The 144,179-nt window shown below is 40.3% G+C and overlaps 1 protein-coding gene across 5 annotated transcripts; it reads left to right on the top strand.

Moving 5' to 3' along the window:
• Positions 1 to 10,546: 10,546 nt before the first annotated feature.
• Positions 10,547 to 83,621, top strand: SEMA6D (semaphorin 6D). Of its 5 annotated transcripts, none has more exons than XM_069983003.1 (19): positions 10,547 to 10,615; positions 54,734 to 54,887; positions 56,207 to 56,318; positions 58,356 to 58,416; positions 58,519 to 58,581; positions 58,672 to 58,773; positions 59,708 to 59,798; positions 61,127 to 61,246; positions 61,732 to 61,820; positions 63,312 to 63,529; positions 63,650 to 63,781; positions 63,912 to 64,067; positions 64,723 to 64,896; positions 66,580 to 66,720; positions 66,804 to 66,881; positions 67,341 to 67,399; positions 67,748 to 67,804; positions 69,572 to 69,739; positions 77,043 to 83,621. In XM_069983003.1, exons 2-19 carry the CDS (start codon positions 54,779 to 54,781, stop codon positions 78,365 to 78,367), a joined length of 3,255 nt encoding a protein of 1,084 aa, XP_069839104.1. In that variant the 5' UTR covers positions 10,547 to 10,615; positions 54,734 to 54,778; the 3' UTR covers positions 78,368 to 83,621. The 5 variants fall into 5 exon arrangements, with proteins under 5 accessions (XP_069839104.1, XP_069839095.1, XP_069839122.1 ...); XM_069982994.1 differs by lacking the exon at positions 10,547 to 10,615 and adding an exon at positions 23,526 to 23,730; XM_069983021.1 differs by lacking the exons at positions 10,547 to 10,615; positions 69,572 to 69,739 and adding an exon at positions 23,526 to 23,730.
• The last annotated feature ends 60,558 nt before the right edge of the window (positions 83,622 to 144,179 follow it).

The following is a 144,179-nucleotide window of genomic DNA, read 5'->3' on the forward strand; positions in this document are numbered from 1 at the left end:
CTAAAAGAATATCTGTGAAGTTGATCACTTTGAGGATCACTAGACACCAATACACCAGACAGGTGAAATGTAACCTTATAAAATAAAGAAATATTGTATAAACAATAATAATAATAATAAATGCACAGAAAAAAACTAAAAGGAGAAATTAGAAATTTTCCTATGAAAATAATGGGCATCTTAGTGTTCCCTAACAGACCCAGACCATCCATACAATACATGGTAACACCCAGGTTCCCCTAACTGACCAGCAGAGGTTAGCTGGACCCCAGTACTGTAAGTTTTAAAAGGCGTCTGTCTTAGTGACAGTGTCCTTTTAAAGAGAAAATGCAAGTGATGTTTAGCTGGCTCAAGTATAGCTATAGCCAAAGGGCATTAATAAAACAGCATCAGATTGTAGACATTTATATGTCAAAGGATATGATACATTCTTTTTTTTTATAGCGGCAATACCTAGCAATGGCCTCAACAATCATCCATGATGTAGGATTCAATGGAGTCTTACTACTGAACACTTGCTACAATCCAATATCATATCCAAACTTCCCAGAGGTTAAATACATCATGAGTCAAAGCAAGTTCCTATCGCTATATTTAGCAGAAGGTCTAATCTTGTCTTGTCTTATTTTTAGCTCCCGTAACCCAGTCTTTATCACTTCTTGTTCCTTTCTCATCCTGTTTACAGATTAAAGTTTCCGACTAAGAAAAAAGTCTATGAAGGAAATATACAATTTCAAGAGACTATTTCTACTCATTGGTTTTGATCCATTAAAAGAAGGCTAGAAAGAGGCCCCTACATTATAGCCTTGCCCGTGGCTGTGTCACTGTGTCGGCAGAGAAATGTGTATAACCCTTTGTACTGATGTGAAACATACTGTAGCAGAAAATGAAATTACTTTTTTCGTTTTCCTCCACAATATCTAATTTAAAGGGCTCTGTTTGTATTTCATGGCCATGTTTATTGTCAATACGTGATTTAATCTAGAACATGGTGCAAACTTCCAAGGCATACTTTATCATCGGAATCATAAAATGGCCAAAATCTCAAGGCCAGCAATGAATTGCCTTCTTATATGATCAAAAAAACAAAATGAGACCATTTGTGTCCTGGTCCCTAGCATAAGTTTTTCCAGCATGAATAAATAGAATAAAAAATAAATAGAATAAAAAGACAGGTGTGCAGGCTAGCCATGCGAACTAAAATCCTGCCGAAAGTCAATTGAGCTTCAGTTACTTGCAAACAAAAATATGCCTAATCTTTCCCAGCTTTCCAACAGATGCTCCTTTAAATACAAAACGAGATATTTTTATGCCTTTAAGTGTTTGTTCTATATCTTATTACGCGCGGCCTGCTTTGTGTATGTGTTTATATATGGAAAATCCAAATGTGGTCACTGTAAGAGCCCAACGTTGACGAAACGCACGGAGTCTGCGTACAATTATAGTGCTACAAACAGGATCTTGAAGATCTAATTAGGAACACGAAAACTATAATTTGGGTACAGAAAAAGAGTTAAACTTAGAAACACTTCTTTTACTGACCTACAATATTGTGAGGCCTTGTATATTGTGAGTCATATCCTGGTTATACCATTGTATATAGAACTTTTTTTTTTATGTATGCATTTCACGGCACCGTACGATCTATATCTAGCTCTTTTATGCATTGAATTACTTTTAGCTTCATGGAAAGGAAATTAAAAGTCACTATCACGTAATGACTCTGGGATTGTTCCCGTAAGCTGTGTGATATTTACATTCAGTGTATACATGACTGCTAGGCTTTCATCTATAATGCATACAGTGACTCTAATGAGTGTGTATAAATGTTGCTTTTTTTTCTGTGTAATCTGCATAAAGTATTTATGTTCACTGTCTTTCATTCATCTGTGGGCTTGTTGTGATTGCCGCTTCGAAACCTGTCGAGAGTAACAGACGTGTTTCATACCTTATGTAGACTGAAGTACTTAGTAGACAATTCGTGTGATATTAGCTGTGTCACTAGCATGACTCTCCTGTTATTGTTACAGTACCGCTTGTATATACTCAGTCAGCATTTCTGCAGTGCATGTTGGTAGAAGCATTGAGAGGGGATCTAAATCAGTAATGGGGTTGTTGTTTTTTCGATACTGGTGACTATGCATAATGCACATGAAAAGATTAACATCTACGACTCTGGATTTGGATAACGGGAAATGAGAACTTTAAATGCAAAAGATAGTCAGCTATTGATCACTATTAGAAATGAGTAACTAAAGAAAATATCATTTGCTTGTTTTCACTTTGAGATGAATTTGGCAGATTTTCAAATTTCTAACCTAAGAAAATCAATTCCGCCATACTCTATAGATGAACGACTATTTAAAAATTCTCTTCTTCATTGATTTTTTTTACAGATGTAATCAGTCCAATTCAATGCAAATCTGGAATTTTAAAACTGATTCTACCATTTAAAATTTATGGTGAGAAAAGCAAAGAAGCGTTAAATGTGGCCTAGAGGAAGACATTGGGGCAGAAGTATGAGAACTATCTAGTTCTTACACAGTGTAAGCTCAGGTTAGACAGCCAGATTTATTACAGTGTCTCATGCTATTTGATACATTTGGTGCATTTTTAGATACCGTTGTAACTTATAAAGCCTAAGGCTATGATTACACAATTGTTGCAATGTACAAGAACATACGTTGCCTTGATTTGTATGGGATCCCGGCCAGAGTGTATACACATAGTACACGCTCCGGCCGGGATCCCTCGCGGTGCCACAAAGAACTGACATGTCAGTTTTCTGCGGCCGCTAGTCAGTGAATAGCAGCCATAGAAAACCATGTCAGTGCAAACTATTAAGCGAGCGGCTGCACGCTCATAAGTGTGCAGTGGAGAGTTCTGATGCGGGCGCGCACAGATGCGCCCGCATCAGGACCCTGTGGCAGGAAAGATCATCCGGACGGTACTGCAGTACCGGCCAGGATGATCTTTTTTTAGAGACCGGCAGCTCCGTGACCTGAACGGAACGGCCGGTGTCTTACGCCATGTGAACATAGCCTAAGGCTATGTTTACACACAGTAAAATGAAAGAAAATTACAGCTGTCATTTTGAGGGTAAAATACAGCTGTATTTTCAGTTTGGTGCCACATTCACACAATGTAATGCATCCCAATTTAATAGAAATGAAGTTTAAGATAAAACTTTGACACGGCCTTAAGATATAACTGGTGGGAAACCAGCCCCTACCAATCAACAAAATACTGCAGCATATTTAGTCGTTTAACCAGGGACAACAACTTGCATACTAGGGCGGCTGTGCCTGCTACTGTAGACCACTCAAGCAAACAGCCTTAAAGTATAAGGCACAGTGAAAGTGAAGTGCATACTGCTGGATTATGGTTAAACAATGAAGGTGCTGTGATGCTTGCTGCTGATTGATGGGGTCTTGGCGGTCAGAAAACTAATCATACATACTAATCCTTCTAACACACTGTATGAATGAGCTGACTTGTGCAGAGTGCAGAGAAAAAGAGGAAAAATACAGTATGTCTGGCCATTAAATCTGCGATAGTCATCCTTTGGCAGAAAAAAATTACATTTGTGGACCAGGTGGGATGGTATGACCATAAATAACAGATAAACAACATATGCAGTGACCAGCACCGCTACTCCCACTCCCTCAATGCACTTTCAGAGTCTCATTGGGAGTAGGATCATGCTCAGCGTCACACCGTGGTGCACCAATCCACAGTTTTACGGTCAATGGCAAGTAGAGCAGGTAAAAAACATAGGCCACTTACCAAATCCTTTTAGTGATTATTTATTTGCAAAGAATAGACAAACAAAAGTGCATCATACGAGCAGGTGGAGCGCAGGCACAGACACGGGGGGCAGCTACTTTGTGTTTGCACGCTTCTTCAGACCTCTGAAGAAGGTCTGAAGAAGTCCTGAAGAAGTGCGCAAGTGTAAAGTAGCTGCCACCTGTGTCCATGCCTGCGCTCCACCTGCTTGGCAGACATGTTGTTTGGTTTGTCTAGTCTTTGCAAATAATTGTCACTGAAAAGATTTGGCAAGTGCCCTCAGTTTCTTACCTTCTCTACTTGCTGACAGCATATGCAATGTGTTACACAACTAAATGTTCACTTTTCATCAACCACTGGACTCCATTGCTGTTTAAGAGTACCTGTCGTTAGAAAAAACCTTCGTCACCAAGTCATGTCAAAAGTTGTAATCAGTTGGGGGTCTGAGTATTCAAACCGTATTCAAACCGAGAACAAGCAGGGAGAAGTTGTGAGTTCCTCTTCCTGCTCTGTGTCTGTCCGTCCTGGAAAGCCCCATAGACTTACATTACAGACCCGTCCAGGTCACATAACACAGAGCTGGGAGAGAAAACGCTCAGCATGGACTTTTCGTGACTCGTTCGCAGTCTGAGCACTGAACTGGACTAATCAGAATTTTTTATGTGTTTCTGTGAAATGTCTAAAGTTTTTTTAATGATAGGTACTCTTAAAAGAGGTTCTCCTGGCAAAGTTTAAGAATCAGAGGGGGAAGGGGCAGTGATTGTGGGAAACATGAAAAAGCTCTACTTACCCATCCCTTTGTCCCTGTTCACCAGTCACGGCCCTGCGGCAGGCTCCTAAAGCTCCCGGTCCGATGTAATTACTGCCCAGCTCTGAAATGCCTGCTTAGCCAATCAGTGACTGAGGCAGGACACCTCTGTAGTCACTGACTGGTTGAGCGGGTAGTTCCAGTGGGTCCATGATGAAACAGGAAGCCAGGAGCTACAGGAGCCTGACAGCTGTCTTCAAGCTGGTGATACTAATTGGTTAGTATAAAAGCACATGTTGAAAGGCAACGGTCAGCTGAGATGCACAATGTCGGCTGATTGTGGTCTTTCAACATGCTGAAAGAGCACAATTTGTGCAGCGGCTGTCTGCCGCGCTTCACTCTGTGTAATAGGACATCAATGGGCTGACGGGGAGCGAGGGGGAAGCGAACTCTGAACTGACAGGTCGGTGATCACTTCCCCTGATTATCATGCCGTGTAATACGCCCTTAAGTAGAGCTTCTTTATTATGTTCCTCCATGCCCTGACCCCCCTTGGATTTTTTTTTACTTTGTCTGCAGTACCCCTTTAAACCCCTTTGTTATATATTTCCAGTTGTTACTACATCCAGCTGCTTTTGGCTATGAATAAGACAAATGTTCGGTTTGGCTGACACGAAATGTAAAACATGATGGTAGATTGCAAGTGTAATGATATAAGTGCCTTTAAAATGATCTCATTTGCAGCCATCCATGAGAGGAGCTCAGGATCTTTATCTGCAATTAGAGTTTTTGAGCAAAAGGAGTTTAAAGCAAAATATACATCATATTTTATCTTGGCATTGTTAGGTTATAAAATAACTATTATCACAAAGGAGAACTAAATAATAGCAATGAGATGCAGCTATCATAGGAATAATATTGATAATGCTCTACGTTGCATTAGCCCATTGCCAAAGCACTGAGAGTTGTAACTTTCCCCTGTCTGTACAAAGACAATCGGCAAGTGATGCCCCAACCCTCTGATCCCAGGACGAGAGGTTACGATTGTGCTATATATATGTAAATCACCAAATCACTTCTAAATCATTTGGCACAGCTAAAAAGTGTTGGCACCTGGGCCTTCTTAACATATGTAGCTCCTCCAAAGGACTCTCTTGGGGGGACCAATATTAGTGACAATAATTGTGACCATATTTGTGGGTGTAAGTGGAGGGTTTAGATGCCGTAAAATTAACTCCACATAGTCAGTGCTAGTAACGTAATAAACCTAGGTGACAGGAAAGCTCTTTTTTCTTGGGGTTTATGTTTTTAGACCTGATGGAATAGTGCCATTTCATAGATACAGTAAAAACATATGTTTTTGTTTTGTTTTTTTAATCATGGGAGTCGAAGTATGATGGATGCCATAAAGTGGCATCTGTTACAGCTATAAGGCAATATACGTCGGGAGACCCCAATGGACACTCCTGTCCTGCTGGGACCCCCATCGATCTTGAGAACAGGGATGCAATCATCCCTATGTTTAATAGGGTCATTTAAGTACCTGTATAGTCACCTTCATTCATTCTCTATGAGGCTGCCAAACATTTCCAAGAAAAATTTTCAGCTTATTTGGGGCCTAAAGGTAGCCATACACCTTTAATATTGTTTGTCCGTCAGTTACATCTTTTATCCTTTCCCTATCCCCCTCATACACAGGGACATTCAGCACATTCTTTCCGGTGTTCTCTATGGGAAGGGGTAAACTGCAGCTAGATTGCTTTGGCTGTGCCTTATCTCTTAGAGAAAAAAGGGGCTGTGGAGTGATTTTTCATCACCTCTTTCTCCGCTGTGAGTAACAAAAGTATAAAATGTTTAAAGACCTTGTAGAATTGGCCTCGATCTGTGAGCAGGGAACACCAAGAAAATTATCTCTTTCTTTGTCTTAACCTTTTAAAGTTTTTTTTTTTTTTTTTACCATAAAAGACAGGCACAGTTAAATGAAGTGGCAGAGAACATATCTAACTCCATTCAAAGTGGAGGACCCCAGTTCTGGTGTTTGGTGGGAGTTCCAGGGGTCGAATCCTTGCTCATCACACACCTATTCTATAGAGAGGGGGCCTATCATTCCCTGAGAACTAGCATCCCTATTCCTTGCTGTATACTGATTCTGCAGGGGGGCATACAGTACAGTGAGGCGTAGCGGTGCTAGGGAATGATAGGCCCCATCTCCTTGACACTTTTCATTGCCTAAATAAAGAAGCTTTTTTATAAAAATGCAAACACAAACATAGCCAGTGTATATTATGAATGATTTTATTAATACCTATCCATCAGTGCGGTAGGCTCGGTAGGCAGTCTGGGAATTCAAGGCGATTTATTGTGCATGGCATGGCATAAATTAATCTGTGTACTTACAGAGCAGTTTCCCCTACATTCACATCATCCAATGAAAAGCAGTCGCCTGATGGAGATGTTGAGTCCAGAATGTAAAGCACCAGTTAACGGGGTATTATGTTATAAAAAAAATACAAAAATACATTGATATGCTGTGTGGGAGCAGTAAAAATAAAAAAAAATAAGTCATACTCACCTACTTCGATCCCCTGCAGATCCTCCTCCATTGCTTTTTGGTCTTCTGCTTGTTGCTGCTTCCAAGATGAGTGGTCGCAGTGTGACCTGTCCCTCCCATACAGTGATTGGCTGTGCAGGCAGGTTTAGCTCCAAAGTCTGAAAAGCAGCAAGAAGCGGTGGAAAGGAAGGCAATAGAACGGAGGCTGTGGGGACCAAGGTAGGTACGCATGACTTTTATTTCTGCTCCCCCAGCAACATATCAGCATTTGTTTGTTATCAGAATACCTCTCTAATGCTAATATACAACATTACTAGCGCTACTCTTTAGCTGTTACAGTTTGCAGATTAGTATTATCACTTTTATGTACCGCTCTTATTTGGTCAATATATTCTGGAATATACTGTAGAGCAGCTGTATTAACACTTAAGCACTTTACATTACGGGAAAAAAAAAAAAACTATTACTGCTGGTAATATTCCACCGATATCCCCAGGGTCTGCAAGTTTCTGCATATACGTGTTCCTCTCCTCACTTTCAGTGCTTTTATGCCCTTTAGACAATTAGATTCTTAGAAGAGTCCTCCCCCACACTTCTCTTTGGTTCTATCCATCTCAGATTTGTTTTTACCTGTTATCGGCTCGCAGTCCTCCACATGCACAGCCAGCTGCCACGTACTGCCTGCAAGAAAAGAAGTGAACTATTATCTGAAAATATCCGACCAAAAAGGCCAAATTACAGAAGAATAGAGGAGAAAATAATTTCACCACCAGCTAAGATGTTGTGTGACTGTCCAAGGGCGCCAAACATTATGTCTCGCTGTAATGTACCAATTGTTGATAGAGAATCTGAAGAAATTGGTACTTGGAGTGTCGAGGCTTCTACAGTGTATTACTTACTGATTACTGATGTTATGCCTGGGATTCCTGGTGGTAAAGTACACCTTGGTGCTCAGGAACCCAGCTGGTATTTTACATTATAGAACCTTGGAAATGGTGTTCTGCATTTTCATTGTGTACAATAGAAGGCAACATTACTATATATAGAAAAGTAATACAGGACCTACACAGTGCAGTCAATCTCAGCAAACAAAGCTAAAAGCAATTAAAACAGATCTTCGCCCATGGCCAAAGTAATTGTATTTATAGACTTTTACTCCAACCACTGTAATTCTGAACAGTAAATAAAGCAGCTGATTTTATAAAAGCTATTTCACTACAAACACTGCTAGCAAGAACTGTTTGTGTATTAGGCAAAGAGCCTTAGACCTAGAAGCTAGCATTATACCGCTTCTCTCTAAAACATGGCTTTTATGTGGTTTATATACAGTATAAGAAGCAGCACTTTAGACGAAGCCCAATACGTAGAGGCAGTTAAAACTAGATTTACAGAGAAAATTCCGGAAATATGAAAGGGGTGGTGATGGGGAAAGAGGGGAAGCATCACCTTGGGGTGTTTCTTATTATTGTATCCTACAGTAAAAAGTTCCTCTGGGCTGAAACTGTTCAACTCAGCAATAAAAAAAAAATGTATCTATCATTTATCTATCAAAGCTGAAGAGATGAAAATCACCCTCCACAGATGAGCGTTCAGAAACCATTCAAAACCATTACTTTATTATATGTCCTCTAAATACATAATGTTACAAGCTGAATCTGACAGCTAACGCGTTTTCAGCCCCTGAGGGATATTAGTCATTGTACAAGAATATGAAGATCGGCTACTAATTTACTCAATATTCTACTACATGTGTTAATATATCGTCAACTATGAAAAAATGACAGAAATTATTTTTTTATTTCCTCATTTCAGAATATAATAATAATAATAATAATAATAATAATAATAATAAGTGAGCTTATAATAAACCCAGAGAAAAACCATGGAATCATGAATATTCACTATCTCATCCAATAGATACAGGTTATAACTTATATGTGTGTGGTCAGTGGAGGTCCAACCACTGACCCCTAAGTGAAGGGAGTCATTGTGCACGTGCTCGACCTCTGCTTTGTATACTTTCTTTGTCGTTACCAAAAATAATTAAGTTCAGTGCTTGGCTATCTTCTATAATCCCATAGTAAGTCAATGGTGCAGAGGTTGACCATGCATGCTACCATTTTTTTTTTCCTTGGGTGTCATGGGACCTCTGTTAGCATGATCAGTAGGGGTCCCAGCTGTCAGCCCCCCACTAATCAGATACATATTACTTATGCTGTGTACTTATCACCTATTGTATCCTGTGGGTTGGTGATAAGTTACAATTTTGACATACTACTTTTCAGAGCCTTGATCTGCATTTCCATCACCTTCTGTGGAATCTTTTCAGGAAAGAATAGCACAATTTGCATCCCCCACTATCCCAACAGACCCCATTAAAGCCATGTTTTGTTTAAAAACAGATCCAGCAGAGCTGTCATGAACAAAACAGAGCTTAAATTACAATACGAAACGGGACTAATGAATGAATGAAAGAATGTCTAGTGGGGGGTCAGTTTGTTTGTTTGTCCATTTCTTATAGTAGCTGCACCCAATCTATGTAAAAGAGGCATCATGTCAATGTTTTTGTATTATTAGTAGTGCTAAGAGCTCTTAATATTGTAATTCCAGGAAATTCCATAAAGATTGAGCTCCATCTACTTTTTAAACCTTTCCTACTGCTACAGTACTTTCCATTAAGTATCAACTTGCCTAGTTCTAGTAATAGGATTGGTATATACAGTATGGGGTTTTGTACTGTACACATTGAGTAACATTATAGAGCTGGAGGGTCAATGTTAACACATCTACGTAAGTGAAAAAAACAATCATCATTTCTTATGACAAGTCACTGCTAAAGAATGAAAATATGCGCATTTCTGGGGATGGTTTCGCTCATAACTGAGAACGTGTGTATCTTTATTAACAAGGAATATAAATAGGAAAACGTTATCACATGAATTGCAACGTATGATCTAGTATGTAAATGTTTTTAATTCCGATTGGTATATTCTATATGCTATATATAAGATCATATGCCTAGATATTTTATTTATAGATCATGAATCATATAGGCCCCACAAACAGGGACAAATATTAGCGTGTTTCTTTAAGAATTCTTGCTAGAATTAACATAGCCGTGTAATGTGGTGTACAGCGTTTCCTCTCATCACAGCCATATTTTGTAATATACCCCCAGTGGATTTCAACAATACTAAAAGGGTCAAACTATTAACCTTTAAAGTTAGAAAGGAATACAAGGAAGGCGGTATGTGAAAAGCTGCCATTCACCGCCATTATTATACACTGTTCCCCATATTAAAGCGTGAGCACTTTATTGACAGTGAAAGGGTTTTGCATATGAGAAGCAGCATTGTTGTGAACTTTACTCTCCAATTGCTTCATTGGTCAATAAAAGTAACTGTGTAGTTGCTGCAGACTTTACGGTTATAAAAGCAAGTCAGATCCAATGTAGGCAAAGTAATGGAGTAGACAAAAACAGACATGTATTCCACAGCTTCACCTGTCTTTGTGCTCCGTACATAGCAGAGGTAAGTTTGTCATTGTAATAATGTATGGATTTACAAATGACTGCTAGCAAACAAAATACATTTTTTGTATCATTTTAGTTAGTAATTAGAGAGTGAGTTCTCAGTAGCTGATCTCGTTGTATGAACCATGAGAACTCTCAATATTTTTTTTTATTATCGCTACTAAACTAAGAATGTATCGTCATAGAGTCAAGTGACAGATTCAGCACTGCTTCATCTCTCTTCCATGATTTATGTGTGTGAGCGTGGAGTATTGATTTTCAGTGAAGCTTTCTCTTTGTAGAAGTATAAGAGATCACATCTGTATGATACAGAACGTACATAACAATGTAGCATGATAAACATGGCTGAGGAGTGGGTAAGCCGTACTTCCGACTCCAAATCTGACTTCATCCGAAATGGTTCATCTTTTAATAAGAATCATTTTTCTGTAGTATTAGACCATGTGCACACTATGGGGGAGATTTTTAAAACGGTCTCAGTTGCCCCTAGCAACCAATCAGATTCCACCTCATTCCTCACAGACTCTTTAGAAAATGGAAGGTGGAATTTGCTAGGGGCAACGGAGCCAGTTTCACTTTACACCATGTTTGATAAATCTCCCCCTATGTTCTTTTTTTTCTTTTTTTTTTTAAAGAACGGACGCTGATTGCAATTAAATCAGCGTCCGTTCGTTTCTGGAGCAGTGGCATTGCATTGAAGGCATTGCATTGATGTGTGCCGACAGTGCCGAGAGCGGGCGCTAAAATAATGAGCATGCCTATTGTTTCCAGACGCTGTTCGACAAACAGCGTCCGGAAACAATAGATGTTCACACAATATAAAGTAAGGCCAGCGGCCGTACTATACACTGTAGTCAATGGTTAATTGATTTGCGGTAACAACCGACGATGCCCGCAAGTATCGGCTGCAGGAACACGGCGAACACCTCCCAGCGGCCGTCAGTGTAACACCGTCCATTGCATAGCAACGGACGGTATTATACATTGTGTGAACCTAGCCCAATATTAGCCTCTAATTTTAGTTTTTATAAATAGGGGCCTTATTTATATTTCAAAGTTCTCCTGTTTTATTTTTTTATTAAATGTGCAAGAGTCTATAAATCTAATGAATAAGTAATAAATAATATTTAGTATTTACTTCTCCACCATCTCTGGCTGCAACTTCTCCCAAAATTGTCTCCACAGCCCTGATGATAAATGTTTTTCACAGTTTGGACAACATTTAGTTGTTATGTTTGAATGGACAATTGTTATTGAGAGTGATAATAAACAGATAACTGAGAAGAGATTGATCAGTCAGTGTAAAAATTGAAGACCCCCTTCTTCCTGTGGCAGTGAACAAATGAAGAAGATCTTTGGATACTATTAATGCATAGCAATTATCATCTGAACAAGTCGATAATTGCTTTATGTAATAGACCAAGGGACCAATCAGCAAACTAGCAAATATCAGCTGATCTCAGTCATTTCAAATGTTTGAATATCTTTGTTCTTCAGCCACATATCTCCCCCTGTAATAGAGAGAGTGCAGACAACGAATGGTAGAAGACAGGACCACACAAACAATCCAGTGATCATTCATTCAGGCCCGCCTGCCCGATTACCAAGCCATGTAAGAGGCTCATTAAACAAACTCTGATCTAGTTGCTCTGTGCTCACATTGGTCAGTAATCTATTACATGGAGCGATTATCTGCTAAATCAGGCAGATTTTGCCCTTAACAATAAGACATTCAAAATGTTTAAAAACTGGTTGCCAGCCGTGCATCATCCCATGTATTATCTGATGCGGAGTCGACAGCTGATTAAAGAAAGGGCTGCACGGACATCACTAACAATGTCCATGCAGCCCTGCCTGCACAATTATCAGACAGTGTAATAGACTCTGAAAGCAAGCGCTAATCCAATAGATCAGTGCTCCCTGACCCTGCACGTGTGACTTTGTAATACGGCCTTAAGGGTACAAACCCACTTGACGTATTTGCTGCGTGAATCAGTCTTAAAAGTAAGCAGGCAAAACGCAGGTTGGCTTTATACAATTGTTCTGCGTTAAAATACGCAATTGCGTATTTTTGAAGCGTGAAGCTACATGCGTTTTTCGCACAGGTTGTTAACAACTGATGCTTTGCTAACAACAAGCTTCATGCTTCAAAAATACGCAATTGCGTATTTTAACGCAGAACAATCGTATAAAGCCAACCTGTGTTTTGCCTGCTTATTTTTAAGGGTACAAACACACACACCGTATACGCAGCACAAACGCAGCAGATTTGATGCTGTGTTCAGTTATTTAGATCTAATTTGCTGCGTATCTGCTGCGTACCGCAGCAGTAAATACGCTGCGTATACGGTGTGTGTGTTTGTACCCTAAGACTGATTCACGCAGCAAATACGTCAAGTGGGTTTGTACCCTAAGTGTCCATGTTTACAGTAGAGCTTCTATAGGACAAAACTGTTTGGATTGATGTCTGGGCTAATCTGGTACCAATTTTAGAACATAAACCTGCTGAAATTGTCTGGTGTTTGCCAATTATGATAGGCTTTTATACAGCATGATATATTGTGCACATTCATAAACCTAAATAACATTAACCAGCAAGGCTGGGTTCACACTGCATTTACATGTAACATATATGTTTTATTCTCCTGAAAATGTTTAAGTAACTAATGCTAAAAGTGGATGCAGCATAAAAATTTTTTCCCTTTGATTTACCTTTTTAAATATGCTATATATATTTATTTATTTTCTTTTATTTCTTTTTATTGTTTTACTGTATACAAAAAGTTTGTCAACTGGGCTTTTGTATACAGGAAAGGGAGGTGCATTGAAATGGAAACCAGTGAAATGTAAACACTGTGCAAATATAGCCTAAAGCCACAAAAAGCTACATTTCTCCTACATTGAGTGTTGAAGGTAAACGGGTATTACATGACACGCCTTCCAAAGAATGACCCTGTGGAGCCCTCCCAACCAACAACTCTCTGCTCTGCATAATAAAGGAGACTCCCTTGCTGTTATTTGCATATGGCATAATATGACAAATGGACAGAAGGTGTCCTAATGAAATATCCCTATAAATACTGCAAAAGAACAGAATAACACACCTCAGGAAAAAATAAAAATAAAATAAACTCCTGGTGAACATGGACTCAGTGATAATTAAGCTGGTAATGAGAAGTCACAGTATTTGCTTATGATGACAAGTCAATAGAAATGTGTTTGAGCTGTAGAGAAATATGTCAGGCATGCCTAGATAGTCTTCTCAGGTGTATTATCTAATAGCATTAGGTCAGATATGTTACACTGGAAATATTATATTATGTGTGAACTAGTCTTAGCAAATATATTTATATTCTCTATTCATAAAAAAGACCAAACACAGGAAGTCACAGTCCTTTGCTCACTCAAAGCCATTTCTGAGCGTACAAGTCTTAAGTGCATGTACACAGCTGCACGTCCACATTCAGAAGCAGAGAATCCTGGAAGTGCTTGCATTGTATGTTCAGCTCTCCTCTAACAGAGCACGAAAACCTCTGTAACCACACAGTGACATGTGCAGTATGACTGCAGTACCGGCCGGATGATCTTTTGGGCTGCAGAGTTCTGATGCGGGCGCATCAGTGCGCGCCCGCATCAGAACTCCCCACAGCACACTATGAAGCGAGCGGCCAGAGCCGCTTGCTCTATTGTGTGAACTGATAGGGTTTTCTGCGGCCATTATTCAATGAATAGCGGCCGCAGAAAACTGACATGTCAGTTTTCTACGGCGCCGCTAAGGATCCCAGCCAGAGCGTATACTACGTGTATACACTCCGGCTGGGATTTCTTCAGGCTGCAGCATTATGTAAGTGCCGCAGGAATCAAAGCCGTTGTAACAACGCCTGTGATTTCTGCGGCACTTACGTAGTGTGAGCATAGCCTAAAGGTTGACATCTACCCTCATTGGATGGCTAAACCACATGACCTTGGATCTTAAATACTTATGGACCACTAGATCCCAAGTTCAATAGGAGGTGCCACTAAACAGAGTCGCAACTTGGGGTGACAACCCCCATATACACCTATATTCCCTATCAGTAAAACTTAACTTTTAATATTTAATAATTCACTCATAAAATAGATAACAAACAATTAGAAAGAAAACTCATAGCCATAGCCTTTGAAAAAGTCGCGATAGCGACAAAACATGTCAGGTGCAGGGCAATTTTAATACTGCACGCTGTTTATATATAGGGATCTACCTATGGGTATACAGGGGATTAGATAGTGAGCTTACGCGTAAATCGCTCCGGGGTCTGAGATAGGCCAATAACCCCTATTATCTTTGCCAACATCCGTTATATAGAGAGTATGAAGACAGACGGGATGTCTTGAGCTTTATTCCTGACTGTCAGTAAATTGATTTAACGGTAGCTTCAACGGGGGCACTAACCTGACTAGTCATCTCTTCTATTGTATGGATGTTGTTTGGGCATAGTGCAATAATTAAGCACTTTCCGCCAACAGCGTGCAGCCTTTTAATCACTAGTCACACTGAGTTTTCTTTCTAATTGTTTGTTATCTATTTTATGAGTGAATTATTAAATATTAAAAGTTAAGTTTTACTGATAGGGAATATAGGTGTATATGGGGGTTGTCACCCCAAGTTGCGAATCTTAAATACTTGCCTCCCGCCTCTTGACCTCAGATGAGCTTTCATCCTAGCCAGGGAAAGATCTTGCAGCAGGGAGAGAGAGGTTTTAGTAGCGTTTTGGTTAGGCAGGCTTACTACTGAACCCAAAAGTCCTTTTCAGGGCTAAGATCAAGCGAAGAAGTAATCTCTGAATCCAAAACACTTCTCAGTGCTAAGAAATAGATGATATAACAGCAGCATCAGCAACAGCAGGTGTATGCATTCCAGTACCCTGTGTGTACAAGTGACTTATAGTGTCCCTGTTTAACACCACTAAGGGCACGTTATACATATTGTTCCAGTAGCCCACTAAGGGCACCTGATATATACTGTTCCAGTAGCCCACTAAGGGCACCTGATATATACTGTTCCAGTAGCCCACTAAGGGCACCTGATATATACGCTGTGCAAGAAATACGAAGGAAATGTGTGAACATTGCCGTAAATGTTCGCAAAGTGTTCGAAAAAATTTTGCTTCGCAACTGCGGAGAGTGGCATTATACTTAGATTTTGGGGTGTTAGGTGCACCCAGGCATGCTCCCCCTAAAGTCCCAGTGTCATTCCGGAGGTGTTTGCATCGTTTAGGGAAGTTTCATAGGGGACTTGGTGACCTCCAAGTGGTCAAACTTGGATTTCCAAGTGCCACAATTTTTTCCCCCATAGACTATAATGGGATTGAATACTCGTTTGAATAGTCGAATATCAGTGCCTATTCAAATCGAATTCTCGAAAGTCGATTATTTGACTACTCGCTTATCTCTAGTCATCACATAAAATAATACCAAAATGTGGCCTTATTTTCAAAAAATGCCCTCCATTCAAATCAATGGGAAATTAAAAGTGCAGGCGCAGTATAGAATCACAGCTGTAATTGATGACAACCATACATATAATGAACATACTCATTATTTACAACCTTCTTTTTTCAATAAAACTGACTCAATTTTTCACTTAAAATTATTGTCATATTTTGTTTTTTTGTATTTTTTACTGTGTGTATACCTAGCCTAAGTAAAGTGTCCGACCAGTTATCTAATGGAGTATGGGCTCCATCCGGCTATCATCCCATTGGCAGATTTCAGGGCAAAAGAATGTTGTCAGTACACTACTGCTATGTATGTATGGCTAAATCGGCAGATTTTTTTTTTTTGTCAATATTGAGAGTGGGATAAGTGGCTCTAGTTTTCCATGATAGGAGATACTGTGGGACCTTATAGATTGTAAGCCCTCGCGGTCAGGGTCCTCTTCCCCCATGTCCCAGTCTGCCATTTGCCTTCATGTAATGTGTTTTTGATCTTGCATTGTTCCTGTTTGTTACCCCTATCTATTGTACAGCGCTCTGGAATTTAGGGCATTTTATAAATAAACAATAATAATAATAATAATCTATGACCAGCTCTCATAGACGCCCTTTCTACCATAGTTCTGTTTCTCTGGATGAAAGTGATAAATGATTGTCCTCTCCCGCATTGTCATATACACAACAATGCCCTTTTACTAATAGGATTATAGAACCGTCATCATAATGCCAGCAAACACAGGCAGCAGAATTGATTCCTCAGGAGCAAGATTTTCCAGGAATTTGTAGCATTAATGGAGAATACGGTAGATGTTATAATGATGTGCTCATCTCTAGCCAAATATACACTATCATGCTGCTTACTTTGGGTTTGCCTTATTTTTACCACAGCAGCAGGGAATAATGTGCTGGACGCATCCCTGGGAGGGCACGCTCACTTTCTATCGCCATGTCATAGCTTGTCAATTAGGCATTGTCACCACAAGAATCCAGGAGAAGATTTTCCTGTTTGGCACAGCTCCCCGGGGTGATGGTTTCTATAGCACACTATAGCCAGTGTAGCATCACAGACCAGAGCCGAGGAAGCGTGAGGATGAAGAAGAGCTGAATCCGCCTTTTCCCTCTACCTTTTATGCTTTGTAATAATTCGGAAGTTGGGAGAAAGGGGCGAGGCTTCATTCTCATTGACTATAATGGAGTCTGTTAGCTGGGGAAACCTTAGCAGGGAATGTGTGCAGCTCTAGGCAAGAATCACAGATGAGATAACGGAGCTTGATGGTTGATGTTCCATTACTGTGTGTTCACTTAGTGAGTATAGGACAGCTGTATTATAGATTTTTTTTAGTAGTCACTGTAAGTATATTTTTTGCCATCTTTACAAAAATCTTGCAAACTCTGCAACATGCATGCATAAAAGATGAGACTATTGCACACTCTTATGCTGTACCATATACCCAGCTTTCCTAGGTCCCAGAACGGAAACTCTGTCTAGAAGTGACATAATTTAGTACCGGGAATGGGAATTTGTCTATAGCAGATATGTATTCAGCAGATTTCTATTAAAGCTCCTTACACAGCTCTCTGAGGACTTTACATCTGCCTAGCTATGGCACTATTTTGGGGTGAAAATGGAGATTTGTTAGACTTATTGCTAGATAGTTTCTGTCCCAGGCCCTGAAAGGCAAATCTGTGTAGCTCTGCAACAGCATGCAGGCATTATTACCGCGTACATAGCTTTATTGGGATTGTTACCCAGCTTTTCCAGGCTACTAAATAGCAAATCTGACTAGCTATTCTACAACAGGGTTCCCCAACCTGTGACTTTCAGACTAGTGCAAAACTACAACTCCTACCATGGTTGGACAGCGGAAAGCATGATGGGAGCTGTAGTTTTACAGAGTCACAGGTTGGAAAACACTATTCTACAGAGAAAGATGGAGATTTCTAGAAAAGTGTAGTCTAGAAAACCTCTGTAAGACTATGGTAGGAGATGTATTGGTTATACAAGATGGATATACAATTCTGCTCCAATACATTTTGTCTATTTTGCATTCAGTATCAGAGCATCAGAGTCTGTAGTAAGTTGCCACCAATGCAGCACCACAGTGTTGCTGTTTAAAGGGATATTTCACTCAAACATAACTTTTGATATGTTGCTGCCCATGGTGAGACTAACAATTCCTTCTATAATTGCTATTATCTATTTCATCTCCTTCCCCCAGTTCTCAGTTGCTGCTTTCTGCTGAAAGCACAAAAAAGTGTGTGTGCCTTTCTCTCTGTCTTACTCTCCTCCCCCCTTCTTTCTGAGACAGCTGATGTAAACAGGTCCCTGGCAAGTTGCTGATTAACTCACTGTCGTTCCCTCCCAGTATTATTAAAAAGCTACAATGTTGCAGATAAAGGCACTCAGGGACTTGTTAACTTGAGCTGTCTCAGAAGGGAGGGGAGAGGAGGGGGAGACAGAGAGAAAGGCTCGGCAGATTTTTGTGTTTTTAGTAGAAAACAGCAGCTCAGAACTGGGGAAAGAAGACTGAATAGATGACAAGTACAGAATGAGCTACTAGTCCCACCATGTGAAGCAACATATCATAAGGTATGTCTGAGTGGAATATCCCTTTAATGTCCTGGGAAAGACAGGTGACTCCTTGTTGTAGTGATTTGGATAGATGTACTAATTCTAAACTAGGCATCTGCAGAATTCAGCAGACTTGGAAGTCTTACTCATAGGGCTCAAATTAAATACTTTTGCAAAAACATTCAGTTAACAAACCGGCCTCCTTTTCCTGATATTCCTACTCTTTACCTCACATTGTTGACAGCTGGTTGTCTAGGTTACCGACTTCCACTCGCTGGTGTATATATATATATATACATTATACATAAGCATCATGTTCTTGGCAGGATGGTGGTGGATACTGGTCATTACTATTACTAGGCACTAGGGCAGTGATTTTCAACCTTTTTTGAGCCGCGGCACACTTTTTATACTTAACAAATCCCGGGGCACACCACCAACCAAAATGGCACTAAAACAGTACATATTATACATATAGTTAATAATATACACTCAGCGGCCACTTTATTAGGTACACCATGCTAGTAACGGGTTGGACCCCCTTTTGCCTTCAGAACTGCCTCAATTCTTGGTGGCATAGATTCAACAAGGTGCTGGAAGCAGTCCTCAGAGATTTTGGTCCATATTGACATGATGGCATCACACAGTTGCCGCAGATTTGTCGGCTTCACATCCATGATGCGAATCTCCCGTTCCACCACATCCCAAAGATGCTCTATTGGATTGAGATCTGGTGACTGTGGAGGCCATTGGAGTACAGTGAGCTCATTGTCATGTTCAAGAAACCAGTCTGAGATGATTCTAGCTTTATGACATGGCGCATTATCCTGCTGAAAGTAGCCATCAGATGTTGGGTACATTGTGGTCATAAAGGGATGGACATGGTCAGCAACAATACTCAGGTAGGCTGTGGCGTTGCAACGATGCTGAATTGGTACCAAGGGGCCCAAAGAGTGCCAAGAAAATATTCCCCACACCATGACACCACCACCACCAGCCTGAACCGTTGATACAAGGCAGGATGGATCCATGCTTTCATGTTGTTGACGCCAAATTCTGACCCTACCATCCGAATGTCGCAGCAGAAATCGAGACTCATCAGACCAGGCAATATTTTTTCAATCTTCTACTGTCCAATTTCGATGAGCTTGTGCAAATTGTAGCCTCAGTTTCCTGTTCTTAGCTGAAAGGAGTGGCACCCGGTGTGGTCTTCTGCTGCTGTAGCCCATCTGCCTCAAAGTTGGTCGTACTGTGCGTTCAGAGATGCTCTTCTGCCTACCTTGGTTGTAACGGTTGGCTATTTGAGTCACTGTTGCCTTTCTATCAGCTCAAACCAGTCTGCCCATTCTCCTCTGACCTCTCGCATCAACAAGGCATTTCCGCCCACAGAACTGCCGCTCACTGGATGTTTTTTCTTTTTCGGACCATTCTCTGTAAACCCTAGAGATGGTTGTGCGTGAAAATCCCAGTAGATCAGCAGTTTCTGAAATACTCAGACCAGCCCTTCTGGCACCAACAACCATGCCACGTTCAAAGGCACTCAAATCACCTTTCTTTCCCATACTGATGCTCGGTTTGAACTGCAGGAGATTGTCTTGACCATGTCTACATGCCTAAATGCACTAAGTTGCCGCCATGTGATTGGCTGATTAGAAATTAAGTGGTAACGTGCAGTTGGACAGGTGTACCTAATAAAGTGGCCGGTGAGTGTAGATTCTAAATGTATTTATACTCACTCAGTGTGAAACCTGGGCCTGTTTTCTTCTCCCCCCTGTGCTTCTCTCCTGTGCTTCTCTCCACCATACTTCTCCCCCCTACTTCTCTCCACCATACTTCTCTCCTGTGCTTCTCTCCACCATACTTCTCCCCCCTACTTCTCTCCTGTGCTTCTCTCCACCATACTTCTCCCCCCTGCTTCTCTCCTGTGCTTCTCTCGACCATACTTCTCACCCCTGCTTCTCCTGCGCTTCTCTCCCCCATGCTTCTCTCCTGTGCTTCTCTCCCCCGTGCTTCTCTCCACCATACTTCTCTCCCCCCTGCTTCTCTCCACCAAACTTCTCTCCCCCCTGCTTCTCTCCGCTGTTTCTCTCCCCCATACGCATTTTTCTCTCCCCCCCCCCTGCTTCTCTCCCCTGTTTCTCCCCCATCCCCAGGTTTTTCTCCCCCATTGTTTTTTCCTGTTTCACAGGGGCACCATAGTTTGGGGAACTTTCCCGACCATGTGTTGCGGCACACTAGTGTGCCACGGCACACTGGTTGAAAATCCCTGCACTAGGGGATTCCTACCAATGAAATGGCCATGCTTACTATATAGACTGAACCCATTCCGAAACTCCTAAACCTTATAGGTCAGGTGCACTAGCCTTAGAGGGATGCTGGGGAAAACATGGCCGCCTCCTATGGAAAGTATAAATTGCTTTTCTGGTTTAGTTTTCAAGTCTTAAAATTGAAATCAGATAAAACAAGAAAAAAAAATTACTTGAGGTCTCATTTGTTGTTCTTTTTTCTTGGTTGGATTTTATGTTTAGTTGCCCTTTAAGATTAGGTAGGTTTCCCAGCATCTTACAGATTTTTTCAACCAAAGCCAGAAATGGATTTGAAAAGAGGAGAAATCTTAGTCTTATGTTTACAACAGAATCCGCTGCGGGTCATACGCGGGAATTCCCTAGTGTGCACGCACCCTAAGGGTGGTATTACATGGGACGATGGGGGCCCGATCGATAATACCTGTTTACAAGACCTATTACACGGCCTGATAATCATTAAACAAGGGCTGCAAGGACATTGTTACCGATGTTCTTGCAGCCCTTGCATAACTATATACATTACTCATCCACTGCTGCGGTCTTCTTCTCCCCGGGTCCCGCGCGCTGTAACGTCAGAGTGGCCTGTCAGCTGATAGGCCACTTTGACGTTAAAGCGCGCGGGACTGGGGGAGAAGAAGACCGCAGCAGCAGCCCTGGAACGTGGATGGGTAAAGTATAACGTTAGTCACCACCCGCGCACCGCTACACGTAGCGGTGCGCGGTCGGCGCCCAGCAAAAATAGGTCAGAACCTATACCAATTCCCGATTCAGCCGATTATCGTTCCGTGTAATAGTACCCTAAGGCTGAAAAAATCTGTCAGATAATTTGTCAGACATCTTTTGGTGTAATAGGGCCTTAAAACCAGGGATGGCTCATATTGATTATATATTATTGATATTAATTATTATTATTATTATTATTGACATTGACATTGTGACATGTAGTTATGGTATGTTCCTTTCTATCTATCATAAATAGAGATGAGCGAACCTTGAGCATGCTCGAGTCGATCCGAACCCGAACGTTCGGTATTTGATTAGCTGGGGCTGCTGAACTTGGATAAAGCTCTAAGGTTGTCTGGAAAACATGGATACAGCCAATGACTATATCCATGTTTTCCACATAGCCTTAGGGCTTTATCCAAGTTCAGCAGCCACCACTAATCAAATGCCGAAAGTTCGGGTTCGGATGGACTCCAGCATGCTCCAGGTTCGCTCATCTCTATTCATAAACCTTTATGATATTTTCCCACTTTCAGGTTTTTAATTGAAAGTAATGAAAACAAAGCCAGGGATCTATTTGAAAAGAGCAGAAATCTCAGCATTTCCTTTATACCCTGCCCTCCACTTAAATTCTGTTTCTTGCTTTGGCTTCAATAATTGCAATGAAAAACCTGACCGTGTGAACACACCCATAGGGCTCTTGGGATGGAGCAATCGCCATTAAACGATTTGTGAGTTAGGGTTCCTTAACACAGAGAGATTTATCTGACAGATTTTTGAAGCCAAAGCCAGGAATGGGTTTGAAAATAGGAGAAATCTCAATCTTTCCTTTATGACCTGTTCCCTGTTTATAGTCTGTTCCTGGCTTTGGCTTCAAAAATCTGTCAGATAAATCTCTCTGTGTAAAGCACCCTTACTGTTACGACTCTAATACTGTGCACAACATTAGACACTTCCATATAGCTGTCCATGTGATCATAGCTTATACGCGTACAACGTACCCAACGATAATCATCTGTGTGTCCTTTCCACGGGGCGATTAGTGTTACGACAATCGGTAATGGTTGGCATTGGGCCAGTAATGGGCCTCTATAAGGTTACAGCTTTCGCTGCGACTTTGGTAGATGACTTTTCTTCGCCATCTTATTTTCTCGCAAATTGCTTTGCGTTCGTCCGTGTCAGTAAATCAGATCTCCTATTAGCTGCGCTGCGAATGACAAGGCACTGCCGGAGTTTACTTGAGAAATAAATGAGAAGCTGCTCTTTCCATGTAAATAGCAGAACCTTCTCCTGCCAACTAGATGAAGTTAGCTGCAGCAGCAGAGGGGAGGATGACTGCTCTCCAGGATGATGGGGGTAATGAGGGAAGGAGACATGACTGGCACCCTCCTGGCTAGGGGGAAGGGAGGAGAGGCCACTATGGGGTCACTAGAAGAAGAGGCACAGACACAGGGAGAGCACTGCCCAAATCTATTAGAGCTGGGGGTGGCTCCCTGGCTGCTGGACTGACTGGAGATGGATCGTGTTACACCATTTGCCTGCTCTTCTCCTCTTCTCCTCTTCTCCCTATACTGTAGCATTAGGGAATAGAAGGCAGGCAGCTCTCTCCCTGCAGCCTGGGCACAGTGGGCACTCCCTGGCACACACAGGACAAAGTTTCTCCTGCTCGCAGAGTGTGTGATAGAAGAAGAAGCAGAGGAGGCAGCAGCAGCAGAGCATTGTGAGCCCAAGTTGTGTTTACTGTGAGGGGGGATGGGAGTGTGCGGGAGGGGAGGAGGGGGAGGTGCTGGTGCAGGCAGGGGGGTGAGGGCAGTCCACTGTCTCTCTGCCATTTGATCAGACTGGAGCTTTGAAGATCAGTGAGCTTCCAGCCGGGCCTCTCTGGGACACTGCCGGGGTCTATGGGATATTTGGGATGTGCATTGGATCTGCAGCTGGATGGGAAGCCTTCCTTTGTGGAGCAAACTTAGCTGGATAGCAGGAGCTGTGCCCAGGGATGGAGCAATAGAGGGACTGGCGGACAAGTAGTTCTCTAGAGGTAAGTTATCTCTATCCCTCTACCTACATAGCCTGCCTGGGTCATGTCTGACTTGTAACCGCACCGTCTGAACTGGGGACAGCTGAGGGCTCTGCTCGGGATCGGACTGGGCAATGGATGGACCGTGTATGTTTCCCGGCACAGGACTAGAGATCGCACTGTGTGCACTGTGGACTGCCGCAACTGGGGATCACACAGTACATGTGTATTAGAGAGATCGCACTGTGTGCACTGTGTATGTCAACTGCCGCAACTGGGGATCACACAGTACATGTGTATTAGAGAGATCGCACTGTGTGCACTGTGTATGTCAACTGCCGCAACTGGGGATCACACAGTACATGTGTATTATAGACATACAAAGAGGCACTGTCACACCAACTACTAGAGATCGCACTGTGTGCACTGTCCAAACAGAGCTGTAGATCACACAGTACATGTGGATTATAGAGATCGCACTGTGTGCACTGGGTATTGTGCACTGTCCAGACAGAACTGGAGATCGCACTGTGTGCACTGGGTATGCTCAGTTTAATATACAGAACTAGAGATCGCAATGTATAAAGTGTGTATGTCCACTGCCATAAACAGTTCTAGAAATCGCACCTTGTGTGTGTGTGTGTGTGTGTGTGTGCACTGCTATAAACAGTAGTAGAGATCGCACTGTGTGTATGTGTGTGCTATACACTGCTATAAACCGTACTAGAAATCGCACATTGTATGTGTGTACACTGCTATAAACATAACCAGAGATCGCACTGTGTGCATTGTGTATGTGAGTGCACTGCCATACACTGCTATAAACAGTAATAGCGATCGCACTGTGTATGTGCTGGCTATAAACATAACTAGAGATGGCTAGGAGTATATATATATATATATATATATATATATATATATATATATATATATATAATGTGATTAGCTATAACTAGTGGGTCCAGAGCAGGGGCTTGCACTGTGTATTATCCCTGGGCTCTGGTTATTTGATGGCAGAGACTGGATGAATAAGGATCATGATGCAGTTGTCTCTGCTGCTATTCGTGTCTGGTGTATTAAAAGCTCCATGTATTCTGGGCTGTAACTTTGGAAGCCAGGACTGATTTAGTGCTGGGGAGGGGGCTGCAGTCTCCCCCAGTGCTGTGGAATAGAGAGGCAGCTAGATTTCACAGTGGCCATAAATTATGCATGGAAACAAATAGGTGCTATCAGTGTGCAGTGCTGGGAGTGAGCACCCCAGGCTTCCAGGCTGATGGCTTGGGCTTTGTCCACCGAAATACAGCATCAACTTTTTTTTCCCCCCTTAGAGCAACAAAGATGGATGTGACATGTATCTGACTAGAGTGATAGAGCAGGTTTATACATGTTATGGCTTATAGATACAGAATTGGAAAGCTGGTTTTAGTGCAGTGCACCACCTATTGATACCACACCTCAAAGTATCAGCATCTATTGGATTGTGTAGAGAAAGACTGGACGGGCTTGGGGTTACTGGTGCCTGTGAACTACATGTCTCAGCATAACTTCACTACATAGAGTAGATATCCACATGTTGCACAGCTCTTGGGTAGTATATATGAATCCAGAATGGATATATGTTGCTATGTTTCTGTGCAGATGAGCTATCCCATGCTGTATCTCCTAAGATGTCTTGCTTTATTATGTTTTTCTTGTTATTATTATAGTTATTGTTGCAGTTTTTGCTATGATCTGCTCAGTGAGAGGCTCTGAGAAATGTGTCTACAGTTCAGGATGGAGTGTTACTTCTGTGCAGTCATAAACATAACCTTATTTTCACTAGCCCCAGGCTAGGCATTCATGTGGTTAATGTAACCATACACCTAATGAACATCCTGCAAGCCGCATTGGTTGATGACACACAACCGGTAAACATTTACCTTGCGCCAAGGAAATTCATGGAAAGATGAATGTGTCCTGTCATTCTTATCTAATTGCGTACTTCAAGCATCTAATTATACCGGCCTAAATGAACGAGAACGTCTTACAAGTCATTGTAGAATCTGTCATATTTCTGCACCCACATATAGGCGACATAGCATTAATTCAAAGCAGGTAGAAATTGGGTGGTAAAAATAGCAGTGCAGAAGTTGCAGCCTTGTCTCTTATGATATCCATTCTTCATTTGACTAATTAAAATGGAAGCAACTTCAGAACAACTACTCCCATCATTGTCAGCCTGTTGCTTGGAGTTTTGTTATGGCAACAGGTAAAGGGCCAGGGGTCTGTGTGAAGCGAGGTGCGTCTTTTAGGCTGATTTTATCTTTAGATGATGAGTCCCAACAGGATATATGAATAACGTTAGTTCCTTAAGGCATTGTTAGATAAGAAGCTTCCAAATGTAGGAATCGTAAAATGACGAATGAATTTAATTTACATGACCTACTGTGAATCTAATTATCGCTGAATAAATTAGGACTTGTGAGGTCATGGCTTACTACTCCAGAGAAAGTACATTGTAATGATGCACAGTATTGCATGCCTGTCATCATCCTCAGCAGCTGGGGCACTTACTTCAGCATAGGGATATTACATCTGAAGTCCATATTATGCATACTAGTGTTCTCTGGTATCAGCCATTTAGGCAAATGTAATGTTATTCAGTGGGAAGTAGTCCAAAGAAATGTCTTCTCCATGATCATTACTTTTTGTCCTGGATATGAGAATCTCCAAACCCATAGGTATATAGGACTGGTATTAGCGACTAGCGTCACATTTGTTGACTTCTGATTTGAAATCTGTATGAAAAAATCTGAAAGTAATCTCAGTTACAGCCAGATCTGAATTGAATTACTGCAAATTTACTAATGCCAGGAATAGATAGGAAAACTGAGGTTTAATCAGGGCTTAGCAATTCATGGCATAAGAAGTGAATTGTTTACTCCAGCTAGATGAGTATTTCTTCAAGCAAGTAGCAAAGTGTATGTAATTAAAATAGTGAAGGCATTGCTCACGTCTGTTAGGAGAGATGATCTGTTTTCATACATTAGATAAGCCATTACGGTTACAGTCAGAAATCCGTGTAAGCCATTTAAATTAAGTTCTTACTTACTGGGAGAATAGCTGCCAATTTCTGCTTCAGAAAAAATTGTGTTCAAGCTTTTTTTTTTCTCGTAGCTGAGAAATGTTGGAGGAAAATCATATTTTACCGCTCCAATGCCAATTCCAGAAGCTGCGGGAGGCTTGTCATGGTCTAGATTCAGTGTCATATGTACAAGACTCAGTACAGCTTATAATAAGGTGGTAGAAAGTGGACGACTAGTAAATTGTTTCCGAAATGCAAATGTGCAAGTATGAAGAGCCATCAAGTGGCTAGTATACACACATAACATGAGGGGTGCCTGTCCCTCCGAACTTTCCTGTTCCGTTGCTCTTTTGTTAACTAACCCATATTAGCATTTTAACAGCAGTGCATTGAACTTCTGTCTTTCTTCTTCAACTTGGGCACAGTATGTAGATCATCCATCATTCTGTCCTTGGCCACAACAGGCTACTGGCCCCATATCCATTCACAGCTATAGAGAAATTATCCGACTGTGAACAACACAGCTGGCTGTAGCATTTTCTTCCTATTCACGGCACTGCCAGCACTGTTGTGCCTAGCAACAAAAGTTAACTTGGCCGTCATAAAATTTGTTTTGTTGCAGAGCAGGGACATTAGGTTGAACCTTGTTGGTGCTATGATGCTCAGCTAGATTCCGAGCAGTAGGAGACGTGGTGTCGCCATAGTGTGATGTCCCAGGTTTTTAGTCGTAGACGTCTTAGCTGCTAACCCCCATGATTTGGAGGCATCTTAGCTAAGCTCTTGGCAATTTAACAACAGCCAACCTCTCAGCGTGCTTGCTTTCAGCGCTGGATTAAGTGACTTAGTCTTAGGCCATATTAAAACTTTTTAACATAGTATTTGAGGAAGAATGTGTCTTTTGTCCTTTTACGTTTCTTGTCCTACCACCTGGTAATTAGGATCCTCAACCAAGCCTGCAGATTACAGTTCTCTGTGGTAGGCACTGCCATGCCTGGTTGGCTTTGGGCAACATTTGTAGTCTTACATTTCCTGGACAATTGTAGTTTACCTACAGTTGCCATAAAGCAAATGTTTATCTAACAGATTGTTCCTGCTTGAGGTGTAAGCTCCATAAAACTGAATGTAGGCACTGGTTGGTTAGGCTTGATAAATTTTCCCCATTGTTTTATCTTGCAGAGAAACACTTTAAGGGGCCATAAAGTATTATCTAAAAGTTTTAATTCCTTCCTTTAAAGAGAAATCAATGGTAACAAATGTTATTTTTCCGTGATGGCTCACTATAGTTACAGTGCTCTTGGGTATGTCCATAGATACCATCATTTTACACTTATTTCCAGGGACACTTTTCTGCTGGACAAGGCAATATCAGCTGTTATTATTAGACTGAGCTCAATGAGGTCCCGGCCCTGTTGCCTATGCTAAATTTAGTGGTACAGTAGATCTTCTATCAATACTCTCTTTCTATAAATATAAACCGGCTGGATAATTGTAGTACACAGTACTGCAGGGCTTCTCGCTAACTTGATATATACATTTGAGTGGCTAGAGCTTTATAGGCTAGTTTTTGCTTTTTTAGTTGGACCAAATTGGCCTTTTGTGGCTCCATTTGTATCAGGTATTTAGTTTTAGGCTTTAGTTATCCTTTCTAATATAAAACTTCAGATAATCTAGTTACTCATTTGTATATCTCATTTTTCTCCATATCTACCTAGTACCTATCTGTTCATCAGCTGCCTGTCTATCTACATCTATCTCTACATCCATCTGTCTTCATATGTAATGAGTCTAGCTGTCTACTTATCTATACATCTTTTTTGTTATCATCTATCTATCTATCTATCTATCTATCTCATATCTCTTAGTTCATCATCCATTAATTATCATTCTCTCTGTAGCTTCATATGTAATATCTAACTACTTATCTGTCCATCCATCCTTCAATGTACATCCTTCATCTATCTATCTATCTATCTATCTATCTATCTATCTATCTATCTATCTATCTATCTATCGATCTATCTATCTATCTATCGATCTATCTATCTATCTACAGTAACATTACTCTCAGGGTCCATGTAATGAAACATACCAGAGACATGTGCTGTGGATGTATTATAGAAGAATAGAATACACTATGTAAATGTATTATGATGCCTGACAAAATATTTTCCGTCCTTTAGTTATTGTAGTTTCCCATAATGCCACTTTCTTATTCATTACGCTTCATATCTGTACTTATTTATTACCAATTGTCTAGCGCAGACATATGCTTTAGGGCTATACACGAACACTGATTTCTGGTGTTTGAATACAGAGGAACAAGTTGTTGCAGCCATATAAGATGGCCTTAAATCCCTTGTACTATACAAATAATAGGACATGTCTCATATAACTGACTCCTTTCATCAGACTTGTAACTAATCTCCATAGCCACCATTTTCTCTAGCCCTGTGCATGTATAGCTTGCTTTCTTTCATAGCTCCAGGCCAGGGAAGTCACTTTTCAGATATCAAACCAAGCTAAGGCTGGGATTAGATGCAGCCCCATCACTTGGCTAGCTATTGTCTCTGTGTCTAGACCACTCCCGTCATCACCAGAGATCAGACAGCCGCCTTCTTTCATCTGAAGGTTGAGGCTATTTGAGTGCTCCTGTGAAGCATGACTATGTATAGGGCGGATCCATCCGTTTGCTTGTCCCGGGGCTGTATATTTTTACTAGTCCTAAACCAAAACATAAACAAAGCACAAGCCTGTTTATTCTGTTTATTTCATGCCCTTGGGTGTGGAGATGTGTGCGGTGCCATCTGCGCCATCCAGTTCTCTGTGGGTTTCCTGAAAAAGTTTGATATTAGGTATATTCTCCTGATGATTCTGCATACATGATGCCTGGTGCCAGTGATGTGTCCAGAAATTTGACTTAGTCTCTTGCCTCAAGCAGAGCTGCCATCAAACTGAATGAGACGCAGCCCCCTGTCTGTGCCCTTATTGATGAGGCTGAGTATAAGCTGCTTACAAGCTGGCACTTTTCCACCAGAATGATCTTCATTTTAGCTCTGATTTCCTTCCAGCTAATAAATATTTGGCAAAACGGACACAAACTTGTCCCAGGCTGATAGGAGTGAAGTCAGCGGATCCTCAATGAATATATTTTCTCCAGCGGTGGAGATCTGCCATAACAATGATCACCAGACCACCTCCTGACACTGGAAAACACTTAATGGCGTGTCTGGACAGGAAAACACGAGCTGTCACCTTCTAATGTGTTTTTTAAAATTGCCTTTTACATTTGGTTGGGCCTAATGGTAGTCTTATTGTCCAGTCTTAAGAAAGCTTACGGCTTTTTGAGTGTTTCAATTGGCTTTCCTATATGAGGAGGTAGTTGTGAAGTAACGTTATATTTTTGGGTGAACCCACGCCCACTACTTTCTGCTGAGCATAAAAACAGATAGACGTATACAGACGCATATAGATATAATGTACATAAAATCTTGAGTAACTTTGTAGAAATGTTCTATTTTCTGTAAACCAGAGGTGCAGATTTCAGGTGTTAAATCTCGCAGCCTTCCTTGCTGGCTCTATGTTGTTTGCACATAGCTGGATTCTGATGTAGAGAGAATCGGTCTCCTACTGCGTTGTTTGCATTCAGCAATGTTCTTCAGCTGTATATGTAACAGAACTATAAATGTTAACTCTAAAAGGTGGATATACATGAAAAGGAGTTCTATCAAGATGAAAACTTACCCCCATCTGCAGTATAGGGGACAGCTAGCTGACTGGTAAGGGTATGTCTGCTGGGAACAGAGGCTCCTTGTCCCCTAGTGAATGGGGTGGCAGCACCTGTGCTCGGCCTCTGCTATTTTCATTCGGAAGTATCATTGAGAATGAATGAAGCATGCGCACTGCCGCTTAATACACTTGGGGGCAAGGAACCTCTGTTCTCAGCATTCAGACCCCCACAGATCAGCTACTTATTCCCTATCCTGATATGGGGTAACATTTAATCTTGGGATAACGTCTTTGAAGTCGTATTAGGGTATGATTTGCTTTCCTCAACACATGAACAATCTTTTGCTAATGCTTTTTATAACCTTCTATTGGCAACTTATTCAACACCCTAGGTCTCATGCAATTCAAACAGAAAAAAGACAACACCTTTTGGCACCCAATATGGTGAAAGACATCTGATGCCAGGCAGTGATATAAAGGGATTGTCATGTGAGTCACAAAGGCGTTGACATGAGTGTTCCAGCATCAGATATCTTCAGTACGTCAAGGGTCGTAAGGCAGTGTCAAAGGGGGATCTCATTTTTCTGTTTGGATTGCATCTACATAAAAGCATTTCCCTCCTAATAACATGGCTTGAAGCTACCTCTCCACTGGGCATTTGGACCCTTAAACACTCTAGAGCTCTGTCTACAGTTAAGGTGCCCATATACTTTATACTACCATCTGTGGGTAAAGATATTCTCCATCAGTCTGTGATGTCAGTGAAAAGAATGGTTGTGCATGATGGAGTTTTGCTGCCTGCCCCTTATATTCTAATAGAATGTTTGGGCATGATGATGCATTTTTGCTGCCTGCCTCTTTTGTTCTGGGAGGAATAAGCTGGTGCCAGAGCAGTCTAGCTATGGTGTATCGCTTCCCATAGAGAACGCATTAATGTCTGATTATGTCAAACACTTGTGTATGGGGAAGTCAGGAGCACACTGAACTATAGATATCTAGTCTAAACATACTACAGCTAGATTGGCAGCCCCCCCCCTTCTCTTTTTTTTCCCATGAGCTAGGGTCCAGCTGTCTTAAGAATTCTCATTAAAATATGCATACATTCTTCATCTGACAGCCTTCTTATGTGTATGGCCTGCACTAATCTAATAAGGCATATAAATGAAGGTAGGATCAGAAGAGTATGATCAGTGCACAGAAAGTTCTCTACCCAGCCAGAATTGCTACTCAGGTAGATCCTTGCCAATGACACCACCTGCCAGATCACACCTTTATAATTCATATGGAATGAGCAGATCAGGTAGAGTAATGCTGCGTTTACACGGAACGATTATCATTCACATTTTCTTAATAACGATCGCATTTGAGCGATAATCGGCTCGTGTAAACACAACGAGTGATCAAGAGACGAGCGAGAAATCGTTCATTGTGATCTATCAACATGTCAAAATTTGCAGATCGCTTTGTGTGAACAGTCTTTCACCCATTCACCCTATGCGTAAGATGGGCTTAAGCGATCTTAAAAACGATTTTTCTAACTATTTATTTGTCTAAACGCTGATTGTAATAAAAACCAAATCATTGCTTCAAAATCGTTAAACAATCAATTTGGCAAATTATCCCTTCGTGTAAATGGACCATCAGACTCTACACGGTTAGCTGAGTTTCTACCTCTTGACTTTGTTTTATTGTAAGTTATTCAACTTTGAATTCATTTTTTGCTTAGGTCTTAAATGAGAAATTCTCAACTGATTGTTAAGCCCAGTGATAGGAATTATAACATATCATCTTTCTTAAGAACGTCCAGAACAATATAATATACTCCCTCAGTCGTAGCTAATTTTTTTAACATCAGGGATGCACCAATTATCCTATTGACCTTGTCTTATTTTTTTCCACCTTTACATATATTGTATTCCTAAAGTTTGCTTTAAAATGAGTTGTCTCTGCAGATTCATAAGGATGACTATCTGCAGCTCCAGCAATGAGCCCATTATTGATGAGGTCATGCAATGTTACTGCCAATTAAGTCAATGCATTTCATTAATATCGTCCCTGAAATCACAGCTCTGTAATGTTGAGATGGCGTGGCACTGGCACAGTCATTGACTGAAGCTATCTGCTTGATGACTAGACATAACTTAGCTGGGCTCATATTAGGCTCTGTTCACATTGACGTGAGCATGTTTGGAATTTGTTTAGGTGCCAACTGCAGCCATAGGCCCCCCAGAAAGTGTCCTTTTGGTGCTTGTAGAAGAGGAATGCAGCAGATTCCTTGTTTTGCACTGTATGGGAAGCGTATGCTGCACTGCACTTATACAAAGGGCCACCAAAAGACAAGGTATATAGTGTGATATGCTTTTTGTTTTCACATTGCGTCCATATGGCTAACATATGTCACTGTTTCACAGTGGCATATGTCAGAGGCATATGTTGGATTTACACATAGAGGAATATTTCCAACATACACCTCTGAAAAATAGCCTCAGTGCAATGTGAACACGGCCTTAGACACACATGACAAAAAAGAAAATTTAAAGAAATTTGTAAGAGAGGAGCATAACTATATGTGATTGACTTTCTAACATAGCATTATACAGATAACAGCTCCTGCCCTTTTGGAGCTCACAATCCCATTTCCCTAGCACAGGTTCAGTCGATAGGGACTCTTCCTGCAACTCAAGTGAATGTTGTTGCTGAATTAACAATATTCTAAAGTTTCCAGAAGTTTATTAAAATTAAAACAACCTGAAAATGTATTCTTGTGGGAAAAGATCCTTCCTAAGGCCTTGTTTGTGGAGCATTTTTGGAGCACATTTTGTCCCAAATTACATGCCAAAAAATACAGTGAGATCCCATTGTTTTCAATGTGAATACTCTCTGTAGTTTACACTGTGATTTTTTTTTTGCACATAATACAAGAGACCTGAAACTTCATCCATGTGTATTCCACACAAAAAAGGCTTCATAAATCTAAGGTACATATTAACCCCATCGAATGAGGTCAATCTATGTGCCGAGTTAGTGACAAAATACGTGGTCAAAAGCGTGGAAATATGTGAGCGAAATCTAGAATACCCGACTCAGACTTCCTGCCATGTATTTGGCACTTTATATTTCCATTATGTAATCCCGGCCTTATACACAAACTACCTGCCTACTAATCCCTTCATGGGTACCACTCCTAATCTCTTCTCCCCTAGATACTACCATAGGGTCTTATTTATTACCATCTTGGCAGAGGTGCTAGAATGTTAAGGATCTCAGGAGGGATACAGGGAAGTGTTCGGTGCATATCTGTGAACGTCGTTAGGTTGTAAAGTACAAAAGTTTATACGGCGTTCTTTTACTACTAGTGTTTTGTAGTATAGGAAGAAACTGAAGGCAATGTGGGCAAACACCTACATGTTGTTGTACTTACACAAATGGTGGGTAAAACTGGTAGAATGTAAGTGCTTTATGCAGATAACAGATTTATAAACTCTTAAAGGGGAACTCCTGCAATCACATTAAAAAAAAATGCACAAAAGGCATGTAGGTGCACTCCCCAATTCCTGACTGATTGACATTTTTACCACTTGTCTATGCTGCTCTTAGCCCTGGATTTAAACTTCTACAAATGATCCCAGTTTTACATAATGAAACTACATCTCCCAACATGCATTGCATCTCAGAACCAACTGCTGGGTACCAGCCCCTGTCTTCAGGGTGTGAGTCAAGATGTGCTGCAGACAAATGGACCAATTCATGTAATAGAAATGTGTTAAAAAAATCTTAGATTATAGATGGGAATTGAACAGGGTGAAATCTTTTTAACCAAGGTTCCATTTTATAGGTAGTTCACAAAAAAAAATTGTGATTTACTTCTATTACAATAAGTCAAGTCTTACAGTACTTATCAGCTGCTGTATGTACTGCAAGAAGTGGTGTATTCCTTCCAGTGTGACACAGTGCTCTCTGCTGCTTCCTCTGTCCGTGTCAGGAACTGTCCAGAGCAGCAGAAAATTCCCATAGAAAACCTCTCCTGTTCTCCAGACTGGAGAGAATACCACTTTCTGTAGCACATACAGCAGCTGATAAGTACTGAAAGACTTGAGATTTTTTAATAGAAGTAAATTACAAATCTCTGGCACTTTCTGACACCAGTTGATTTGAAAGTATATATCTTTTGTGAACTACCCCTTTAAAGATCTAATCTGTGAACTAGAACACATCGCTGTCCACTCTGTTTTTGGTTGTATATAGTAAGTTCTTTTTGTGGAGAAGAGCATAAGTATGAAGTTTATTCATATGCAGAATCCTAAACATAGATACGCCTTTCATTATTAGGGCAGAGCATTCGTAGCTCATCAGGAGCCTTTTTGATTTGATTAGTAGTACTCTGTAAAATAGAACCTTCATTGACTTTATTGTTAAGCTGCTCATAATACAGACCCACTTGCCTATTTCTACATGGCATTTTGAATTGGCTTCCGGGATGTGTACAGTTCTGGATAGAAATTTCACAAAAAGTTATTTAAAAGCATGGTTAGTGAAGCCCCATCAATGGAAGAGATATCCTTAGCTGCTAAAATGATATTAATATTGTCAGAGGAAATGTAGCACTCTCATGACGTGTGATCATTTCAGATGGACATAGAGGCTCTGATAAAGCTTTCATATAACTTGTAGAGATGAGTGAGCCGGGCTGACGTTCGTGTTTGTACAAACCCGAACCATCGGTATTTAAATCCCGCCATCTTCCCTTTCCGTGGAAGGTCATAGGCTGTATTCCTGTTCTCCAGGTGGGACTTGGGCTGTCTCCACCTTCCCTATGGAATGGGAAGACCGGGATTCAAATGCAGATGGTTCGGGTTCGTACATACCCGAATCTCGGCTGGCTCGCTCATATCTCTAATAACTTGTAAAAATAGATGGAGCATTTTCTTGACCATGCTTAAAAATATTTCTTGGTCACATATGTAATAATGCACTTATACTTATATTAGCCATTCTACTTGATTCTCTTATATACATCAATGTTCAGGTTGGTCTAATGTTCTTATTTATGGATAGAAGGGATATATGCCAGACAGTTCTGGCAGCGGCTTATCTCCCTGAAAGAAAAGGATTTGGGCAGTTGAAATCAAACATCTCTGACATCATTTACTTTTCCATTTAGGTCGGAAAGTCAAATGCAGTGTTCCCCCCCCAACTCCAGTCTTCAAGGACCCTCAACAGCACAGGCAATTTGAGTCTATCCCATATAAAGAATACCTTTGGTGATGCCTGATGAACTGCCTATAATTTTTGAGGACTGGAGTTGGGCAGCACTGGTCTAAAGTGTACTTATTATCAGTAGCGGATTATAATAGGTCCGTTTCGGGTGGTAGCCCATGGCCCCTCAAACAGACTTATGTTCAGTCATGATTTGCATAAAAATCGCTGCTTTTTACCACAATTTTGCACAAATCAGGGCAAAACTGCAGCCAGAAGACAATGCAGTAACATTAGAGAATATATTAAAGGACCTTATCATGTGACAATGATGTCATCACAGGTCCTTTACAGGCTGCAATATGGAGAAAATTAGTTTCGCCATAGTTACAGTGGGTTGGGGGGCCCAAGCTTGGTGAACAGCCCGGGGCCCATAGTAAAGTTAGTCAGCCCCTACTTATTATACTTCATTACATGCACAAAATAAAAATGTAACAAATTGGGAAGTGTATATTTTTAAAAGGCAAGAACCAACAGACAAAATAATAAGAATGTGTACAGTTAAAGGGCTTGTCTCATGATGAGCCCCATCTATCTATATGCCCTATTAATGAAAGTAAACATTATAGAGCTCTTTAGTTTCAGTGGAATAAAACCTTTCTTTTACCATTATAACCTCCTACCCCCTTTTTCCTGCCCTGACTGTCTGCCACTCTGCCTTCTATATTGCTGCATGATTTCTAGTCCTGTGCTGCCACCCGTTGCTCCTTCTTATTAAACTTTTTAGTTTTTCTATATGAGGCCCTCACAAAGCGATACACTATGTGTGAAGTTTCAATTTTCTCATCGCCATTGTCTTCCAACTCTAATATTTTTCAGGTTATGAACCTATGTACTGTAAAAATGAAAAGGAGAAAGGGTATTATATACTTGTGACTCAGGTCAATAATTCTTCAATTGTAATATGACTGGGTTACTGGCCAGCTTGTATTCAGGACGCATGGCGGACAGAGACTGCCAACATTATCCTTGTATAACATGGCGGCAATAAAGATCCAAGTACCTTACTGCTATGTGCACACATCCTCATGTTCCTCACTCTCTCTATATATCAATACTCAGCCTACCATGGAACAAATACAAGGAAAGTTTTGCAAGTCATTATTCACATGGGTGTATGAGTTGTTGTGTTTTCCAGACCGCCAAAGTATATTAAAATGTTTAAGTCTTAGTATAAGCGGTGGAAATGTTATTTTAGACTGATTTTTATTTCCTCGCTGTTGACTGTGTAAATATTCAGAGCTATGCCGCTCGCTCTAGGCTGGCAGTTTGCAATGGGGGAAACAAATGCCTTCATTATTATTATAATCGAGGCAAAGTTTCACTTTAACTATATTCATGGGAGATACAAAAGTGTATTTCATATGTAAATAAGGTCCCTATGATCACAGCTTTGGCTCATCATTGTACCGTTTCTATTTGCTTCAATCCAGCGTTGGCTAATTTAAAGAACATTTAGAAAGGACCGGGTTTAATCGGAGCTTTTTCTCACTGATGAGTAACCCAGCCTCATTGCATTTAGAGAAGGCAGCGGCTTTATATAGCAGAGTGATTTCTCCTCTGATTAGACGCGGCTTCTGTTCATTAATGATGTACAAGTGAAGCCTTGGTGGGAAGGTGGGCACTTACGTGGCACAGGCGTATATTGCTCATCATTGATGTGCTGTCTGCTGAAAATGAACTTATTCAATTAAAGGACAAGAGATCAGCAGCTCAATAGAACAAGAAGCTTTGTATTTTCTATCGACTCCATGCGCTACTTGAACATATTGCTGAGCATAATGGACAATCAACCAATTGCTGTTCAAACGTAACTTACTGTACCTTAAATGAAATGTATGAAGGTGTTCCCTCTCCATCTGTCTTAAATCACTCTCGGACACATTTATCAGGACTGATGTAGGGTTTTGGCACCATGAAGAAATTGTCATTGATAATAGCAAAATCTGTTAAAGATTTCTGGGGAAAAAAAGCTCAAAGCTCACAATGAATGACTGAAATGCTGTAGAATAGACCGTCATTAAACAGCATACAGCCAACTGTCAGGTACAGCAAACTGTTTATGTTCTGGTGGAAAATCATGTTACGGTGGCACATGTATACTCCATGATGGCATCTTTGAAGCGAATGTACCATCAGGTTCATTTGCTTTAAGTGTTGCACATAAATAGAATGGCGCTGGCGCTTTAACATGTATTCTTTTAAAGGGGTTATCCAGCGCTACAAAAACATAGCCTTGTTTTTGTAGCACTAGATAACCCCTTTAATGAATCCACTATAACGTGGTTTTTAGACACCAAAAATGGTTGGCTCACCGCCACCACCACAGCAGCGTTCCAGGGTATCAGACCTACCATTAAATACTTTCCATCAAAGGCAAATAATATCACCACTGTTTTTAAAGGATAAAAAATTTACTTCTTGAATCCTTAAAAAATTTACAATAGGTAAGATAAAAATAATGTATCTGGCATGAAAAAAACAAAACAAATGACCAACACAGTTCAAACCTAAAGGTCCTTAAACATGGTATTCAGCCACAATGTGTAAACAAGTACATTGGACCACTGGGGTAAAACCTCCTTATGGGGTGGTTAAGTAGCCCATACATAGCATGTAAAGGAAAAATGGAAATTGTTAGTTTGTTTGTTGTTTGTTTGTCTTTTTAGACAGCACTGCTCAATTTTCATTGTTTTACTTATTGCCTTGACATGGTATCTGTTAATGTCCTGTTCATTTGCAGAACTGGATGCAATTGCTGAGCTTTGTGATCTGTGCTAACAAATGTCTATGGAATTCATGAAATACCCCTCTGGTTTTATGATACAAGCCTGTATTGATTATTGAAACAGAAAGCTGAGCCAGGGGTGATGTACTCTGGCAGTGGTGTATGGTGCGTAGCGATTCTCATCAAATGCGATTTGTTCTGGGTTTTATGCTGTTTGTACATCTAATGGTTGATCTGCCATAACATAACTTCACCGCTCTCACTTCTGGATTCTCAGAGTCATCTCATTATAACATTTATGAATGTGTTGGGTTTTCATCTTCAAGAAGTAGTCAGGTGTCTCAGTTCTCTGAGAGGTGCAAAAAAGTATATAGAAGGATTTAGAACTTAAATAACTGTAAAAGATGTTAGCTTTGAGCTATGGAAAGAAGGTGGTTGTGGTCAGATAAACAGTCATGGCCAGGCCTTGTCCTAAATTCTTCTTTGTTCTCAGGTCACCATTATCTTTGTTCTGTATACATTTTCATCGTAAAGAGTTTAACCTCAAATAGACAATAGTTCCATTCACTGCGACAAAAGGTCATTATCTTTACCAAAGAACCCAAATGACAAATCTATTTTAGAAATCTAATAATATAAGAAATTGTGATCTACCAATGAATATTCTAGAAGCCAGGCAAAGATTGGTGACAATATTTGGTCCAAGAAGAGTCATTGAAGTAGTCCCTAAAGTCTTAAGAAACTTTTAGATGAACAAGCCCATGCTTGATATGAGAGACGATCTAGTATATCCACATTTGTTTAAATCATACCTATCATGACTAGAGATGAGCGAACCAGACGGATTTCTGATTCGTATGAATGAGAAATCTCGGCGGCTGACTCCCGCTGCCTGCTCCCTCCGTGCAGCGGGTGGATACATCGTAAGGAATGCCTGGAAGACTGGGATACAGCCATTGGCATAGGCTGTATCCCAGTTTTCTAGGCGTTCCTTACGATGTATGAACCCGCTGCACGGAGGGAACAGACAACGGGAGTCAGCCGCCGAGATTTCTGATTCATACGAACCAGAAATCCGTCTGGTTCGCTCATCTCTAGTCATGACATAAAAAATAAAAAAAACCTCCAGCAAATAGTTAATGTTTGTATTCTTATAGTGTCCATTTTTATTTAAATTTTGCTGCCCCACCAGTCCATTTAGTGCCCCATTGTGCCGCCTAGTCTTCTGATCAGTTAGTTTACTTAGCTGCAGCAGTCCACAGTCACTGGCCAATCAGTATACATCTTCACCGGCCACCTGATATCACTTCCTGCATTCAGTCTCTTTTATTTTGCCGTTACTAAAGACCAAATAGCCTTAGTGATGGAGCCCCTTGCTGCAGATTTCCAGTAAGTGAGACACCGAGTGGCTGAATGTATAACATTGTATTTCTTAAAGGAAAACTAGCAAAAAACAAATGAAGTAAATTGCAGAGAAGTAGTATATCCTCTCCGCTGCTGATTTATCATTATTCATTGGTAATGATAATGACTATTTAATGAGCCTTTCACACAGTCCAATGGCTGTCGGACACACATTTAATTTACAGGGGGATATATGGCCAACCAATCATGATTTTTAGAACAGCCCAATCCCAGCGATGAGATAATGAAGGAGCAATTGCTTGTTTATTGGCTGATTGCGGGATGTTACCCAATAATCAACGCCCCCAATGACAGGCTTTTTATGTCCTTTATATAAATAAGATTAAATAGTAAAGCATTACAAGAAGTTCATACTCGTGTTTTAGCTCCAGAGGGTAAATCATGGTACATAGAGAGCCTCTAAAAAGTGACTGAATAAAATTTAGTAATTAAAAAGAAACGATGAATAAGCTCTTTCCGCTGGGGTGTAAAATATTTTCCATCAAGAAGTAGTCCAGTGCTTTTCAGATGGCAGAACTTGGTGCTGATCCCAGTGTCAAGTCGCTTTGTGATCTCAGGCCTTGGGCACAAAATAATATTATGAGCTCAGTGGAGCAGGGAATCGTTTTTGCCTGCAAAATTTCAAAATGCACTTGCGGCACTATACGAGGAAAAAATTGCTATATATTATTAAAGCCAGTTCTGTCTAATAGGAGAATTATGTAGACTGGGCACATATAATAATCTCACATTTATGCATTATTCAAAATGAAATTTTAAAATAAAACTGCAGTTATCTTTTGGTTTTAGGATTTTTTTTTTAGATAGAAATGGTCTCTGCAAAGTGCTTTTATTAATCAAAGCAGCATTTAGTTCTCGGAGTGAGTCAAATGAAGCACTAAGCACTAGCATCATTAAAAAGCATTGAATCTTTTTTCAAGAATTCTGCCAGATTGTTCTTGTTCAAGGGGGAAGGATTGGTTTGCTGTAATATTAAAAGCTGGCAAACAACTGAAATATAACTAGCGGTACCAGAAGCCAATTAAGATCAAAGCCGAGATTTTCAGTAGTAAGGCTTCATCGTTTTAATATTAAACATTTTTTCACTTTGACATAGATCAAGAGGTGTTAATGCGGATTCTTTGAAACAAGTCAAGTAGTGTTTTTAAGTGACAGAACTGCTATTTGTTCTATCGCAATCAATTAGTATCAGGCCCCAGAATCCTCTCTATTTCTCCAATGCTGTATCTGAAGTATCTGTTGCCGACAAACAAGAACAGCACTGTAGGCTTTCATTGTAGAAGATGGGTCTGTAAGAAAAAAAGGGACTAAGTGCATACATGAAGAACAAAGCCCCCGCATTTGTATTCCACCCTCCCTAGTCATCCACACTAAACATACACATGTATCTCATCGGTAAGGAGGCAGATGTTGCCAGTGACTAAATAGTTAATATAGTCACAGCAGAGACATTGGTGTCACATACTAATGCTTTTCTAGGAATTTTAGGGGAAAAATATATGCAAAGTAGCTCTCTTCCAAAGGAAACTTGCTCTCACTTGCCATCTTTTGGTGGTAGACGTCCTGCTAATCAGTGTATTCACGAGCCTTAGAATGTGACTAAGGGTTATGAGAGCCAAGCCAGAATCTCTCCCAAAAGGGAAAGTTACATATTCGTTGTGGAGGGATACATACCACTGCTCTTTCTAAAGTGGTTATCTGATGACTGCATATGACGTGTTCACAGAGTAAGGGCCCCTATTCCGCGGGACGATTATCACTCTAAAAATTGTTAGGTCATTCATAATTTAACTATAATCGTTTCGTGTAATAGCAGACAGTAATTAAACGACCAACGAGAAGTCATTGGTTGTTTGATAGAATTTGCACCTATTTTTATCGTTGATTGTTTGCAAATAGTTTGGTAATATAAGAAGTTGTTCGCAGTAGCGATGGCAGGACGGCAGCAAGAACGATCATAAGTAACGATCATCGTTCCTTGTAATTGGGTGAATGCTTTCAGGTTATTCACTATGGCGGTCGTTTGAGATTGTTTATCGTTAATTATCGAAAAATCCCTTGGTGGAAAAGGACCCTAAGTGGTCGTGGTCCAACCACTATACTTGGTTATCTTCAGCATACCCATTTGGTAAATGCGTTTACATTCGAACAGGGTTGCTCATGGTTGTGGTCACAGCAACTAGACTCCCAAACACCTAACCACATTGTCAACATGGCATAACGCCTAGTGAAATGATAAACCTTAATACCTTATAGTAATAGAAAAACAAGCACAGATTAATAAAATACTCAGAGCCAGGTAGACCACTGTGTAACCCACTTCGAAAATGTAATTGCTCGCCAACAAATGCTTTCATAGACATCAGTACAAAACAACCAAAAGTGTAGGTGTCTCTACCAAATTTATAGGCACATTGTCTACCTGGCGGCTGGGATTTGTCCAGCAATGACAGAAGGAGAATTTAGCATTTAGTAGAACACATATATCACCTGTAATAAAGGTTTCTCTGAATGTTGTACTTGGCTGTGAGTTTTGATCTATTGCAGTGCTGAAATAATTTGACCTAAGTTTATTAGGCTTTTAAAAACCGTGAGAAGATTAAACGGTATCGACAATAATAAAAGCAATGGCATTTTATGGTGCCCTGCTGGGGCTCCCAAACCAATTTACCAAGTCCACCGTATTGAAGACCAAATGGCTGAGCTAAGACTTTGTAAGGTTCATTTACTCTTTATTGTGCTTGGTATGATGTGTTTTAGTTTACTTTTGTAAGCCTGCTGATGCATGGAGCTGACTTCCAAGAATGGTTCTCTTTTCCTGGCAGATGTCTTGATCAATAAACAATGGGACTGCTGGCTAAAGTTTTCAACACAGAGGATGACCAAATTCTACATCACTTTGATTGTTTTGCAGTTAGATAATTCAACAATTGTTCCAAAATTATTTTATGGATTGGAGTTGAATGACTACTGGAAACAAAGAAACTTTTTGTTCACTATTGACAGCTGGGCAAAATGTTATAACAGTGCTGATTGGTATTTGAAATGATATCGATAGCAGGAATTGATAGCTTCTTAGTATAAACAAAGCACAATATTAACACTTTGGTTAAATTAGAAAAGTCAGCATATATGGTTTATGTTCCACAATTTTTTTTAAAAGACCAGCTGTTCCAAATGTGTGTATTTAGCAGGGGATTGGGTTAAAAAGCTATTTGGCCAGCAACTATCTTTTGTATATGGGCAGCTTTTGGCTACACTGCAACTTTAACTGTGAGTAGCCTTACTGAGAATTTTCTGGTAGTTGTGACAGCTGCTATTGCTTCTTTGCTTCTTTTACTTTACATACACTAAGTCTATGGGTCCGTGTGAAGGCACTGTTTTCTAGGACAAAAACATTGTATAAATGTATGTTCTGGGAGGGAATAATAGTAATACATTTAAAAAAACCTGTTAAGAGAAAAACTGCTCTTGTGCTACTGCTGTTATTGTGGAGCTTCAGTCTCCTCTGTGCAGTGCTTCAAGGATGTGATGTCACAGGCCTGCTCAGCCAATCAGCTCCTGAGATGTATATACTGCTTTTTGGGTTTTCTGATTATTTATAAAACAGTGGTTTTTTTATCATGAAACTGGGAAAAGCCAAATTGGCTCACAGAGTGGTTAAACTTGTCTCTAAAATCTGCGGTATTTTGTCAGTCGTCACTAGTGGATGCATTGAATAATTCCTTGCTGACCTTTTTAACCCCTTAATTTTCACATTACTATGTATTCTATTCTGTCCATTAGAATAACAGTTTGCTCTGTTATTGAGTAACCATTAGCGGGTAACTAATGACCTAGATCAATATTTTTACAAGAACCATTGTACGGAGTGACGCACAACAGGTGGTCTTCAACTATCTGTAAAATATAGGCTTATTTAAGAAGCTAATGTCTGTTCCATCTTTAAAGATCAGTAAGCAGCACAATCACTTAGCTTACAAATGCTTGTCAGTAAAACATTAAAAAAAATTACATTAGCAAAATAGCAGCCTACCATTGGCGAGTAGTGGCCTTGTTTGCAGTTTTATCCCACAATCAAATCATAGCTTAAAGGGATTTTCTGGTAGAAACCTTCTTTAGATAAAAATGCAAAATAAAATAAAAACAGACTGTACTTACCCACAGCCTCCATTATCTTGGCATTTGGTCTCCCCTGCTTACCTCACCCTGTTGTTTGCATGAGACACTACTGCTCAGCGAATCACTAGCCACAGTTTTTTAAACCAACCCCAGCACCTGGGGTGAATGTTCATTCCACAAACAGCTACTTCACTTAGGGACCCCCATACATATAAACATTCAGTTTTCCTCAAGTCTCATGTGTTGTGAAAAGAGAGAGGGGAGGTAAGGGCCCTATGACACGGCCTGATATTAAGGAGCAAGCGGGTGCCAACGTGTAAGGTCATCTGGCTGGCTTGCTCCTCATTCCCCGCTCGCTGTCTCTGCTATTACACACGCAAACATTGAGTGGGGAGCAGCAAAAGGGCTGGCCTGGATGATCCTCAGATCAGGTGGCCCATAGAAGAAAGTGGTGTGCTGCCACTAGATGTATTATACTAGTTACCTTATGAGTAAATTGTCAATAAAACAAAACTAATTTTGCAAACTTGCCTGTAAAGAATTAGAATTGGCTCCAGAGATTTGGCCTCCAGCAAGATCAGCACTAGTTTGCAGTACCTGGCACAGGTAATCAAGTGGCCGGGCCGCATGAACAATCCCTTTATCGTTCATTTGGCCATTTAAATACATTGCTTTCAGCTGTGCGTATCCTGTTTACACAGAATGATGTGTGGGTGATAGACAATGATTTATAAGGCTGTTCAGCAGATGTGATCAGCCAACAAGCATACGTTTCCCTGCTCCTCGGCTGATTGCTGACACTTCCACATGGGGCGATTATGAGCTAAATGAGCGTTTCTAGCAATACTCATTGCCAATAATTGTCCCATGTAAAAGGTACTCTTCCCATTCTTCTACTGAAGACTTTCACTTGCTATAGTTCCTTATCATATTCTTAGACAAATTAATCTCCAAATTTCTGCTGTGATATTTCAGTGGAATAAGATTTCAGGACTCGGAGACGGATGGTTTTAATGATACTTGCAGCTGCAGCCTTTCTGCCCAGGTTTCTTTATCTGCAAACCTCATCGGATTTTGGAGCAAGGGCCAAAGTGCTTATGTCAGTAAGTGCTTCCAACAAGAATATGCTGACCTTTTTCTGATATAGTTAGCATTTTGCCTTTACGTAATTGAATTTTTATAATTTTAATAATTCAGTTAAGTAGCTTTTTGACACTGGTTGATGGCTCGGCAGCTTGGTTTGATTAAACCTTATTCATCTACATGAGATGTTAATTCATTTATGTAAACATAGTCAATGAAATTGCATTTTAAACACTGTATAGCTAGCCACACTAACATTGTGTCAGAACTGTCAAAGCAAAAGTTATATAAAACTATTTGGGTAACAGTTGTTTACTCATGGGTAATCCTTGATAATCGTGTAGGATTTTGTGGGTTTAGGAGAGTCCGGGCACCGTTACCCTTTGTGGCACATTAACTATGTGGTATAATGGGGAAAATAAGAATATTTAATAAAAATATGCCTTTGTCTGTGCACTAACTAGACACCGGTCTGCTCACTCAGAGATCACATTGACTATCTATATTCATAAATGAAGTCATTTACCGCCCATTACACAAACATTAGAGGTCACTGGAAGTCATGTATCTATATAGAGGCCCAAGGCATTCTACTGAGCTCAGTGGTTTGCAAGACAAGCTCTGATATCCTTAGGAATAAATTATTCCTCATGGGGATATACACCCACATCATGTTACACATATATGTTGTGAACCTGTCAAAATGAAATGCTGACATATACACGCTCTTACTGGCACCAGCCCCATTGACTTTAGTAATACAAACAAACATCCCTAGGGCTGCATCCAACTTCCTCAGCCACTGGTAATCAAATGCCAAGACTTCTGGGTTCGGAAAGACTGGAGGATACTCAAGTTGCACTCATCTCTACTAGTCATGTTCAGGTCACTAATGTCAATGAGGCCCATACCAGTTTGAGCCTATATACTTCAGTAACCCACTTTTGACAGTTTGTCAATGTATACTGACACAGAGTACACAATTGTGATGTGAAGAAGCCAGGGCCGGCCTTTGGGGTGTGCGAGCTGTGCGGTTGCACAGGGCGCATCACTCCTGGCCAGCTAGGGGGGCGCTCTGGCAGTCAGCTGCACACTTAACTGGTCTGGCAGACAGACGTTCTGTCTGTCTGCCAGAGCGCCCCTCTAGCTGGCCGCCTGCCCTCCTTACATAGTAGTTGGTTTGGGCGCTCCAGAAGATAGACGGGCTAGGGACCTGGCAAAGTAATGTTCCGGGTTGATCCCGGTAAGCTCCGCCCCCCGCCGACAAGCCCCGCCCCCGGCACCCACCACATGTGGGAGGCTGACTTTTTTCTTGCCACATTGCAGCCTGCAGGGTGCTCAGGTCCCATCAGTGTGGTGACCTGTGACCTCTGCCCAGCCATGTGCGTCCTCCCTCCTCCTCCTCAGCAATGCTGCAGCCTCCAGGATCCTGGGCCCCTGCTGTAAGTCTGATGATTCTCTCTCCTCTGTCTCTCTACCTCTTTCCCTTCTATCTATCTATCTATCTATCTATCTATCTATATATCAGCTAAACAGTGTATAACTACTGCCCCAGCATACCCAACAGCTAAACAGTACATAACTACTACCCCCAGTATACCCCAACAGCTAAACAGTGCATAACTACTGCCCCAGCATACCCCAACAGCTAAACAGTGCATAACTACTACCCCCAACATACCCAACAGCTAAACAGTGCATGACTACTGCCCCCAGCATACCCCAACAGCTAAACAGTACATAACTACTACCCCCAGCATACCCCAACAGCTAAACAGTGCATAACTACTGCCCCCAGCATACCCCAACAGCTAAACAGTGCATGACTACTACCCCCAGCATACCCCAACAGCTAAACAGTGCATGACTACTACCCCCAGCATACCCCAACAGCTAAACAGTGCATAACTACTGCCCCAGCATACCCCAACAGCTAAACAGTGCATAACTACTGCCCCTAGCATACACCAACAGCTAAACAGTACATAACTACTGCCCCCAGCATACCCCAACAGCTAAACAGTGCATAACTACTGCCCCCAGCATACCCCAACAGCTAAACAGTGCATAACTACTACCCCCAGCATACCCCAACAGCTAAACAGTGCATAACTACTGCCCCCAGCATACCCCAACAGCTAAACAGTGCATAACTACTGCCCCCAGCATATCCCAACAGCTAAACAGTGCATGACTACTACCCCCAGCATACCCCAACAGCTAAACAGTGCATAACTACTGCCCCAGCATACCCCAACAGCTAAACAGTGCATAACTACTGCCCCCAGCATACACCAACAGCTAAACAGTACATAACTACTGCCCCCAGCATACCCCAACAGCTAAACAGTGCATAACTACTGCCCCCAGCATACCCCAACAGCTAAACAGTGCATAACTACTACCCCCAGCATACCCCAACAGCTAAACAGTGCATAACTACTGCCCCCAGCATACCCCAACAGCTAAACAGTGCATAACTACTGCCCCCAGCATATCCCAACAGCTAAACAGTGCATGACTACTACCCCCAGCATACCCCAACAGCTAAACAGTGCATAACTACTGCCCCCAGCATACCCAACAGCTAAACAGTGCATAACTACTACCCCCAGCATACCCCAACAGCTAAACAGTACATAACTACTGCCCCCAGCATACCCCAACAGCTAAACAGTGCATAACTACTGCCCCCAGCATACCCCAACAGCTAAACAGTGCATAACTACTGCCCCCAGCATACACCAACAGCTAAACAGTGCATAACTACTGCCCCCAGCATACCCCAACAGCTAAACAGTGCATAACTACTGCCCCCAGCATACCCCAACAGCTAAACAGTGCATAACTACTGCCCCCAGCATACCCCAACAGCTAAACAGTGCATAACTACTACCCCCAGCATACCCCAACAGCTAAACAGTGCATGACTACTACCCCCAGCATACCCCAACAGCTAAACAGTGCATAACTACTGCCCCCAGCATATCCCAACAGCTAAACAGTGCATAACTACTGCCCCCAGCATACCCAACAGCTAAACAGTGCATAACTACTGCCCCCAGCATATCCCAACAGCTAAACAGTGCATAACTACTGCCCCCAGCATACCCAACAGCTAAACAGTGCATAACTACTGCCCCCAGCATACCCCAACAGCTAAACAGTGCATAACTACTGCCCCCAGCATACCCCAACAGCTAAACAGTACATAACTACTGCCCCCAGCATACCCCAACAGCTAAAGAGTGCATAACTACTGCCCCCAGCATACACCAACAGCTAAACAGTACATAACTACTACCCCCAGTATACCCCAACAGCTAAACAGTGCATAACTACTGCCCCCAGCATACCCCAACAGCTAAACAGTGCATAACTACTGCCCCCAGCATACCCCAACAGCTAAACAGTGCATAACTACTGCCCCCAGCATACCCAACAGCTAAACAGTGCATAACTACTGCCCCCAGCATACACCAACAGCTAAACAGTGCATAACTACTGCCCCCAGCATACCCCAACAGCTAAACAGTGCATAACTACTGCCCCAGCATACCCCAACAGCTAAACAGTGCATAACTACTGCCCCCAGCATACCCAACAGCTAAACAGTGCATAACTACTGCCCCCACGGTAAACAGTGTAATTGCCAAATAGGCCAAGTCCAAATTTGCTGTTTTTTAGTGAAGTCACATCCCAGAGAAAAATTCAAAAAGTGATTAAAAGGTCACATATATAACGGGGGGGGGGGGGGGTAGATGATTGATAGATACATACATAGATGGTACTTCTATCGGGGGTCGGGGGGTTTGGGGGGGCTGGGGTTTAGGGGTGGAGCTTGTTGTAGTAGGATTTTGTATATTGTATCTAAATCCTACAGCCTCCTGTCCCGTTTGTGGTTTTATTGTGGGGGGTTGTCTGGAGGGATGGGAGGCTGTGAGATTTAGTCTATGTCACCATTAGGGGGTATCAACAGGGGCGGGGGGGGGGCGCCAAAAGAAAGTTTCGCACAGGGCGCCATCTACCCTAAGGCCGGCCCTGGAAGAAGCCCCAACACTTGGATTTCTACCGTAGTTGTGCCACTGGATTTGCACAAGGAATACTCCCTATTTAATAGGGCTAATCTGTATGGGGCCAGACTTTTCTGCTCAGGATGCACAAGAAAAATCAGCATGTTCTTTATTCTTGCTGCTTCTTCTCCATAAAGTGGACAAAAATCTGTGTGAACTTTTTGCCATTAATGTGGCAAGGGTTACAAAAAACCCATGCATTGTTGGCAGTACTTGTGCTGAGATCCTGCTAAGTCTTACACAGAGCCTAATACACACTTTGGTGGCAAGAACTTTGTTAGATACCTCAGTAAACCCAATATGGAACCCTTTTTGATTATAGCAATATATAGGTAGCCTATTTTGCTTTTGAGATACATCAACTCATAGGATACAAAAACTAAAAAGTTTTTTTTACATCTAGTTCAAAACTATAAAATCTTGTTAAGGAATTCTTAGTGTAGAATAAGAGCATACAAACCCCTACAGTGATGTATATTATGTATATTAAAGGTGGTTTTTACCAGGAGCAGGCTGGGGGAGTAGTATTGTATGGAGTTTTGGAATATGGATTATGTTTTGATTTATTATGGAGAAACAAAGGGGTTTACGTATCATATTATAGGTGGCTGAGAGTGTTCATATACTAGCTTTCAGGCTGTTGTTGTAGATGTTGTTGTTTATGCAGGATTTACTATTGTTTGTGTGCTGTGAATTTACATTTTTGCACCATAAACAAATCTGAAGAGTGGGTCATCTCAGTATATATATGCCAGCTAGGTATCAGTATACTGTTGCTTTTAGACGGGCATAATACGGAAGCACTTTCCTGTCAGTATTATGGCTGACAAATGTCACTTCTGCTTGTCAGACCCACAGTCTGGGAAAATGTGTTTGTGTAAAACAGGTCTAATATAAGCATCAGTGTTAATGTTATTTAAATTTAATTTTATTTTGTCTTCTCTATGGAGCCTATCTCCTGTAGTGAAGGGTGCACTTCCATTGGGTATAAATCATGATCAGAGGGGATCTTTATACTGAGACTCCAACTGTGTGACATATCAAAAGTTGAAGCAAAAGTACCACTTGGCATACAGAATTTTTTTATATATGATCTGGCCCGCCTCCAGTGCACTGAGCGAGCTAACTGCAGATGGAGAAACCGATGCTTGTTGGAAAAAAAAGAGACCAAACACAGGAAGTCCCACTCATATGCGCTCATAGAGAAGGCTGTCATGTGACTGATGGACACATTGAGCCGTGACTCTGTACTGGCCAGTACTTCATGTGTTTAGGAAGTGATAAAAATTGAGAGTTCTCAGTTAATACCTTTCTGCTTTCCATGAATTGTCTACCATACCTTTATATTGCAATGTCGTTTTGTGTATAAATATGTGATTTTTCAGATATTGTGTTAAACCGTGTCTGATGAAGAGACCTTAGCCTAGTCTTGTCTAGTCTTGTCCAAATTTTTTTCAGTTAGCCATAAAATCATATCATTTATTGAAAAGGCCACATTTTTTATCCCTTGTAGCCATTTCTTACTTCCAAAGGAAATGTCAGCTAGTGTCTTTTAAAGGGGAACTATCAGCAGGTTAGATGAACCTATCCTGCTCATAGCCCCCTATTGGGCCTGGGGTACTGAGGATGACGGTATGTCTCTTACCTTCCTCCTCGGCACTGTTCCTGTGCTGTTAGTTTTTTCATCCTCCGTCGGGAGCACCATTGGGAGCACTGCCCCGCCCCCATCACGTAAGCCGGCTTCCACCATGGGGACAGTGCTCCGGAATGAGGATTAAGAAACTAACAGCACAGGAACAGTGCCGAGGAGTAAGGAGTAAAGAGACATACTGTAATCCTCAGCGGCCCAGGCGCAATAGGGAGCTATCAGCAGGTTAGGTTCGTCTAACTTGCTGATAGTTCCACTTTAAAGGCATAGCAGATTTTAGCCAAACCTATTAGATTTTCCTAAGATTCAACAGTCACAAGCTAGTTAGAGGAAAAGCCATTTAAATGCCACTTTATTAACACCCGTCCTTATTTCAATAAAGTAATGGAACTTACAAAAATGTACATGGATTTGTAACAAAAAAAAAAAAACATTTAACCCAGCCGCCCGTGTAACATGAATTGTTATTGTAGAGTAATCCGCAGGGAAAGAGCTGATAAATTAGCGGTTAAAATTGACAAGTGACAAGACATTTGGAAATATCATTTGTCGTCTTTCTACAGTGAAGGTGATATCCGTGCATTTCGAATAATGCCTTTTCCTGCATCCAAAACTGTGAAAATAACAGGCAGCAGGTTGGGTAAATGTGCCGTTCCTCCCAAATCCCTTTTTATAACAGTCTTAAAGCGCACCAGGCTATTACTCCCTATTGCTAGTAAATTGAAGTTTTTTACAGTATATCACTATCACTGAGTCTATAGCTTTCCCTGGTTATTGTAGGGCATACCTCAGCATGGAGCGAGGCTTCCACACAGTCCCACATCTGCACATCTATGTGTCTTTCTGGATTAAACAAGCAATTTATTAAAGCCCTTTGCAGGAAGCATACCAGCAGTGAAGGGGTGCAGGCAGAGGATTTAGCTACAACACAACCTGCTCTTCTGTGGAACGATATTGACATGGAAGAAAGTGAAACTTTCCATACATTTTACTCTCACTGGGGAAATCTGTATGCTACTGGAATGTGCAGAAAGTATAGACTGAGCCTAAACACTGAAACAGTATCTTCAGTTATGTGGCCTCATGCACACCGCCTTATTATAGGTCCGTACAACCTTCAAGTTGTAGAGATCAGTAATAGGGCCTCTATCGTCTTCTATTAGTTTACTGCAAAGCTGTATGCTAATGATTTCATAAAATGTCCCATATAAACTGTGCTGTATTCGCTTGCATTCTATATTACGGACGTGTTCTGCCCTGCAAGTATTGCTTAATAGAATATGGCACCCATAGAGCATTATACACATGAGGCTTTAAAAGTTTTTTTTTTGGAAAAATAGAAAACTTTGTGTACTGTCTCCGCATAAGTAAAAAAAAGATGAATACGCTGCTATAAAGTAATGATAAAATACTTATAGATATAAAACATAGGAACAGAAGTTTCACTGGTACATAAGATCCCCCACAGCTGCATCTGCTCCTGCTTGCTGGTCTGTGTGTCTTGTACACTTTCCAGGGCAGGACATGTAGACTTTACATGTTTGCTATTTACACTGCAAGATTTGCACAAGCATACACATGTATGGCTTATTGTACCAATATTTTGAGAGTAAGATAAAGTGAAGTCTATTGAAGGTTTGTTCATGATTTGTAAAGGAAACCCGTGAATCATCATAATTGCCACATTTAGTTATTTCACGATGTCACTAGCGTTGTTACCAATGTGATTGGTTCAATGTGAAAGCTGGATTTCAGAGAACTCTTCTGATCTGTCTTAGTAAAATCCCTTTATTGTGCTGTACCTCTGTTATTCCTCTGGGAAAAGCTTCAACTTATTACTAACCAGGTGTTATCATATAACTTGTCCTTACATCATCTGACCATGTCCATTCCTTATTGTCAGTGTGATATTGACATGGGGCAGATGTTTGAGTCACATATGGGTATGTTCACACAGAATCAAATGAAGAATCTACATGAAAACTGAATCCACATCTCCTGGTTTAGTTTGTACTGAAAATTATAGCGGATATTTTTTTCCAGCATGGATTTCAGATCCAGAACCAAGATCACTTATTTGTTGGAAATATCAACCTAGGCTGAAACTCCCTATTCTGTAGAGTCAAATCAGGAGTCGTATCTTCTCATTGTCATTACAGGCAATGTTAAGGCACTATTACACGGAACGATTATTGGCCGTATTCGGCCCATAATCGCCCTGGGTAATAGAACACAATGATCACTGACATGAATGATGTCGGCTGATCGTTGTAGTCGTTTGTCTTTCAACATATTGACTCAGATCACTGCTATATGCTATGGGCTGCCCGGATGATCTAAACCCAGGCAGCCCCCCGCACCTCTCCGCGGCCCCTCCCGCACTCACCCGCTCGCTGCCACTGTGTGTAATAGTGGCGGCAGAAAGCGGGGGACGAGAAGCAAACGAGTATGACAGCACTCGTTTGCTCCTCATAGTCGCCCCGTGTAATAGGGGCTTTACAATGAAAGGTGACATGCCTATTGTTAAGCTAGATAACACAAGATCCACTATTGCTAATAGGTAATGGTCACAGCTCCACTCCTCTCCCTTGTACAAAGACTGTTGCTTAGGTCACAGAGCATCCATAGAACAAATGCATTCTCTTTTAGGAACCTTTTAGAAACTGTAAGGGTGCCTTCACACATACTGACTCGCAGCAGAAAACTCCCTGCGAGTTTCTGCTACGAGCCGAGGTCCTTGAAGGCCCCTATAACTACATACAAGCAGTGGTCTGAAAGACCGCTGCGTGTATGTAATGCAGCCGCCCCCTTAACCCCTTCGGCTCCCGCACCAGTCCCGCACCGCTGTCCCCATATATTACCTGGCTCTGGCTGCACGGGGTCCCGGGGTCCTGCTCTGCCGCCCAGCCAATCAGTGGGTGCGGCTGGGCAACACCCTGATTGGCTGGGCGGCAGAGCAGGACCCCGGGACCCCGTTCAGCCAGAGCCAGGTAATGTATGGAGACAGCAGTGCGGGGGCCCAAGGAGTTAAGGGGCGGCTGCATTACATACACGCAGCGGTCTTTCAGACCACTGCTTGTATGTAGTGATAGGGGCCTTCAAGGCCCTTGGCTCGTAGCAGAAACTCGGGAGCTTTCTGCTGCAAATCGGTATGTGTGAAGGCACCCTAATGGTGCTACAATGTATTCAGAGGTATCCATATTACTGTAGAAATGTTTCCTGTGAAGAACCAAGCCTATAAAAGCTATAATGGCAACTATATGGGCTTATTACCCACCATTCCTAGAAATACATAAAAGTAAGAGAAGGGCCATAAGGAATTCCAGTCCTTATGGCCACCAACAGGTCATGTGTTGAGTATTTCACAGGTGATATAATTATACTCGGGGCATCAGGTATTATCACAGGTGTTCTTTGTATGGGATATCCTCAAAGCAGGATCAGTTGGTGGGCCATGAGGACTGGAGTTGAGAAGCACTGAGTAAGAAACACCTAAATAGACCTTTGTTTTGCATGCATGTATATATAGTATAGGCGTAGATCCTATCTTACAATATAAGCAGTTATTCACATTTTGATGAGCAGATGCTTCATTTTTATCAGTGACTGAAAATCGATAGAATGAAATATGAACAGGAATCTGTTTCATCAAACATTAAATCAGTTGATTCCTCTTATGCCATGTAACACTGTCTGTTTTAGGAAGGCTTGTAGTGGCAGGCTGTGGGATGATATATACTGTATATGGTGGTTGATGGGATGTATGAATACCTTTAAGTTATAGAATTATTCAGCAGAATGTAACCATGTATTTATCATTATGGAATAGAGCAATCTTGAAATAATCCGTTTTTGTTAATTGGTAAAACAATGGTTAACAGAATTTGTATTTCTTATAGGTAAAACCCTGTTATCAAAACGTGGACTCGTCCGTTTGATGAACCATGACGCTGTGTGTGCTTCATGCTGGCATGGTGCTGGGAATGGCGTCATTGGTCTATGCAGTTAGTTTTCCTGAAGACGACGAGCCTATTAACATTGTAGATTATCACTGTAAGTATTTTCACCTTTTACTTTCAGTTTCACAGCAAACTTCCTACACTGTAATAGATTTGTTGTCAAGGCGAATGTACCATCAGCGGCCCTGGGCCCACCTCCAGTTCTTTAACCCTGGCCAGTGCCCAGTAATAGACCGCCACTGTGTGAGGGAACCGGGCTGTGGATCAAAAAAAGGACCGCTGCACCAGCATCCTCAATGTTGGTGCCGTTCTATTGATATGCTACATTACAAGCAATTGTACCTGATGGTACATTCGCTTTAAGGTATGAAACAGCAAACCTTGTGGTCAGAGAGGGGACATGGTAGAACTCCAGGGTACACTTCCATCATTTTTGGCTCATGAACTACCTGTTTAAAAAATGGGATCAGCCAATGAATGAGCGCACACTTGTTCATCATTATCAGTCTGTTTGGCCAATACTTGCCCCATGTAATAGGACCTTAAGTTAAAGAATAAACATTAATGAGTAATGAGTGTATGGCAAGGAGGATGACAGTGGGAAAAGAGGGCCAAGCAAATTGGATTTTTTTCCGCCCAACCATATAGTTCTAGGAGGGATAAGAGCTGTCTGCTTCAACTTACCTTCTGTCCCTATAGAGAACACATGAACACTATTTCGGCTGTGCCAAAGGCTATTATGTATAAACAGACAGTTGTTGAAATTGTATAGCCATCTTAAGCCCTACCCTTCCCATCCCACCAGTCCCTAAAGAGCACAACCCAATTTTGACTGGTCTGTTTTTGTGTTTTCTTAGTTTATTTATTAATATTAGTTTTAATAGTAGCGGAAAGTCTTAAAGAATTACAAACAAGAACATCCTCTCTTTGTCTTTAACCTCAATCCTTGCAGTCCTTAGCGTCCCGTTAAATGATTCCGTATTTAAATATTTGATGAATTTGTGGACTTGCACAGATATAATTGTGTTCCAGTTCTCCCAGAAGGCTTCATTGTGCAGTTTCTCAGTACACTGAATTATTTGCATAGAATCGTATAACCTAGACTAATTTAGATGAAATCCCTCCAGCATCTTTTAGACTGCTTCTCTAGAAGAAAACGCCTGTCTACAAGGAGAACATAACATGTCTACAGTGTACTCTGTAGTTGTCTCATGAGGGGCCACACGTAATTTGAAAGGGAAGGAAGTCACATTTGCTGACATTGGTCATATTTTTTTCATTTCTATTCAAGATGTTTCAACAGGGATTTAACTTAAACCCTTCTACACCTAGTATATACAGCTAATCAATTTTGTATATTGATTCTTTAGCTGTGTAATCCAGAGTGATGGTGTATCCCATTTTAACTTGCAGATTCAAGGCAATATCCAGTATTTAAAGGACGCCCTTCAGGCAATGAATCACAGCACAGCTTGGACTTTCAACTGATGTTAAAAATTCGAGACACACTTTATGTTGCTGGAAGGTAATTTCCTTTAATCTGTTTATAGGAATTGGACTTGCATTCTATTTTCCGTTCGACAGTCATTTTTAAAGCTCGCAGAAAAGCATCTGTTTAGGAAATGAAAATAGTAATCTCTATCAATATATTAGGTTTCATGTGTAGAAGGCAATGGCACAGAACAAAACAACGGTCATATGGAGGCTTCATGTGACTGAGCTTGACATTCCAACAAGCTGAAGCATGATTCCTATGTAAGGAGGTAGCTGTGCTATGTTACAATTTTTACTGGATCTTTTGGTTGAGAATTCCATCAAGTGTTTAACTTAAACTTGAAAATATAATTTCTCTTAACACTAACAAGTGTAAAAGGGATTATCCCAAGAAAGCCAAGACAGGATAACTAGCTGATCGGTGGAGGTTCAACTGCTGGGCATCCCTCCAATGACAAAAATGGTGGAACCTTGTCCCGTGAGTGGATGGAGCAGCAGCATACATGCATTGACCTTGACTTCATTCACTCTTTTAGGGCAAAGAAGGTGCTGCCGCTCCATTCACTCAAGGGACAAGGGACCCCTGCCCAAGTGATCGTTGAGTGGACTAGTAATCAGACCCCACCTGATCAGCTAGTTTCCCCTATTTTTATAATAGATTATAACTTGCAATCTTGGGAAAACCCCTTAAAAAAGGTTGTCTAGTCTATATAACCTCTTTTCAAAGTGCTATATTACCATCCACTATTAGACAGAGCAGATTAATATAGATGGTCCCCTGCTGTAGTTTTTACCTGTTTATGTAGTTAATTGTAATTTATTCATTCGAATGACCAGTAATGCAATACTACAAACCACAGCATGGGAAATGTTTGGCTGGCTACAGATAGCTGGGACTTTCAGAAGCCGGTCCCACTGTGCTAAGTTTTTTACTCTGTATTTTTTACGCTGTATTTTTATTGGAGCTTAAACTACACAATCTAACTTTGGGCTTAATCTATTGTTTTGAGCCCAATTAAAAATAGTATAGGGTAGTCAGGTTCAGATTCTTTGTTAGCAAAAAAAAATCTTAATTACAGACATTTAAAACAAAGTCATAGACACAAAAAAAGTAGTCAGGAAAACATAAGTAACAATTAAGGATGAGCGAACCTAAAGCAGGTTCAGTTCAGTTTGGTATTTGATTATGGGTGGCTGAAGAAGTTGGATGCAGCTCTCGGGTGTCCTGCCTTTTCATCTAACTTCCTCAACCACCAAAAATCGAATGCAGCATGCTCTGGTTCAGACAAACCCAAGCATGCTTGAGGTTCACTCATCTCATATAATCATACTGGCACTAAAACGTATACGGATCTAATATATATTTTGTGTATAATGGTAAAATCGCTACAACAAAATTTTAATCTTAGTACATATAGAATAATAGTATTCCCAGTAGTATACCAATTACACAAGCATATAAAGTGACAACCGAATAATAAGAACTGAAGCACGTAGCTATGTAATTGTGTTACCGACAAAACGTGTCATGCGACTATTAACACCTTACTTTGAGATCCTTCTGTGATTATCCAGTTGCTCGCTGTTTTGTATGTCACACTTATGAAACACAAGGCAAAAACATATTTCAAGCTTGATGGATTTAGAAATATGTTTTGGTTGTGTTGCAAATCTTGTGATTGATCATCACTGTTAAACACAGAAATGCAGGTTGATGACTCCTACCTTGGAAGAGACATTGATCTTAAGAAATCTGATTAAAAAATCTGTTGATTGATGGTTTGTGCAACAGCAACCTGCTAAAACATGCAAAGCCTAAATCTTAGAAGCACATGGAAAGAAGGTTAGGCTGCTTTGTCACAAAAAAAGAAAGCAAATGAAACCGATACTCCTTACTAAACAAGGAAAAATGTAATCTGACAATAGACAAAGAAATTCAGTAGGGCTGCAGAACATTTATTGTCTGACAGAGGTCTTGAAAATACATTTGTCATGCTATGCATGAATGACTCGAAGGCCAGTACTCTTCTCCATTTCCTGAAGAAGCTTCTTTCTTTATCTTTCACAGAGATCAAGTTTATGCTGTAAATTTAAATGAGATGCACAAGACTGAAGTAACGCCGAGCAGAGTAAGTGAACGTATTCCATAAGTGCCATCAAAAAGCCGCCTTGACTTTTAAAAGAAAATGTCATTCAAAGTCTTTTTTGTTTTACGATTTTTGTTTCTTCAGAAGTTGACATGGAGATCGGGTCAAGCAGACCGAAAGAATTGTGCAATGAAAGGCAAGCACAAGGTATTTGTGGACTCTTGAAGGCTAAACTTCAAAAGATGACGTTGATAGAAGCTTGTGATTTTCTAATGTTTCATGTCTTTCGTGATTCAGGATGAATGCCATAACTACATCAAGGTTTTTGTTCCTCGAAATGACGAGATGGTCTTTGTCTGTGGCACAAATGCATTCAATCCCATGTGTAGATACTACAGGGTAAGAAAGGCCTTTTATTCTCTTCGTACCCTGATGCAAATCCTTTCAATCTTTTTGCCTTCTGGTAACATACAGGCGATTGATAGAACATGTGTTGGATCTGACTGATATAATCATGGACACTGGAGGCTTAGTTGTCAGGTTTAATTATCAATTAGGGCGCCGTTCATCTAGTAGCTGCCAGCCGAACAGCTATCTCTCAGGTTCACCCCATAGATATGAGCTTTTACATTGGCAAAAGTTTGTGTTCTTAAAGGAGAGAGGAGAGTTAAGGCACTGTAAGACAACCTAACCCTTCTACTTCTGTTGAGAGGCCCGATAACAGTCGGCCAAACCCGCCAAAGTTGGAGGGTTTGATTGATTTTTGTCAAAATTGTATGTAGGCCTTTAATTTTGTTGACTGCACTCTAGTTACATTTATTTGAGTATTAATACCGAGGAATTGGTCTTGCTGCTCAGTTGAACTGACGAAGTCTCTTTGATGACTAGTGAAATGTTTGGAAGGGTTTTTCTTGACTTTGAAGACCTTGATGACTGACAGCCCAGACATGTCATTGTTAATATCTGAAAACTGATAGAGAATCAGCATCTTGTGATTTATTATAGTTACTAGAATTTATATTTTAATAGACATGTCATACTTGCTATCGAGGATAAAAGCTGTAAGTAGGTGGATTAACCTACTGCTTGAACCATGACGAGTCAAATAAACACATGATTAGCTGCTCAGAGCCGCAGGGAGTTCTTTGGCACTTAAAATGTAAAATCTATCTGTAGTAAATGATCATTTGGTTTTTCATCCTCATTGACAGTCTAAATAACTACAACAATGTCTATAAATTCATAAATTTTATCAAAATTATTTACAAATGTAATAAGGCTGAAGTGCCCAGAGAACCTGCCCAGCTGATTTATGTATCTTGTACTTTTGCAGTTAAGCTCTTTGGAATATGACGGGGAAGAAATAAGCGGCTTGGCCAGATGCCCATTTGATGCCAAACAAACCAATGTGGCCCTCTTTGCTGGTAAAACATTTGCTGCTGCTGTTGTTGTGTTTTTTTTTTAGTTTGTAGGACTAATGACATTATAATTTCAAGAAATAAGATTCAGATGCACATTTTTGTTTAAAGGGGTAGTTCACAAAAAGTTTTTTTTTCTTTCAAATCAACAGGTGACAGAGATTTGTAGTTTACTTCTATTAAAACATCTGCTGTATGTCCTGCAGGAAGTAGTTTTCTTTTGAGTCTAGAGAACAGGAAAGGTTTTCTATGGGGATTTTTTACTGCTCTAGAAAGTTCATGTCACAGACAGAGGTGTCAGCAGAGAGCACTGTGTCAGACTGGAAGGACATACAGAAGCTAAGTACTGGAAGACTTGAGATTTTTAATAAAGAAAATTACAAATCTCTGGCACTTTCTGGGACCAGATGATTTGAAAGAAAAAAAAAATTGGTGAACTACCCCTTTTAGGACCTATATTCTATATTTCAAGTAAAGTCAATGGGTTATCACTAGGATATTCCATCACTTTGTGGTTGGGGGGGTGGGGTTCTGGAACGAAGGGGATTGCAGCAGGGGCACAGCACCACATTCCCCCAATTGCTTTAGACTGCAAAGTGTTACCCCAGCCACGCACTGTGCAGGGAACAGCAGTGCCATGCCTTTTGAGCTCCACTGTACAGGGAACACGGTTCAGCACTCATTCATTCTTTGGACTAGTCCCAGAGGTCATAACCCCCCACTGATCATAAAGTGGTAGCCATAATTTTATAAGACATTAAAAGCTCTGTGGAGTGGCTTGTAAACTCTGCAACATGACCTGGTTTTTCCACTAATGCTATATATGTTTAGCAGCGCTGAGGAAATGCCCCAGCGGAAGGATAAACTGCATCAGCACATTAGCCTATAGGGGTTCTGTAGTGAGACAGAAATAGTGTATATTTTTATCAAAGTAGTCTTTTCTCCTACATTTGTAAATCTTCCAGTATTTTAACACCATAGTCTTAGCTATTGTTGTTGTTGCTGTATTTTTGCATCAGGTATTATAGCTCGGCTGTTATAATAGAGATGCTACTACCATAGATGTTATATCTATTTCATTGCCAACATTCTCGTTTTTGACACCTTTACAGTGCAGTCATATTTTGTACAGGACAACTCCTGCATGGACAGATATTATAATCTCGGCACGGCTTTAGCTTTTCTTTTAATGCTGCTGTTTTGTGTGGTGTCTTAAAGTGTTTTATACCCTTATAGCATCAATGCATACGTACCATATTTCTAAGAAATATACCTATAGTTTACTTTGTGTTTATAGTCAATATCATAATGACTCGTTCTTCTTTCTCGCTCAGGTGGGAAGTTATATTCCGCTACCATGGCCGACTTCCAAGCCAGTGATGCTGTAATCTATCGGAGCATGGGGGATGGATTTGCTCTGAGGACAATTAAATATGACTCCAAGTGGCTAAAAGGTACTTAAAACCAAGCTCTTACTCATAGTGACAAAGAGATGTGGCATCTACATGATATGAGAATGAAGTGGAACACAGTTTAATAGTATTTCTCAGAAATAGAATGCATATTAAGTGCCTTAGACCCTTTTAGGTTTGACACAGCTATATGATGGAGCTAAATCTTGCACGCTGGTACATCAAGGTCTTTACTCCAAATGCATATTTTCCCCTTTTGCAAAATGGTTTATGATTGATTCTGCAATTTAAAAAAATTTAACTGTATTATAAATCCTTAGAGGCCTTTTTACACTCCATTAGACAGCATTAAAGACTGTAAGATCATTTAGGCGTGAATCCCCTCATGTATGTAAATATATATATGTGTATGACGTTAGACCTATATCAGCTCAGCAGGCTCACGTTTTACTTTATACAGTCACGTCGGGTTTGTGTATCTTATCCAATATAACTGATATACGTATCCTGTCCTACTGACTTTCCAGAGCCACATTTTCTGCACGCAATAGAGTACGGCAACTACATCTACTTCTTTTTCCGAGAGATTGCTGTGGAGCATAATAATTTAGGCAAGGTAAGTGCAGATTTGGGGGGTTTCCAAGTTCTAGTGTTTAACGCGCTACTATAGAAAAGATGAGGAGTTCAAGTTCACAAATGTGGCATAACATTTTGAGCAAGTCGACGCTTGATAAATCTCTCTGCTATTATAAAATTATCCATTAGCCTTGGGGCTGTGCATTTTCATCTGCTTCTCCTGCAATCTATTACCACGATATTTGCTTCACTCTTTTCTTTAATTAATCTTCAAAGACGGACTTTCCATGACCTAGAAAACTAATGTATCTTATGCAGCCTAGGTGTGTGTTATCGGTTCTTCAAATGTGCAGAAAATAATACATGGCTTTATCCGAGACCAAAATGGCTGGCAGATTCCTGCATGACCCTGATTAGAAAATCACTTTATTTCTTGGCAAGGATTAAATGCATAAATATGTTTATATTTCAACAGAGGTTCCATTGTGCCTCCCAAATGTTAAATATTTAAATGACACAAATGCAGTTTATGATACTTTGGCTACATTATAGACATTCCACTGTAAATTATTAAACCATTTACGCATGGTTAATTAAAGACTCCGCAAAAGGTGGGGAATCTGTGCGAATGTTATGGGCTTTGCTCAGTGGTGCATTAAAATGGACATCAGGCTGCAGTTAAATACTGTCTGCTTTCTTTCAGCAACTAATTCAGACTAACTACAGCTTGCTGAAAGCATACTTGTACAGAATTTTCCTAGATCCAAGGAAAAGAAAATTATATAGAATCTACAATTGTCGTCATTTGACATTTTTCTGTAGAATGTTTCTTAATGGAAGAGACTTTGACTAAAGGCAATACTATATCTAGCGCCCAAGACCTAACTGCAAGCTGGTAGTCACACAATTTTTATATATTTGTAACTTTGAGTCAATTTGATATAAGGTTTTATACAAGTTGATTTTGAGCACTATTTGCGCTAGGTTTACTTGTTCTGTTTTGTAAGTGTGTGATATGTTATGGGCAAGGATAGGGCATTCAATGGCCAGACTGATTATGAGACAGCAGGAGAGGAGTGTGCTGATGGTGTCAGGATTCAGTGACCTGTTCACTCATGTGATTTTGTTATTAATAATAGGGCACCACATGGCAGGGGCAGTCGGTATAGATCCAAAGCCACAGTCTAGCACAGGAGGTTGCTTGGAATACTAATATTACAAAGTAACAATTTGAGGACTTTGTAAAAATGATGCAGTAATATGGTTGCAAAGGCAGGACTATATAAAACAGTTTCTAAGGCAAAGGAGTTTTGTGGATTGGAAAGATTCTAAAAAAATAAAAAGTATAGTCTAACCCTATGTCTTGTAATGATGGGAAATAAACAGTCTTCTCTTACTAGAAAGACAAATTTTTTAAAAAGAAATACATTCTTTTTTGTTCGTGGTTAGTGTGGCCCCATTGAAAAGCTGATGGCGGCTCTCAGACGTGTGCTTGTACCTCACCCTTTATACATGTCACTCTGTTTTCTAGGCTGTACATTCTCGTGTAGCACGTATATGCAAAAATGACCTAGGAGGGTCGCAAAGGGTCCTTGAAAAACATTGGACCTCATTCGTGAAGGCAAGACTCAACTGCTCTGTTCCGGGGGATTCTTTCTTCTACTTTGATGTTCTGCAGTCTATAACAGACATAATAGAAATCAATGGCGTTCCCAGTGTTGTTGGCGTGTTTACTACACAGCTAAATAGGTAAAAAGAAGAAAAGACTGACATCAAATAACAGTCCTTCACTTTCTTCTTGCTTTTACAATTGTTTCTATTGTGTAACGTGCATAAGAAAGATTTTCTTATTTTCTGCTCCTTTCTCAGCATACCTGGTTCAGCGGTTTGCGCTTTTACTATGGAAGACATTGAGAAAGTATTCAGAGGAAGGTTTAAAGAACAAAAGACTCCAGACTCTGTTTGGACAGCTGTACCTGAAGATAAAGTACCCAAACCAAGGTATTTAAGAAAAAAAAAGATTAGCTCCAGAGATATTTAACAAAGGGCTTAAAGGTGTGCTTTACTTTGCAGGCAACCAGTGAAAATACCTAAGATATTAGGGTAATGTATCATTTTCCTTGATTTTTAGGCCTGGCTGCTGTGCAAGGTATGGTCCTGGGGAAGGTTACAGGTCCTCTACTGAATTTCCTGATGAAACCCTGGCCTTTATAAAGTCTCATCCTTTGATGGATTCTGCAGTCCCTTCTATTGTTGAAGAGCCTTGGTTCACAAAAACCCGTGTCAGGTAATATACATATTTATATAACATAGCACTTCTAGAAAATCATTGTTAAAGGGTAGGAAAAATTTAGCAACACGGTCACACGTTTCACCTGTAGAGCTGCTGTTATAGATGGATCACCATGTAATGTATATATCCATGTGAGAAAAGAAGAAAATGCGAGTGCATTCACCCAATAGAACTTGTCCTTTATTTGGTTATTTCATACAGTCTATTAAACGCTTAGTGGCTGGAATGCCGGCACCTTTGTACGCTCATTGAAGGTGCTGGCATTCCAGCCACTAAGCGTTTTATGGATTGCATAAAATAACCAAAGGACAAGTTCTGTTGGGTGAGTGCACTCTCATTTTCTTCTTTTCTCACATGGATACATGCAGATTTCATTGTTTGAGAGTAGCACCCCCGTGGATACCCTGAAGGTTCCTTGCACCCCCATTTACTTTGCAAACTGATAGTGCCCACTGCTTCTTGCCTTAGTTTAGTCACCATGTAATGCATAGTTACACATATCCAAAAACAGTTCTAAAGGAGAGTGCCTCCATAAAATAAAGGGCAAGAAAATTATATATTCACACACACACAAAATAATAATACACACTACTACTTTATTTGAAACAATGTCTATTGTTCTGATAACATTCCCGTTTGTTAATTCCAGGTATAGATTGACAGCTGTAGCAGTGGATCACCTCGCTGGGCCTTATCTTAATTATACAGTCATATTTGTGGGTTCTGAAGCTGGCGTTGTGCTAAAGATCTTGGCTAAGACTAATCCATTTTCCCTGAATGACAGTGTATTACTGGAAGAAATTGATGCCTACAACCGTGCAAAGTAAGCATTACCTTGTACAAAACAAATGTATTGATTTCACATGCAAGTTAGTCTCCTACACAATTGCACATTTTCAGTCCATTTACCTCTAATGATATGACCAAGAAAAGAATTCTGCCAAATGTACAAGAGTATAGGTTTACAAAACAGTAATAGACCTGAAATAATACTGTTTATGTCATAATCCATGTTCTCATATAAGTAGACTGAGAAAACGGACTTGACCGCTTAAAATGATATAAAACAAGCATCATTACAGAATTCCTCAGCAGCATTCACCACGGCGGTAAAGCATCAAATATTTATAGGTAAAACAATACCGTATTCTTTAAGTTAGTCAGAATCAAAAGGACACTTTCCAATATGCTGGGAAATCGCCATGTGCCATTTTGAGAGTATTGTGTGGTTATTGGACCAAAGCAAGTTGCACATTTACTGTAAATGGTTTGTATAGATCCATGTATAACTTCCACATATCTTACCATTTCTGAGGAAAAGGTAATGTATCGATTGCTCCATTCATTCTACAATAGAACAGAGTTTTGTAAAGTGTACCTGTCATGATGGATCAACTTACCGTTCCTTTGGTCATCTGGTAGTTTGGGTCTCGGTGGATACCAACATACAGGTTGGTCCAAAAGTGGGTGGGCAGTATGTGTAATAGGATTATGAATGGGGAGATTTTTCAAACATGGTGTAAAGTGAAACTGTCTCAGTTGTCCCTAGCAACCAATCAGATTCCACCTTTCATTCCGCACAGACTCTTTGGGAAATAAAAGTTGAAATCTAAATGGTTGCTAGGGGCAACTGAGCCAATTTCACTTTACACCATGTTTGATAAATCTCCCCTTTCATAACCCTATTACACATACTATCAACCTACTTTTGGACCCCCCTGTACAATGAGACCATAATGCACACGACCCCATTTGATGCAATGGGGGCCCTTGTGCATTATGGTCTCATTGCATGTTGGTATTCATGGAGACTCCAGATGAATCTGCTGCTGGTGCGGCAGCGGCCGTGATGAGAGTTACACTTTAAGCCGTCATAGTGGCTATAGTGTGTAACTAACATTGTGTATTTTACGTAACTTTTTTCTGTCTGTAAAGTTTTTGTGCCTCTCTGTTTTACGAGAAGACGAGACTAGACTTTGCATTAAGCGTTTTATTTGCTCAGCAATTACCAATCAGTTGTGACTGGTTCAGACTTTCCATGAGGTGTGTATGAATGGTGTTAAGTGCATGACTACTGACCATATCCACCGAGGAAAGAAATTATGTCATGCAGTTAATGTTGAAAATCTCAATTGCTTTGAGTTCCAAGTTAATGTGTTACGTGGGTTACCTCAAGCTATTATGGCTACAGTCGGAACGCACATCAAATAGTAATAGTGATCAGATGAGGACTTCACTGTGGGAAACCCCAAAGCTTCTTTTTTTTTATTGCAGATAAATGCTGACCAATGAAAAAGAAAAAGATTTTAACTCCTTATTGCCTGCTTTTAAACAGCATCTAGGCAGTTACTGCATATGGAGCAGGCCCTCATGCTGAGCCTGCTCCATACACAGCAGATGATGGCTGCATGTTTCAGCAACTGCCGAGAAGGGACTGTACTTAGTATTCATTAATTATTTTATATTTCTTATTTATACTTTAACCACATGATTTCATCTCTTTTAGATGTTACGGTGACAGCGATGAGGACCGAAGAGTCTTATCCTTGCAGATGGACAAAGATCACCATGCCTTATTTGTGGCCTTTTCAAGTTGCATTATCCGGCTCCCACTCAGTCGTTGTGACCGTTATGGCTCGTGCAAAAAGTATGTAAAAGTTTCCCTGAAATTGCATATCATTGCCGGTTATATAACAAACCCTTGACGAAAGCTTTCTCATTACCGAAAAGGTCTTGTATTGGCTCAAGAGATCCCTACTGTGCTTGGCTAAACCACGAAACCTGCGGCAGAGTCAGGCCTGGCATGTTGTAAGTGTGATTACACTCTCTTACTGCTATACCATTAGTGATAGATAAAAGACTATAGCTATAAAAAAAAAATGTTTTTATTTGGCTTGTGTGTTTCTTCCTTCAACCACGATGCCTGTAGATGAAGACGGAAATTATTTGTGCTTAGCGATAAAAATTACGCTGTGTGTTTTATATTGTATTTTTAACGTAATACTTTGGAGACAGAAAACATTAATCCTAGCGGGAATTGTAATATTTGCTTTGAATCCAGTTGGGAGGTAAAGTATTGCTCCTCTGGAGATTCCTATTAATTATCACAAAGCAATTCTCCTGTACAAACAAGCATAAATTGGCTTTCTATGTTTACACAATATTTTGTGGTTTTTGTGTTTGCTGCTATTATGTATTTCCTATATATTTAAGTGTGGAGTGATCTTGTGCTGTTAAGATTTCACGGTAAATCTCCTTCTTACGCAGCTTCGGATATGAACAGGATGTGGAACATGGTAACACGGCACAGCTCGGCGATTGCCATGGTAAGGACCAACTGCTGATTCCTCATTACAGCCTTTTAGTTGTAGTAGTAGAATACAGTGCTCCCATAATGCACATACCACCTTTTGACCTTTTTAACCTATTTTTTTTTCTTTTTCATGGGCTAAGCTGTTTTGCATTTAATAGCAGTAGTGAAATTATGTTTTTTTTTCTTTGTATATTACTTTTTTTGGCTATGTGCAACTGCTGAAGGACTTAGAGAAAAAGAAGCTTTTATCATAAACAACTTTTTTTTTGCTTTTTGTTAAGATTTTACTTCTTTTTTTTCTTTTTTTTCTTTTTGTTTGGTTTTATTTATTTTACTGATGACCTTGTTCCTTTAATTTTAGAAAAAATGCCTACCACAACTACACCAGATTACAAAATATTTGGCGATCCAACATCTGGTTAGTTTTATTAATTTTATCTAAAATTAACTGCCTTTATCTTTCGGTTCAGCATTTTCTGCTCTTATGACCTCCCCACCCACCCCTTTCGCAGTTGGCCTCATTTTTGTGCTTCAACCTCATGCACTCACAAACTTGTAAGGATAGATATCTGTCCTTTTTTGTTTCTTTTTTTTTCTTTAAGAAGCAGAGTAATTCACCTATGTGTGACTGCATGTTACCCGATTGCCCATCATTGATTGATGCGTCAAATCTTTAATTAAAAGTCTTTAATTAGTATGTGACATTTCCACAGCATGAAAGCCAGTTAGCTTTCATTATGGCTCCCCATACATTTGTCAAAGCGTGTTTCTCATCTATTAGTTATAGATGATGGTCACATCTTTCATACAACATCTCTATATTTGATTGCATATGTACTTTACTGTCTACCGCTGGGCTTTAAACGTTTGTCTTATTCTGTTATGTATGACTTTAATGGATCAAAATATTTAATGAAAAATAGCAATTTCGAGGGTAACTCCATCCAAAATGCATCATTCTATTCTGTTGACATTTATGTGGCTTATCTGTGCAGCCATGTTAAAAGTTGATAAAGTCTTCATAAAATTCTGACCCCTTAAATAAGCGATAACCATCCTATTGCTCTTTAAGATATGTTGTCACATCTTTGCCCCTTGTTACTAACATTGATAAAATGTAATAGAATCTTGTTTCACACCCTGGTCTAGAATATTAGGTGTACAGGTATGAAATCTAATTTTCCCCCAAATATTTAGAACAAGTAAATATGTTACTAGGACTGACAACATTTCGTTAGATTGTATTGTGGATGCAGCTTCCCATTGTGCCAATCAATAGGCCAAATATTTGCCTAATTCCATTCCTCCTGTGCACCCACTTAGCAAAGCCAAGAAGGACAATCTTGAGAAATAGGATACTTCCTGTTTCTAAGAAGTCAGTGAGGAGAGGCACACGGCCTTTACCTTGATGATTGGTCCTTTGGGGGCCATTAAGTAGGTACAATTGTGCCTTGTAGTCTAGTTTTGATGTCAAATGTGCTGAACGACAGACACGTGGCCTTATCTGAAGGGAGTTTTTTTCCACTAAAAGGATATATTTTTGTGGGGGTTTTTGTAAATTTTATAAGACAACAGACTAGGTCATTGCTTTTTTTTTTTTTTTCCCATTTTGGTGGAAATAACTTTTTGTTACCAAAAGGACCACTATACATAGAAGATGTACAAAAAAACTAATGTATCCTTACTTAATTCCTCATTTCTTTTTATTCTATTTTTTTTTTTGTTTGCCTCCTTACAATTAAAAATGAGAAACATAGAAAAATAAATATTCTCTATGTTTCCTAGGAGATCAGTCATACCCCCCCCCCCCCCCCCCTCCATACTGCCCTGTGTCTGGCTGTAAGACAAATGGAGCTGTAGCGGCCCTCTTCTATCCTGTTTGTAGTGAAACAAAAATCACTCCACCTCTTGCCCATTGAGCGATTCTCCATCCGTGTTCTCTGCAAAATTTCTACAAGATTGTTTTAGGAACAAGCAAAAAAAAATCCTGCACATTTATGTACCGTGGCAGGAGAAAAATTATATTCTGTATATTTTTATAGTCCATTTCAAGGTTTGGTGTTCCTTTAAGACCTTACATATAGCGTCTGGTTCTGCCTCTGTAGAGCATAATGTATTGTTGTGATCATTGTAATACGGCTGTGCATCAGGATAAAATGTAATAAAAATCTGTTTGCTACCACAGACATTGAAGCACCTTCCACCTCTGTAACCACAATGACAAGTAGTCCAGTCATTCTTCCTAAAGTGATTGGTTCCTGGAAACCCAGAATGACTGGTTCTCGGAAATTTGTTTATGAAGATGACCCAAACTCCTCAGATTACATTGATACTTTAACAGGTGTCCCAAATGGTAAGGCCTTAAAGGGAAAAAACATAAACTGAGTGGAAATCTGCCATTCCTATTTTATTTAACCCATCCGAGTATGAATTCACATACTGGGGCCTTGCTGTAAATTCTGTTTCTGTAGCAAGACACTTTAAGTGATTCCTATAAATAGGAGGTTTGGCTGGTTTCCACTCAGAAATGGCAGTGTATTTTTGTTTTGCTTAAATTATTTTATATTATTTATATTTTGTTCTAAATGATTTATTTATTGAACAGTATTATTATTTTACCATCATTAATTATGCATTTGCATACGTGTTTGTGTATGAGTTTTCCATCGTACATCTTGTAATTTTTTTTACCTCCCTGAAATATTTACCATGTGCTTCACACAAGTCCTGGCAAAGGTAGACAACAATATAAATAGCATATTTCTCTCCTGACTAAATCACCCCTATAAAAGAACTCCTAGACAATGCCCCTTATTTCTCATAGTCTCACAAGAAAAGTTTCTTTATTGCCCTTATGAGTCAATCAGACGAGTCATTTCTAGAAATACACAGGGAATTGAAAGGGGTTAGTCAATACTGAAAAACATAGCTGCTTTCATCCAGAATAAGCACCTCTCTTGAGGTGAATTGAGCCAAGGTGTGATACCACACAACCTGAAAACAGGAGTGGCACTGTTTCTAGAAGAAGTTAGCTATGTTCTCCAAATCATGGATTAAAGCGACTCTGTACCCACAATCTGAACCCCCAAAAACCACTTGTACCTTCGGATAGCTGCTTTTAATCCAAGATCTGTCCTGGGGTCCGTTCGGCAGGTGATGCAACTATTGTCCTAAAAACAACTTTTAAACTGGCAGCCCCGTGCCCTACGGCTTGGGCTTAGATTGTGTATTTATTAGGCTGGCACACCCTCCTGGCACAGAAGGACCCCAGGACAGATCTTGCATTAAAAGCAGCTATCCGAAGGATTTTGTGTACAGAGTCACTTAAAAGCCAAGCTTAGATTGGTTGGAATGGGCATTAGAACTTCTTTATAAATGATATGTATATAAACCAAAGACTCACTGTGGATATCTTACCCTCCTGAGCTGCAGACCCTCTGTAAAGGGGAAGGTGGGGGGCGTCTCAATCCCAGAGGACCATTAGTGCACTTAAAATAAGCATTTATTTAGGAGTGTGGCTGACACCTTAGTTTGGTAATTAAAGCTATGAAATGGGCCTCTGACCAGGAGACATGGCAGGTTGTTTGCTAACCCTTAGGCTTTGTTACCACTAGGTAAAAATTGAGGGCCGCTTTTATTGGACATGCAGTAATAATGGCTGTTATTTTACATTAAATCCCAGCCATCCAATATAAATGGCCCTATTTTTTACCCAGTGACAACATAGCCTTAAAGGGGATATCTGGAGGTGCTCTATGGCACCTTCCCTCCCCCATCCATCTATGCATGTAACTTCCCCAGAAGAGATGGGAGGAGGGAGCAAGATGCGGGCAGTGACCAATACCTGCCTGATGTTACTGATATCAATGCAACATCCATCACCCTATGCAGTACCAGCAGCCCCGCAACATGTTCCCCTTCCCCCTCGTCTGCAGAAGTTACTTGCATGGACGAGCGGGGAGGGGGGGGGGTCTGGAGTGGAGTGGCCAGAGAGCCGAAAACTTAGGACCTTCCCTGCTCTCTGGTTATCCCCTTTAATATGTTTAGGCTATGTTCACACAACGTGAACAACCGGATTCTCCGTGACCCAAGCCGGAACGGCTGGTCTCTGCACAGATCATCCCGGCCGGCCGGCACGCCCGCCTGAGAACTCTCCATAGGACACAATGAAGCAAGCGGCCGGAGCTGCTCGCTTCATTGTGTGAACTGACAGGGTTTACTACGGCCGCAATTCACTGAATTGCGGCCGCAGAAAACTGACATGTCAGTTCTTTGCGGCGCCGCACAGGATCCCGTCCGGAGCGTATACGATGTGTATACGCTCTGGCCGGGATCCCATAGAACAATAGGCTATGTTCCCCTCCGCACAAAGTACAGCCGTTGTTGCCGATGGTGAACATAGCCTTATACTGTATGATGTACACAAAATCTACCCATGTAATAAAAAGCATTATCCACACAAAATCCTAACATAAAAAGCATCTCATTGCTTCCTTCTTTGGCTGCATATTAGTTATGCCACTATTCTGAGTGAATGGTTGTTTTTTGCATGGATCAGTACCAACTTCTGCTTTGTTTGCGACTTTTCAGTTTACAATAAGTTCTGAATTTCTTTTCCTCTTTTCCATTTTCTTTCTTTCATTTATTGTTCAAGTTTCCTATTTGCTTTGCACACTGCCAATAAAACCGATAACCCGGAGCATTTCTTGCTAAATGTTCAAAGGCCTTCCCACTAACAAAATCTAGTTTTTTTAGAAATGTAACATTCATTAATTCTTAGTTGAAATTTATTCTGGCAGAATGAAGTACGTAGCTCAAGTGAGAGCAGATGGCTTCGTTTTAACCAACCGTATTTAACTTTTACTGTAGTGTTTCCTATGTATGAAGAACTTTGCTTCTCGTATGTCTGTGGTTGCCAACTTAACTTACTGATTGTTATATAAATGAATGGGTACTAATCTAAATGTTTTCTTTCTAGGCTAGATCACAAGTGCCAGAACTTGAAATGATATATTTTTAGGAATTATGAATATACAGAACTGTAAATAAACATTGTTCCTTTTTTATTGGTACTTCCCAATATCAAAAGTTATCCTCAATCTATAGGACTAGCTGAACTGAAAATGGAGGTCAGATGACCCCTGAATTAAGTGGCATGGACCTCCACCAATCAGCTAGTTATACCCTATCATATGAATGGGGACAACTTTTGATGTTAGGATAACACCATTTTATGAAATTTCTTAAAGGGGTTGTCTCGAAAATAACACGCCCTATTAGATCTTATAATTTTCATAGCCCTGTAAGTGTAGATCCCACTTGGGCAGCCCCAGCCTTTCCATGCCTTACATCGATGACCATATTGGCAAACGACTAATAACTCCTGCAAGGAAATGTACAGTCAGCAGACTGGCAGGTTTAGGGCACCTAGACCTGCACCATGTATAAATTTCTTATCTGTATGAGAAACAGAGCAATGTTGTGTATTAACCACATGAAAAATCTATGGGGAAGATTTATCAAACATGATGTAAAGTGAAACTGGCTCAGTTGCCCCTAGCAACCAATCAGATTCCACTTTTTATTTTCCAAAGAGTCTGTGAGGAATGTAAGGTGGAATCTGATTGGTTGCTTGGGGCAACTGGGCCAGTTTCCCTTTACACCATGTTTGATAAATCTTGTCCATAGTGTCCTTAATAGAGATGAGCGAACCTCGGGCACGCTCAGGTTAATTCATACCCAAACGTGCAGCTTTTGATTACTATATTTAATTTGCAATAATTAGAACCTCATGCTTCTTATAATAAGTATCAGTCTTTCGGAGTGACCAATCTTGAACTCACTCTATAGCAAACCATGAAATAAACTAGTTTACAATATTTGTAACACAGAGTTAAAAATAACAAATACCCAGAAAAAAAGTGAGGGTACTTGCACATAAAAACCTATTTTTACTAGTATGAAAAACGATGTGTGTAAATATTTAATCCTAGAACAGGTTACAAAGCTATATCTCTGGCTCTTTGATCAATGACCCACAGTAAACTGAACATTCTCTAAGAATAGCAGTAAATATACCTAGGCATAGTCCGCCTGTCAAAATTATCTCTATATACCTCTTTAGACTTAGTTATTATCAGTGCTCCTGATGCCATACAAAGATACTAGGGAAAAAGCAGGATTCATGTAATATCAAAGCAGATATCTTTGTCAATATCTTTGTCAGTTTCAAAGCAGAAACCAATGGTTGGCTTCAGTATGACAAATAATAATAAAACTCAGAATACCCATTTTTAAAGGGAAACTACTTTTGTTAAAACCAGGTAAATAAAATAAAGACCATTTATTGTACATCAGTAAAGGATAAAGTAACTATTCCGTAATGTATTGTAGTTGTTTGTACCTGTAGTATATGGAGTTAGTGGTAAGACTACTAGTAAAAGTGTGAACAGCAGGTGCACTGAATTAGATTTGCTGTCTAATATAAGGTTTACTCCTTAAAAAATAGCAGTTTCAGAATAAAAAATAACTTGCATGACCTAGCACTATTGCTTTTACCACGCTCTCGCCATTTTATACTGCAAAGAAACTGATACGTAAGGCCCTTAATGTTAAGTTCTGACATCTATTGCACATGTAACCATGGATACTGATATTTCAGCCGACGAGTAGCACTAAGAAGAATAATCTAATTACAGTAGGGGTCCTAAAAATGTTTAGATAGAAAATGGCACAACATAATATATCCATCATATATCACCCCCCTTCCCGCCCTGCTTTAGGTCTTTTAATACAGCTTTAAAATATGGAGAGCTGGTGTCATTGGAAAGGGGGATAATATTGTTTAGTGGCTTTATTGCCCCAGAATAATGACATCAGTAGTGACTTTCTGTCCCACGTGAAGAATACTGACTTTTTCTAGTTCAAATAGATATTTCCTACAGTGATTTGTTAGAGAGAAAAAAATCAGTGTTTATATTTTTTCCTTCCATATCACAGTTAAACAGAAAGTTACAGTAGTTTACAGACATCACCAAACAGCCCCCATATCTCAGCTTCCTGTGAATGTGACAAGGAGTGTGAGGTTAACTGCAGTTAAATTTAAAATGTCTGAATTGCTTACTGACTTGTTACATTAGAAGTGATGCCAATACTGCAGAATATGCTGGCATTACAGAAATGAATAAAAAAAAGAAATTTGCAAGTGTATAATGCAATATCAGCAGTGTCCCTTATATATCACTACTAATATTAAGCTGTGAGTAGGTAGACCACCCACACGTACGGTGAACATCGCCTCTGCGTGCCATCCTTTATAGATGTACGAGCTCACAGCTATGACGCACTAGGATGGGGCTTCATGCACAGAGCACAATTAGCGGAAGGTTGCTTCAGGTACCCAAGGGATGCTGGGGTAGATTCCTCCTATTCCCATAAGTGTGGTGTATTTTCATAGCATGTATACAAATTACTGGTAGGCCTGAACAATTATCTCCAGGGCACATGCTGTTAACTCATGACTTGCTTAGATTTGTCAGACAGCACAATTTATAAATAATGCAGGACACTATAGATAAAACCATGCTTTGTAATTCAGCCCACTCCATATTTTCTATAAGTATCTGTATAAGTAGAGGAATCTTAAAGATGTATTCCAGTCTCATAAATTCATAGCATATCACTAGGGTATGCAATGACTTTATGATCTGTGGGGCTCCAACACCAAGATCTCCCATTGTCTAAGAGTACTATTTCATGGGCCAACTAAGGCCCGATAAATATTGTAAACAAGCATCGATCTGCTAGATCGGCACTCGTTTACCGGGCCTATTACATGGCACGGTAATCGTTTAGCAACGGCTGCGCAAACATCATTAGCAATGTCCATGCAGCCCTTGCCCAAACAGTTAATACATTGCTTTGTGCAGTGCAGCCGGTGGCCACGCATTGCTATTATATGTGGCGATGAGTGGTCGACGGCCGATGATTTTAAGTCTGGGCCTAAAGAAATGGTCAGCTAATGATTGTTTCTTCAGCTGATCGTTGTCTCTATTACACGAAGCGATAATTGGCCTGAATTGGGACGATTCAGACGATTATCGCTTTGTGTAATAGGGCCCTAAGAGAATGAAAAGCTGCAGTACTGAATCAGCCCTTGCGTAATTGTATCTGGTCAAGCTCTGTGTAGGGGAACTTCAGCACAATTCCATTCAGAACCAATGGCCAGGAGCATCACATTTGTCTTCTGCAACGAGATGGGTAGTGTAGCTAGCCACAGCGTGAAGTACTTGCCCACCTGCATGTCCTGGCTCTATCTAGCAGTCAGTGTGGGTCTGAATACTCCAAAACTAGAAATATAAACTCCAATGGTTAAATACAATTAGGTTAGGTTCCCACTGGGATAGAATGGTGACACACAGAGGACTTGTTTCCATATTGGGAAAAAAGTTACAAACAACAATTTAAAATATTCCAGTTTTTGTGCAACTTTTCTTTATACACAAAAACATTAATGCAGCCTTGGATACTAAGTTAGGCCATGTTTCCACTACGTGAGTTACTACGGAACTTACGTAGTGCTGCATCTGAAGGAATCCTGTCCAGAGTGTATACACATGGTATACACTCCGGCCGGGATCCCTAGCGGCGACGCCGGTGTCATACAAAGTGGAAACATAACCTAATGCAGCAATTTTACTGTAAATGACCAGACACTTGAATAGCTAGCATTACATCATTACATACAGTCCAAAAAGGGCATGGAATTATATATATGTATATATAAAAAAATCTATAAAACTAAGTCTATAAAAATGTATTGTCACCAGTATACACCTTGTTGGTGTTTTTTGATTGTTCTTAAAATATTAGGCTATATAAAACTGGTCACATGGGGTAGCGTAAATGAGAACATTTTTTGTATCGTAATTTTGTGCATTGTTGAATTTCTGTACCGCAGTCAAAACCTGAGTGTGTGTGTCCACTAGTAATTACCTTCCTGTTTCCTTCTGATTTTCTGCTTGACTTTCCATCAGCCTTATTAAGTGCTTGTGCATTGCTTTTTCAGCCTTGACTCTGTGTAATCATATCACAGCAGCTAAAATCTCATTAGCATAAGTAAACGTAGCTAAAAGCACAGGTTCACTCACACAAGAGACTGGTACAAATCACATCAAGACTAGGGCTCATATTAGCCCTAGAGACAGACCATGATACATTTACCGTAGATCCATTTTTTTACAGCAGATTTGTAATGCCCTTTACAAGACTCTGGAAGGATTTGATAGTTTACAACATATTTCGTATTATGTGCATAAAACGTCTCTGGTAACCTAAATCACACTGAACATTCTCGGTTTCCCAGTGAACAGCCGGTTACCTAACATTGTACACGGTACATCAACCACAAACAACAATTGCCCCTAAGTCTGCTGTAGCTGTCACTCAATGTCTTGCTTAGCTTCATCATTTACCCTTTCCGACTAGTTTTCCATCCTGATTGACACCGGGACTGATAGTAAGGAGGATGAGAACAGAATGCAAATGATATGATTAGGATAAACACATTTAATGAGCTGCCTCCACTTTGGAGACTGTTGAGTTGTTCTAAATTGCACAGATATTTCCTAAAACTTGGCATCTATTTATTTTAACAGGTGTAAGATGGGAAGTACAGTCGGGAGAATCTAACCAAATGGTCCATATGAATGTTTTGATCACTTGTGTCCTCGCCGCGTTTGTTCTTGGAGCGTTCATTGCAGGAGTGGTTGTCTACTGTTACCGGGAAATGTTTGCACGGAAATCCAGAAAGATGCACAAAGATGCCGAGTCTGCACAGTCCTGTACAGACTCAAGTGGAAGTTTTGCCAAACTAAATGGGTTGTTTGACAGCCCGGTCAAGGAATATCAGCAAAGCATTGATTCACCTAAACATTACACCAATATATTGACTAGTAGGAAGGATTTGCCACCCAATGGCGACACAAAGTCCATTATGATGGACAGTCAAGGACAACCACCAGAACTAGCTGCACTTCCAACTCCTGAATCTACCCCAGTGCTTCAGCAAAAGAGCTTACAACCCATCAAAAACCAGTGGGAAAAAGCACAAAATAACTTAAACATTTCACGAAAAGAAGCTCCTCTAAAAAGCCCACAGTTCTTTCCTTCCAGTCCTCCTCCCCACTCACCTTTAGCTCATGGACAAATCCCAAGTGCAGTTGTTCTTCCAAATGCCACTCACGATTATAATACATCATTTTCTAATTCAAATGCACACAAGTCGGATAAAAAACTCCACAACATTGAGCATTCTTTGGTAAAACAGTCTAGTAAACGGGATCGACGCTCTGTGGATTCAAGAAACACACTGAATGATTTCTTAAAACACCTTAACGAATCCCAAGGAAATCCCAAAGCAATGATGGCAGATATTCAAGTGGCTCATCAAAATTCCCATCAGCCTCCACATCAAACGTTAATGCTTGATACAATGGGGAACATGTCTGAAATACCACCTAAAGTTCCAAATAGGGAGGCATCCTTATATTCTCCCTCCTCAACTCTTCCAAGAAACAGCCCAACGAAACGAGTGGATGTGCCTTCCACCCCAAATGGGCAAATTCCATCTCTAGAATCACAAAGAAGTTATCATAAAAACTCCTCACAGAGGCATTCAATATCAGCAATGCCTAAAACTATGAACTCACCAAATGGTGTTTTGATTTCCAGACAGTCCAGTGTTAATAGAGGTGGTTATATGCCTCCAAGTCCTAACCCAAGGATGGACTACATGCAAGGAACACCTGTTATGGTTCATCAACAGACTTCTTTGTCACGGCAAAGCAGTTATACGGGACACGGAACTCTCCCTCGTATGGGAATAAAGAGGACACCATCTATAAAACCTGATGTGCCACCAAAACCCTCATTTTCTCAGCAAAATACATCAGTTAGACAGCTAAATAAATATAGCTACTGAGACCTGTCATCTCAATTAAAATGTATACGGTGATAAGGCATGGTGTTATAAAAGGACCTATTAGGCAGAGACATGCTTGCCGAATCAGTCCCTAAGTGGCCAAAGAAGCTGTCTTTAGTTTGGCAACGTCGAGTTGTGCCAAACACAGGAACTTCAGAACAAGCTTGGTTGGAACAAAACAAAGGAAAGTGCTGGTCATTTTGCTTCTTTTGTTTGGAGAAATGTGGACATGTAGCACAATGGGAGCTACTTCCGTTACTGATACAGTACCAAGTTTTAAAACTATACTTGAAAAACGGGATTTCATTTTAAACTGCCGCTGTGTGTAGCCATCCCATTAAATGTGAACATATTAATATGTATGCATTCACCTTGCCTCTTGCACAAGAATCACAAAATGTGTCCCAGTTAGTAAAAGTTTGCATTTTAGGTCATTTAACATATGTTGTCTCAAGCCTAAACATATCCTTAGTCCTCAGTGGCATCACAATGTATGTCACGAATGATTTGGGCGTGTGTGTGTTTCGTATGTGTGCGTAAATGTTCCATACACACAAACACACATGCACGTTAAGATTCTCAAAGAAATTTCAATACTATAGAACTGTTTACATTGAGCATGTCGGAACAAGCAGTTACTTTCCTTCCACTAGTATTCTACTGGTAGTGCAACTGAGGGCAATGGTTGTCTGCCCCTCATTGCCTTCCAGATAATTAACTTGGCTGAACATGGTACCTCGTGCAAGAATGTAAAGATTTCTTAGAACTGTTATGCTGCTATTTACACAATATTGTACAATTCACTGGATGTCATGGGGAGATTCTGTGTTTTTGCTTGTTGGTCCTTAGTGAACCCTGGCCACTGTGAATTAAAGGCTATTGACACCTTTGACATGGGAAAAAAATTTTTTTTTACATATGTTAGTGATTAGTAAAGAAAAAAATTGCTACAAAGTTTTAGTCTGCAAAGTTTCATTTTTTCATTCTTTTGATAAGCAGTTTGCAACCTGCTCCTAGTTTTAGGCTTTTCACATCAGTTGGTCCTCACAGCAATACATGCAGGAAGTGAGTTTTGCACCCTCTGTGTTGCTGCCATTACTATCTCTGATGTATTAACACAACTACATTACTATACTGATTTCCCCTTTGTGACAACACTAATGCTGGGGAGTGGAAAGGCTTTGTTACATGGAAAGATTATCTGCCAAATCAAGCAGATATCTCCTTGTGTAATAGAGACAGCAACCAGCATACAAGAATCAAATGCTGGGTCGTTGCCTGATCGCTGTTTTTTAACAATAGTCGTCTATCTACCGCACATCTCCCTGTGTAATAAGTAACTGGTTAAGGGAAAGGGCTGCACTACATCACAAGTGATGATCATGCCACCCTGGCCACTCAATTATCAAGCCATCCAATAGATCAGCACTAGCATACCCCACAGATCAGGCCTTAATTCTTCTTTTCCTGTGGTCTGCCTATGTGATTTGCACTCCTCCTTAATTTCTACCTCCTTCCCCTCTCCAATAATTTGCCCTCCCTAAAAACTCTTCTCCTTCTTCACACTCTGTTAAGATCCCTATACACCTTCAATAACGAACAGACAAATGATCATCCGGCTGTTAGCTATGTCTCCAGTCCTCCGCCATCTTCCCCATACACAGGAACATTTGGCACAGTCGAGTGTTCCTCTATTCTCTATGCTCACTGCAGCTTATCTCTTTGAACAAAGGGGCTGGCTTTGATTTTTCCTTTAGGCCCAACCCCTATTCCCATCAACATCATCTGTCGGTGTTCGGGTTAACCCCATAAACTTTAGATTGACAGCCAAATCCACCATAAGAGGTGGGTTCAGACGTCTAGAGTGTATGGGGACTGTAGGTTGGCTGTGCACAACCTTCTCCCCCTTCCTGGTAAAGGGGGGGAGAAGGGAGGGAAGAACAGAGAGGGATGACAAAGCCAGGGGCAGTATGTGTCGATCTATGTCAGACTTTGCTAGATTTCCAGCTATGTGAATGCGTTACACACACCCAAAGATAGTACATTTTTAATGACAAATATTTTAAAAGTTGCTTAATTTTGCAAGAAATGTGCAAAAGTGTTCATAGCCTTTAAAAGAATATGTTTGAACAGATAAAAAGTGTTGAAAAGAAGATCACAATGGCTTGTATACTAGCAAAGGAATAAAGTTTTCATGGGAAAAAAAACTGCAGGCCTCCTAAGGATATGTTCACACTGAGTAAAACAGGCGAAATTCCGTGGTGGAACACCCGCTGCAGAATCCTTCCTGCTAGTGTGTCAATGAGAAGCCTCATGTGCCTCCACTATCCGCCTGTTTTACTCAGTGTGAACATACCCTAACATGACTATATACAACGGTATACATTGATGTAGGGTATATATGCTAGGGCACCTTATATGTAAAAAGAGATGTGTTACCTTGAGCCTTGCTTATGGAAGCTGGACACAGAATGAAGGACATTGAGGAGAGTATAAGAGAAACAACAGAAAGACATAGGCTTCTAAATAAAACTTGTTGTATTTTTAGTCCATGTGACATTTGCAATCATTATAACAGCGGATCTGTCAATAACATGAAAGTTGTGTTCACACCGATTCCCTTTCAGTTTCTATTGGGGTTGCATTTGCTAAGACCAGGATGCACTTTTATTAACACATACACAGGAATTGTACAATGAGGCCAACATGTCTCCATGCTTCACACTGTATTCTTCAGAAATAAGCTGAGCTACTATTCATTATAAGGAGAAAATGTTTGCGTATGTATATATGTTACCAGCCATCAAGGGTTCACACACAATAAAAATGTGGTCTGTACTCTTCTAGCAGTGTTTTCTGTCTGTGCAAGTGGCAGAAATTTCAGCGACCGCAAAACGTATATGTCAATTCCACCCTTACGAGACAGCAACTGGTAACAGTTATAAATATCTATGCAAAAGTTTACATTGTATATTCTTGTTGTTTAGCAGAGGGTCTTTGTTAGTAAACTGAGGTAGGGAAAAAAATAGCTAAATATAAAGTGCCCCCACCCAACCACAGCCTTATTTCACATCTATGTTTCACTAATGAATCCCTGTCAACCTCTTATATGTATGTCTGTGAATGTTGTTTGAAGCTCTTAAATAGCATATTTCATTTCAGGTTGGATAGTCCTTGTAAGGGCTTTTAGTAATTTTAATTTTCTTCCTAAAGATCTACTATATGTGGTGGCAAAACACTTGGGTAGTGCTGAGCTAAAGCAGCCTGATGTTACCCTAGACCCAGAATGTTACCAAACAACCATCTTGTCACATACGGCCCCCTAAACACCCTGCTGAAAAAGTATGACCTTAGACACCGCCTACTAGTAAAAATGGCTGCTCCTCATTGGCTGCAACCCCAAAACATCTTTAACTCTTAACTACTTATTCTGCCAGTGTATATGCATGGCACATGTCATACAAAGATAGGCAACTCAAGAAATAAATCAGTATTGGCCTCAAAACTTGACATGATGCAATTTAGTTTCTATGCGTTGAGTTATACTTCCAAAATGGAAGTAGTTCAGCACTAATAATCCCAAGTCCAGACATTGCTCCTAAAGTGATACTGTCACTCCCCTTACCTTTGCTTCATTTCACTGGTGGACAGTGTCATCTAGGTGGGGCTTCATGGCAGTTAGGCCCCATCTCCTGGCTGTAGAGAGGAGGCCCATCTGCCATTAAGCCCCACCTAGGTGACAATATCCACTAATGAAATGAGTTGACTTTAGAGCATAAAGAAGGAAAAAAATTTTTATACAGGTATATATCAAATGTGTAGCATCTAAGGCTTGTGGATGGTGCGGAGAACCATATGTATACCAAGGGGGGTGTTAATATCACTTTAAAGCCACATATAATAGTTTTTTTTTTTTTTAGAAGAAACAGCGATTATATTGGCTAGTGATTTCAAGGAATTGATGTAATGCCTTTAGCAATTAAGAGGCACTATATGCCATACACTTAATAGATGTCTTAGTCCTTAATGCAAGCACGAGTGCAACTACAGCAATATAGCCTAGAGGCTTAACACAGCAGCAGCCGTCTGAGGTGTGATTGGACTAATGCTGTGACTAGGTTACATCATAGATTATGGCCACCACTGCCCAAAATAAAATAGAAAGTTGAAGAGTAGTGCAATGACAGTATGTGTATTTCATGCGTGAGTGGTTTTATGGGTCATGCCGGTAATGACAATGTGCTGTAAATATATGTGAGGGTATCTGAATCTGTGCATTTTGTGCCTTATTCATGAAAATACAATTTATGATAGTACGTCAAGTGTCTTCTGTATAGCACACTATATTTTCTGAGTGTCAGAAACATTTGGGAAAAGCCCTATTGACCTCAATATAGGACACCATTTGCAACTATATTCCTTACTAGAACAAAACAATAAGGGATCAAACCCAGTGGAGAAAAGTACAACTCAGCTAATGCAACTCTTACCAGTACCTCTCTGTGACTGACATTCAGCGCAGATGTCTTTTTATTATACCTAAAGATGCACTTAAACCTAATGTTTATTGGGCATACACAGACTGTTCAGAGGTTGCATCCGTTTTAGCGTTACACAAAGATTCCTACAACTAAATCATATCTAACAAGACTTTATTTTTTAAACAGAAGGGAAAAAAAATTCACATTCTCACTATTTTGTTCTATAAAATGTATCTATTAAAACAAAGCATATGTTAAACTGTGTTTCTCGTGGCCAAAGCTGAGAACTCTAATTTTTAGATTTGGGGCAATATTTTAATTTAATTAATACCAGTTATGCAATCTATGTCAACGTTGTCACACATATTTTTTTAAAAGTGAAAATGCTGATGTGTTTTCATGTGTAAGATTGTGGTGTGAGCACTAGAGACTGAATAAGCCAAACCACAAACTGTTAACCTGGATAACATTGTACTGCCTTGTAGATCGTAATGTGAGATCAGTATTTATGTTGATGTTTCTAACATTCAATCTAGGCTAAAAAGAAATTAATTAAAAAGTGCTTTATCCATTTGTGCAAAAGGTAAAAGCAGATTGTATCTTTTTTTATATTCGTCCAGCATATAAAAGTAACCTTTGAAATAAGTTGCTCTATCCTGTTCTGTAGAGTACTTTAACGTGTAGATATCTTGTAAAGTTGTATTGTGAATGTGTAAATAATTCTGTACTTTTGGGTTTTTAACACCGCATGTAAAGTTAAAATAAAATACTTAAGTGAAAAAAAAAAATAAATAATGGGCTCTAATGATGTTTTATAATCTCTGGATGTAGAAGAGAAGAAGGATGTGCTGTACATAAAAGTAAGGTGATCACTAGACCCATGGCATATAGGATCATGTACAGGAGTGTTACTGAAAGAGGGGGCAGTATGGTCAAGGTTGGGAATATTAGAGACATTGTAGTCTTTCATATCTAGCTGGAATAGATTCTGATACTGGGTTAGTTTCTGATTCCAGGATTTCAGACATATGTTTGGGGAGAAAAGATATTCAAATAGCACTCTTAAGGCCCTATTACACTAAGTGATTATCGTGACATTTGGCCGATATCGGTGGTTACAGACAATAATTGTTTTGTATAATAGAAGACAACGATTAGCCAACATGCACAAGTAGGCTGATCAGTATCTTTCAGCAGGCTGAAACACCAACGATCCGCTGCCGTCATTCCAGGTAATAGGATCGGCAGCAGCAGACTGCCGCTGTCTCCTATGTGCTGCCCAGATGATCTGACAATCGCCCAGGAAGACCCCCCCCCCTCCCTTCTCTTAACCGCTCCTCATTCGTTGTCAGCGCATGTAATAGCGCGGGCAAGGGAGCAAGGAGCAAGTGAGTGCTGACATGACAGGTCGGCGCTCGCTTGCTCTCCACGTCACCTTTTGTAATGGGGGCTTTAGACTAGGTGCTGGTCCTTCAAGTCAGTGTATCACTCCATCTAGGAGTCTTAAACACTGACTGGGGGTGTATGCCGAGCCAAACAATCTCTCCAAAATAAAAGACTACAAACAGTTGTTTCGGGGTTGTTGCCACTCTTAATGCAGAACAGGGTGTTGGCTGGCTAGGAAGAGGCCTATTGACCTGGGTGAAAGGAAAACTATTTCTCCTTAAGAAGAGTCCGCTATAAAGACATGTGGAGACTTAAAGGTCATTCCTGCTCCTCTGGGAGTTCTGGGAAGAAAGGATATGCAAATAGCTCTCACACCAGTGGTGGCCCTTCAAGTCAGTCATATGTTTTTCACTTCTGAAAGCCATGAGAGTACAAAAATCCAAACAGGTATTACCATTGACTTATACAGCTGCCACGGGAAGCCGTATAATGGTGGTAGTAGTAGTAGTAGGCGGTTTGTGATCAAAAACAAACCGCAGATGATTAAATTGATAGATAACAAACACAATAACATTCTATGGTGCAAAAGAACATCATTACACGAAACCATCCAACCATCATATTACTAATTGGCACACAGTAAATGAGTCATGTCACGCATTTACTATAAATGTCTACAATGTATACAATTTTAATGATAACACCAGGGCTGTATTCACAGCTCACACTGCCCGAGGCACTACGCCTGGATACACTCCCATTAAAGGCACATTTACCTTCATACTCAACAATTACCATTACGATTCGCTTATTTCTGAGCAACCATAATAATAATCATTGGTTAGTGTTAACAAAAGAGAAGATTAACAAAAATACTCATTTATCAGTGAGCATCAATTGTAATACTGTACAAATAATTATAGTGGCACAGATAGTAAATGTAAATGCTGCTTCTTGCATTCCAAATCTAATTAATCAGTGATCATAAATTGTGAGGCCATAAACATAATTATTGGGGTAAAAATGGTAAATGCTGCTTATTAACATTTAGAAAAGGGCTTTATAGTGTTCAGCCTGGCCATGATGTTTACTGATTTGGGCTGTATGCTCTAGTGTGCTCTATTGGGAAATACAGAGCATGTTATGATGGGCCATAATCCGTATACATACATACATACATACAAACATACATACATTCAAAATACAGCAATCACTGAGCTCAGGGAGATCAGTGAAAAAACTTCCATGAGCTCAGTGATTGCTGTGTTTTGTTGGTCTACTTTTCATTGCCCCTTTAGCCAGAATCCTGCTCCACAGGGATGAGGGGCAAATATCCTGAAACAGCTGTCTGTGGATGGATTCCTCGACTTGGTAACCCCTTGTCATGTCGCAATACTCGCAACAGAGTTAGGGTCGATTTACAAAGAAAGATTATCTGGCAGATTATCTGCCAAATATTTGAAGCCAAAGCCAGGAATGGATTTGAAAAGAGGAACAACCTCAGTCTTTCCTTTATGACCTGATCTCTGTTTATAATTTTTCTGCCTTTGGCTTCAAATCTTTGGCAGAAAATCTGTCAGATAATTTTTCTGTGTAAATTCACCCTTAGACTATGACGCAAAAGGGGCCACCCTGGTGTTCCCCTATTTATGTTCCAATACTCAAAACTGAGTGGGACTTAAGGGGCTACGTATCAGGGTGGTTTAGTGATCTCCCCACTGGGAGGCACCCCCTTGGCAACAGGTTTTTCTTTCCTAGAGAGAACTGTTTATTCCCATGTTTTGAGACTTGCAACTGAGGCTCCACGGACCCCTTTCTTGTATACATACATTACTTTAAATACTTATAGATGCAATCACTAAGTAGTATGACCTTACAGTCACTGGGTGACATCGCCATAATTTTACTTGCCACTAAATAATGACCATATATAACCCATATATTGTAAATGGATAACATACCCATACCATGACTGGGTAAAACCAACATACCTTAACTGGTTAACTTAACACTTCATCCCATGACTAATAAATACCATCATACTGAATAATAACTGAATAATATATATTTTCTGAGTTAATAAAGCAATTGGGGTACCACATGTATCGCTATACTGTAAATCAATGGATATATTGGTCTTCTTGCTTTCTAAGCACATCTTCATCCTTTTCACACACCCCTATCCTGCTGTTACCACTAATAACCTCAGAATGACTGAGTGTGTGGTGGTGGTGGGGTAACAATAAGTAATCTGTATAGCAGAAAATCATTTCTAAGCAATCACTGGCTGTGGCGCTGTCCAGTCCTGGTCAGTGATTGACTAAGCTGCCTGTCACTTCAAAGACGGGTAGAAGCTTAGCTGTGCCTCTGGTCAGCTGGGAAAAGGCAGGAGGACACCAGGGAGCATGAGCAGGTAAGTATAAATGTTCATTATTTACTAAATAAAGTGAGAACTTCATTGACGTTTTTAAGGATAGATAGATAGATAGATAGATAGATAGATAGATAGATAGATAGATAGATAGCCCTTACTGCATGATAGTTGAATGATGTAATGGGCCATTACAGTAAAATGTACTGCCCAAAATTAAACCCCCAAATATAGCATTATTGTTTGTTTTTTCAATTTCACCCAACAATTAAAAAATTAGGAAAGTTGTGGCTCATAGAAGGCAAGGAGGGGAAAAACAAAAACACAAATATGAAAATTGGCTCCATCTGCAAAGGGATGTGTCATTAAAGGGTTAAAACTATGAATAATCCCTAGTGGCTAGATTCCAAATGTTCTTTTGGCAATGTTAATTTTTAAGTAATGGGATTGCTAAGCACTATGGGCTATCTATTAATCTAATGACTAGGACATCATATATCCATCTACTAATGAACAGTAAAGAGCGTTTTCTTAATTGATCATTGATTTAGTTATACAGGGACTTATACAGGGATGTATTCCGGGCTGTTCACACACCGCTATAGACGCTATAGACGTGAAATGAGTGTCCTTCAGCATACTTTTGGGCAGGTTTGTATCAGTATACTGTTGTTGTTTTTTTAATCTAACATGCTGATAGCCCCTTATAGCGAAGCTGAGGAGGAAGGTTTGTGTGTTACCTTCCTCCTCCGTGCCGGTCCCACACTGTTAGTCATTGTTATCCATTGCTAGTGCTCTGTTAGCCGTTAGGAGCACTGCCACGTCATTCGCCCGCTCCTTCTAGTGATAATGGAGTGGGTGGGCGGATGATGTGTCAGTGCTCCTTACAGTGCACCGCAGCAAAGATTACGCCAACTAACAGCGCGGGACTAGCACTGAAGAGGAAGGTTACACATATACTTGCCTCCTCAGCATCCCAGGTCCAATAAAGGCTCTCAGCAGGTTAGATTTGGCTAGTTCCCCTTTATGGCTGCAGTAACACGGTAGCTATGCACACAATGGTATAGGTGCGGTTGTACATTTATTGCATACCCTTGGAAATTCTCCAAGTAATTGTGCCGATCGTAAATCCTGAATACATTTATCTGCTGCTCTGTCATTATCACCCTTACTTTTCTAGTGGTATGTAGACCAAGACACACTGCTATCTCACACATTGACAGATATAGATTTATATCATTTCTATTAGTTTCTTACATTGTCCCTGCCATTTTATTTGTTTTATTTTTAAGCTGTGTCTTAATGTGATGTTAAGATACATTATTGCTCATTTAATTCCATTTGCATGGCCCATATAAACGTCAATATGTGGATTTTCCGTGTTTTTTATTAAAGCCATAAATATCGCTTTGCAGCTCGTTATCGTACATCACTAGGCTCAGGCAACTAGAACATAATTAGATGGAGGCTCCCGGTTAAGCACACTGCAGTGGTGGAAGAACCCTGCGTATTACACTGATTTGTGTCATACCTGCCATTACTCTCCTCGTAATCGGCAAAGACAATACTAAAATCAGGAGAAAGGCAACAAGATACCTTTTTCAATTTATTTTTTGCCCTGTGTCATAAATCTGACTAAAGAAGACTGCAGTGGCCCAATATGAAGTGTACTCCAGAGCTCGCAGACATACAACTACCCTAACACATCTTTCAAGGTGGCTTCAAAGTACTTTGCACTAGTGTCATTCACATATGGATAATATTGTAACATCTAAGTTTCCTGCAGGTAGAAAGTGTCATAAAGAGAGACGGTGAAGTGGAAATTCAGTGATCTCTCACACCAAGGAATTTTTATCTTATGCCATTCATAGATAATAACACATATATTCCTTAGTCACACAGTGAGACATCTTCTAGGCATGGGGTTAAATGATTGTTCTGCATTATTGGCCTGCAATCCTTTCGATGTTACATAGGCAGCACTATTTATATGCAGTCTCTGCTTTCTGCTTATCCAGCGCTCTACAGCTGTACATCCTATGGTTTGTGCTTTACTATGAATCGATTGAATCATGTTTGTCCATTATGCAAAGGTATGCAGAACAGTTACCTGCAGATTACAGCAAGACTACACTGAGATGTAAGCATTCTGGGCTTTGCATTAGGGCGAGTCCACAAGCTGCAGAAATCTTCCCATATAGCTCTCTCTGCAATTCTGTCGTTTTACAAGTAGATTTTACCGCAGGCATATATTACCCATAAAACAATGTTCACACAAGAGATTTCCATGGCAGAAATCTAAGGCTAAGCCTTAAGCCTAGGTTTAAACTATGAAAAAATTTTGTCTGTCTTTCATAAGAACGTACGCCACTGCCCAAATAACGTCCATTATTATGTTAAATACCAGACATTATTTGCGCAATGATGGACGATGTTGTGAAAGACGGCAGTCATTTTTACTTAATGTGAACATAGCCTAATGTGCAGTTGATACATTTCAAGTGTGCATCAGATTAACATGAGGATTTGCCCCATTCCTATTTAATGACAATAATCAGTAGAATGGGCGTGGAGATGACCGTGCTCCTCTCCCCGCTCTGTGTCTAAGGGCCCTATTCCACAGTAACGATAATCGGCCGGATTGGCCCCATTTGGTGAAAGAGAGAGAACGATCAGCCGATGATCGTGTCATCGGCTGATCGTTCATTTAGGGCCAGACCTAAAATCATTGTTCCCCCACCGCGCATCGCTACGGTTGAATAGCGGTGCGCAGCAGGCGACCGACGATTTGACAAGCAGCAGCAGCAAACAATACCTGTCCAGGCTTCTTCTCCGCGCTGTCTTCATCCCCGGGTGCCACGAGTGCTCTATCTTCAGAATGGCCGGTCAGCTGACGGAGCGCTCAGCCAATCACAGGCCTGTCAGCCGACCGGCCATTCTGAAGAAAGAGCGCGCGGGACCCGGGGATGAAGACAGCGCAGAGAAGAAGCCTGGACAGGTAATGTATGATGCTGCAAGGACATCGGTAACGATATTCCTTGCAGCCGTCACTCAACGATCATCGGGCCGTGGAATAGGCCCAGTAAACGAGCGGCGATCTAGCAGATCACGGCTCGTTTACATCATTGATTGGGCCCTCTTCGGCCCGTTGAATAGGACCCTTAGACTTAGATGGCCCAGTAGAGTTACATTGCAAATACATCTGGGTCATGTGACACTGAGTTGGGAGTGACGGTCCTGTGCACTGATTTCTCCAGGCTTGATCTCCTGGCCCTCAGACAAAAGTTTTTCTTAATGACAGTGCCTATTTAACAATGGCATATACAAGTTTTATAATGGCCAGACATGGTGCTTCTACAATGTACACACATAATGACGTACTTAGAAAAGTAACCTGCAAGTACAGATACACTTTAAAAGAAACCAATCAGAACTACAATTCATATAACGCTGTTAGAAGCCCCTAATAGAGCTGATAAAGTATTTTCTCTCCATATTTTATGTGCTGTCCTCCTAGGGGTACGTAGAAGAAAACTTTTTTCACAACACACGCTGCAGGAAGAGAGGCGGGAACAAGTCGTCTGGGCGGAGCTAGCCCGTAATTAGTCTTAGCTCTGCCTGTCAGGGCACTCTTCAGGGATGATTGACAGGCAAAAATACTTCTAACACACCTCTTTGCCTGTCAATCCTCTCTGACAGGCAGAGAGCCAAGACTATTTACAGCCCATATGACTAGTTCCTGTCTCTCTCCCTGCAGAGAATAAAACAATGTCCCCCTATGTGGACAGCACACAAAATATGGAGAGAGAACCCTTTAGTAGTTCTATTAGGAGCTGCTAACAGTGCTATATGCATTATAATAGTGATTGTTTCCCTTTAACCTTATTTCTAAAGCCCTAACCTACTTTTATCGTCCTTCCTTCCCTTTATTCTCAGCCGTTAGTATTGTACTCAGTCTTTCACTGACACTTTTACAGCTGATTTTTTCAGTCTTACATACTATTGAAATTCAAGTTTTCTTTCTTAGCTTGTATTTTGTTAACCTAAAAGGAATTTTAATAAAGAATATATATATAAATATCTTATTACTGCTTCTGAATTACAGCTCTTCTCTAACTTTCATAAAATTTGATCGGTTTGTTAATATAACTTGTTTAGTATGCGTCACTTATCATCTTTTACTAGTTCCATTTTTAGCGCCTTATTTACAAGAAAACATCAAGTAAAATTTACTAAAGGAAATATATTTTGCTATTCAGGTTTAGGAGGGTATTTAAAAAAAGAAAAAAATGTAAAGGCTTATTCTCCATCACACAAACATGAATGTGTCTAATATACGTGGATTCTGCCAACTTGTTACATGGTTTTGTGGAGATTACTTGAAAACTCGCTATTGAGGTTTTACAACATAAAGGAAAACACTTCTGAGTGGTTGAAAAGGGAAGTGCCCCGGTTGGAACGCAGGGTGAGAGAAGAAAAGGAAGCGGCTCACTATAATTGATGGGGAATGTGAGTTGCAAGTCACACAGGAACTGTGGAGTGGTCCCAGCCCAGGGGGAACACGTTCGGCAGAAGGTAAGCAGCTCTTGATTAAGGAGCTTTTTTCATAGTGAATATGGAACCCTAGGGAGTAAATTGTCAATCTTTAAAAAAGCAGGTGAATAAGACAAGAAAAGAATTGTTTCGAGTATCTCCGTAGAGGGAATATGCCAAGATGTGTGCCACCAGAGTTGTTAAGACGGAGCTGATTTAACCTCTTACACCCCTGTTAGTTTTTCCAAATGGCGAGAAAGTAACTATAATAGCGCCTGCTGTTCTGCCAGCTTCACATAGCTTGTTTTAGTGGGAAATCTGTATCCATTTAAGAGAACGCTGACATTAATTCTTCTTAGTTGTCACTCCTTCAATAATGATTTCCCTATATAAAAAAATCTTGTGTGGCTTAGTTGGAATCCTTGAGAGAGTTTTTTTCCTAATACGTTGTTCTCTATCAAGGGGAACAACGGTTTACAATAAAGACGGCATTGTAGCTCTAACTCCATTGTAACCTAAAAGCGAATACATTAGAATTAGTAATTAATCCCTTTGCTTAAGGCTCCTCTCATGCAGTAATTTGAAGGTAGAAAAACCTAACTTGTTAAGCCTGCGGGTTTTAGACTGTGGAAGTTGTTTTGTCGGAACTGTATCCCAAGACTAACAGATACGTTCTTATTTACAAGTCATATTCATTTGCTGCTATAAACTTTTCTGGTTTGATTGGTTTGCGCTGCTTATCGGACACATTTTTAGGGACCCACAAGACTTGTTAAAGCCGATCACTGGGTAATGAAGATCGATAAATTGATAAAAATGTTACAGCCAAAAATTTAATATGCAGAAAGATTTGTCGACATGGGAAGAGGTGACACCATGACTTGAGACTGAAAGCCCCCCCCTATAGACTCTGGTTGGCCTAATGTTAGAAATCAGCAGAGTATAATGAACAGAACGTAATATACGGATAGATTTGTCAACATGGAAAGAGATGACACCATGACTTAAGACTGAAAGCCTCCCTATGACTCTGGTTGGCCTAATATTAGAAATCAGCAGAGTATAATGAACAGAACACAATATCAAACAAATCTGCTCACCACATGTTCCCATAGTGTGTCGGCAATTACAGTGGTAGGCCCTAGCATCTGGTCATGTTAGGGACTGTATGTGGGCTTACCACTAAATAGTAAAGTACATATATAACAAATATAGTTGGGTGAAACACCATATCTCATAAAAAAACATCTTCCTTCATTGACTCATGTATAAAACTTGGCTTGGCAGCTACCAAAGCACAAAACTTCCAACGAATTAATGGAACGTACAATGAATGGAGCACACAGATAAATGTGCTGTAACTTATAGAAAGTTTCCTGTCTGCTCCATAACAAAGTATATATAAACTATGGAGCATAGTCAGCATTGGTATAGTGGAGCTGCTCAGAGGAGGCAACATTAACAAAATTCAATAGCCTTATGTTTAAAAAGTAGGAAAGTAGAGTCGGTGATCTTATCAAATTTTATTTTTAGTCTCCTGGACCTTGTTCAACACATCACTGAACACTACCTAGAGAGACTGAGGAGTTCTGCAAATCCGTTATAGAAAATCCAGTGTAGGAGTCAGAGACCCCTGTTATTTTTTTCTTTTCCAGTCTTATATAACATACTTGTATGTCCTAACTACCGATCACCTTTAAATAACAGAGCTGGATGTATTTGTAATGGATCATTCTTTATACGTCTCCTGACTTACAAACCTATGGCAGAGAGACAACAATCTCTAGTAAAAGCCGGAGTATAGAAATGGTGAATATTATTGTTTATATGTCATTACCACTATATGTTTTATAGGCTCCACTGTGTTTGCTACAAGAGAAGTAACGCAGGGATTTTTTCCTACCGTGTAGCTCTAGTGGGAAGGCAATATGTGGACACAAGCAGCGATAAAAGTGAATGAATAAGCTAAATAAGGGACAACAAGGGGCAATTACACCTAATGAGGGTCTCTAATGTATACATATGTGTTATATAATACTTCCTCACTGAAACATAAAGCAGCACTGTCACGTTTTTTTTAAGAAATCAACAGGATTTGTTTTGCAATAGCTCAATTAATTTTTTTACGTTTTCTGTGTTTAAAACAACATTATACATACGGCCAAACTGTGGTCCATGCTTACTATGTGCCAATATAAAGGAAGTTCCAGTCCTTTGTGCGCTCATGCGAGGAAAGAAATCTGTTTATTATAGAGGTTGTATATCAACTGAGGGCAATTCATTTATGCTAATTATATTATCATCTATGCATGCTTACCAGGAGACAATGCAATCACTGTTGATTTTTATTTTATTTTTTTTGCACACTACGTATATTTCAGTCAGTATTGTGGTCCTCATATTGCAACCAAAACCAGGAGTGGATTGAAAACACAGAAAGGATCTGTTCACACAATGTTGAAATTGAGTGGATGGCCGCCATTTAATGGCAAATATTTGCTGTTATTTTAAAACAACGGCTGTTATATTGAAATAATGGCCGTTATTTACTGTTATATGGCGGCCATCCACTCAATTTTAACATTGTCTGAACAGATCCTTTGTGTTTTTTATCCACTCCTGGTTTTGGTTGCTATATGAGGACCACAATACTGACTGAAATATACGTAGTGTGAACCCAGCCTTAGGCTATGTTCACACTACGTATATTTGAGGCTGTATGTTTGAGGCTGTATAACAACCAAAACAAGAAGTGGATTGAAAACACAGAAAGGCTCTGTTCACATAATGTTGTAATTAAGTGGATGGCCGTCATTTAATGGCAAATATGTGCTGTTATTTTAAAATAATGGCTGTTGTATTGAAATAATGGAAGTTATTTACCGTTATATGGCGGCCATCCACTCAATTACAACATTATGTGGACAGAGCCTTTCTGTGTTTTCAATCCACTCCTGGTTTTGGTTGCTATGAGGACCTGACATGAGGACCAAATACAGCCTCAAATATACATAGTGTGAACCCAAGTGTATCTGTCATAATGGCCCACTGCCGGATCAGCAGCAAGTTCTTCTCATTATCCGGATGTTCAGATCTCCATGCATATGAACAAGCCATGAGACTGAAATGCCCATGACCTCCATCCTGATCCAAATGCACACATAACAGTATAATTGCATGTTCATATCCATGGAGACCCGAACTTCCAGAAGAATAGAGGAACTTGCAGCTGATCCCCCAGTGGTCCCCCATGACAGGTACACTTTCAGGCTACGTTCACACAACGTATTTTTTTTATTTCTATGGCCATTGTTGCTGATTGCAACAATGGCCATAGTTAATACGAGAAAATATGCTGGCCGTATCAGAACTCTGCGGCTGGAAAGATCATTCCATCGGGATGATCTTTTCAGAGACCGGCCGGGTCACGGAACGGCTGGTTTCTTATGCCATGTGAACATGGCTTCAATCCTGAATAAAGGAGTACATTTTTGCTTAATACAGTTTGTAGATACTTTTGTTTTGAAGCAGGACCTTTATCAAATCCATAGGAATTGGAGTCTTAAAATGTATTATGCGATGAGCCCACCTGCAATATATGTAAGTAATCCCTCTTGCCTTACAGCCAAACAAATAGGCTTAAATTCAAAAAGTAAAGTTAATCCACTTACCACATATGCTCCCATTGAAACATTTGTAACAAATGCGAACCGTGATAGGATAAATTGCTTTCAGGGAGTAGGAGAGATATGCATATTAACTGTACAAAAGAGAGAAGATGGGAGTATTAACTAAATTAAAAAATAATTCCTCTGCTCCCCCAAAAAGATTAGTTATACTGAGTACCTTTAATTACGTGGTTGACGTTATTTCTCAGCTGAATAATACCGACATTTAAAAAGAAAACTACAATATTATCTACTGTGGTTCAGAAATAAAGTTTTGGATAAGGCTCTTTTTGAAGAGGTGATTGATGAAACATTATTCAAAGAAAGTTATACTCACCTGTCCAATCCCCTGCTGTTGCAACTATCCTGATGGAGCCTTGGCCTAGGCATTTTGAGTGCCAATCCCAGGTGGGTCACCACAGTGTACCATCTTCATATTGAACAATTTGAGCACTATGTCATCTGATTGTTTACAGCACCCTGTACTGCAGTTACTACAATCTACTACTCCACCGTAGTCAAATTGGGTTTCAAATCATATTACAGATTCCACCACTGAAAAGAGATCAGCATAAAAAGCCTTAGACTTTAAACAAAAAAGGCCAAAAAAGATTTTAAGGCCAGTTTCACACGCACAGGATCGCAGCAGACTTCCCGCTGCGAGTTCCGCAGCTAGATTCGCTGTGATCCTGTGTCCTGTCATTTTGTATAAGTTTACATACTCGTTGGGGATTTTTCATTCTGCTGCGAGTACGCAAAGCCCCATCTCCCTAACCCACTGCTACAAGGTGAATACTTTACCTGGGGCTTTACATACTTGCAGAGGAATCAAAAATATGCTACAAATATGTAAACCTATTTAAAGTGACAGTAAATGGGATTGCAGCAGATTTCGCTGTGGGACTTGCAGCGTGAAATTCCAGAAAGGCCAGAGAGGTCATGTCTCAAGTTCAATCTCAGACCAGGAAGTGGCTGGAGACCAAGGACCGGACAATGGGATCGGGGCAGCAGCTTTGGAGGCAGGGAGGTAAGTAGATGTAATTGTTTTCATCCACCCTTTTCCCAGCAATTGTGAAAAAACAGGTCCTGGTCAGAAAACCCCTTTGAAATACATATAGGTATTAGTACTCATTAGTACTAGGTACTCATTTACAAAAGACTTTGGTGAAGATCTATCTTTTATTAAAATAGTACATTTTAGGACTTCTAGCCTCTACCTCTTTTAGTGTTTAAATTGTCTGGTGAGATCCACAAAGCATTTTGCACCTTAATTCCAGCAGCAATGAGCCAAACATGTCCTTTAGACAGTGGCTGTAACTTGATTGTTAAAATTCTAAAGTCTTGCTGCAAAAAGTCTTTGTGTGGCCTCAAATGAATCCTGAGCTGCAGTAACAGAAGCTACAGAAGGAAATACTAAAGTCCCAGAAAACCCTTTAAACCCTTTGACACCACCTATTACGCAGGCATTTTCCTGTATCACAGAATATATATTAAACCTCTACCCTTGTATTTCCCAATCCATCAACAGCGCATTTTATTCAGTCACTGTAACTCATTGCTTTACAACGAGCACTGAATCATTTTGTTTCCAGATCCACTGAGCATAGAAGTGGACATAATGTCCTATTAAACAGAACATTTTAGGTGAACGATACAACGTCCCTTGGTCCAGCTAATTATGGACATGACACACTTAGAATTGAATCCGTATCAGCCTATGTGATATTCTTTCACTTACACTGGAAATGGAAAGTCTAGTAAAGTATTCCGCACATCCAACAAAGTGAGGCAGCTGGCTAAAACCTATTATAAAGCAATTTGGTAAGTTTAGAAAAGCGCAGGAAACTGCATATGGCACGGAACGGAATGGGGAATTCAAACAGGTTGTACATTGTAAGTGAATCTGTCTTCAACAGCAGTGAACCTGCTAATGGAATACACAAAATGGGGACATGGAGCTTGAAAACTGGCAGATTAAACTAGCCCTGAGGAAAATCTCCCTGGATAGGGTTCTGTAATGATAATGGCACCGGCTGTAATGATGCTAAGAGCTGTAAACTGAATTAGAGAATATTCAGAGGATTGAACGTAGTCTTGAGCAGTAAATTAGATCTTATTTTAAGTTAAGCGACTACAAGATGATAACGTTTGAAAGTATATTGTGTCGCTTCAATTTATGACATAGATAGTAAATTCTCTAGGAGTGTGAGTCTGTAGGAGCCAAAACTGAGAGGTTCAAGGACTGACAACATGGAGCTATTGAAGGCTGAATGGGCTGATATTGTCCTGTCAATGAGGCCAAGTAATCAGCTAACAAGCTTGTTCCTTTAGATGATCATGTTTTTAGTTTTTTGAAGGCTTAAAATAGTTATTAGTTGGCCTTCTTGGAGATGTTCTCAACAAGAGAAAATGGCTGAAAAAACATACACTGCACCGCCTGATCAAATGAATAAATATCTATGAAATCTTTATTAATTCATCAATGAAAAAAGGGGACAAACATTTAAAATCATTTAAAAATACACACATACCAATTCACCGGTTCCAATCAAACACGGCAAAAACCTGACCTAACACAAGCCAATAAACGGAGCAGCAGCAAAAAATCATATAAAGGTGGCAAATATATTAAAAACCAAAATTATTATGCAAAATTACAAATGAATCCCAAAAACCAAAATAGATGAAAAACGATGTAAGGCACAAGACCAAAAATCACCTATGGAGCATAAAAAACAAAAATGTGAAACGAGCATATAGATGGCTGCTGCTACCCCAAGTCAGGTCAGACCAGAGAACCCCACGCGTTCCGTCACCAGGACTTTCTCAAGAGACCCTTGAGAAAGTCCTGGTGACGGAACGCGTGGGGTTCTCTGGTCTGACCTGACTTGGGGTAGCAGCAGCCATCTATATGCTCGTTTCACATTTTTGTTTTTTATGCTCCATAGGTGATTTTTGGTCTTGTGCCTTACATCGTTTTTCATCTATTTTGGTTTTTGGGATTCATTTGTAATTTTGCATAATAATTTTGGTTTTTAATATATTTGCCACCTTTATATGATTTTTTGCTGCTGCTCCGTTTATTGGCTTGTGTTAGGTCAGGTTTTTGCCGTGTTTGATTGGAACCGGTGAATTGGTATGTGTGTATTTTTAAATGATTTTAAATGTTTGTCCCCTTTTTTCATTGATGAATTAATAAAGATTTCATAGATATTTATTCATTTGATCAGGAGGTGCAGTGTATGTTTTTTCAGCCATTTTCTCTTGTTGATTGCATATGTTGTTTAGGTTGACTAACTAGCACTCCTTTTTTCATTATTTGTGGTGCCAGCCCAGCTCTTTATATATACTTCTTGGAGATGTTCCGCTAACAATGATATAAAGGCCCTCTTACATGGGCAATGAGCTAGAAATGCTCATTTGGCCGATTGGCCCTTGTAAAAGTGTCGGCGATCAGCTGAGGTTTAGGAAAATGCCTGATCATCAGCTGATCACATATTTTGTGCAGCCCTATAAATTATTCTTTATTGGCCACACATCTCCCAGGAGATATGTGACTGATAGCAATTCATTTAAAAGGCTGCATGAAGAATACTGGGATTGTTCATATGGCCCGGCTGCCCGATTGGATGTGCCATGTAAAAGCACTGCAAATGTGTGTAATCTTGCTGATCAGTGATCGTTTGTGGTCGTAGACACAAGAAAATGGCTAATTTATTTATTTTTTTAATTTATCCTGGATAACCTCCCCTTTAAGTGAGCACTGATCTACTAGAGGTGAACTGGTATAAGGCATGACCTGTCTGAAAAGGGAGGCCAAGATTCTCATTGCACTGGGCCACTCCAGATTATAGCTAGGCCAATTACTTCATTCTCTACTACAGCCTATTAGCAGCCCTACAATAAACCTGCATATAATTTGCATTTTTCCTCCTCAAATATACTGTATGATGATTTTAGCTATAACGATTTCTTATCAGAGGAAAAAAATGTCTAGCTGTTACATGGTATGAAAGACTAAGCTTGCCTGTTATATTGTATTAATGATGTACACGATAACACGTCTACATTATATCTGATTACGTCACTTTAACATACATTAACTATTATACTACTTGGTCATTAGGAATAAAATGTGTTAAAATCCTAATGGTAATATGCAGAGGGATATGAAATAGCTATTATCTGTAACTAGGTAATATACATACACTGTATATAGCCTAGTGCAATCTCAGTCACATACAAAACTACGTTATAAGTCCAATAGTCCTCTGTTGCTTGTAACAATAAAGCATCCGACCTATCAACATATACAATGAACAGTTCAACGACTGCATTGATTTTTATTAAATTCCTCCCAGTGTAAGGAAAGACATTTTGGTTAGTACTTTATAGCTAGGTGTCTTTAGAGTAAGCACCTTCTGTAAATGTAATATTTCATTTCATTAAATGCCATTTTTAATAGTATGTTCTATGAAGCCAGATGTTTTTCTAAAGTATACAGTATAGTTAAATATTTTTATGGTATTATTAATTGTATGTTTTTATAGTGAACTGTTGTACTTTGTCATTTCTTTTTTGTGTCATCTTTTTATTCTTTTTTAGATCAATAAAAAAAAAATATTATTATTATTATTATTATTATTATTATTATTATTATTAAAGATGCTGTCTGCTCAGAAAATGGCATTTTTGGGGGGCGTTTTCTCATAGGTGTTTCTAAAGAGTTTGAAAAACACCAGAATAAAAAATGAATGTAACAAGTAAAATGTACCAACAAAAAGGCTTGATGATGTTATTCCTTTCACATCCCTTACTGCTTCTGTGCTGATTTTTCTGATGTTTCTTTTTGTACATGTCCAGTGATGACACACCATCTTGACACTGGCTACGCTACTAACATATTCACCTCACCTGTTGTCACCTATAATTATTTTGTACTATATTCAGCTGATTGTAAAACACAACGCAAAACAACAGCGGTTGTTGCAGATTGCAGCAAAGGTTGTCTTTAATTAAGATAAAATCATGTTCATCCGGCCACTACTGCAGTACATTGTGTGAACCCGGCCTAAAGATGCAAGGATTCTAAATGCACATATAGATATATTTAGCCATATTGGTTTTTATATATGACTTTGATATTCCAGTGAAACAGTCTTTGAGATGACCATTCACAATTGCATAGCTCCACTAGTGTGTCAGTCCTCTCAAAGAAGGTGGACAGTATACAGTATAGGACTAGACTGAAATATGGTCTAGATTAATTGTTGCTTTTCTTAAAGAGGTGGCCTTTTGGATAGGTTTTACTTTTTATGGACATTTAGGTACAATACTATACTTTAATAAAAGTTTTCGCCAGACTTCTTCTTTAAAATTCAACATGCCCAATCCTTCTCTTCCCCAACATCATCTGTCAGGGGAGAATGAAGAGGCCCCCGTACACCATGGATGTTTGGTTTAAATCACTTTTGACTAATGTGTATGAGGACCTTAAGTCTCCACCAAGTTAACAGTGCTACCTCTTGAAGCAGACCTACTACATCTTATGTTTAGACGTTTAGACTTATTCAGAAAAAAATAAAAAGGGCAGGATAGAAGCAATGACTTGCTCGTAGGGAAATCTTTTGGCATGCTTTGTGTGTGTTCAGTTGTGACTCAAGACAATGAACCTGGCTTTGTAAACGTTAAGCTTATAAATGACTTGCCCCTTTCCCTTTGAGCTTTAAAACTTCATAAAAACACACCTGGGAGCGACCATTCCCTGACTTGCAGCAACCTGCCTGTCTCTCCATTGCTCTGCCACGGGTCTTCTCTATACAGCTGTCAGTTTATGCTGCAGCAGAGGGAGGAGAGATAGAGAATCAGCTGCAGCTTAATTGGTCAGAGAACTAGCAGGTGTTCAGCTCCGTGTCTGGCGCCTTTCCAAACTTTTTTTTTGCTGGAAGCCGATCATTAAAATTACCAACGTGTACGTAGTTGTCAGAGGTAAAGTTTTAAAAGTAACTGGAACATTATAACATCCAAGAACACATTAATATTCAGAATGCTGCATTAAATCACAGAGGCATCATGCAGACTGGATATTACTTTCAGGAGGAAAAGCAGTGGTGTAGAAATAGGGGTTGGAGAGGTTGCCGTTCCAACTGGGCCCAATGCCTGTGGGAGACAGCAGGACACAAAAGATGACAGCTGTGGTATAAACAGGCAATACAGAGACGACAACCACCTTTCTACATTGGGCTTACTGGTGTTTGTGCCCAGCACACAAGGCATTTGCTTCGCACAATGATGGAAGTCAGAGGTTCTTTTGAATGTTGTCATTACAGCATGTGGCAAAGCAACAGCAACCTTCTTCATGTGAGATCTGACTAGCTTACAGACACATGGGATAGTAAAGAGGGGTTGGAAGCGAGAGTCACTCAGCTCCAAGGTGCTTAATCTACTACTCAGATTTTGTGATGTGAAATCCTTCCCCTTGATAAAATTCTGCACACACCAGCAATGATGCACATACACTACACAAACTATCTATATTCTGAGCTATCTGCGTCATTCCCTCACAATAGTTTTACAGGAATATTATTCATGTGTAATCTTTATGTGAAACCATAACTGAATATTATTATGTCCTATGTGATCTAAAACCCTACGTTTCCACTCCAACAACTAAATAATGTTATAAGCCCTGCAGTCTGGCATCATAATCATCATAATGTATAACACCAGAGAAGCAACAAGATATATAGAAACAAATGGTGAGCACAGCAAGACAATATCTACTAATTCATACTTTATTAGAACTCACAAATACAATGATATCGCAAAACAAATCCCAAAGTACATGATTACATCCCCCTAAAAATTCCTATGAACAGGCGTTGAGAAACTGCAGTATCAACTCACTCCCTGATCTGCTAAATATGAAAAAAGACACTTCTGGTTACAACAATGTCCCCCAAAAATTCATGGCATTGTGTATAATATGGCTCCTGGCAAAAAAGCATAAAGTGCCAGTGCATAAATAGTACCAAAATATAAATACATGGATATAAATAGTTTTTAGCACTTTGTTTGTTTTTTTATATATCCATGTATTTATATTTTGGTACTATTTATGCACTTGCACTTTATGCTTTTTTGGCAGGGGTCGTAATATACACAATGCCATACATTTTGGGGGGACATTGTTGTAAAGAGAAGTGTCTTTCATATTTAGCAGGTCAGGGAGTGAGTTGATACTATAGTTTCTCAACTCTTGTTCATGGGAATTTTTTTATTGTTTTTAGGGGATGTAATCATGTACTTTGGGATTTGTTTTGCTATATCATTGTATCTGTGATTTCTAATAAAATATGAATTAGTAGATATTGTCTTGCTGTGCTCACCCAGGCTTTGTATTTTTGGCTGTGCATCCTTTCACTTTTTGAATTGCTATAATCATCATAATCACTAATCACCATTTAAAGGGGTTGTATGGCGCTCAGCCTATTTTAAATATATTGCTGCTGGTCCATAGAAGACAATAAACATGTTATCCTTACCTCTCTGTCCTCCCCCGATGTTGCCAGTGTTCCCTTTACTTTGGAGATTAACTTGCCTCAGGAGTGACATCCTGCAACGGGACAGTCCGGTGATTGACAGCCCACTCAGCCACTCCCAGGAAAAGTTTATCTCGGAATGGAAGGCTCTGCAGTCAGCGGAGGACACCAGCAACACCATAATAGGACACCAAGGTAGTGCCAAACAACCTCTTTAACCCCTTCCCACAGAATCACGTACTGTGACGTCCTAATCTGCATGCCGTTCGGTCAGATGGACAGGCCCGTACGTGTCTGGGGGGTCATCCGCAGGGAGGCCTGGCTGTTAGTAAAAGCCAGGCACCTGCTGCAACTGCCAAGCCCAGAGGTCGTCGGTTAATCCTATAGGTGCTGTGATCAGTGCAATCACAACACCTATAATCAGGCAATATCAATGTAAAGTCCTCATGTGGGACAATAAAATAAGGTTAAAAGAAAAATAAATATTAATAAATAAAGAAAAATTCACACATAATCCCAATAGCCCCCAATACAGTAAAAAGTGTAGAATTTTTTTATTTTTTTAAGTACACATATTTTGTTTGCTGCTTGCATAACGACACTGGCAATAAAATTATTACATGATTAAACCAGCTCGGTGACCATATAAGATTTGAAATGAGAGATATGCAAATTTGGTCTTTTTTTGTTTTTTCATGAAAAAAATTGCACTTTTCACAAAAATTTTTTTGCATATTGGCCAAAATGTACGACTTAACTTACGTACAATATGTCACAAAAGAACAATCTAAGAATAAGAAAGATAAGTTACAGTATCACATAGCTATGACCACATAAAGGGAAACAGGTTGTTTTTTTAAAAAAAAAATAGGCTCTTGATTTGGTCCTGAAAACCAAACTCAGGCTGGTCCTGAGGGGGTTAATACTGACTTAGCACACTTTACAAATACCAATATTCAATGTCCAAGACAATATCCAGTAACTTTAGTCTTTGCACAGACAGCTTGAAGCTTCAGCCAATGATCAATAGAAAAGGTAAAAAGAGCACATGTAGATGATGTTAAAAACAAGTCCTTGTTAATTTGAGATATGGTCCAGGGCAGACACACAGAGGATCTCAGAATCTGACACGTTTGGCAATCTATGCCTAGTCATAGCATAATTCTGGAGAAACTAATTTTTACCGGCCTGTGTCCCCTTTTAGTATTCTAGGGATGCCCAGCCGCTGTAATGATCATACCGCTCACTGTAGTGCAGGGTAAGCAGGCTAAACATAAGGAACAAACTAGAGAAGCAGGACCTGTCAGCTTCCTGCTGTTCTATTCATCATCATAGTCCATGGGCATTATTGCTATATGGGGGACACAGCAGGAGGCATTATTGCTATATGGGGGCACAGCAAGGAGTATTATTACCATATGGGGGACACAGCAGGAAGCATTATTACTATATGGGGGACAGCAGGAGGCATTATTACTATATTAGGGCACAGCAGAAGGAAATATTACCATATGGGGACACAGCATGGAACGTTATTACTATATAGAACCACAGCAGGGGGCATTATTACTGTACAGAGGGGCACAGCAGGAGACATTACTATATGGGGGAACAGCAGGAGACATAATTACTATATGGGGGCACAGCAGGGGGTATTATTACTATATAGGACCACAGTAGGGGGCATTATTACTGTACAGAGGGGCAAAGCAGGAGACATTACTATATGGGGGAACAGCAGGAGACATAATTACTATATGGGGGCACAGCAGGGGGTATTATTACTATATAGGACCACAGCAGGGGGCATTATTACTGTACAGAGGGGCACAGCAGGAGACATAATTACTATTTGGGGGCACAGCAGGAGACATAATTACTATATGGGGGAGGTCATAGAAGGGAATATTATTACTATATTGGGGATCTTACATACCCACATACGTACCTACTCGCTTTAGTGCACATGAAAAGAGATGAATTGTAGCTGCAAGAAATCATTGTGGAAGCCTGGGTCGGATAGAGAGGAAAAGGGAAAATAATGCCTCAGATTAAAGAAGACGTCATCTGTGAGTCACTGAATGAAGTTTTTTGTATTTTGTAGAACATTATTGGTAGAGGTGCCCCAAGTTGAAAAACATTGGGAAACTCTGTGCAGTCTATGTCGGCCACTGCCTCAGAGCGTCTGTGATGCTGAATCAATGAGTGTCAGCAGCACTCTGAACATTACGTTTAGATTCATGGGGCCCCAAAACATATTGTTCACAGTGCTGCAGACATGCTGGTGTATGGGCCCACCCCCACACTTCCGGGGACACATGCCTGCCTCATTGCCGTCCCCATCTGGAGGAAAGATGGAGAAGAGGTTACATGACTGAAACCTTTAAATATGTTAAAGGTTTAAATAAAGTATATCTAGCATATATCTAATCTAAGATTATAATAATAAAGAAATAATGTAAGGGAGGACTGGATGAACCAGGTGTTTTTTTCTGCCTACAATGTTCTATGTTTCTATGAAACGTGTTAGTATTTTAGATTTTCTGCTTTTCACCCCATCTGGGCATATTGGATTTCATCTTTCTTTTTAGTACTGAATATTACAGATGATTTGCCTACCACCTGTGCCAGAACTAGGTACAAAGCAAATTATTTTTAATTATTTAACTTGTTGCATAGATGTACCTATGTTTATTCTAGGAATGCATTTCCAAAAGGATGGCTCCAGCTAGGATGACTGGCTTCCCTCTGATCCATTATCACAGTTTATTAAACAATTCAGACTGAATCTTGAGTGTGTACTTATGATGTGCGTTGGTAGCTTGGGCTTTTACCACTTAGCTTTGATGTATATGCAGGCTGAAATACGTCACTCAATATTCAAGTCCTCGATATAGATCGGTAACCAGACTTGCCTGCACAAAAATAGAAAGCTGTCTTAAGTACAAACAAATCATGTAAGAACAAATTTACACTTCAGGTTTTTTTGCCAAGAGAAATAAACACAGTGAACAGATGAAAATCTTTTTTTTTTTTACTGCAGCAATGTCTGTTCATTTCTCTGTTCATTTTTGCCTATTTCTGTCAATAAGAAATAGAAGTAAAGTGTCTGGAAAGATTGCATGTGAAAGGCATGATCATGAATTTTACATGCATGGCTGCAAAAGCAGTGCCGGGAATATTTCCATACCGTTATTTGGTTTTGTCAGTTTTTCAACATGTTTCTCTATGATGGCGGTGAATATATTAAACAGCTTACTTTGCAATTAAATATAAATGTAACATGACAAGTCAAAAGCTTCACACTCTGTAAGCAAAGACTTCGAAGATCCAATTATATCCAGGTACAAAAGAGCTTCGTTTATCATTAATGGGTTTCAGTAAAGAAGACTTCTTTGGTTGTAGTGTATTTGCTTAGCTTGACCGAGGATGGCAGACTGGCTGTTTTGTGACCTAGATAAACCATCTAATTAGAGTTCAAAGGTCTTATAGGTATTGATCAGATACTATGTGTAGTAATCAGGTCCATGATGTATCAATTGACTGGAAATACCATTACAGGGACTTGGTTGAGAAGATCTGCTTCTTGAGAAGACTTGCCAATGTTTTAGCTCCATACCATAGTTGTAAAAAAAAGCTTTCCATATTAAACCAGTAATAAAGAAGAAAGAACTTGATAGTCTATAAAAAAAAAAATAGGAGACTATTATTTGGATGAGTAGGTAGGTTACTATTCTACTGCCTAAGGCAGAAGACAAAGATTACACATAAATGTACAGGGATTCATACAATTGATACGCATTTGTCCTTATAGAGCATGGTTATGGATGACATAATATAATATATTGTTTCACAGTTACATACTTAATATAGTTGAAGAAATACACGTCAAGTCCAACTAAGACAATGATCATCCGATGCTCGGCTCTTTGGCTAATCATTGTCTTTATTATACAGAGCAATATTGACCTGATAATTACTCCATGTGATAGAGCCCTTACTTTTCTGTAAGTTTAAAAAATCATCATACGGCTGATCATAGTGTATATAAAATAATAAAGTTATGAGTTACGGACGATGTCTCATATGTTCAACGGGCTGCAGTATCGGCCGGGTGAACATCACTTTATTTTAATTGGAATGCGGGCACATTCAGGTGTGCCCGCACTCTAATTAGCCATAGAGCACAATGTAAAGTAGGTCCAGGAGCTGTACTTTACATTGTGTGCACAGGCTATCTTGTACCGCCGCTGTTCACTAAATAGCAACCGTACAAAATAGACCTGTCAATTATTTTGTGAGGGCGCAGAGAACCACGGCCATAGTGTATACAGGGTGTAATGTAATTATACACTGTCATTAAACAGCAGACGTTGTTAAATGTAAAAACACGTAGTAGGAATGTGGCCTAAGTCTGTATTATTCATTAAAATGATCAGAAACCCCCTAGCTTGCATCTAAAGTAATCACAATCTCATGATGCTACTTGTGATAATAGCAAGACAGAATAGTTTGAAATCTACAGGAACATTTATGATCTTGACATTTTGATATTTCAAATGGAGCTGGTAGCTCAAACAATTAAAAGAAAAGTGGAGGTATAACAGGTATACAGAGGAGCTCTCTGTTACATAAGGAAGGAGGAGGGAACATCCTCAAGATGGTACAAAGAATGCTTTCTGCTAGCAAAACTACCTATTAGATCATTCTAGAAGCACTTAAAGTGTTAGAAAAGTACAGGTGAACTTCAAAATATATTGTGGTAGAGCTAGCTGATGTAAAATATCTAAGTATTCCCATGACATGTGCTTTGCAAAACTTTTAAAGAAGAAAAAAAAAGCTGTAAAAAGCAGGTGTAAAAATAGATGTGATGTGTACACAGAGCTGTTCTTTATGTGCTATCAGTTTAACTGAGAGCTCAGGTGAGGATTTATTTGCTGAGGTGTGTGTTCTTGTGTTTGCCTGTGTGCACAAATGAATGTCTGCAATGGAGTGTGTAATAAAGTGTATAGCAGTGCATAGTGTGTATGTTTACCTGTATGACCACATGCCAATATCATGACGCTTCTAATCATTTTCTTTGTTGATCCTAGAGGCTCACTAGAGGCTGGCTTAAAATATTTAGAGTAGGGTTTGCCTAACTGAAAAGTATTGGGCTCACCCCCTGGGACTCCCACAAATCTGTAGAAGGAAGTCCCTCTGGCTTATTGTGGGCACAGATGGATAGGGTTGCTTCCAACAACTGAAAGGAACATGATGCAGCTCATGAAGGTGCAGAGAAAAATAATAGTGGCTGGAGTTTGTATGTTGCAGGTATCATGGGATTCTCAGCAGTCGGGCCACCTGTCCACAGGTTGTATGTGATGTTTGAGCTCAGCCCCATTCCCTTCAATAGGATTCAATGTAGAGCTCAGATGCAAATCTCATTTCACTCTGCTGACACTGTAGAGGTCTTAATACAAAAACGATTATCGGCCATACTTGGCTGATTACCGGCCATTCCAGCTGATAATCGTTTTGTGTAATAGCTTATGCTGAAAGGAAACAATCAGCTGACATGCACAATGTTGGCTGATCGTTGTTTTTCACCATGTTCTATAATTCTGCTGCCCTCTTCTATGGGCCACCCAGATGATCTAGGGAAAAGTTGGCCACCCCCAGCAATTTTGGCAGGAAACTGGTCAACTCTGTAATGTGTATGAAGTCCTTTTAATATTTCCCACCTATGGTATCAAAAGAGAGAAGGGTGGGTGCGTTGGATTTTAACCCTTTCATGACCATAGGTCATTGATGCACGGATGTGCAGGTCAAGTTAAAGCAGTGTTCCTCCTCGTCTTCTAAGTAGGGATGAGTGAACCGGCCGAGGTTAGTGTTCGTATGAACCTGAACTATTGGCTTCTGATTCCCGCTGTCTGCCCGCTCCACGGAGAGGGTGAATACAACCTTGAGGACCGCCTGGAAAACTGGGATATAGCCATAGCCATAGGCTGTATCCCAGTTTTCTAGGAGGTCCTCAGGCTGTATCCACCCTCTCCACAGAGCGGGCAGACAGCGGGAATCAGACGCCGATAGTTCAGGTTCATACGAACACGAACCTTGGCCGGTTCGCTCATCCCTACTTCTAATAGTCATAGTGCTTTTATTTTTCCACCTACAGGGCTGGTTGAGGGTGTTATTTTTTGCACCATGATTTCTAGTTTTTGGTATCATATTGGTGTAAGAGAACAATTTTGGTTGTTTTTATTAGAATTTTTTTTTTTTTAACATATAACTTCTCAATCCCGGTGTTTTTTTTCCGCTTTTCACCGTATGGGTTATTTTTTTCATATATTTTGAAATATTTTTACTTGTATAATGGGAAAGGGGTACTATAAATGTTTATTGGGGCATTTTTATTAGGTGTTTTTTTTTGTGTTTTAAAACTTTTTATTTACTTTTTAACACATTTTGTATTGCATATATAAGTTCCTTAGGGGACTTATATATGCAATGCTCTGATTGCATATACTGATAAATGCTATGCCATAGCATAGCATTTATCAGTATTATCAAAAATCTTTGCAGAAATTAGCTGTGTGAACAAGCCCTAAGGATTGTGCCTGCTCTATCACTATATAAAAGGCTATGGAGGAAAAATCCTTCTTAGCTAGAGGAAATGACCACTCAGATGAAGAGCCGCTTTTATTTGTCAATCTGGCAGTAACCATAAACGTAACCTTTATGGATTCTTCCTGTCTATAATCATACAACTTATTTGAAAAAAGTCCCACGTTGTCACCTATTTCTCCTCACCTCAGGGATCCCAGGCAGTCTGGAAATATTGGGCCTTAATACTCTAAGTGCAAAGTATTTGTAACGTCACTTCAATGTATCACTGATTTTTTCCTACCATTTCTGAAGTTCCAGAACGCAGAGCACAAGGTGTCAGGGCTGCTGGCAATTTATTAAGCAGCCCTGGCATTTTAATGAAAGCAGTGTTTAAGGTGCATTGCCTTAAACACAGTTCTCTTCTTGATAAATAACCCCATTTGTGTGTGCAGTACACATGAATAACAAATAGACCATTCTCTACTCCCAGGGCTTCAAAGATAAAACACTATCAAACAATAAAGAGCTGAAGCTGAAACTCATTTCCACAAAAGTTTTGATTTTGAATATTTATTTTTCATCTGTAATATGTTTCACCAGCTTTATAAAATATATGTGATGCCTGTCCTGAGAGATGAAATAACTGCAGTGCAAAACCCATGAACGGAGATGAACTTTTTACATAAAAGGGAAAGCAACAGCAGGTTAGAAGTATCAGCACCAAAGATAAATATAATTTTCTTACCTTGATTCTTAGCACCGTTTTTTGGAAAATGTGTTCTTTATTTAATATGTAAAAGAGGGAACTTGGTGCCCTGGGGGTAGGGTTACCATCCTTAAAGGGGTTGGCCAGTGAAAAAAAAAAATCTTTCAAATCAACTGGTGTCAGAAAGTTATATAGATTTGTAATTTAGTTCTATTTAAAAATCTCAAGTCTTCCCATACTTATAAGCTACTATATGTCCTGCAGGAAGGGGTGTTTTATTTACATTCTGAAACAGGGCTCTCTGCTGACCTCTCTGGCCCAGACAGGAACTGTCCTGAACAGGAGATGTTTTCTATGGGTATTTGCTACTGCTCAGGACAGTTCCTGTCTCGGCCAGAGATGTCAGCAGAGAGCACTATTTCTGAATGTAAAAAAAAAAAAAAACACTTCCTGCATGACATACAGCAGCTTATAAGTAAGGGAAGACTTGAGTTTTTTTTTATAGAAGTAAATGACAAATCTATATAACTTTCTGACACCAGTTGATTTGAAAGAAAAAAAAAATCGCTGGACAACCCCTAATGCTCCGACTTGCCCCAGGGGTCCCACCCCTCCTAATGATAATTCATCCTGCACTCTACAATGATGGACCAGTAGGTCGAAACCTCGCAACTTCTGTCTTGTACTGTGATGTGTGAATAAACACACTTGCTTCTACGCTTGGATGCTGTGGGAATCACTCAGAAGTGATGTCACTACAGAGTGTCGCCCCAAAATTCATTAGGGGGGCAGGCCAGATGGGGCAGATCCGTGCACTGAGGACGATATTATGTGATGACATCTTACTGGCTATAACGTTACTGTCAATGACAAGTCTACCCTAAAAAAAATAAAAAAAATATGTGTACTTTAAATACTTTCAGTCAGGGTACATTCACACATAAAGCAGCTAATGAGATGTGTTATTTTATAATTTAGTTACCAGTACATTGATATCTACAACATATGAATGGATCCTTTAGATCCTTTGAAATTCATAGAATCAACATGAACCATTGCATAAAAGTAAAGTAACAGCAGTTTAGAAGACTCTATGTTCCCATAGGGCTGGGGGTGCTGAGATTGAAGGTAGTTTTCCTATCTTCATCCTCAGCGCTGTTTTCCTGCAAGAAAACTACCTTCTTCCTCTGTGTCTCCTGGGAACTATGGGAACATAACATTATTCTAACCTGCTGTTAGTTTTGCTTTAACGCTGTTCTACATTACATTTCATCTCTTTATAGCCATTATCACAGCCTTGAGCCAAATTTACTATTCTGTTGCTGTTACTGTTTAGAGCTTAAATCCCTGTAAAAAAGTAATTATTTTCATGCATTATAAAAGTGTTCAAAGTATCAGGCTGGAGCCCATGAACACAGGACAAGTGAAGTCCTAATGCTGGCACCCACCCCGCTGTCCCTTCCTTTTGGAGTGATCGGCTCCTTAGCAGGACGGCCCCAACCTGAAGACTGGTTGCTGTTCTAGAATAAGAGGTACACAGAGACAAGGACAAGACAAAACAAACACAATATACTCAGGGTCAGCTAGCCGGGTCAGAATCTATCGGTAGTCGCAGCACACAATCAGTAGTCAGGGGGATAGTCGGAAGGTCAAGCCAAAATCAAGAAACCAGGAAATAATAAGCTGGATATATATCACTAGCTTATTCACACTCAAAGAGGCTCTTTTACAGGCAAGGGAGCATGATAGGGGCAGTAGTCTTATGGAGGTTGGATTCCACACCCCAGGGTGTATTTGGGGCAGAGACCCCAACCTCCATCCCCCTAACAGAGCTGACAGGTGGTGCCAGCTGCCAGTCAGCATTACATAATTGCAGACACCTAAGCCATTCGGATGGGGAGTGGTGGCCCCTGTGGCGGCAAAAAATTAAGGACACATCGCCGTGCCATAACAACCAGCCAGGCCAATCGTCATGGACACCAACGGTGCTACTAGGAGACCCGGCAGTGTCGGGAGCCGAGCATGACGGCAGCTCCTAATAAGAAGCTAAGCTGTTGGAGGGGCCTTGTTGACTGTTTCCAGTTTCCACTAGTAGAAATGCAGCTTTATTTACAAGGTCACTGGTATCTTAACAAAGAAATTCATCACATTGAAATAGCTTTTTCTGAATTGGGGGGGGGGGGGGGGGATTTTGCTAACAATAAAACATAAAAAGTAATAATACCTAAGGTGTAATTCCATCTTGCAATTCTAAAACTATAAAAACAAAACTACAGATGCTAAAAATTTCAAGACACAAAAAAGACAAAAAGGGCTGAGTTTTAGAATAATGTAAGTGATGAAAATATTGCATGAGAAGATTTTGTGTATTTTTATATCCCCATTAACGTACACAGAAAACATCTCCGATTACAAACTATAACACATAAAATTTACACATATGATAATTATTTCTGAAAGGGAAAATTCTGAAAGATTTGTGATCACAAACAGCAATATTGTCAAGACTGTAACAAAGTCATTGCTTTTTATATCTGCAGTAAAGTACAATATGTAGGCGACATAAAATTAGATCAAATACTAAAATACTATGGTGCCAAGTAAACAAGCACACATTTTACTGAGGAAAGTGAAGACAATACATTGGCCAGGGATGCTAGTAAAATAGTGCCTCTGTGTTGTATAGCAGCATGTATTATATTGTACAACTGCTTAGCAGTATACAATACACTTAAAAGAGGATGTCAGGGCAAAAGTGAAAAAAAAGGGAGGTCAGAGTGGTGGTGATCACATAATAAAGTAATACTTACCTATGCCCCTGCAGTGCAGAGGTGGGACACCTCTGCAGTCGGTGAATGTTCCTAGGGTGTTGTGATAACACAGGAATCAGGAGATACTGGAGACCAGAGAGTGAAAATGAGCAGTGGTGCTGCACTACGGGGGCACCGAAATGGGTAAGTATAACTTTATGTTTAAATTCCCACCACCCCTTGACTTCCCTGGGTTTTTTTTTACGTTTGCCTGGAGTACCCACTTAAGGTCCTCATACACTTTTGTCAAAAGCCACTTTGATAAATCAGGGTCCCAGTGCTGAGACCTCAACTGATCGCTAGCTATAGCCAGGAGAAGTGTGATTAAAGTATTTATTATTTGTGGCATTGAGTTAGGGCATGTTTACATGGCCGTTTTGATCAAAATCAATAGGAGCTTTAGGACAGCCACACCTCACACCCATTTACCACAGTTCAAAGAAAGCCATGGCACTGTGCTGCACATGGCAAGGCCTTAGCCCATGTGCACCTACCCTTAACGTAAAATATCAGGCAGAAAAAACTCTAGACCATAGGTCTCCAAACTGTGGCCTTCCAGCTGTTGCAAAACCACAATTCCCATCATGCCCAGACAGCTAAAGCTTTGGATTTGACTGTCCAGGCACAATGGGAAATGTAGTATTGAAACAGCTGGAGGGCCGCAGTTTGGAGACCTATGCTCTAGGCCATGCATTAGGCTTGGTTCCTGGGCTGCCTCCATCACAGGTTGTAACAAAAGAGTGCAGAATGCTGCACTATTTTGTCCATTGAAATGCTGGATACCTGACAGATTTCATCAAAGTCAATGGGGGTCCCTCAGAAGCAGTTAATAGGTAGTTTGCAACAGAGATAAAAGTACTTTATTCCTAGAGGCACAGAAAAAATGCATGTAAGTCAAATAGTCCCAAGACAAATTTAAAACTATTTAAAACACACAACCAGGGAATACCAAGTATGGTATAACCCAGGACAGCACCCCTGTGCTAATATGACATCCTCCCTACACAATACAGTATGTAGGGCCAACAATACAAACCCATAAAGTGCACATATAGTGATAAATAATCAAGAGTTATACCCGATCAATATAGTGGTAAAAATAGTATACAAAACACACCCAATCAAAGACAAAGCATCATACCAAAATACACAAAAGAAAAACAATATATCATAGTGCAAAAAAATAAAATAAGAAATAGTAATGGGAAAAAAATCATAACCCAAGTCGGCTACCACATGATAAATAAGTCAATGAGGGAGATGGGGTGTCCTCCAAATGAGCCCCACGCCTTCCGTCCGCACCACCAGATGTCCTCAGGGACTTCTGTATTGTGCAGGGAGGATGTCATATTAGCACAGGGGTGCTGCCCTGGGTTATACCATTCCTGGTATTCCCTGGTTATGTGTTTTAAATGGTTATAAATTTGACTTGGGACTATTTGACTTACATGAATTTTTTTCTGTACCTGTTGGAATTAAGTACTTTTATCTTTACTTCTATTCTGGTGTGACATTAGCATACAGTATATAGCATGTGTCTGCCTTTTGTTTTTCTCTTAGATTATTTACTTACATGCTGGCTTTGAGCTTGTGCATGTCACATTCATATTTTTCTCTGTATAGTTTGCAACAGACCCACCAAAGAGGTTTTTTCCCATTATTCTGCTCCAATGAGAACAATAAAACAAACAATACAGATGTGAACCCCATAAGACCTAGCACTAAGCATAATACCATGTATAGGTTAAAATGTTTCTTTAGTTATCATTTTGCTGGCAAACTTACATATGTTGCATCATCACAGGCTAATGTGTAAGGATGGCTTTACTAGCACTCTCTTAATATTTATCTTATGAGAATTCAACCCTCACCAAAGAGTTTATAGAGTATTTAACTCATGTTTTTTTTTTCTGCCATCTAAGTTTACTAGAGTCCCTTTATAGTAATGAAACTTTGTTTTGGAAAAATGCTCCTGAACTCTTACCTGACAAGTTCAATAAGATAAACTGGGCTGAGTTAATGTATATGAAAGGGAGACACAGACCACACTGGTAACAAAGTACAGACGTGAACTGTTCAACTCTTTTCAACAGGGCTTTATTCTTGTGCTGCACCTACAAAGCTAATTTATCTCACGTGCCAATTTGTGTGAGAGATCTCTGTATCTGGAAATTGTTCGCATGGGACTAGGTGAAAAGTTTCTACTTGGGTGCACATGAAGCATATAAATGAAACTCCAGAGACAGAAAACAATAAGGCAAGACTATAGTCTGACACAGTGGCAAATAAATATATACCGGTCTTTAAGGGAATACACATTACCGATAGAAGCAATTGTAAAATGTAGCCGATTTCTCAGATACTTTAAATGAAGAATGTAATATCGTAAAGAAATAATGTAACCTACAAAAATAAGCTATAAAATATGTAAATGTATTGTCCTTGCTGAATGTGTATTCATAAAACATTTTAGAGAGCAAGACAATTATCAATTTCCATGTCGGAATACTAATTGTAAAAGACTCGTTCAAGAGCTGGAAACCTGATTAAAGAAAGGAAGGGAAAGACAATGGACACTTTACACTTCGCATTTAAAAACTCCAGCATTGTTTATTTTTATTAGGCATTTTTATACTTGCGATGCTTGTTTTTGAAAGTATGACTTTTTAACACATGCATTTTTATAGCATTTTCTGCATTGAAAATCATTTATATTTTATATTCATTTTACATTTTTTATTCATTATACAGTCAGACAATATATAATTTAGCTAGTGTTACCCCATTTAATTGCTCCTTTATATGTTAAAATTCATAGAATCCATTCCTTCACTAGAGTAATGTGATAGTGACCCACTAGAAATTACATGTGTTTCTGTGCTCTCAGTGGGGTCACTATCTCAGACAGCAAAACCTGTTTGTAGCTGCGTGTACTGTTCCACAAACACAGACAGAAATGGGACAGAAACTCCCATTAGAGTTACTAATAACGCAGCTCCTGTCATGCAGTTTTAATCTATGTTCACACAGTGTATTTTTCATAACAAGACCATAAAAATAATTGACGTGTCATTTATTTCCGGCTGTTGTTTCCAAAAAGCGGCCGAAAATAATAAACAATTCACACAGTGTGTGGCTGTCTTGCGGCCATAGTGTGCCTGAAAATAAATGGTTAATTGATTTCCAGGTACACCCATAGGGTGGCTGGATTATATTGATTTTGAAATAATGTTCATCTGAACGATAATGCATTATCGGCCAAATGAACATGTAAAACAATAACCGTTGTTTGTACAATGTGTGAACATAGCCTTAAAGGACTTTATGTCAGTGAAAGGGGTATTCTTAGCTGTCAAACTTAACTTCATTACCTTTATTTTCCTTACTCTTTGTGCTTCTGACCTGTTTTCACTTCCTGCTTTGGGTGGAGGGCCCTCCACAGTCATTGGCTGTTTGGCCATCAACACTGTGCTCCTCTGCTCTGCACTCTGCTGTTCTGTGATGGACTCTGCTCTGACAACTTCACAGGGCTGGGAGCTGTCAGTTGGAGATGGATTACTGTAGATAAGGTGGCAAGAAAGGGGAGCCTTTACACATCTTTTCACTGATGTGTGCTCCCAGATTCCCAATTACCCCTCCCTTCAGAGAAGTGAGTCATCAGCCTGGCCACCCCTGACAACAAAAAGAGGTGGTCTGGAACCTAGACAACCAGCTGTAAACATGACAGAAAGCTCAGGGATACAGAGATAAAAAGGAAAATAGAACCAATTAACTTTTATTGACCTACAGTTTATTATATAATTGTTGTGATGAGAATACCCTGACTGTATACTTACAGCCTCTTAACTTAATTTGATATATATTATATATAGAGATAAAGATTATTACACTATCCTCCCAGCAAGTGGATGCCTCCTCCTGCTGCGCTCCCCCCTGGGCAGTTAACCTCATAGGCGCCGCGGTCCGTGGGACCATAGCGTCTTTGGGGAATCCAGAGGGGGATCTGCTCCCTCCGAACCCCCCTTCAAACTCCCGAAGCCGCGCAAGTGATCGCATGGCTCCGGGGGTAACCATAGCAACCCAGACACTAACCGCAAGGCCTCTGTGACATGGCATAATGGCTAAAAAAAAATTGAAATGAAAATAGGCCCAAAAATTTACCAGGTCTCTGTCATGTCTGAGGTCTGTGGTTGAGTCAGGTGACGGACTGAGGCCACATGGGGGATTTCTAGAAACATTGGAATAAGGAGAATAGTTAGTATTTGAGCAAAAACTTGCTTTAATTTCTGCGAAACACCTACAGGGTTAATAAATTTATGAAATTTTACTTTGAATACTTTGAGGGGTGCAATTTTTACAGTGGAGGGATTTATGGGGATAAAATACAGGCCCCATAAATCCACTGGTCCCTAATAAAATCTGAATTTGAAATTTTCATGAAAATTGGAAAAATCACTGCAAAATTTTGAAGTCCTCTAACATCCTAAAAAGTAAAAGGACGTTCAGCAAATGACGTCAGCATAAAGTAGACATTTTGTAGATGTTGCAGTAATAATTAGTTCATGTGGCATGACTATCTTTGTTAGGAAAAAAGAATTTTGCATATAAAGAAACGTAAATTTTTCAAATTTTTGCGCAAATGTGTTTGTATCAAGCAAAGTATACCACAAACATAAAGAGGAATATGTCACAAAAAACTATGTCAGAATAACCGTGATAGTTAAAAGCATCGCAGAGTTATCACTACATAACGAGAGACAGGTCAGATTTAAAAAACAGGCCCCGGGCATTAAGGCCAAAACAGGCTAAAGAGGCAAGGGGTTAAGGTAATAATTTTAACTTTCTTCTCAACATTCATGTTCAGTTTTATGGAAATGTGGTCAGAATCACTCTGCTATTGGGAGGAGGGGGGCAGCTGTTTGTAAAACAAGATGTCAGTCTTTTGCTATAGGTTTACACATTGAGGCTATGTTCACACACTGTTAACCGCAAATAATGTCTGTTATTTTAAAACAATTGACCTTATTATAAAAATAGTGGTCGTTAATATAAAACAACAGCCGTTATTTGCCATGAAAATGGCGGTCATTTTTTGACAGTGTGTGTGAACATAGCCTCTAGCAAAAGTTTGTAATAGATATCCCCTGCTGCCCATGTAAACTCTTCATGAATGTGTAGTCTCTACAGTCATAGGATCCTCAGAGAACTTTAGTTTAATATGTTTCAAGTCTCTAAACAGCAAATTACAGTAACAGCAAATACTATGGGGCTCATTTATCAAAGTCTGCACCTAGCATAGAGCAAATTTTGCACAAGGAAAAATAGTTTTTTCTTCAATTTGCTCTTTGTGCACCATATGGGCAGAGGGAAGGCAGGGATAGGGCACAGTATTGCATCCAGGGAGGCGTTTTCTACCTGTGCGCAAAATTTATTAATACTTGCACCTCAATTAGCCAAAAAAAAAATCAGGCTAAAAATCTGCGCCAGCTCCAACCTGTTTTTTTTTAGCCTGTTGTGCAGCAGCCTCCGTTACGTTGGAATTTTCAATTAATTTTCTTACAGCACTCTAAGGTGAATCTTCCATTTAATATTAGAGATTCACAGGTGACAGTTACAATATAGCGCCAAAGTAGATCATTTACGCTACATGAACACCTACACATTAAACCTACAGGGGCTTTTAGGACATCTCATTGTAACTCTATAGAAGGTGGCCCAGATTTATTCATCTAAGACACAAATCGGAGAAATTTTTCTCTCTGACAGATAGCAGGTAGAAATGAGTGAAATTCCAGCATGCTTGAGTCCGTTCGGCATTTAAATACCGATATTTGGTGAAGTTGGTTGCAGCCTGAGGCAGTCCAGAAAACATGGACAAAATATGGATATGGTTATACATCAATATAACTATTGAGGAAAAGGGGGCATTACAAAATAAATATATATATATATATATATATATATATATATGTGTGTGTGTGTGTATGTGTGTGTGTTGTTGTTGTTGTTGTTGTTTTTTTTTTTGGGGGGGGGGCAGTGTCTTGGGTCTTGTGCCCCAGATGTTTTTGGATCCTAGCATATAGAGAGAGAGAGAATCTTTTTTTCAAGCCCACCTTTATTCAAGACTATAATGTTTATGTTCTACATTGTATACTGTACTCTGAGGACTCGTTCACACCCCTCTGGTGAAAGTGCATTTTGCATGCATTATTGACTACATGAAAACTGCATTTAAAACAGAGCCAGTTACTTTCAATAATGCACCTCACACCACTGTGCTCTGAAATCTTAATGTAGCTTTTAAGATTTCAAAATCCAGTCTTTGCTATGATCTCAGCATGAATTTATTTTCAAGAGAAGCACTTGAAAAACAGTCAGGCACATAAAGAACTTAAATGGATGCACACAAATAAAATAATAGGGAATAAACATAGATAAATACAGATAGATTCTCTTCACGTATGCAGGGAGTATGGTGACAAGATCATCACCACTACATGGAAACCTCACAGCAATGTGCTAATGCATCTCATTTTGTAATTCAATGGCTGGAAGGGGTTTTTCTTAAAGAAGCAGTTCAAAATTGTTCCCAGTAGGAATTTTCTTTGTTCTCCACATGAATTTTTATACCACATCTCTTTTATTACCACTACTGTATTGTAGAAAACAAGCATGTGTGTGCCTACCCTTACTATTAGCAATTCCCCTACCTTGTGATGAAAGCGGCACTTTGGGCCAATGAACCTGCTGATATCACCCAGCCGCTCTTTACCTTAGGACACCAGTGCTGTTCTTCTTATTTCTGTCCGTTCCGGTATAGTGGCACTTTTTGATAATTTTGGATATGCTAATCCACGGGTTAGAGGCATTCTTGGCGTTGCCCGTCCACCTGGACATCTTGTTAGGCCCGCTTAGCCCGCCACTTCCACTATGGATATTCATATATGGAACGCTTGTTGCAAGAAGCAGCCCGTAACCAGCGGCCTAACTATACATATATGAATATGCATAGTGGGTGAGCCGGGAGGGGCAGGCTAGGCGGGCCAAGCGGGTACTCCGGGCAGATGGGAAACGCCTAACCCTTGGATTAGCATATCCAAAATGATGAAAAAGCTCCCCTTTACCGGAACAGATAGAAATAAGAAGAGCAGCACTGGAGCCCTAAGGTAAAGAGCGGCTGGGTGATATCAACAGGTTCATTGCCCAGCTTGGTGCAGCTTTAAAAGCATCATGAGGCATCAAGGTGAGTTAAAGAAATACTCTTGTGCTAAATAATTATACTGAAAGTATTTTATACAAGTGTTATGTTTCCCTGCACTGTTTTAGGTTCTCAACCTGTGTACCATGTACTCCAGGTGGTGTATACTATGGCCCAGGTGTATACTGGTGTATACTGCTCACAGCAACCAATCACAGCTTAGCTTTCATTTTACCAGAGCTGAAAGCTGAGCTGTGATTGGTGGCTGTGGGCAGTTTACACCAGGGAATATTTTACACCCTTTGATAAATGTCCCCCTATGTATCTGAGGAGTACTCATAGTGCCCCAGTGTTGTGTTTTAATGCACAAGATTGTGTATCATCACAGCCTTGGGTTTACCTGGTTTGGAAACATTGAGAAATACTGCCCTACACTCGGGGAATCAATCCATAGTCCTGCAGCTGTTGCATGACTACTGCCCTACCAGTCCCTTTGTGAGCCCAGCCATTGTATTGGACTGTCGGAACTGTGAAGGGCTAGTAAGAAAGCACAAAACAAAGGAATCCTTGTGGTATGGATATGTGGTATGGATCTGAAAGATCTGCTGTGTATTACACTAAGAACAAACTAGACGAGATAGAAATCCCATTCACATATCCTGCAAATATTCCACTAAGATTGTAGGCAGAAGCTGTCATGTGGTGTAGATTTTAACCATTTCAGAACCAGACCAATTTTGGAATTATAGACCAAGGCTTATTTTTCAAATCTGACCTGTCTCCTTTTAGCTAGCAATAGCTTTGGGGTAGTTTTACTTCGATTTTTCTTACACATTCTACTTTATACTAATAGCAAACTTTGGTCGATCCATTGAGCGGGATTTTTGTCTTGGCCATATTCTGAGCGCCATAATTTTAAAAGTTTTTGACCAACAGACTTGTGTGAATTTTAAAATTAGTTGTACATGCAGCAATTCTATTGCTTTTTAATTTGTTTTTACACAGGACAGGATTAACCAAAACATTAGTTTGGCCTTTCTTATTTTACAGCACAAATATTATAGTTTTATTGGCTGGTCATTATGGACACAGCAATACCACATTTGTATATTTTTACTTCCACTCCATTGTTCCACCATGGGGCTTGATCTCCTAATTGTGGGTATAATACACTGCAGTACTGATCTCTACTACAGTATATATTGTGCCTGTCAGTGTAAGGCTATATTCACACAATGTTTCTTTCAGCTCCCTTTGAGTCTAAAATAGCGGATGTTTTTCAAAGCCTGGCATCCCAGGCATTATTTTAGATTGGGGTTACTAATTGCCCTTTGGTTATGGCTTAATTGAAAAATCCATTGAATTTAATAGTAAAAACAGAAAAAAAACGGTGACAATAGAAGAACTGTGTGTGAACAACTAATAAAAAACATCCACTATTTTAAAAAAAAGTCTGAAAATAATGTTCATGTTCATTATTTTGACGTCCACGGCAAAAATGTCCGTTTTTCAATGCATTGTGTACATAGGGCATCCGTCCTCCCATTGACTTCAATGCAATTGCATTGAAGTCACTTAAAATGCTGCAAAAACAGACGTTTTTTTAAATAGTGAAATCGGACTTTTTTTTCTCCATTTTTGACATTGTGTGAACATAGCCTAAGACTGACAGATAGCAGATTAGACTCGGCAGAGCCTGATCCGCTATCATAGCCAGGAGATGGCAGCATCTAAAGGGTTAACTGAAAGGATCAGAGCGCAGCTCAACTCCTGACAGGCCCTGCAATATGTGGCAGCCGGATTTCTCCTCTGATGATACAGACACTGCTCTTAAGCTATGCCATCCTGTGGATGTCACTGTATAGCCTTTTGTGGGATTGGCCTGCAAAAAAAGGAATAAATGCATTGGAGATGGGGCCATTAACATGTACGGATAACAATGTAATTGAATGATTAAAAAATGTGTGAATATATCCCCCACCCCGGATTATAAACTCTCAAATTTGCAAAATTATTACACATTATTACAAATTGTCAGCTGTGGATTTACCTGTGGAAATTCTGTGGGGGTTTCACCTACTTTGTTCCGTCACCCCTGAGCTCAGTATGAACAGGCAGTCAGAATTTCCTTCACAAACAAACAGCCATGCTTCTGCTAAACACTATAATGTTAATGTACCAAGTTTACAGTTTGTAAATGATCCCTCCAGTGCTCCCTGCCATATATTATTCCTGTTCCCGGTAAAGAGAAGGGTCAGTGTGACAGCTCCTCAGCTTCGCTGTACAGCATAAAGGTTACTTCTACTTTACTTGAGCCGTGCACTACTACGTTTTACCACATGCTAATGTATTCTCATAAATAATGGATCCCCGACTCCCGCTTATAAACAAAGAGAAATGATTTTTTTACAGCGATGGATGCTGATTAATCTTACGCTTGTGCTGGAGATATGATTCATGACTGTTGATGGAAGAAGAAAGGGAAGACCTTCATTTTCGAGTCAAAGTTCCAATATGCTTTATTGTAGCCTATCTGTAGAACTTTACCTCGGTAATTACACCTTACAATTTTAAAGAACAAAGTGAACTTTGTCGCTAATGTAATCTTCAGCTCCCTCCGCAAATGTTACCATTAATCTTACCTTCAAATAATTAAATCCACATTAGAGCAGGCACACTAGACTTTACCTGAGTATACACCTCCCTTTCCTAAGCATTATAGCCATTCTCTGTTTAAATCCTTTAACCTTGTGGCTTCTTCGGTATAAAAGTTGTTTTCACTGCAGTCACAACATGAACTTGTTTAACCCAAACACATTTGCATATAGCATTTCTGGAATATTAGAGAGAAAGATTCTACATTCACGAAGCCACTTCACTTACACTACACGTATAGGCGGTATGTTATAATGCAAGGTTAACGCTACGTTGGTGATTTATAGTCTGCTCGTGTACGCTCAGGTTAGGCCATGGCAATTCAATAGAATCTTAGTTGCGCAGTTAAATCTTTTGGGACTGAACATTTTAAGAAAACACTGAAATTATATTCAATATTATACATCATTTAACTAAGATTTATGCTACCATAAAAAAAAATACATTCATCTGTATTCTCTATACAGATGTGATCAGTTCTGGATGCTTGAGTGAGTAATACACTGTTAGGCTATGTTCACACAACATATTCCTATATTACCACAAGCCTGCCCAGGCTAAAAATCATATATCCTACAAAAAGGCTATAAAACAAATGTAATTAAAATTCAATGCTTTAGTCAATAATCAAATACATGATAAAAAGTAGACGGAATGGAGTAAAAAATAATTCTTCATACAGGACAGAATATCACAGGAATATAATTATGTCTAAGAGGATAGATGTACAAAACAATGCCAAATCCAAACCCACAATGGGTAAAATCCCATACAGGCACAAGTGTCTATTCCACTGCCCCAGCTCAATACCTAGAGCGCAGGTGCCGCAACAATGTAACATACATGGTCAAGGATAAATCAGGCAATGTAAGCTGTGATATTACCTGGCAAGCTGCGCGTTTTGTGTCCGGCTTGATCACAGAGGCCATCCTGTGTGCAGTATTATTTTTGACTTTGTTCTGTTTACTTTTTATCATGTAATTGATAGAGATGAGCAAATACGATTCGATCGAGTAGGTATTCGATCAAATATTGCGGTATTCGAAAGATTCGAATACAATCGAATAGTGTGTTGAATACGCGGCAAACATTCAAAAGCCCTCCCATCGCACTTGGCGCTTTTTTTAATCCAATCACCATGCAGGGAGGCCGTGAGGGACCCTGGAAGTATGCACGCAGCGTGAAAACGGCGCATACCCTCATTGGATAGCTGAACCACATGACCTTGAATATTAAATACAAGCCTCCCGCCTCTCGACCGCAGATGCGCTTTCAACCTAGTCAGAGAGAGTTCCTCGAGCAGGGAGAGATAGGTTTTAATAGCGTTTTGGCTAGGCAGGCTTACTACTAAACCCAAAAGTCCTTTTCAGGGCTAATATCCAGCGAAAAAGTAATCTCTGCATCCAAAGCACTTCTCAGTGCTAAGAAATAGATTGCAGCATCAGCAGCTGTATTCATTCCAGTACCCTGTGTGTACAATTGACTTATAGTGTCCCTGGTTTAGCCCACTAAGTGCACGTTAACGTTATACCTATTGTGCCAGTTACCCAGTTAAAGGCATGTGATACCTATTGTGCCAGTTACCCAGTTAAAGGCATGTGATACCTATTGTGCTAGTTACCCAGTTAAAGGCATGTGATACCTATTGTGCCAGTTACCCAGTAGAAGGCACTTAATACCCAGTGTGCCAGTTGCCGAGTAAAAAGCATGTGATACCCAGTGTGCCAATCTCTGCTCTGCTGCGGCCTAGCATTTGTACAGCGTAATGCGTGATATGCGCGAATCACACAACGCTCTACGGACGCACATTGGAATCATGTATGTAACGCTGCACAAGAAATACGAAGGTAATGTGTGAATATTGCCGTAAACGTTCGTAAAGTGCTCTCAAATATTTTTCATTCGCAACTGCGGAGGCTGGCATTATACTGTGATTTTGGGGTGTTGGGTGCACCCAGCCATGCTCCCCCTAATGTCCCAGTGTCATTCCGGAGGTGTTGGCATTGTTTACAGAGGTTTCATGGGGGACTTGGTGACCTCCAAGTGGTCGAATTTGGATTTCCAAGTGCTGAGAATTTTTTCCCCTAGACTATAATGGGATTGAGTATTTGTTCGAATCTCGGTGCCTACTCGATTCGAATTCTCGAAAGTCGAATATTTCACTACTCGCTCATCTCTAATTGATTATTGAAAAAAGCATTGTATTTTGATTGCATTTGTTTTATAGCCTTTTTGTAGGATATGTAATATGTAACTTTTATAATAATCACAATTTGCAACAACGGCCGTAATTAATACATAACTTACGTTGTATTGCAATCAATGGGATCCTGGCCGGAGCATATACGCATAGTATACGCTCCAGCCGGGATCCCTAGCGGTTGCAGCGAAAACTGACATGTCAGTTTTGTGCGGCCGCCACTCATTGAATAGCGGCTGCACAACCCTGACAGGTCACACAATAGAGAGTGCGGTTTCGGCCGCACTCTCCATGGTGTTCAATGGAGACTTGTGATGCATCCCAATTCAACAGAAATGAAGATCATCCGGAAGATCATTGCAGTACCATCTTCATTACCACCAGCTGTTCTGTGACCCAGCCGGGTCACAGAACAGCCGGTGTTTTACGTAGTGTGAACTCGGCCTTATACACCAAGATTAAACAATATCTCTCTAAAATAATTTCATTAAATTAAAAGGATACTCAGACATAAAGTAAAAAAATAAACAGGCTATATAGCTTATTAGACTGCCTCAGTTATGAAATCAATAGAGCTAGCGATCAGAAGATAAGCAAGCAAATTGGCTGATCGCAGTCTTTCAACATGATGGCTGATTAAAGCAAAGGGCTGCACAGACATCTCTAGAGATGTTCATGTGGCCAAGGCTCAGCAATTATCAAGCCATGTAATAGGCTCGATAAGTGAGTACTGATCTGGCAGATCGGCACTCACAGCACGGGTTGGGCCATGTAATATGGACATCAGTCCTGTCCTTTCTGGTTGAGTAGTTGTGCTATACTACAATTCCCAAAATGCATTGGTTTGCCTCAGCTTTTGATCACAGCCTTTCCGCCCTCCCTACTCTCCTCCGTCAGAACTTGGTGGAAGTTCTCCACCAAGAGCTGGTGCAGTGCACAGCACACTATTGCACAATGTTTCAGCGCCTTTCTGTGGCTTCATTCATTATAATAGAGCTGAATTGCAGTACCATAGTAAACCTGTGGTGTGGTGCTGTTTCAGTAAGAAAGTAGCTGCACTTTTTCTAAGCCTGGATAACCCCTTTAATAACAGCAGTAAGGATATGTGCACACACGGAGACTTCAAGTGAATTCTGCCATGTGGCCTCCACTTGAGGTTCTGCCCAGCCCAAAGACTCAATGATAGACTCAATGGTATTAACTGGCAGAATTTGCCAGCAAATATCATTGAATCTATGGGATGGTTGGAAATTCAAGAAGAGGCCACATGGCAGAAGCCGCTTGAAGTCTCTGCGCATATTTCATAGTGTGCACACACCCTAAGACCTAAAATTCCCTTGTCACCACTCAAAAGAGTTAATAAAACAAAACCAAACCAAAGGGTTTATACAACATTTTTTTTTTAAGTAGAGGCATTGTTTAAGTATCCTATATGCTTACAGATTTAGGCCATATTCACACAAGGTAAATTTTCGTAAAAGTACGGCCGTTGTTGCCGATTGCAACAATGGCCGTGATTAATACGAAACTATACGTTACCTTGCCGTCTATGGAATCACGGCCGGAGCGTATATACATAGTATACGCTCCGGCTGGGATCTCTATCGGCGCAGTAGAAAACTGACATGTCAGTTTTCTGTGGCCGCTATTCATTGAATAGCAGCCGCAGAAAACCCTGTCAGTGCACAGAGTGGAGTGAGCGGCGCCAGACACACGCTCCATTGTGTGCAGTGGGGAGTTCTGATGCGAGTGCACATGGATGCGCCCGCATCAGAACTCAGCAGTGCTAAAGATCAGTACTGGCCGGGATGATCTTTAATGAGACCGGCCGTTCCATGACCCAGTCGGCTCACGGAACGACCGGTCTCATACAGCGTCTGAACATAGTCTGAACAGTGTCTGAACATAATATTGGATGCAGAGGGTAGGGAAAAAAAAGCTTTCATAAGTTAATTAAAATACCTGTATTTGATATTTGCAGCTGAACCCACTGTAAAAAAAAAAAAAAAACCTACAGATAAGTGACTCAGATGTATCTTGCAGCTGCTTTTATTTATCATACAATTTACCACTCTATTCATCTTAACTGAACATGCATGTCACTGGAAAAAAACAGAAAGATGGCAAGAGGCCAACAGAGGTCTCAGATGCCAGTTTTTGTATGTACTGTATATAGTCAACAATAAATCACATCAAAACTAGATTTAAAAAAAAAAAAAAAACTAGATTGGTAAAACTGCATAGCAACTTGTGGCTATATACAATGAGATTACAAGGTCACGCTACTACACAACTAATAATAGTGAATGTGGTCACATTGTGACCTACAAACAACTGCCACTAAGCCGTCAAAGAACAAAACTACAGGACCACAATCACCACTATTATTTGCGATTTGAGCAGAGAAATATTGGAACCTTAAATGGCGCAATTACAAGTCACTGTGTCAAACTAGCCTGAAGCTGAGATATTGTATAGTTAAAGGAGATGACCCGCAATTTAAAAAAAAAAAAATTGTCAGCTGGCAGGGGCAAGGGGAACATAATAAGTAATCATTACTTACCACTCCCCGTGCCCACCATGCTCTATGTGATGGGCTCCGAGACCCCTAGAAGGCATTTTCCTGGGAAATGTCAGACCCCGCTGATGGATTGCATGCTTAGCCAATCAGTGACTGCAACGGTGTCCCACCCTAGTCACTGACTGGTCGAGCAGGCAATCTATCAGCAGGTTGTGACATCTTCTGTGATAGACATCCCGGAGCCCGGCAGGAGTTTTGGAGCGGCAATCATTCGATGCAGAGGCACAGGGAGAGGTGAGTAATGATTTTTTTACGTTCCCCCCCTGAGCCCTGCCATTTGAATTTTTTTTCAATCACCGGACTTCTCCTTTAAATCTCAATAAAGGAAAGCTTGCCCAATATTCCCTTTTGTGGAATAGCAGTAGGTTGACTTGTAATGGTGCGTTTACACAGACAGATTTATCTGACAGATCTTTGAAGCCCAAACCAGGAACAGACTATAAACAGGGATCAGGTCATAAAGGAAAGGCTGGGATCCATCCTCTTTTCAAATCCATTCCTAGCTTTGGCTTCCAAAATCTGTCAGATAAATCTGTCTGTGTAAACGCACCATTAGTCATCCCTATTAGACCTTGGACTGGACCTGTAATTCCAACAAACTTATATGTGGTGCAAAACACACTGGATCCAGCAGAGTGTCATGTTGATATAATAAAGGAACATGTTTCTACTAGACATGGTGCTGGATCCCATACCATCTCTTTTTGGCTGTTTGACAACCGGATGTTAATGATGGGTGTCATTTTGAGGCAAATTAACAACCACTATGAAAACCGTGATTTCAACAATAAAGCCTGTCACTATAAAATAACAGCCGTTATTTGGCCTGAAAAATGATAGGCTTCCTAAAAGACAGATGTTTAATAGAAAGAAAAAGACAAGCATGAACATAGGAGGAGATTTATCAAAGGGTGTAAAATTTAGACTGGTGCAAACTGGCCACAGCAACCAATCACAGCTCCTATTTCCTTTCACCAGAGCTGGAAGCTGAGCTGTGATTGGCTCCTGTGGCCAGTTTGCACCAGTCTAAATTTTACACTCTTTGATAAATCTCCCCCATAGTTTTAAACACAAGTAGAAGAGCGAAAAAGTGCATTAAGATTGTGAAAATAAAAATAAAAATAAACAACATATTCAAAGTTTCATTACACTGGATAACAGTGGACAACTCTAGGGAAGGGGTAAGAGAAAAGAATGTATGGATAGAGGGCATGTTTTTGAAGGTAGAACTAAAGTTACTTACAAGACATCGTGTAAAGGAGTCAAAGGGTATGAACAAAGAACAAGCAAAGCCACCACCCTCGGGGGAAAACTGTGACAAGGGCAATCCTCTCTCGCCTTCGTGTTCTCCCCATCAGTACAGGTCTGAAGACTCAGACCCAGATCGATCAAAAAATTTGACATGTCTCTATGACATGTCAAAAGTTTTTTTCTGATGGCACTTTAAGTAATGCTTCAGGAATAGCTCCCCTGCAGATTACAGCCGACACTGCAATCAACTTTATGTTTCAGGGACCTAATAAAAAAACTGTTGTCATAAACAGGCGGCTCATATTATTACAATATATTGAGAATATCTGTTGAGTGAACACTTCAAACTTGAAGTGACCTTTGTAAATTGTCCATACGGGTATTGTCTATGCTTCTGCAGTTCCTTCAGTTGACAGGGACCGCAGGGCAGTGTCAGGTTACCGCTAAGTGACGAGATGTAAGTGAGGGGTTATGGGGCTATTTGTATTAGGGCATTCATGACAAACACCTGGTGGTGCTCGCCAGCACGCCATACAGTAATGCTCACAAGTTCAAAGCTTCACAGCTCCACCACTGTCTTCTCACATCAGTGAACATCTCAGTAGGATAAGTTTCCTATCACCTCTACAACTAGCACGAATCAGACATATCTTTGTCACTGAGAGCAAATATAAAGAGGCAGCCTACATAGCAAACAACACGTCTCCCTTTCCTGAACACAGCGCAGCGTTTGGTGTGTGCTCATCTGTTATTCCTTTAGATGCTACTTTCAGAATACATTACAGTCAAGCACAGGTAAAAAGTTCACATCTGTCCTTTTATAAACTCAACAATTCATTTTGTGATGTTTTGTTACTTTAACAGGTTTCCATGTATGGTGATTAGCATTATATAGGATACCATCTGTGGAGCAGTGGTAATATATACATATGTATTTACATGGAGCAGTGTACTTTACAAGTCTTCAGAGAGGCCTAGAAACAATGCATACCTGACTAGTACCACTGAACATTTATTAGAGATGAGCAAACTTGATAAAAGTTTGGGTCCCCACAAACCCAAAAAATTGTCACTTAAATCCCACTGGCTGGAGAAGGTGGATGCAGCCTGATGACTACCTGGAAACCATGGATATAGCCCATATTTATGTCTTCCAGGCAGTCCTCTGATTGAATCCACTTTCTCCAGGCAACGGAGTGCTGTGCTTATTGGACAGGTCCACTCTTAGCTTGCCTTCACACACAGCGTATCCGCAGCGGATTTCTCGCTGCGAATTCACTGCGAAATCCACTGCGGATATTTGCCCATGCATTTGAATGGGCTGACAGACTCGCGGCAGGAGTATGTGAAAATCAGCGCCATTAACCCCCGCGGCCCTGGAGCATACATCACCTGCCAGTGGCGTAGCTACCATAGAGGCAGGGAAGGCGGTTGCTATGGGGCCCATGGAGGGAGGGGGCCCAGGGAAGATAAGAGCCTCCTGTGTCCTTTTGCTTAACCCCCTATTTACTGCAGTGTATAAGTGACCCAGTGTTCTCTAACATGCTGCAAAACAAAAAGAGAGTTAATACAGAAGACAATTAGCTCTATGCCTGACTACTCTGATAACCTCTGACCTCTGTTCTCTGAGTTCCTGCAGAGGTCAGGTGTTATCAGTGCAGGAGTAGCAGAGCTAATTGTCTTCTGTATTAATCCTTTTTTGTTTTGCAGCATGTAAGAGAACACTGGATCACTTACACACTGCAGTAAATAAAGGGTTAAGTAAGAGGTAGTCTGCTCCTGCACCTATGTATATAACCATAGGATTCTGCCGCTGGCCACAAGAGAATTTTTTTTTTGGCCACATCACCTAATAAAAATATATATATATTTGTAGGGGAGGGGGGGGTTGCTATGGGGCCCCATGAATCCTAGCTACGCCCCTGTCACCTGCTCCAGGCTCCTGCCTGCTTCGGGGCCTCCCGGCGTTTCCTGGCGGTCAGCCAATCAGTGCGGTGCAGTGCTGCGTATCACTGCGGATACGCTATGTGTGAAGGCACACTTAAAGAGACTTGCTAAAACTCAGTCTACCTGCTAAAGCAGAGATTTAAAAAGAAAAAACTACAAAGGGAAAGTTGATAAACCAGATTCTCAAGTGACAAAAAATGCACCTTGTGAACGGAGGAATTGAATTTCATGTACTGTGCCTTTAAGAAACCTGTTCAGTAAAGTTATTTGTTAGTGTGAAACAATGTTTTTCTGTAAAGAAAAAAAAAACACTATTAAAATAAAATGGAGCATGGCTTTTGGGGGATAAAAAACACTACAGCCTGATATTATGAGGGGAAATAAAACATAATACCCACAAGACTTTTTTTTTGTTATGGAGTTTTTGCAGGGCAGTTTGGTGTTTTTCAGTGCGTTTTCCCTCCAAATAGTTCTATTGCGGAGAAAAAACAACAGATGTTATTTCTAAAGGCATAAAGAAGAAAAATTTATAAAGAATCAAATGAGTTGCACAGAAAATAAAAAGCAGGAAATAAAAAAAACGCTTATACTAATTTACAATGGATTACAATAAATAAATAAATAAAAAGCCAGGAAAATGCCAAAGAAGGGGGAAAAAAAGTTTGTTGAACTTGCTCTGAGCAACCAATCAGATTCCAGCTCTCATTTGAGAGATCTCAATCTGATTGGTTGCTATAGGTGACTACTCCACTGCTCCTCTGCACAAGCTTTGATAAATCTCCCCCAATTTACCTATACTTTACAAATACCTCTGATGAAAGAGCTACACATTATTATGATACATCTGATGACAGTACTGACAGATCCCTTTTCTGTTTTACAGCAATGCATGCTCTCAGTGATCCACTCAGCAGCTATATTGTACAAAGTATAAAGGAATACAGCCAAAGCATAGAAATGAAGTGGAGCCGAGAAGAGCCTTTGAATAGTAGTATATACAAGTCAAGGCCAGGCCGCACTGTTGAAAGTAGTCTTGTCAGGTTTATGATTAAAGCTTCCAGAGCAAACAAGGTCATTTCAGATAGGTCAGAGAATGGTAGGAACTGTAAATTGACCTAATCTCCATCATTACCGCCGGTGTAGTTAATTAGTGGGAACATTTGGTTTCCATCTATGAGATTTGTTTTAATCCGTGCACAGGGCATGAAATAGATAAGGCTAATAAAACAAGCGACTCTTTGTAAATTTATTTTAATGTCTATAAAGTTAAATCATAAAAAGGAACTGTTCAACGACTACGAAAGAACCCACTATTATTTACGATAGGAAATCATGTTAAGCATGGAACAGCTCCAATGTAATTATATGTATATCAGTCACAGAATTATGTTTGGTAATAGAATTACTATAACTATACTATTATATAACACAATAAAGTAAGGGAAAACATCGGAACAAGTGTCTAGTGATTCACTGGCTGCCTCGTAACTAACAGATCATTCGCTTTTACAGAGCAGTTATTAATCAAAACTTGCTATGGACACAGAGTTATCCTCTAGGATAGGACTACATGGTGGCTTCAGCTACAACAAACATCGCACAGCCAAAGAGTGTTGTCCCTGCATTACAGCTGATGAGTCTTGCGTGTGGTGCACTGCAACAATTGCGGAAAATGTAAGGCTGGGCCCACACTCGTTTTTGCAATCCATTGACTTCCGTTTATTTAAAAAAAAAAAAAAAACGTAATCAAAATAGATCCTTTTTTTTTTATCAGACACAAAAATGTAGTCAACTTCATTTTTGTGTCTGTTAAAAAAAACGGATCAGTTTTTTAATTAATGGAAGTCAATGGAAAAACAGATCAAAACGGATGCACACAAATGCATCCGTTTTTTGCAAGGAAAAACGTATTGCAAAAACGCAGTGTGAACCCAGCATTACTTGAAATTTGTTTGGATGGAATACTGGTGCGTATCAGAACATCGGTGCAGAAACTTAAAGGAAATGTGTCATCAGACAATCACCTATTGTTTAACATTATGGTTAACATATTTTTCAAGAATTTTTGGTGATGCTTTTTCTGCTGTTTCATTTTACTAATTATATATTTAAAAATGATCTTAAAATCTTCTCCTCTGGCCACTAAGCCTAATAATAAGGTGACAGTTTCTATTCTGTACTGAACTGTAACTTGAAAATTGTAACAACTTGAGAAACATATATAGCAACACAGTGTTACCCAAGGGAGAACGGCATAAAAACGAAAAAAAAAAAAATTAAAAAAAATGCATTTTTACACACATTTAATTTTTTCTGCTTTTGCGGAGTACTTTATGCATAAATTCAGTCTGTCATTGCAAAGTACAATTAGTGGCGCAAAATATAAGGGCTCATGTGGGTTTCTAGGTGAAAAAATGCAACTGCTATGGCCTTTTAAGCACAAGGAGGAAAAAACAAAAAAAGGCAAAAATTGAAATTGGCCCGGTCCTCTAAGGGTTAAGGTTCAGATCAAAGAACCCAAACTTTTAAAAAATGTGCTCATCTCTTATTAAAACACAACAGCAGAGATGTTAAATATTTGGCAATAGCCTTCCTCTCCAATGATGAATTGGTATATAATAAACAGCACTATTATATAATTTATACACAGTTAGGCTATGTTCACATAGCGTAAAAGTATATCCGTTGTTGCAATCGGCAACAACGGCCGTACTTTGTACGAAAAGACACGCTGCATGTTCTTCTATGGGATCCTGGCCGGATTGTATACACATAGTTTTTCAGTTTTTCTGTGGCCGCTATTCATTGAATAGCGGCCGTAGAAAACTATGTCAGTGCACACTATGAAGCGAGTGGCTCTGTCCGCTTGCTTCATAGTGTGCTATGGGGAGTTCTGATGCGGGCGCGCTGATGCTTCCGCATCAGAACTCTACGGCCATAAAGATCATCCGGATGATCTTTGCAGAGACCGTCCACTCCATATCATAGAACGGCCGGTGCAATACGCCATGTGAACATGGCCTTATATGGTAAATTGAGCTAGACTCCTCGCCTGGCCATGCACTAATAAGTATAGGGCATCATACACTCAGCCCAGCCATGTTTACTGAGCCCTTACAAAGGAAAATGGAGTGTTTGTACTGTGAAGGCATAGGAACTCTAAGTGCCATTGTACCATGTCTGTGTATGATGCTGTATGAAAGAGATATTCTCCCCCAGAAGGATACTTCTGTAATACAGCATCCTACAGAATATCACACAAAAAAAAGAGAAAAAAACTCTGTATGATTCCATATATCTGAGGCATGTAGAGGTAGGGTGAACATTTCTTTTAAGATTTACATTATTTGATATATATGACTTTAAAAAGAAGCCAGCTTATGTGTGAAGAGGACTTGTGAATTCCTAATAATACTTACTGCTAGGACAGTATAATGCAAAGCCACACTTCTGTGTCCGTATTACAGCTGACAGTCCTCTGCCGATTATGGCTCTAGGAACTGAAAATGACAGCTTCACAGATTTTTTGTGTTTTTACATTACACGTTTTTTTTGTGCGTTTTAACATTACATGTTACATAGATGTAACATGGACAGCAAAAACTTTAGCATTTTTTGTGCAAACTACTGTATACAAACGTTTTTTTTATCTCTGTCACACTCACCAGAGTGGCAGAGATAGGGTGGTGCAGCGGGCGTGGTAACATGCAGAGCGTGCATGGCCTCGACATGCACTGTATATATCATATATTGTTGGTAAAATCTGCTTCAGCTGGTAAAACAGCAGCACAGCAAGAAGGAATAACACTATGCACTTAGCTGCTGCTGGAGACAAGCTTGCAGACCAAGGCCATGTTCACACAACGTAAGCTCCGCAGTAATCACGGCCGTTGTTGTATGGAACTTATGTTGTGCTGAAGGCTGAGAGATTCTTGACCGAAGTGTATACAAATGGTATACACTCCGGCCGGGATCCCTAGCGGCGCCGCAGGAAACTGACATGTCAGTTTTCTGCGGCTGCTATTCACTGAATAGCGGTCGCAGAAAACCCTCCGCCCACATGCTCTATTGTGTGCAGTGTGGAGTTCTGATGCGGGCGCGCACGGCTGCGCCCGCATCAGAACTCAGCAGCGCTAAAGATCATCCGGCCTTCTCTTTTCGGCCGCATCTCGGAACGGATGGACTCTTACAGAGTCTGAACACAGCCCAAGGTTGCTTTCACACGCTTCATAGATCACAGATCACAACTGCAGGTCGGCACTGGGAACTCCAGGCCTCATGTATTATTAATATTTATTATTAACTAAATAGTTAAATTATTTTCAAAAACCACATGTGCATTTATGATTAAGTGGCTAGGATCAGGACTATGTACATGGACAATGAAAAATATTAATTGGCCATCCAAAGATCTCAGAGTATGTGTCCGACTTGCCTATACACCACACATTTCAAACACCCCCCCCCCCCCACACACACTTCTATTGTTTGAAGTTCTTTAATAAGTAAAATTTGAAGTTTTTATAAATTTTATTATTATTATTTTTTAATGAATTGCATTTTGTATACTCAGCAGTAGAGTGGTTATGAATCCAAAAATAAACATCTTCTCTTAAATGACAATTTAATTTACTGGTGTTGTTAATATGTAGATTGTTCTCCACTACAACCCGCACCCCTGCTGTTATAAAAGGAATTATATTGGAGAGCATAAAAATTATATTTTATTAAAAGAAATCCACAGGACAACTGAACTTAACAAAATGTTTAATTCAAGTCATCTGTATTTTGCAAAAATAGGATACAACCTACATAGGACTAACTAAACATCTGACTAGATTACAATCTCATTCTCACCCTGTTAGAAAGACAAAAAACTGAGTTTTCATACTTAAAGGGAAACTGAAATCATGTACAGTATACGCATATATACATGCTGATAGTTACTAGTTACTTCTTAAAGGGGAACTTTCAGCAGGTTAGACAAATCTAACTTGCTGATAGATCCCAAGTGGGCATGGGGGGCTGAGGATGAAGGTATGTCTCTTACCTTTATTCTCAGTGCCATTCCTGTGCTAGGAGCACTGGTGAGGTTTGGCTGCTGCCTCTCCGAGCACCATTCTGGCCCACCCCCAGGCCAGCCCCCTCTATTGATAATCGTTAGAGGGGATGGGCTGAGCATGAAGGTAAAAGACATACCTACATCCTCAGCCCCCTAGATATAGCAACCCGGCCTCCCCTTGCAATGACAGCTGTTGGCACATTATTCTAGTTTGGGATTACTAATTGGACTTTGGGGGTGGCTTAATTGAAAAGTCCATTGAATTTAATAGTAAAAATGGAGAAAGAGCAGTGAAAAAAGAAAAATTGCGTGTGAACAACTAATAAAAAACGTCCGCTGTTTGCAAAAGATGTCTGAAAGTAATGATCATGCTCATTATTTTGACTTCCGCAGTAAAAACATCCATTATTCAATACATTGTGTGCTTAAACGCCCTTCATTCCATTGACTTCAATGTATTACCACTGCAGTCAGTTAAGTTGCGGCAAAAACGCACGTTATTTTAAATAGCAAAATCGGCCGCCTTTTCTCTATTTTTGATGTTATGTGAACATAGCCTTTTTGTAAAGAGACGGGGACATTGTGCAATTAAAATGCATTATTGTCGGCCACACATCGCCCGTTTCGACAGAGAGATATGCGGATGGTAATGATGATCTTACCGGATGCACAAAAGATCAAATCAGCTGAGAAGCGGGCGTTTGCTGACCGCTGTTCCTTTTACACAGGATAATTATCGGGTAAATAAGTGTTCCTAGGAACGCTCATTAACCATAAGGATTCCATGTAAAGGGGGCTTGAAAAAGGGTTTTCCATCTCTCCCAGATTCAGATCGGCATCGCTGCATCCACTCTCACTTCCTGGTTTGGTTCTGCATTGCTTGGTCTCCCACTAAGATTACTAAGCTCAGTGGGAGACATAGAGAAACATACTAACTAGTTCCTAAGGATCCAGGCCACCTTATGACATCACAGCTTGGCCACCATTCTCAGAACGGAGAACAGTGGTCGGGGGCCTAGGCAATGAGCTTTCAACTCTGCAAAGGAGCAAAGCAAAAAAAATTTCTTTCACCTAACAAAAAGTTTAGGTGATGAGAATATCCCTTTAACTGATACAGATTCCAGATTTGCTGCAAGTCAGATTGACTTGCACCTTGTAGAATCAATACGGTAAAGAATTCATGAATTACTTATTTACACTTTGTCCCCTTTGGTTATGTGACTCGTTTTAGGGGGATTGCCTTTAATTCATGCCTACTGCTCTTCCCTACAAAGGAGGGTAGAGCGGGAACAAACAAGAACCTGTCAAGCATGCTTCAACACAAAAGTACAAACACTGAATACCATTTCTCCTAGAAGATTACAGAACAGCGTGAACACTGCTGATTTTTCATTACATTTATTATCATAAAAGGAGTAAAACTGTGTTTGATACGATTTATATGACAAATTGAAAGAAGTATTTTAATTCCGTTTTCCCTTATTCATTGTTTATAGAGAATTATAATAAGTCACAACATTAAAACAAATTCTCATGGTACATTCATTGAAGAGCTGAGTTCACAATATAGAACTAGAAGCAATTATAGAAAAAAGCATCAACTAAGCACCATATAGATAAAAAAGAAAAACATTGCGAGGAGCTGTAAGTAAGAATGTGGACGTCAACAACCGGCACGTAACATATCTAAAGCCGCTTCAAACTTCAGGTGTTAAATCTGCTCAGCTTGACTTTATTTGCCTCCATTTATCAACATGACATCTTGGTTTGGTGAGTTAAAACAGAGCATGGTAGGACAAATCATCTGTCAACCAGTAAAGCTATGAACTTTCTTCTAGTATAGTTACATCTCAAGTAAACATTTATGTTGTATTTTGTAGAATATCAAGAAAAAAGGGAAATACAATGATGCTGAAAACTTGGAAACTCTAAGGATACTCCAATTTTTTTACAATTACAGTACTCATGCTGTATAATAAATTTTGCGTATCCTTAGACTGGTAGTAAGTCAAGCCATATCTATATCATAAAAATCAAAGTCTGTCTGTCTGTCTGTCTGTCTGTCTGTCTGTCCTCTATAGATTTCCAAACGCCTGAACCGTTTGACCCCAAATTTGGCACACAGATACATTGGGTGCCCGGGAAGGTTATTGCGAAGGTCCCGTCCCCGCCAGATGTACAGGAGGGGAGGGGGAGGGGAAAGAGAGGCGCCCCATAGAGATGAATGGGAAAATCTCCTCACTGCAAACACAGGTGATATAATTAGCTGCAGCAGACACGGCAGTTGGAGCCTTAGCAACCAATAGGATTACTGCTTTCATTTTCACAGGGAGCAATGGTTGCTAGGGAAGCTGCCTCACAACATCCACAGTAATAACTGGTAGACCCCTACTCCATCTATACAGTACATGTATACAGGACCCCCTACTCCATCTATACAGGAGCCCCTACTCCATCTATACAGTACATGTATATACAGGACCCCCTACTCCATCTATACAGTACATGTATATACTGTGACTGGATAACACTGCCAGACCTGACCAATTCCGCCATACTGTGACTGGATAACACCTCCATACCAGACCTGACCAATACCGCCATACTGTGACTGGATAACACCTCCATACCAGACCTGACCAATACCGCCATACTGTGACTGGGTAACACCGCCACACCAGACCTGACCAATACCGCCATACTGTGACTGGATAACACTGCCACACCAGACCTGACCAATACCACCATACTGCGACTGGATAACACTGCCACACCAGACCTGACCAATACCGCCATACTGTGACTGGATAACACTGTCATACCAGACCTGACCAATACCGCCATACTGTGACTGGATAACACTGTCATATAAGACCTGACCAATACCGCCATACTGTGAATGGATAACACCGCCACACCAGACCTGACCAATACCGCTATACTGTGCTGGATAACACTGCCATACCAGACCTGACCAATACCGCCATACTGTGCTGGATAACACTGTCATACCAGACCTGACCAATACCGCCATACTGTGACTGGATAACACTGCCATACCAGACCTGACCAATACCGGCAAACTGTGACTGGGTAATACCGCCACACCAGTCCTGACCAATACCACCATACTGTGACTGGATAACACCATCATATCAGACCTGACCAATACTGCCATACTGTGACTGGATAACACCGCTATACCAGACCTGACCAATACCACCATACTGTGACTGGATAACACCCCCATACCAGACATGACCAATACCGACACACTGTGACTGAATAACACTGCCATACGGGTAAATACAACCCTGCAGGTATACAGGACACTACAGGTATACAGGACCCCAAAACTATACACTACAAGTGCACGGGACCTCCACAAAACTATATACTACAGGTATACAGGACCCCAAACTTTACACTACAGGTATACAGGACCCCAAAACTATATACTACAGGTATACAGGACCTCCACCAACTATATACTAGAGGTATACAGGACCCCAAACTATACACTACAGGTATACAGGACCCCAAAACTATACAGTACAGGTATACAGGAACTCCACCAACTATATACTACAGGTATATAGGACCCCAAACTATACACTACAGGTATACAGGACCTCAAAACCATACACTACAGGTATACAGGACCTACACCAACTCTATAATACAGGCATACAGCACCGTCACCAACTCTATACTACAAGTATACAGGACCCCAAATATACTACAGGTATACAGGAACTCCACCAGCTATATACTACAGGTATATAGGACCCCAAACTATACACTACAGGTATACAGGACCTCCACCAACTCTATACTATAGTTATACAGGACCCTCAAACTATTTACTACAGGTATACAGGACCCCCGAACTATATACTACAGGTATACAAGACCTCCACCAATTATACACTACAGGTATCCAGGACCCTCAAACTATAAACTACAGGTATACAAGACCTCCACCAACTATACATTACAGGTATACAGCACCAACTATATACTACAGGTATACAGGACCCCCGAACTATACAGTACAGGTATACAGGACCTTCACCAACTGTACACTGCAGGTATACAGGACCTCCCTCAACTATACACAATAGGTATACAGCCCCCCAACTATGCACTACAGATATGCGAGACCCCTAAAAACATTACATTGTGGGTATACAGAACCCCTCCAACTATGCACTACAGGTATACACTAATTCCACTGATTAACTCAGATGAAGCAATACCTTTAGCTTGGCCTCCTGAGCACCTTAGAACAAATCTAATTAACACACTGACACTTTATACCCGGGCAGCGCCTGGTACATTTTCTAGTAGTTGATATAAAAAGCTGTACATCAAGATATTGCCACAACTTTGTTGCAGTTTGTTGCATTTGTAGTCACACTGCTTTATGTGATACTACAACCCTTTAAGCGGCCATCTTTGTCACATGAGCTGTAAGTCTAAAAAGACATCTAACATAAAAAAAATCTGTAAGCTGCTTAAAGTGTCCCTGTCATTATAACTTTCAAAATCTAAATTATTAATAGATGTGATATAAAGCAAGTTTGCAATTTACATTCATAATTTTTTTTATCATGCTGTAAAACAAAGCTGTACTCACCAGAAATCCAGGTCCAGTCTCCTGAAGGCAGATTTTCTGACTGGTGCTGGTTGAAAAAAACAGACTAAACAGAAATTTCGGCCAGTACAGAGAGTCACGACTTAATGTGTCCATCAATCACACGACAGCCTTCTCTCTGTGAGCGCTCAGATGGCCTGGGGTACACAGGACTTCCTGTTTTCTGATTGTTTCCTGTTTTTTGAGAAAAAAAAGAATCAGAAAACAGGAAGTTCCGTGCATTAATTTTCTTGTGGCACAAAGAGGCCATTATTACTGTGTGGGACATGGTGTGCTTTAACACTATATAGAGCACAGAAGGGCACTGGTACTGTGAGTGGCACTAAAGGGGGCATTATTAGGGGCACAATCACCATCAATATATTTTTTGCAGCAGTAGGACACTTTTAAAGGGGGCAGCAGAATTAAAGGGGTTATCCAGCGCTACAAAAGCATGGACACTCTTCCCCCTCTCTTGTCTCCAGATTGGGTGAGGTTTAAAGCTTAGTTCCATTGAAGTTAATGTAAATGTAATTCCAAACCGCAACTGAACTGGAGACAAGAGAGGGGGAAAAGTGGCCCTGTTTTTGTAGCACTGGATAAGCCCTTTAAATGTTTGTCTGGATGGTTAGATGGAAAGAAAATGAGAAGTAAATGACTACAATTAAGGAAGATGTTAAATGTAAGTTACTGGATGTAATAGTTATGTATTTTGCTTGTGACTGTGTATGAGCAATTCTGTATTCACTTGGCTATTGTAACTGGTTTTATAAATCTTTGTATAGTGGTATAGTATGTGATAATCAAAAAGTTGCTATTGTGGAGGGTCTTTATTTGTCACAAAAAAAGCATTTTTGCCCTCTATTTTAATTTGTACATAGCTTAGCACAAGTACCAGCCTGTATTCAAAGTGTCACTGTGGTTTGGAAAAACTTTTGACATATCATAGAAACATGTCAAAAGTTTTGATCGGTGAGACTGTGAGAATGAGCTGGGAAAGGACACTCCCTGTTCTGTGTCAGTAAAAGAGTCAGGCTCCATAGACTTAAAGGAGAAGTCCGGCCAAAATTAATTTTTGATATGTTGTTACTTATGAAAAGTTATACAAATTTCTAATGTACATTAATTATGGGAAATGCACATATACTGCTATTTCCCTTAATTTAGTAGATCAGGAAGTGTTAGAATTCTCTCTGAAGAAGTGACGTCACGACCCAGGGTGTAATTCCTATGGAGTGTCCAGCAGGGGGCGCTCTCTATATAGAAGTCTATGGGACTTTATTGTTTCTATGGGTTTCTATGTAATGTAATGTAATGTTATGTACAGTGTGCTTTATTGAATGAATACATCTATGGAATACTCTGGGGAGCAAGTGTCCTTGCTCCCCAAAGTATTGCATAAATGTATTAATTCAATACATTCGGATATCACAGTAAGCCCGCCGATCCGCCGCATTTCCGCCGATCCGCCGCATTTCCGCCGCACGCCGATCCGCCGCATTCCTGCCGATCCGGACCATATACATTGAACTACAGCTCCCATCATCTGCTTATAGTATGAACAGGTGATGGGAGCTGTAGTTGGGTAATGGATATGACATGCCGCCGGGCGCAGGGGGAGCCGCTCAGTACACAGCAGCTCTCCCCCCTCCTCCTTCCGTGATAACTTCCGCCTATACCAATGCTGACTCCCTGCCTGGCCGCCGCTCTCCACTCTCCCCCCCATACATACCGGCTCCCGATGCATCCTGGTGTCCGCGCTGATGCCGGGAGCCGGTATATGTGAGCGGAGAGCGGCGGCCAGGCAGGGACTCAGCAGTGCTATAGGCGGAAGTTATCCCGGAAGGAGGAGGGGGGAGCGCTCCTGTGTACTGAGCGGCTCCCCCCTGCGCCCGGCGGCATGTCATATCCCTTACCCAGCTACAGCTCCCATCACCTGTTCATACTAGAAGCAGATGATGGGAGCTGTAGTTCAATGTATATGGTCCGGATCGGCGTGCGGCGGAAATGCGGCGGATCGGCGGAAATGCGGCGGATCGGCGGGCTTACTGTGATATCCGAATGTATTGAATTAATACATTTATGCAATACTTTGGGGAGCAGGGACACTTGCTCCCCAAAGTATTCCATAGATGTATTCATTCAATAAAGCACACTGTACATAACATTGCATTACATTAGATAGAAACCCATAGAAACAATAAAGTCCCATAGACTTCTATATAGAGAGCGCCCCCTGCTGGACACTCCATAGGAATTACACCCTGGGTCGTGACGTCACTTCTTCAGAGAGAATTCTAACACTTCCTGATCTACTAAATTAAGGGAAATAGCAGTATATGTGCATTTCCCATAATTAATGTACATTAGAAAATTGTATAACTTTCCATAAGTAATAACATATCAAAAATTAATTTTGGCCGGACTTCTCCTTTAAATTAGGAGCCCGACATATTGCGTTACACAGAACCAAGAGAGGACCCCACTATACACGGTCTTCTCCTGGCTCATTTTCACAATCGGTACGGGTCTGAATACTCAGACCCAGACCAATCAAAACTTTTGACATGTCTCTATGACATCTCAAAAATTTTTTCAAACAACAGTGACACTATAAAGTTTATGCTGCCCTAGGGTCTTTTAGTGCTCACACCCCCTAAATACGGAAAAGCCGGGATTCATGCATTGCAGATGCAATGCAGCCAAGGTACAGGCGTGTTGTTGCCACACAATAACCCAGATTTATCAGTCTGCTTAGAACCAAAACTGTCTGGTCTGCTAAAACTGTGAGTTCAAACCACCTTATAGTAGGTCTGAATACTTGGTCTAAAATTAAGGCCCTCATACACTTTATACTTTTGTTGACCGATGCCGTCCCTACAGATGATGTTGGAGGACATAGGGGTCAAGCATGATGGAAAATTACTGCCCAACCTCTTTGTTCTCTGAGATATAAGCCATTGCCGGAAGGACACAGGAAAGTCGGTAGTGCCAAATGATCTTATGCATGAGGAGGATGGGGAGGTGACAAACAATCATTTGGCCATTTTTAGACTAGACAGCTTGAGCAACTCTTATGAATCTAACAGTCTTAGGATCCTTTTACACTCAAAGATTTGTGGGCTGCAGGTGGCCGCAAAGAAGCGCTAATCGTTGGCGGCCTGAAGATACAGCAGTGGCCAGCGAATGGGAGAGCTGAATGCTGTATCCCAAGCTGGGCTGATCGTGCACTTGCCTGGCCCTTACTGTCACTACATGGGCTGATTATCCGCTAAAGTAGTCCTTCTAGCAACACTCCTGGCTGATAGTCAGCCAGTGTAAAAGGTTCTTTTTACAGCTGGTAATTGGTGTAATAGGACCTTAAGAATTAGACAGTCTCAGTAAATATGGACCAGTGTATCTCCCTCTGAATGAGCAAAAGAAGAGCCGTGGAGCCTCTTCTTTGTCTGGTTAGTCCTGTGTCTTGAAACACAGGACTAACCAGATATCCCTCCGGGAAGGACTCAGCCAAGGGATGGCTCCTGTAGGGAAACCACCATATTAAGTGGCCCTATAAGTCAATGTAATCACAAGGGGAAAAAAACAAGACTGGGTATCCATGCACAGACAGCTGTTTTGAGGTGTTGCCCCTCATCAGCGTGGAGCAGGATTCTGGCTAGGTAGGAGCAATGCCTAGTAAAGCCATAAGAGAAACAGATCGCTGATCTCACGGAGACCTTGGCTGGGTCCTTCCTGGAGGGATATCTGGCTGGCCCTGTGTTTCGAGACTCCTAAATGAGGTTCCACGGGCTCTTCTTTTGCATATTTATGTTTCACAAGGAGCAATGCACCTAGGATTTCACTTCCTTGAGAGCTTTAACCGTCAGCCGGCAGTGTTATCGTTTGGCTGGTCTCCCTGAGATCAGCGATCTGTTTCTCCCTCTGAAGGAGCCAACATTTATTTATTATGTAATGCTTCATTTTTTTTCCTGTGATGGTGTTGGGGGAGATATAGGATGGATTTACAGATATTATTTTGGTCCATATTTGGACAGGATTGAATCCTCATTTTAGAGTCCATTTTAGCTATAACCAGAGTGGAATGGAGTTTACAAAGATAAAAACTATGACATTTTTCTGTGTTTTGGATCCCCTTCTGATTGGGCTGAAATGATATCTAAAATGAGGTCCATTCACGGACCAAACATAGATCAAAATA

This window comes from Dendropsophus ebraccatus, chromosome 1, assembly GCF_027789765.1.
Source record: "Dendropsophus ebraccatus isolate aDenEbr1 chromosome 1, aDenEbr1.pat, whole genome shotgun sequence".
NCBI lineage: Eukaryota > Metazoa > Chordata > Amphibia > Anura > Hylidae > Dendropsophus > Dendropsophus ebraccatus.

Bases quoted from the DNA above. Each gene is read 5' to 3' on its own strand.
- SEMA6D (XM_069983003.1), top strand. From the start codon at position 54,779: ATGACGCTGTGTGTGCTTCATGCTGGCATGGTGCTGGGAATGGCGTCA. The intron at 56,319-58,355 runs GTAATTTCCTTT...TATCTTTCACAG, and splicing joins ACACTTTATGTTGCTGGAAG to AGATCAAGTTTATGCTGTAA. The intron at 64,897-66,579 runs GTAAGCATTACC...CATCTCTTTTAG, and splicing joins GATGCCTACAACCGTGCAAA to ATGTTACGGTGACAGCGATG.